The sequence below is a fragment of the Lactuca virosa genome, chromosome 8 (genome assembly GCF_052849685.1).
Source record: "Lactuca virosa cultivar CGN04683 chromosome 8, Lactuca_virosa_CGN04683_v6, whole genome shotgun sequence".
Classification (NCBI taxonomy): Eukaryota; Viridiplantae; Streptophyta; class Magnoliopsida; order Asterales; family Asteraceae; genus Lactuca; species Lactuca virosa.
In genome coordinates, this window is record NC_136433.1 from 86919206 (window position 1) to 87022061 (window position 102856).

A 102856-nucleotide genomic window follows, 5' to 3' on the forward strand; every position below is an offset into this window, starting at 1 on the left:
CGGGGGCCGACGCTTGGGTAAAAGGCTTCTCTCATTGTCCACCTCTCACCCTTATCCCATGGTCTATATCACCTCTCATCTCATCATCCAACTCATATTTTATCTACCAATGTTTTACCCAACATATCTTGTAGATATAAAATACATATACAGTTTAAATCATTTAAATCATGTATAAAATCGTTCATCCAGCATAGATAGCAAGTATACAGATAATATGCACACATAGCACGCAATTTATATAAAATACTTCATATCTATGTGTAAGATGAAAGTAACTATGCACTCACTTGATAAGGTGGTGACTCGGTACTCGGACAACACTTCGTTTACTTAAAACAAATTTCCCTCGACCAAACCTAGTATCATTACCACTAGAATTTAGTATAATATTAACCGACACAAATTAATAGTCTTGCTATTATTATTATTATATAAGCGTTAACACAATACTCTTCACCCACTATGTACAGACAGGGGCCAGACATGAAACACCAAAGGGCATAATCATTTTGGCATATAGCACTTCTGAATCCAGCAACCCAAGCGGCCCTTCAAATCGGATTCCCCGTACCGCGAGTGGTTAAAAAGATATTATAACGACACTTATATAACTCATAATAATAGCCTAAATACTCATTATAAGGTCCTAATAACATTACTATATTTAAACATAAGTCATACTTAAGGTAGGGTAGGCGTAGCTTACTTACAACGGGTTTTTCTCAAAACTGGGCTTCGCTGAAGCAGAGTTTTTGAGCCGAAAGCTCTTCTTCTCGGAGCCGTCAGGAGCTCCGAGGCTTCCTTCGGGTGCTAGGGAGTTACTCTAGGCTTTGGGGGGGTTTGGGGGGGTGGTTAGAGAGAGAGAGAAAGAGAGAGAAAGAGAGGGTTAAAGGTGTGAGGAATGAGCTTCCCCCGACCCTCTATTTATAGGCTGTCTGGGGTGAATTCAGGTCGTGAAACTTGAATTCACGCCGTGGACTTGCGTAGGCTCCAAGGCTTCGCCTGGTGCTGACACGTGGCGCCGAACACAGCAGGTAAAACAGTCAATCTTTGAAAATTCATAACTTTCGCATATGAGCTCCGTTTTCGACGTTCTTTATATCCAGGTGTAGTTATAAACAAGATCTACAACTTTCCTTTTGACTCCGTCGGCTAATTCTCGACCGATTTTAAATTTAACAGTATGAGAAGATTATATTGTTAAATAGCAGCGTAAAATTCATAACTTCTACATACGGACTCCGTTTTCGTCTGTCTTTTTATCATTGAGTCCCTATTAATGAGATCTTCAATTCTCATTTAGGTCGCGTTGGCCAAAAACCACGTGATCTAATATTCGAATTCCTGACTATACACTGCTATGCCAAATCTTTGAAAAATCATAACTTCCCCATACGAAGTCAGATTTGGGCGTTCTTTTTATGCACGCTATGGGTTGAACGTATACTACGACTTTTGTTTAGATATCTAAGGCTAATATGCACTCTATCGTAAATTCACTATTTACGTCACACAGTGTCGTGTCGGTTTTGTCGTGAAAGTTCGACGGGCCATAACTTCTTCGTTATAACTCGGATTTCGACGTTATTTATATGTACGAAACCCTTGTAACATATACTATAACTTGGTTAAGATTAATCCTTCTAAATAATCTTCCATCAAAAACTCCGTTTTGATGCTCGTTTTCCCTAAATTGACAAACCCTTGTAACATATACAATTATCACCCCCTTAGGATGATTACGTCCCGGAATTATCAACGAAACAGGGCTTGTATAATGACTCCATACGTTCTCTGTTCATCCTAGGTAATAATCATAACTTTTATGCTCATTCGAATGAGTATCTAACTCTTGGTCTTCTTGAATGTAGGTAGTGCTCGATCTTACACTCGCTCTCTATCTCATGTTGGACTTTCAATCGTGACCTTCAAGTCACAATCTTGATCCCTATTGGAGACTCCTTCTTTTTAAGATAATTTCTTTCCTTCAATTACCATAATAGAGCGATGGGTCATGTTCTAATGACCTCTCATCGTATGATGTAATGCTTAGACTCAGGCCTCTTAGAGTCAAATTCCATAATGGAATATATCTTCCTTCATGTTCTAATGTGATATAATCACATTTTAGCATATAGCATTTCTAGCTACAAGCTTCTTACTTTAACAAGGATCACAATTGCTTCGACTATCTTTCACTTCAATCTTCTGCTTAACTCAGATGCGACATCGAACTTGGTTCTCTGAACCACGTAACATACTCATCTTAGTCGAACTCGATTTGATATGACCAGTAGGGTTGAAATAACAATCATCTTCTTAATCATTACCGAAACAATGGTAACGACATACTTGAATAATACGAAATCAATTACTAGCTTCTTGGTAACCTTGTGACTTTCCCTGATCCAAGTGTGAGTCCTGTGCTTCCGGTAGTATAGGCCTCTACTACCATTCACAACTACTCATACTCGTTCTAAGTATTGTCTCGCAGTTTATCCAAGTCACCACACAAGAAAATCACATAACAACTTTAACACGCCAGATAACAAAACGAAGGTTTTATATTATTCCTTGAAACGATTACATAGGTGTTCAAATTCACCCTAGACTATGCCTCTAATAGGCTACATCATATGATACTATCCCATTGGCTATCAAGCCTGCACTCCTGAATCCTTGAATTTCTAGTAGCTCCGTCAAGGATCCTCTGGAATGCTCTTTTCTTCGGCTTTGGCGGCACATTCGTTGCTTCATTTTTCTTTGGGCAGTCTCTAGAAATATGCCCTTATTTGTTACATCCATATCACACCCTCTTGTTGGATGCGCACTTGCTGGCGTAATGCCCTGTCTTTCCACATTTGTAGCAAGTCACCTCTTCGTCGCATCTCTCATAGTGCTTCAGCGGTACATTTGGCGTTGTAGCTCTCATCAGGCAATCTTGCTTGAAGTGTCCCTCTCCACTACACTTAAGGAAAACTTCCTCCTTGGTTGAACATTTGTGGGCATAGTGACCAATCTTCCCACATTTGAAGCAGGCTACTCCCTTAGGGCCTCTCCCGTTGTGTTTCCTTCCATACTTGTTACACCATTTTTCTTCACCTCTTCCTCCTCTAGACTGTGAGAAAATTTTGTTCCTGTTGGACCTTAAAGATCCCTCAAATTACCTTTTCTTTCGAATTCCAACCCAGATGGCTGCCTCAAGAGTAGGTGCTTGGCGTGCTGGCACAATAAGTTCGTCCTTACTTTGTTGAAGTAGATGCCTTGTCTCTTCCATCTGCTGATCCAACATCATCCGCATCATTGCTTGTACTCATGTCATCGTGATTGGCTCAGGTGCAGCTGCTACTTCTGGTGTGTGTTCATTCACTTGTGGCTTAGGCTGCGAGTTACTGTCTCCGAATCCGCTTCGAGTGCTTACCATGTCGATCTATACATCGAATTTAGACATTCGGTGTGGAGTAATGAGAATTTAGATAGAGAAGATTTTATTTACGATCGACGTGTAATTCTCCCTATCACTCCGAAAAGTTACATGCCATTTCTAATACCGTAATTAAACGTTTACAAATCTGAACACATAAAGTTTCCAGATCCGGTCGGCAACATACCAAAGATCCGATCATATAATGCATATCATAAATCATTTAGCACATAAAAGCATGTTAGGCATTTTCCCTAAATAAGCTAGTGCTTGTGTCTATTCAGGTGTATTACCTAAATTCATTAGACACACTCCTCACGATCATCGCTTAACATTCTAAGTTTAAGTCAAGAAATAAATCCTTATTCCTAGTTCTCTTAAACTAATGCTCTGATACCAACTGTGACATCCCAATTTTCACGGCCAGAAAAGATCGATTTTGTTTATGCTTTATAAAAATCAGAGTACCTCTTTAAATAAAAATGTTGCAAAATTTGTTCCCAGAAAAACATGATAAATACGTTATCAAAACATTTCCAAAGAAACGTATTTTTTATTCATTTTAAAACATTTAGGATGTCACCGTCAATACAAAAACATAAGCATAAACAGAACTTACATTCATTTACACCAGTGATCTACATCTCTTTAATCTCTCGGTGTAATGTAATTTCATATCGACACCTGTGATACAAATAAGCTTGAGTGGGCCAGGTTGGGAAACCTGGTGAGTACATAGGTTTTTCAACCCACAATAATATAATTATTATGTTTGAACATCAAACAATCAACCCAATTACCCATCCCCGTTATCTTCTTTATTCTACCCTAAGAATCAGCTATTCCTCGTTCATTTATTCCTAACGGTTATCCTAAGGAATAAGCACGAAATCCATCGTTGCCAGGGTTTACTCAACAGGCACTAAATCCATAGTTGCCAGGGTTTACTCAACAGGCACTAAATCCATAGTCGGCAAGGTTTATCTCGTTTATTGACAGTATCGTTTCGAGAGTCCACTCGTGATAGATGTCAATGGGTTTTTAGAGTACACCGGTGAACACATCGTTCACAACACCTACAGGTTGCGAGCCTACTAGTGTTCCACTGGACTGTCTAGAATAGTTTGTGGTTGTCATGCATACTCTGCTAGATGTTGGGGCCGACGCTTGGGTAAAAGGCTTCTCTCATTGTTCACCTTTCACCCTTATCCCATGGTCTATATCACCTCTCATCTCATCATCCAACTCATATTTTATCTACCCATGTTTTACCCAACATATCTTGTAGATATAAAATACATATACAGTTTAAATCATTTAAATCATGTATAAAATCGTTCATCCAGCATAGATAGCAAGTATACAGATAATATGCACACATATCATGCAATTTATATAAAATACTTCATATATATGTGTAAGATGAAAGTAACTATGCACTCACCTGATAAGGTGGTGACTCGGTACTCGGACAACACTTCGTTTACTTAAAAAAAATTTCCCTCGACCAAACCTAGTATCATTACCACTAGATTTTAGTCTAATATTAACCGACACAAATTAATAGTCTTGCTATTATTATTATTATATAAGCGTTAACACAATACTCTTCACCCACTATGTACAGACAGGGGCCAGACATGAAACACCGAAGGGCATGATCATTTTGGCATATAGCACTTCTGAATCCAGCAACCCAAGCGGCCCTTCAAACCGGATTCCCCGTACCGCGAGTGGTTAAAAAGATATTATAACGACACTTATATAACTCATAATAATAGCCCAAATACTCATTATAAGGTCCTAATAACATTACTATATTTAAACATAAGCCATACTTAAGGTAGGGTAGGCGTAGCTTACTTACAACGGGTTTTTCTCAAAACCGGGCTTTGCTGAAGCAGAGTTTTTGAGCCGAAAGCTCTTCTTCTCGGAGCCGTCAGGAGCTCCGAGGCTTCCTTCGGGTGCTAGGGAGTTACCCTAGGCTTTGGGGGGGGGGGGAGGGGGGGTTTGGGTGGTTAGAGAGAGAGAGTTTAGAGAGAGAAATAGAGGGTTAAAGGTGTGAGGAATGAGCTTCCCCCGGCCCTCTATTTATAGGCTGTCTGGGGCGAATTTGTGTCGTGAAACTTGAATTCACGTCGTGGACTTGCGTAGGCTCCAAGGCTTCGCCTGGTGCTGACACGTGGCGCCGAACACAGCAGGTAAAACAATCAATCTTTGAAAATTCATAACTTTCGCATATGAGCTCCGTTTTCGACGTTCTTTATATCCAGGCGTAGTTATAAACAAGATCTACAACTTTCCTTTTGACTCCGTCGGCTAATTCTCGACCGATTTTAAATTTAACAGTATGAGATGTTATATTGTTAAATGGCTACGTAAAGTTCATAACTTCTACATACGGACTCCGTTTTCATATGTCTTTTTATCTTTGAGTCCCTATTAATGAGATCTTCAATTCTCATTTAGGTCGCGTTGGCCAAAAACCACGTGATCTAATATTCGAATTCCTGACTATACACTGCTATGCCAAATATTTGAAAAATCATAACTTCCTCATACGAAGTCAGATTTGGGCGTTCTTTTTATGCACGCTATGGGTTTAATGTATACTACGACTTTTGTTTAGATATCTAAGGCTAAGATGCACTCTATCATAAATTCACTATTTACGTCACACAGTGTCGTGCCGGTTTTGTCGTGAATGTTCGACGGACCATAACTTCTTCGTTATAACTTGGATTTCGGCGTTCTTTATATGTACGAAACCCTTGTAACATATACTATAACTTGGTTAAGATTAATCCTTCTAAATAATCTGACATCAAAAACTCAGTTTTGATGCTCATTGTCTCTAAATTGACTAGCCGAAATCTGCAGGCGTTACATAGTTCTCCTTCATGGATTGAACTTTGCTTAATCTAAATTTTTTTCCTTACGCAGCCCAAAAGCCCACCATTTCCATTATCTTAAAATTTGACCAAATCCATCTATTTGGATAAGGAAATCAGATTATCATTTAATAAAATCAATTTATTATGATAAAAACAAGTTATGGTAATTATCCTCATCCAAAATAGATCAAAAATTCGGAAAATCAGCTAACAGACGAGTCAACTCATCGAGTTCATCCAACTCGTCGAGTTCCTCATGGCACTCGTTGAGTTCATTAGGTGCCATTAAATCTATTTGGACAGTTCACTATTGCATCAAATATAACTGAAAAACATCCTAGGCTCTGATACCACTGATGGGTTTTGAGCATAACAACATTCCTATATGTTCATGGAACCCTAATGCTTTGGATCTAAGTTTTTCTGTAGTTATACATTTAAATAGAAATTCCAAAGCATTAACCCTAATACAAGCATACAAAAATCGAGATCTATATGAAAATAGGGTTAGAATGTTACCTTGCTTGTTATCTCGTAATAACAAGTAATCCTCGGATGATCTTGACTCTTGAAAGCTTGAGTGCCTCATGTGTTGCACCTCTAATGGAATCACAAACACCAAAAGCAAAAGGATGAGTGAGTGAGAAACAATAATTCGGCTAGGGTTACACCTTGTGAAGCAGTGGCCGAAATCTAGAGGTCTAGGGGTCTTTAAATACTTGTGGCTGCTAGGCTTTCCAGGTGAAACCCTAATTCCTTACTTAGCCTCCAAGTCAGCCCATGGACTCCTTTCTGGAAGGCCTTGGACGATTTCTGTAGGGCCTCCTATAGATTTCGTCCAACCCTTTACAAGGAAGTCCAGCATCCCAGTATGCAACTATCAATGATTTGCAAACCAGTCCCCTTACATTTAATCAGTTCCTTTTAATCCCAAAATTAATACCAAATTAATTTCTGATTAAATAATAATTAAAAAATAAGATTTCCCATTAATATATTATTCTTATAATAGATTAATAAATCATTAAACAACCTCTATCTCCGAAGTCATCTTGTCAAGTTGCTATGGTGAAGGCAACCCAAAAGGACCATGCTACCATCAGATCAAGTACATGCCAATTATAGTTATGCGCTTAGATACCTAATCCAACAGTCTCCCCCTTGGATAAGTCTAATAACTAAAAATGCAAGTATGAATTCAGAATCTGATTAGCAATCGTAGGTCTCAAAAGCCGTTGTCGAACGCTGACCTAGTAAATGACGCGTCCTTTAGATAAGGGATCATATAATCCTCCGTTCTGCAAGATATCGTGTGGAAAAAGACATGGAACAAAATCATTCTCAATGTCCAACAGTTTGTTTCCCGATTTCTGATTTGCTTGACAAGGAACTTAATTGAACACATCAATTCAGTCCTGACTGGGCTCGACACATAAGTCAACACAAAATCATAGAGGGGACCAAGATATCGCTTTTACCCTGGTAGGATAAAATGAACAGATAACCTTTAACTTATATGCTTGTACTATTTACTCATCAAATCGTACACAATAATATGTTTTATAACATCAAGTTACTGATGCATTTACGCATTATCAATGCACAACCAACTCGTAAACAACAACTCATATATCTCGGTTTAAAGATTATACGATATTATCGTCTCACAATTACTCGTGATAAACTCCATGAAGTAATTCAAATGAGCATGGGTTTGATCCAATACTCAAATCTTATTTCATGAGTACTCATGAATGTTGCATCAAACCTTTGCTATGTCTAAGCATTTAGACAATCTACAAGCCAATTCATGACAGTCTTCATTCATTACTTACTTCCAAAGTATGACCGACTGTGGATAATTTGAATAATCATATCATTTAGGAAGTAAAACATGCAAAAGTGAAACAATAGTAAACAATTGACACAAGATAGTAAACTTAAATCATAAATCAATCTCTATTACTTAATCATCAAATGTCAATAGAAACATATGGAATCTTTGGGGTTTGCACATGAAACTATCTCAGAACCAGCCTTTATCTTCACCATACGATCAAAAGGTTCGACCTTGGCTGATCCCTTTCCATTGGGAAGAGAAATATGTTCTGGACCACCATTGTCCATGTCCATGGAAATTTTATAATTTGGTCCTTCAAACACTTTTGCTTCACTTGTGCTCTTAAGCATTTCTGCTTTAGCAACAATCAACATATGTGTCAGATCAATTACGGTCACGTCGAGGTCGCTCATATAAAAGTTCTCGATGAACTATTCATATGACTTAGGAAGTGAAAGGAGAACACAATCAATGGCTTGCTCCCTATATAAAACGACACCTGATTTTTCCAATTTATCAATGTACGATTTCATTTTCAGAACATGCGTACAAACAAAATTTCCATCTTTATGTTTGCATGCCAATAGGGCTTGATTCGTTACGTATCTTTCAACTCGTGACATGGGGAGAGTTATTGGAGGAGGAGGAAGAAGAGTTGTAGAAGCATGATATCCAATTCCATCATTGTTCGAAGAAGGGAACATCCTTTCACCTTGATCAGAATGTAGAAGATCATCTTCAGATGGTAGAGGAAGACCATTTCCAAAAGAATTAGGAATACCATTGTTGTCTTGACTTGACATCTATAATAGGAGAAAAGATAATTCAAGTTAGTTGATATTTAATCCTTAATTATTAACCTATAAATTTAAATTAAGGCTAGCATCCATATTTTCAATTCGAACTTTGAAGAAAGATGTCGTAATCAAATTCGAATCTATTTTAGGTAGGTAAGGCTTTTACCAATTTCAATCTTATGAAACTCCTAGATCTTTTGAGATTCATTGAATCTAATCAATGACATGTTTAATCTCGATTATGCTCTCACTTTTGTGACTGGGATGCCGAGGATCACAAACGAGATGTGAATAACCAGACCAATTAGCTTGGTACTCTCGAAGTCATTTATCATCTCGTTTTAATGTGCCGATTAGCCACACATGCTCCATTAATCAATGATAGTTTTCGAGACACCCATTACCACCCTTTATTAGTCCCACATTAGTGTGTTGGTTAACTACAAACGCTCCACTAACGACTTATAAAGTGTAATGTGCAATTTCATGGATTAGCATACAAATTCACATTTTCCTAAAGTAACTAAGAGTGAGATTTTAAATAAAATAGTTTTAGTTACCTTTTAATTGCATTATACTTTTAATGAGAATTAATTTTTCCTACCAAACCCGTTCCTCTAACGACCATCCACTAATCAAGTAAGCGCTGAGTGAAAGTGGACACTCATTCAACTACCATTTCATAAGCAGTTTCCTTATACTCCCCTTATATAGTAGCTTCGTAAATGAGGCATACTAGCAATTTGACTAACTATTCTTATACATATAATATATATATTAAACTTTTAATTATATACATAGTATAAGGTGTATTTTAAAATATTTAAAATAGCAAGGGTTTAATATTTTAATAAATTAAACTTTTAATTTAATTAAATTTAAACCATTTATGGATTTATTAATTATCTTTTAATTAATCGTTTAATTAAATCAATAATAAGATCCATAAGCATGTATTTTAAACTTTTCAAAATACCAGGGTTATATTTTAAAATTTCAAAATTAATACTCAATTAATTAAATTAAAAATAAACAAATCATGAGTTCAAGATAAGGATATCCAATTACTTAGATAATTATTCAGTTTTACTTAAATAAAACATTATTTAAGGTAATTATTCCAATCAAATCATGAGATATGCCAAAAAAAATCCGAATTTGGTGGATCTAACTGTCCAACATGCTGTGGTAAACAATAACCACGCCGTGTTTGGACGATTTCACAGACCAACACACCGTGGTAGAAGAACACCACGCCGTGTTTGTGGAACAGAATGACGATTCTGTTTGCTTCTCCTTGTTCAAGTTCAACCATTGCATCAATTCAATAGAAAACTAAGCCTATGGTCTGATACCACTAATAGGTATTATACAAAACATATAATCATATGTGTGCATGCAACCCTAAATAGTTTTGATCTACACTTTTCTCTAATTGAACATACAACTTGAACAACAAAATAGAAAAACATTAGCGTACTAGTATATAGTCGAAATACACAATCAGGGTTAGGAGAAAGATACCTTTATTGTTATATTGTAATAACAATCCAAATCCTTGTGTTGTTGAAGCCTTAAGAGCACGCGCCACAAATATCGCGCCTCTAATGGTTCACACCCAACACTAACAATGGAATATAATTGAGAATAAGGAGGGAAGCTCAAATTTTTGGCTAGGTCTTCCAAAGATTAGGATGGCCGAAAATCATAGGGTTATGCCCTACTTATAGTGCAGCCAGGAAACCTAGATAAGCCATAATCTAATATAATCTTAAACCGGGTAGTTATCCACATTAATATTTATCTACCAAATACTATTATAGAACCCTTAGGTCATAAGAAAACCGTCCAAGCCTATGTAGGATTCTGGATTGCCTCTTGCTCAACTATTGAACAATTGCACTTCAGTCCCTGTACTTTTAATTAATTCTTTTAATCCTAAAATTAGTTCCAATTAGTTTCTGATTAAATATTAATTAAATATTACTATTTCTAATTAATATATTATTTTCATAATATATTAATAAATTATTTATTTCAATTTATTAATCAAATAACAAATCAATCAACATCTCTCTCCAAAATAATCTTGTCTAGTTGCTAGTCTTGAGGGCAAACCAAAAGGACTGTGTTACTATCAATTTAAATGTATACTAATTATAGTTATGAGATTAGACACCTAATACAACATCTATAACCTCAAAAATATCAAAAGGAGGCATTCAAATGGTTTGGATTAACCCATACTCATAAGGACCGAGGTTGAGGGACAAAGGAATAAAAACCCATGAGCTAATTAGATCTAACTAAAGGAACATCAAGATGCAAGCTTTATACCTTATGGAAATAGGTGATGAAGTACAAAGTCCAAAACTACAAAGCTTGGACCACACACTTGCTTCTCCAATGGACTTCTTCTTCAAGAATACATATAAAAATCACACTAATGCTTCAAAAACTCACAATTGGTGGCTACGGTTTCAAGGGAATGATATGAGGTAATGGAGGCTAATAATTAGGAAGGGTTCCAAGAAGTTAAAGCCCTTAAATAGGGATCAAAGCCTTAAGATTAGGGTTTTGTTCAGAAGCGACTATGTCATGCGTAGAAAAACCTATGCCATGCGTAGATCATTAAAATCATGTTCCTCATTCAGCATCTACACCTTGCGCACGGCAAAAACCCCCAACTTCCAACTCCACTTCAAACAACAATAACTTCTTCGTTTCAAATTCGTTCTTGGTGTTCTTTATATGCACTATAAGGTATTGAATAGCATCAGAATTCTATCTAGTTACTTTTGGCTTACCGCATGTAGAACTAAAACCATAATCTATGCAAGAAGCCTGACATATAACTTTTCCCATTTTACCCTCGGTTCCAGCACACGAATCAAGGGCTTAGATCTCATAACCATTATTATCAACCTTCAGTAAGGTCTACGCTTTACTTACTAAAGGCCTAAAGCCTTTACTTGATCGAATTACGGCCCACAAACCCTGAATTAAGAAATATCCCAAAATAGTGTGTTAAAGAATATTCCTGGAAAACCTACATTAAAAGGGACGAGAGATGTGTCAGATGGATTGGGAAAACATAAAGTGTCAAAGTTAGGTAAATCAATTTTGTGTAAGAAGAAACTATGTCATTGAAATCTGCTACAAACACCACCACCGAAAATAACTCCGCTATCGATCCCCGAATAAGACTCTAGCAATGAGTTGCCTGACCAAAATCTTTAATCATTGATGGACCACAACCCTCCTTGATCTCTCTCTCTCTCTGTCTCTCTTTCTCTCTCTCTCCCTGCCTCTTTCTTATCTGATCTGTTAACTCCCTCTTCTATCTCCAGTGCGCTCCATCGTCTCAGATCGATGCCACATATGGTTTCAAACCTTCACCTTCATCATCTCAGATCTAAGATTGAAGCCACCGCCACAAGAACCATCGGACTAGAAGAAACTAATGTACTAACTGAGATCCCACCCACCACTTCCCCCCTCCGGCTGCCAAAAATACCGATAACCCACAAACATTGGGTGGCACCTGTGGCGGGAGTACCATGCCTGATAACGTCAGTGTCTCAAACCTCCCATGAAGTAAAGTGGTGTTAGTGTTGGGCGACGATAACTGCTAGTTTGGACTTATACGTCAACGACAACGCCCGTACCTTCAAAAATTGAAGAATATATCTGGTGGTGGTGGTGAGCTACGATGTTGATGGCGAGTTGCGGAGGTGATTACGTTGACCGGTGGTTGTCGGGTCGATGGTTGTCGGGTCGATGGAAAAGAAGAAGGGGTGACAAAGAAGATCGATGGTGGGCTATAGTAGCTTCATCAGGTTCGCCATTTTTGTTCCAGTTTCATGAGAACTCGGGGGACGAAAGTAATATGGGGAAAAGGAAACGGGTGGGGTGCGCGGGGGGGGGGGGGGGGGAAGGGGGCGGAGCTCCGGCATCCAAGGGATGAACGGGGGATGTTTGTTTATTTATTTATTTATTGATTTATTTTGAAATGTAAAACTAATAAACAAATAAAAAATTCAAAAAGAAATTATTAAGGACGAATTAGTTTTTTTTATGTCTGGATGGATGAAATATGTAAGTTTTTAATAAATGAATGATGGCCCGAGTTAATTTTTGAAATTATGGACTAAGTGACTACCAATGTCTTTTGACACATGCACGAGGACTATTCGTGTAATTTACTCCTTTTTAAAAAAACCAATTGACTTGTTAATTTCAACATAAATTCTAACATAAACACTTATCAAAATAATCTTTTTTTGAAATAAATCATTTTGCCTAGTCATTTTGAGGTAACAAACACCCTCTACAGCTAAAGATGGAAAAAGGAGAATTCGTTAAGATTGATCTCATTAGTATGCAAATTTTTTTTGAGCGGCACGTCGATTTATGCATAGTAATATTGAGGAGAAATCAGTGAACTCGGAGCCGACTTAGTCAAGGTATGTTTGTTATATTTGTAAAGTTTGCTTAAGATGTGTTAAATTAGTGGTTGCAAGAACTGGATGTTGGGATGTAATCTAAATCAAGACATTGTGTTTAGTGACCTGATTTTGTCAATTCAGGGAATTTATCGAATAAATTGGATAATGGTGATTTAAGTGAACTAAATGATGTTAATTAATGAGATTGCGAATATTTTATATATTTCCCAAAGCCTAAAACTATGGGACAATGTCAAAATAGGTAAAAAAAAAATCAACTAAATGAGAGCCCGGACAAGGATTTTATCGGAACAGGGGAGCCGGGCATCCTTTATCATACGAGGTGAATTTGATTATTTTATAAACTGACACACGTTTTTCTATATAATTAGTATTTATGTTTGAAATTATCAAAAGGAATACAAGTTTGTTTTTCCAATGTTCTGTTGACTAGTAGTATTTTAAGGTTGCTCTCACGTGTGACATGCTTGTTTGTCAAATTCTGTGTTTTATGTGGTTCATCTAAATTGTTTTTGTGGGCAAATGCATTTACATGTGACATGGGAATAGATTTAGCTAAATATCACTTTCTTTGATGGAGAGGAAAAGAAAACTAGCCCATGACTAACAATACAAGTTTACGGATAGAAATAAACAACCGACTTCCATGTCTTGTGGCCAAAAACTATTATGTGTGCCCCAGGGAAAAGTAAATATAGAAAAAGTCCAAAAGCATGTGGAGACAAAATTTCCATTGAATTCCAAGTCTCCCATCATAATAATCACATGGAGTATTTAGTGACATTTTCTTGAATACTTGAGTACTGTAGAAGTGAATGATGTACTACTTAGTTTGCAACTTGAAATTTTGTTGTGATAAATTAAAATTATTATTTTCATATAAGAAAATAACACAAATAAACAAAATGAATATTGCACGTGATTTAGGGAGGCCAATGTAGTGTCAAAAACTAATAATAAAACTAAATGGACCTCTTATGTATCAGAAAGTGTGAACATATTTATTAGTAATCTTGAACATTGTTTTTATTTAGACTTAAGAATAACAAATTAATAATATGATTTCTAAATATTGTGATTTAGAAGCTTAAGCATTAGATCATACAATAGGTAGGTTTCCACTCATTTGACCTGCTCAACTCATCTAATTGTTTTATATTTTCCCACGGTTTTAAATTTTACCCACGGGTTTAAATGTATGTAGCCCAATTCCAAGTTTATAACTGTAACTATCATTTACAAAAATTTATAATCTATTTATGATTTTACTAAAATGGAAATGCTTGTTTGTCAAATACTCTGCTGTTATTCAATTGTGTGCGCCATGGAGACACAAGAATATAAGTTTGTGGTTACAATTTCTTAAATGACTTCCAAGTCTTTCAATATTGCAACAAGTTATTCTTCATTAATTTATGGCTTTATAAATGTAAGTTTGTGGTTACTTGATCAAAATAACCCAATGGTTCATCATCACAACCCATCTTTCTACTTAAACTTTCTTCTAAACTAAAACTGAGTTAAAATTTGATAATGAGGAACCCGAGGGGTTTTATCCATCTCATTTTCATATGTGTGTTTTTGTTTGCAGCCACATTTACTTGTTTGGGGGTTGGAAATGTTAGTGTCATTTGCTCTGAGCAAGAGCGACTTGCTCTTCTCAACTTCAAACTTAGTGTCAAATATGACTCAGGAATGTTGTCATCATGGGTTGGAAATGAGTGTTGCCTGTGGAGAGGAATCCGCTGTGATGGTGTCACTAGAAATGTTCAACGCCTTCATCTCAAAGGAGATTTCCCTGACTCCGACAATTACTTAGCTGGTAACAAGGTGAGTTCTTCTTTGGTAGAGTTGAGGCATCTCAAATACCTCGACTTGAGTGGGAATTTTTTCCAAGGAAGTCGGATCCCTGAGTTCATTGGATCCTTGAAACAGTTGACTTACATCAATCTCTCTTATGCTAGTTTTGGTGGTATTATTCCTCCTCACATTGGAAATCTTTCTAATTTAAAGGTTCTTGATCTCAGTTCAAAGTATAATGAACTCAAGGCAGATGATATGGCATGGGCTTTTGGCCTTTCGTCACTCGAGCTTCTTTACCTGACTTCCATGGATCTTAGTGGAGCACACAACTGGGACATGGTGTTTCACATGATTCCCTCCTTAAAAGAGTTAAGTTTGAGGGGATGTAGTCTTTCCACTGTTAATCTGTGTGCTTTTCTTAATTCAAGTAGAATGCTTCCCAACATCAAACACCTCGATCTTGGCTACAATTCTTTCAAAGGTCCACTCCCTGGCCTTCTTCAAAACATGACATCCCTAACATTCCTCAGTCTTTCTGGATTTAATCATGGTTTGGCATGGAACTTTCCAAACCTATTAAGCATGATCCCTTCTTTGTCAGAGCTGCATGTGTCTGGTTGTGGGCTTGATAAGACGCATCTATATGTTGGGTTATGAGCATTCTAACACTCCTAAGTGTACATGCAACCCTAAATACCTTGGATCTATGTTTTCTCTATTATACATACAATTATGAACATCCAAGGTATTATCCTAATCTATCATACAAAACAATAAATATAACAAGATAGAATACATACCTCTTTGATGTAGAATGTCTTCATGAAGCTTGAGTGCCTAGTGCCCCAAGTGTGACACCTCAAATGGTTCACACAACACCAAATACACTTGGAATAACTTGAGAGAAACTTGAACACTCCTTGAAATCGTCTAGCCCTCACACTCACACATTAGTGCACAATTTCTTGAGCCATGGGATTCTTTTATATGGTGGCTATTAGGGTTACACCATGTAACTCATAACTTTACCCATTCCTTATGCTCCATGGATTTTAACCTCCATGGAGTATCCATGGGTCACCCCATGGACTTAGTCCAACATAAGGAATCTTGGATCACAAGCCCACATATATAAGAATGAATGATTTACACAATCAACCCATATATTTAATTAGTCTCCTTTTGATCACTTAATTAATTCCAAATTAATTCTTGATCAATACTAATTACATAACCTTATTAATATATATTAGAACTTATAATATATTAACCAACCTTAAGTGTTATTTCTCTCATTATAGTCTATCCAAATGCATGATGCCATGCAACCCAAATGGACCATGCCGGGTCGGGTCAAGTCTTACCAATTATAGTTATGGACTTAGACATTAATCCAACAGTCTCCCACTTGGATAAGTCTAAAACTATTATTGCGTATGACTTCAGGAACCGATCAGCAATCGTAGCTCTCAAAAGCTTCTGTCGAACTCTGACCTTGTTGATGAACTCTGACCTTTGTCAATGACTTGTCTATTAGATAAGGGATCATATATTCCTCCATTCTAGATATCATATGGACTGAGACATGGATTATCAATCATTCTCTCTGTCCATTTTTTGTTTCCCGATTTCCGATTCATGATGACTGACTGATTGAACAAATCAAATCAGTCCTGGCTTGGCCAAGCACTCACATGTATCATCTTTAAATCATCGAGTGGCCCACAGATATCGCTTTTATCCCGAAGGTAAAAGGAATGGATAAACTTCGACTCATATGGCTTGTTCTACTACTTGTTGAATCATACACAAAGGCACGTTTTATAACATCGAGTTACCAATGCGTTTTCGTGCAATCAATGTATAACCAACTCATAGTAACAACTCATATCTCTAGGTTTGAAGAATATAAGATATTATCGTCTCATGATCACTCGTGATAAAATCCATGAAGTGATTCAAATGAGCGCGGGTTGAATCCAATACTCAGAACTTATGAGCACTCATGAGTGTTGTAGCACCACTTTGTCCACCAACTTGGACCTCTACAAACCAACCCATGACAGTCTTGATTCATATCTACTTCCAACATATGACCGACTGTGGATGGTTTGAATAACTTAATCATTCAGGAAGAGCGACTTAGTTATTCTGGAAGTCAAAACATGCAAAGTGAAACACAAGAATAAATGAATCAAATATGGTATCAAACCCTATGAATATAAATAAACACTTTTATTTATCACCATACTGATTACTCATTATTCATTGTTTCGGTTTTATCAACTTTATACTTGAATTTAAAACAATAGTTGTCCCATGCTCCAAGCATGTACACTATGTTTTCTAAACACTAGTCATGCCATACACCAAGTATGCATACTATGTTTGTCTATGATCTTTACTTTGTAAAATAGATCAATTGAACATCACTCCAATGATCCTCTTTTCACAGTCCCAAATCCTTACTGCAAATGCAAGAATTCCAAATTCATGCCATTTACTGAAATCCGTTAGATTCTAAACTTATATGCATTGATCCTCTTAATGATTATGCACAAAGTCAGAAAGACTTGACAACAATCATTACAGAGTATTCCAAAGGAGATCAGCTCCTTGGAAACATCCTTCTTTCATTAAGTTTCCTAATCTTACACAGATTGAATAATTTCTAACTTTGAAACATTTCCATATTCCATTTTGACTATCACTTCTGAACAAGAGTTGCCTCCTTACAGATTATGTCAATATGGTCCTTCCAGAATTAACATTATACTTCCAACTGTCCTTGAGCAACCAATTTTTGGTAAACCTTAGATTGTCCTCGACAATTTCTTAATCATTTTAGTCATATCCAATTCTATACCTTTTCCCTTCATAATGCCCCAGGCATTTGGAAAATTTTAGAAAGGATGAATATAGCACATGTAATCGATCCTATATCCGAAGCATATGGGACACGATTCATGATGTCTCACATAAAGACTAAACCAGTTTTTTGCTATAATATTTCCATTTCAATTTGCCAAGTTCTCAAAATTCAGATTATGAAAAGGGATGTCGTAATCATAATCGAATTTTAGAACGCAAATAATGGACCCATATATAGAATTTCCTTATGTTGAGCCATTCCAACATGAAATTCATATATATATATCCTTGATTAAATACGATTAAAATCTCAATCTATGCTTTTAGAATTGAAATGAAGTATAATTTCCTCTCCCTTAATTATAGCAAAACAACTTTTTCAACCCCTGCAACCTCACGAATTGAAACTTTTGTTTTCTATAATTAACATTGCTAACTTGCAACCTTTGTCATAATTATCATGCTCCCACTAACATGATGATTATTAGCATAACACTTATGCTCCCACTAGCTTTGACATGTACTCAGAAATCAGCTGACTTTCTTACCAAAGTTCAGATTTCTGATACTAGATTGTTTTGATAAAACTTTATCAAAATCATACACCTCTCTTAGATAGCTCACATGTGTGTCTAAACAATTTTAGAACTATGAAAAGGGATGTCGTAATCATAGTCTCAATTGTTTAGACCTTTGCCACTTCTCACAAGTTCATGTTAGTGTGCCGGTAAACCACACACGCTCCACTAACGACTTTGAGAATGCAAATATCATAATTGCTACCTAGCTAAAATCTACTTAGTGAAAGTGTTTCCTCACCATCATTTTCATGAATCGGAGAGAAACCTTATGACACTTAGATTTAATAGTGTATGTGTTCTTATCCATGTGAATTTGTCAAAACCATAATCACAAGACAAGGTTAGTGACAAATCCAAACTCATATTGATTGAAATTGTGCAATCTTAAATTCTTGCCATTTGGTAGCTCAGGTGCCTGCCATTGCTTCCAAGTAGTTGTGCAACCAATTGAGAACTCTCAGAACTTCTATGCAAATCCAACTTGAATAGGCACAAAAATTTCAACACGATAGGTTATAAACCTCAAGTCGTGTGCTAGTGAAGGACTTTAGGTTTTATTCTTGATTAAGTCTTGAAACTTTCAAGAGCTTTAAGACTCGCACTGCCCACTTGACATATAAGACTCCCTTGTCAAATATTCAAGAGATAGTGCGGATTCTTTATCAAGACTAACACTTTACACAATTGGCCTAAGTTGGTCTCTGTTTTATCCAAAACATCACAACTTACCAATTTCAAATGTACAAGAGTAGATAACCTTTTACTCTTACATTTGACTAGTGTTAACAAACCCTCTTTAAGATATGTCACTCAAGTTACAATCTTGGAGTATGACTCTAAGAATTGTTTTGGAACGAAGTATGACTCATCTTTTTGATTTAACCATTTCAACAATTCATGACTCCTCTTCTTAGTCATAAGAGATAACTTTAGAGGACCAATTGTGATATGGTATCTTAATCATTAAGATGATCATAAACATGATACTAAAGTACTCTACCATCTTTTCAGATTTGAGAAACTTTTATATTTCTGCCATACTTTGATTCTTCTTATTCGTTCTGTCTCACATTGAAACTTCTCCAATGCTACAGACTTATACTTAAACTTATAAGTATAATCATATTTACTGAACTTAAGTAAATCATGACGAATAGTCTTCTTGATCTTTTGTGGTGGACTTGACCAGTGCACAAGAATGTGTACTCGATCCCTTAGTCCTTTCCTTATTCACATAAGGAATTAGTCTTAATTTTCCAAGCTGAAAGTTCTCATTCATCATACTATACAACTTGCATGATTCCAAGTTTCGGTCCAATTGAACCTTGGGTGATGAGAATCTTTTCTTATTTGGTAATATTAGACACTACCACAACCGAAAGAATCAAATCCATTTTTCCAATATTGCTATCAATGGAATCTTATAAGCAACAACTTTTCACAAATGCCATTGTAAGGATACTTAAAATAAATAAAATCAAAACCTTTTTCTAAACTTTGCGGAAAAACTTATCCTTACAATCCATATTAAAACCTTGTTGTTATCTATTCCTAAGCAATATAAATATCATAACTCTTAAGTAATAGCCCAAAATTCTGATCACCGAACCATGCGATTGAAATCCATCTTCGCGATCAGAATCAACATGTACTTAATAGAGTTAGACAATGGACTTTACCTGAAGTAGAGCCAAACTTATTGACTTTAACATCCTTAGGTAAATTTGGCAGCTTCGTAACCAATGCCCCTTCCTTTGGCAATAGTTACCTATGGACCCTTGATAATGGGACTATCTCAGACTTCGCCTCTCTCTTTACCATTGGGTCAACCGAGTTGACTATGGCCGATCCCTTTCCATTGGGAAGAGAGAGCTTTACTGGATATCCAATGTCATCATTGTCAATGTCCATGGCGTTTTAGGAAGTTGATCTTAGCAAATAGATAAGATCATTAAGGGTCTTGTCTTAGTCTGTTTCATAGGATTCCCAAAAGAACTCACTATGTGACTTAGAAAGTAGTTGAGCCACCAACTTTCTCAAGACTTTGACACCCAACTCTCCCGACTTGTCAATATGTGACTACATCTCCAAGATGTGATCACACCTAGACCTTGCCTTGCCAATAGGGCTTGAGTGACCTTAAACTTTTTAGGAACTTGTGGGTTAGGGAGAATAATTGGGGGAGGTGAAAGAAGTATGATATCCATGGGACATCATCTTCATTTAGGAAAGCTTGTTTCAAGAGATTTGGGAAGATCATAAATGTCTAGACCAGACATCTTTTTGGGAGATATTCAAGATAGTTGATTTAAAGTCCTTAATATGACACTCAATATGAAATATTAAGGCTAGGACCCAACAAACTATTTTATAACTTATAAGAGGGATGCCGTAATCCAAGCTATAAAATATTTGAAGGTAGGTGAATGACGATTCACCAATTTCCACCATGAAAAACGAAATAATTTATTAGGTTTTAATTGGATTTGAAAGTCCTAGATCTTTGAGATTCATTGAACTGTTCAAAGGCATGTTTCAATCTCGAGTGTGCCCTTCAGGTTTTGTGACTGGGATGCCGAGGATCACAAAACAAGGTGTGGATAACCATGCAAATATACTTGGTACCCTTAATATTTACTCCTTAATCAGTGTGCCGGTTAACCACACACGCTCCACCGATACTATGATAAATATTAAGTTACCCTTTGCCTACCTTGTTAAGTCCAGGTTAGTGTGCCGGTTAACCACACACGCTCTACTAACGACTTAAGCAAAGTGCAAAGTGTAATTTCATGGGTTAGCACCAAATTCACATTTTCCTAAGTAACTAAGACTGGGTATTAATAAGAGTTTAGTTACTTATTATTTATCATTAATACTTTTAATGAAAGGAGAATTATAGTCCTTGTCCTACCCGTTCGGCTAACGACCCTCCACCAGTCAAGGAAGCGGTGGGTGAGAGTGGACACCCATTAAACTGCCATTTTATAGGCAGTAACCTTATACCTCCCTTATAGACCGGCTTCGTGAATGAGGCCTACTAACGGTAAGACTGACTTTACTCTTAAACATATATATAAATATTATTAACTTATAATATTATAAAGTATAAGGGTTGAATTTTAACTTTTAAAATTCTAAGGGCTAACTTGGAATTAAAGTATTCATAAGTGAAAACTTTTCAAATTCCAAAACTTGAGGGCAAGTTTTGAAACTATTCAAAACTAATTAATTCCATAACTTATGAGTTTAAAGTAGTTTTAATTAAAAAAAAACTCTTCAAGTTCCATAACTTGAGGACAAGTTATGTAAGACTTTAAACTAATTAATAAAAAAATAACTTTTTTTATTGTAACTTATAGAACTAATTAAGGTTACACTTTTTTTTTTAATTTAATGAAGAGACTCTTGAACCTCCATAACTTGAGGACAAGTTATGGAGTCATAAAACCATTTAATTAGAACTAGATTCTTCATTTTGTAACCTTTGCCAACTTTTATGAGTTTTATGATTCTTAAATGTGACTTTTCATATAACTTGAGGACAAGTTACAAAAACACACTTTGGAATCAACTCTTAGATTAAAATGGATTGAAAACAACTATTTCACACAAATTTTCTATTAATCTAAGAACCTCATAAGAACAAGATAATTCAAATCATCAATCTTCAAGAAATTAGCATGAACATACAAACTAATACAAATCTTGAAATTATGACAATTATCTTAGAAATTGGATTAGCATGAACATTACCACATCAAAAACAAGTTTATAAGTCCAAAAACATCTTAGGGTAATGTTCCTAGTCCAATTCCAGCCAAAACAATCGAATATATGCATCCAACTCGATTTTTCAGCTACTTTTGCAAGTATAACAAGAAAACAAGCCTAGGCTCTGATACCAATGTTGGGTTATGAGCATTCTAACACTCCTAAGTGTACATGCAACCCTAAATACCTTGGATCTATGTTTTCTCTATTATACATACAATTATGAACATCCAAGGTATTATCCTAATCTAGCATACAAAACAATAAATATAACAAGATAGAATACATATCTCTTTGATGTAGAATGTCTTCATGAAGCTTGAGTGCCTAGTGCCCCAAGTGTGACACCTCAAATGATTCACACAACACCAAATACACTTGGAATAACTTGAGAGAAACTTGAACACTCCTTGAAATCGTCTAGCCCTCACACTCACACATTAGTGCACGATTTCTTGAGCCATGGGATTCTTTTATATGGTGGCTATTAGGGTTACACCATGTAACTCATAACTTTACCCATTCCTTATGCTCCATGGATTTTAACCTCCATGGAGTATCCATGGGTCACCCCATGGACTTAGTCCAACATAAGGAATCTTGGATCACAAGCCCACATATATAAGAATGAATGATTTACACAATCAACCCATATATTTAATTAGTCTCCTTTTGATCACTTAATTAATTCCAAATTAATTCTTGATCAATACTAATTAAATAACCTTATTAATATATATTAGAACTTATAATATATTAACCAACCTTAACTGTTATTTCTCTCATTATAGTCTATCCAAATGCATGATGCCATGCAACCCAAATGGACCATGCCGGGTCGGGTCAAGTCTTACCAATTATAGTTATGGACTTAGACATTAATCCAACACTATCTTCCCCTCATCTTAATTTCAATACACTTTCTAACATCAAGCACCTAAATGTTAGCGATAATCCACTTGGAGGCATATTTCCATCTTTTTTGACAAACATGTGTTAACCTGGTTTCTGAGAGAAACTCACACACACTTTGCACACATCAAATTATACAAGGCGAGGCAGAGAGAGGGAATCAAAAACTACTCTTGATAGACTTAAAAGAAGAACATACGATGCCTTAAAGGCTTACACCGATTAAAAGAAAAAGAAACTGACCACTAACTGGTAACTACAGAAATCAAGGAAAAACTACCCACTAAATGCATTACATAGATAAACAACTAAATAAACTAGTTTAAGGAAAATAAACATAAAAAGACTAAGTCAACTGGACATTAGGCACGTGTGCATCAAGATGTTTTAGGTGTTGTATTTCAATACTTCCCCTCAACACCTAGTTTCACCATTCCCATAGCTTCACAAAACTCAAATAATTTCCTGCTAGCTAAGCTCTTTGTTAGGGAATCTGCAACTTGGTCCGTAGTGTTGATGTACCTGAGATCAATCTCACCCTTCAACACCTTTTCACGGATAAAATGGTAGTGTACCTCAATGTGCTTAGTTCGAGCATGGAATGTGGGATTCTCAGCAAGTTGGATTGAAGATAAGTTATCACAAAACAATGGTACACTATAATCCACTTCCTGATTGAGGTCTCTAAGCAATTGTATCAACCACACACTTTCTTGGGCTGCCATAGCTGCAGCCCTGTATTCAGCCTCCGTAGTCGACAAGGAAACTGTGGGTTGGCGTTTACTGCACCAAGCTACAACACTTGAGCCCATCATGAACAAATAACCTGTGGTTGATCTACGTGTATCAACATCTCCAACATAGTCTGCATCACAGAAACCTGCCAGCTTGCAATCTTCGTCTTTCTTGAAGGAAATACCCCAGTTTAGTGTCCTTTTTACATACCTCAGCACCCTTTGAACTGCATCAAGATGAGGTTTCTGCATAAAACAACTCAGAACTCCGACTGCAAATGCTAAATCAGGCCTCATTAAAGTCAAATAGATAAGACTCCCCACAATTTTTCTGTACATAGAAGCATCTTCAAGTTCTTTTCCAACTGATGTACTGAACTTGACATTAGAATCCATGGGAGTCACAGCCGGTTTGCTATCCAACATTCCAAATTTATTCAACAGGTCTGTGGAGTATTTCCTTTGGTGTAGAACAATTGTATCTTCATGATAAATCAACTCAAGGCCTAGGAAATGATTCAATTTCCCCAAGTCCTTCATGTGGAATCTTGTGCAAATATTTTCTTTAAGTTGAGCAATCATTTCTTTGAGATCTCCTGTGATAATCAAGTCGTCTACATACACCAGTACAACAGCCACTTTGTCTCCTCTGGTTTTGACGAATAAGCTAGCATCAGCATTGGTTATGAAATAACCATTATGTTCAAGAAACTCTGCGATCTTGCCAAACCAAGCTCTTGGCGATTGCTTTAACCCATAGAGGGCCTTCTTAAGTTTGCACACATAGTTTGGATACAACTTGCTTACAAAACCCAAAGGTTGTTCCATATGAATTACCCGATCAAGGTCTCCGTATAAAAATGCATTGCTCACATCCATCTGCCACAAAGGTCACCCCTTACTCGCTGCCAAAGCTAACAGAACACGCACTGTGGTTAGCTTAGCTACAGGGTTGAAGGTCTCTTCGTAGTCAAGCCCGTACTCTTGAGAGAAACCACGTGCTACAAGTCTTGCTTTAAATCTCTCTATTTGACCATCTGCTTTCTTTTTAATCTTATATACCCATTTACATGATATCGGTTTCACACCGGATGGCTTTGGGACCAGCTCCCATGTTTGATTCTTCATCAATGCACCATATTCGTCTTCCATAGCACTTACCCATTCTTTGATATTACAGGCTTCATCATATGAATTCGGTTCAAAAACATTATCTTCAATAGTGGCAGCATTCGCGTATTTGGGATTGGGTTTCTTGGGCCTTGATGACCTTCTTAAACTCGAGGTTTCCCTGATATCTTCATTATTATTGATCGGATAGAATCTGCCTGTTTGTCATGGACTTGGACTTTGCGCTTGAACATCATTATCCTCAATAATAATATCATCTTCAAAGTTTAAGTTGATATTGGTGGATTCAAGTTCTTCCTTAAGGAGATCGGAATCTGGAAGGGCTTCACGATTTGTTGACCACCAAGATGAAGACTCATCAAATACAACATTCCTCGAAGTGTAACACTTCCCTATGTTGGGATCACAACAACGCCAACCTTTCCTTTCTTGATCGTATCCTACAAAGATACATCGAATAGCTTTCTTCTCCATCTTTCTACGGAGATGGTTAGGTACAAAGACATAACAGATGCAACCAAATACACAAAAATGGCTTACATTTGGTTTTATGCTCCACAACTTTTCGAATGGGGATGCAAATTGAAGTCCTTGTTGAGGGATTCTGTTTATCACATAGGCTGCAGTTTTCATGCATTTCGCCCAAAAACGTCCTGGTACATTTTTGTCATGCAACATGCTCCCACAGATTTCAGACAAGTGACGATTCTTCCTTTCTGAAACGCCGTTTTGCCGTGGCGTATTAGGACAAGTCAGTTGGCGCTTTATCTTGTGTTCCTTCAAGTATCTCGTGAACTCATCTGCAAGATATTCCCCACCATTATCTGAACGTAAACAGCCAATGCTACACTTTGTTTCTCTTTCAGCTTCCAATTTAAAATATTTGAATTTGATGAAGACTTCTGACTTTTCCTTCATAAAATATACCCACACATACCGAGAAAAATCGTCAATGAAAGTTACCATATACCTCATTCCTTTGACTGAAGGTTGTTTCACAGGTCCAAAAACATCTAAGTGCACGAGTTCTAGGGGAGCTTTAGCTTGATAACTTGATTTCTCGTAGGGTAACTGATGTGCTTTACCATATTGACATCCAGCACACACCGGATCTGTTTTGACTTCGAGTTGTGGTAGCCCATTAACCAACTTCTTCATCATCATCATGTCAAGCTTTTCATAGCTTACATGGCTCAACCGCATATGCCACAGATCAGCATTTTGGTTCTTCTTGGTCTTCTCCACATAGGCTGACTCAGCAGACATCACATAAATTGATTCTGAGCGACGTCCTTGCAACAGGGGTGTTGATGATGTTTCAAACTGTTTGTAGATCTTAACATCATTAGGACCAAACAACACATAATGACCTGCAGAAGCTATTTGTGAGACTGAGAGTAAGTTCTTTTTCATTCCGGGAACATGGTACACATCTTGTAAGATCAGATCTTTCTTGCTATCTTCTGTTGAAAACACAACATCACCAATGTGAGCTATAGGAAGCTTCGAGTTGTCAACAATAACCACTACTCTACTGCCTTCATATTTGATTGGATCTTGAAGCTTTGTCTCTTCCCCTGTCATGTGGTTTGAACAACCGGAATCTATAATCCACTCATCAATCTTATTTTGACAAGTTTGAGATGTTGCTGTGTATTCCATAACATCTTTATCTTGAGCTACTAAAGCTTCAGCATCCCAAGGCTCTTCATCTTGTGTAGCAGTTGCATTTCCTTGATCTGTAGGTTCAAATCTGCAATTTCTGGCCAAATGACCTTTTCTATGGCAGTTATAGCACGTAAAGGACCCACGTTTATTGAATGAACGACCTTTGTGCTTATTGCCTGACTGTCCACCCTTCTCGTACTCCTAGTTCTTCTTTTCTTGATATGTATTCTTGCTTCCACCTTCATTACGTTTCAGAACTTGATTTGAATTTTGCTTGTATCTACTCCTACCTTTGTCTGCGTAGAGAGCTTCTTCTTCAGTTTTTATAGTCATACCACTCATTTGTTTTCCAAGTGTCTCTTGTGCAGTTAAGAGATTTTCAAACTCTATGAGTGAAGGTTGGACTGGCCACCCTTGGATTGCAGTGACGAAGCTTCGAAATTCTGGCTTCAAGCCATGGATAATAATTCTCTTAACTCTGGCTTCACCAATCGGCGCTTGAGGATCTAACTCCGTAATTTCTCTACACAAAGACTTCACTTTATGAAAGTATTGAGGGATAGATAAGTCCTTTTGCGATACATACATCAATTCACTTTCAAGCAACTGTAGTTTGGTATCGTTTTTCTTAGAGAACAAGGTTTTCAGAGTATTCCAAGCTTCCGTGGGGGTAACTGCATCCTTGATATGTTCAAGTACTTCCTCTTCAACAGTTGTCTTCATCACAAACAACGCTTTGCCTGCCTTGATTTTCCACTTTCTCAGAACACCATTGTTATCCTCAGCATGTGGTTGTCTCGTCTCTGATCCGTCCACAACTTCCCATAGATCTTGACCTTGCATGTATGACGACATGCAAGTAGACCATGTGTTATAGTTGTGATTGTTTAGCTTCTTTACACCACCAGCAACTTGAAGCTCTGCCATTGACATAAAACCAGGCTCTGATACCAGTTTGTTAACCTGGTTTCTGAGAGAAACTCACACACACTTTGCACACAGCAAATTATACAAGGCGAGGCAGAGAGAGGGAATCAAAAACTACTCTTGATAGACTTAAAAGAAGAACATACGATGCCTTAAAGGCTTACACCGATTAAAAGAAAAAGAAACTGACCACTAACTGGTAACTACAGAAATCAAGGAAAAACTACCCACTAAGTGCATTACATAGATAAACAACTAAATAAACTAGTTTAAGGAAAATAAACATAAAAAGACTAAGTCAATTGGACATAAGGCACGTGTGCATCAAGATGTTTTAGGTGTTGTATTTCAATAACATGAGCTCCCTAGAAGTCCTTGACCTTTCATATACCATGTTGAATTTATCTCTTCCTATTATGCCTAAACTTCTAGAGCTTCATCTTTCTGGTAACGAGTTAAAACAGATTGAGGATGTTGGAATCTGGAGACAGTGCCACCTGAAACAACTAAGTGTAACAAATAATGAGTTTGGTATGGAAATGATTGACACACCAAAAAATGCATCAGAGTGCTCCATATATGCTTTGGAGTTTCTGTAATTAAGTCGGAGTTTAAAAGGTAGAATTCCAGAAACACTTGGAAGACTGGCGAATTTAAGATACCTTGATCTACCGGATAACAGAGTGACTGGTTCAATCCCTGAATCTCTAGGAAGATTAAGATTTTTATAAGTACTATATCTATCTCAAAACCAGTTGACGGGTCCCATTCCAGAATTCCTTGGGAATATTACGAAACTTGTCCTTTTTTCCAACCAATTGAATGGTTCAATTCCAGAATCCCTTGGAAAATTATCATCTTTAACAGATTTGGATCTAGGATCTAATTGTTAAATGGGACTATTCCAGTTTCAATTGGGCAACTTACCAAACTCCATATTCTTGATCTTTCAAACAATTCTTTAGAAGGAGCGGTTACCGAAGCCCATTTTGCTAATCTTTCGGTGTTGAAGCTCTTGGATGTGTCTTCTAACACTAAGCTGACATTCAATGTTTCACGTGGGTGGATACCTCCATTCCAGTTGAGATCTCTTTATCTCAGTTCTTGCAATATCGGGAATGGATTTCTGCAGTGGCTTCGACATCAGAGGAAACTTCAATGGTTAGAGTTGTCCAATGCTACACTTTCGGGGCCGCTGCCCACATGGCTGCGGAAGATGCCCATCATTAATTTCTTAGATCTCTCTCACAACAAACTCAACGGATCTTTGAAAAGCCTTCCTAATGCGGGAACTGGTGATGTATATGGGCCTTTACCTCTATTACTTCTGGAATATAACCTTTTCAATGGGTCGATTCCAAGGTCGTTGTGCAGAAGAACAGATTTGCAAGGACTTGATCTTACAAGAAACATGTTAAGTGGGAAAATTCCCAACTGTGTGGGGAATCTACGGAGTTTGATTACCATGAGATTAAGCTCAAATAAGCTCCCTGGTGTCATTCCTAGCACTATTTCTCTTATTTCACCATTGTTTTGGTTAAATTTGAACAACAATAGCTTTACTGGTGAAGTTCCTCGGGAATTGGGGAATCTACAAGGTTTGGAAGTCTTAGATTTGGGTTACAATAAATTATGTGGAAATATACCCAATTGGATAGGGAAAAATCTTACATCTTTGGTAGTTTTGAGGTTACACAAAAACAACTTCACTGGTAGAATTCCTCGATCTCTTTGCAAAACTTCAAATCTTCAAATTTTGGATCTTGCATATAACAACTTAACGGGAACCATCCCTCGTTGTGTAGGAAACTTAAATGGCATGGTTGTGAGTCACTCGATATATGAGCATTATTTAGATATCGATGATTATAAGAATGTGATTCAGGTCATGAAAGGTGTTGATCTTGAATATACAACAACTTGGGATATAGTGTTTAACATGGACCTTTCAACCAATAAACTTGTGGGAAAAATACCGGTCGAGCTAACTGCACTTTCCAAGTTGGTGGGTCTCAATCTGTCTAATAATCATTTGAGTGGTGGTATTCCAGACAGCATTGGAAACATGACACAAATTTTTTCTCTTGATTTCTCAAAAAACGAGTTGAGTGGGAGGATCCCTTCAAGCATGGCAGCTCTGAACTTTTTGAGCCATTTGAATCTGTCACACAACAATTTGTCGGGTCAAATTCCAAAAGGAAATCAACTGCAGACGCTTACCGATCCATCAATATATGCTAGGAACAAAGGTCTATGTGGACCTCCATTGCCAAACACTTGCTCAAATCATAAAGATCCAACAACAACAACAACAACAAGCAAAAAGAAACACAAAGCAGCTGAGCAGACCAGAGTATGGTTGTTTTATGTGGACATAATGAGTGGTTTTGCAACAGGGTTTTGGGGTGTTATTGGATTTCTGTTGTTCAAGAAGCAATGGAGACATAAGCTTTTCATGTTTGTTGAGGAAATGATAGACAATATATATGTTACAGTTGTGGTAAGAATTGCCAAGATGAAGAGAGGAAGAGAAGGCACATAGATCCTCTGGAATATAATGCAAGTAGTTCTCGAATATATGTTATCAATGATTGTTTTGCTTTTTAGATATGCTATTCTGCTTTTTCTAATATATTACTATTTGGATTTTGTAATTGTATGGCCTTTGTAATATGAATGTTGTTTAGAGGTGCTAATTTACAAAATTTCTATTGTATTTGGTATTTATACATAATCAAGTTGTAGATTTAGATTACTGTGTATTTGAGTTGTAGGATTTTTTTTCTTGTTAATTCTGCTCTCTTGCTCTCGACTTTGACTCATTTGTTTCTTCGTTTGTAAATATTGTAGTTTTTTTATGTAAAGGGGGATGTTTTGGTGAAAGCTGGAAATTTTTGGTTGGATTTGATATCTAGATAAGATTATTGTGTGCTCTCATGAATCTGTAATGGTAGTGGTCTTGATTGATTATTTGGTTCAGCTCTCATGAGTCTGCAAGTTATGAGACTAGATTAGGGTTAATCAGTATTGACCGACAATGTCATCTTCTTCGTCATCGTTGTTAGTGGAAGAATATGAGGATGAGGAGGACCTGGCAAAGGAAAGCTAAGCTCAATATTGCAAACAACATTGTGTATAGTTCTATAGACAATACTTACCAAATTAATGAGGAACAACACAAAGCAGTCAAGATTTAAAGAAACCAACAATCAAACACTTGCCATATATGAAGAGATTCTTAAAAAAAAAAAACCATTTGTCATACATCAAAAGAAAAAGGAAACTGGTATTCAATACGCAAGAACCTCTTTTCTTATCATGAGAAGCCCCACATATTCAACATTAAGTTTATAAAAAAGTAGGTAATCTTGTTAATATGCTATATACTGGACCCAACATAAAGCAGTTTCAAAATCACTTGCAGAGGCTATATATCTAAAAGTTAAAAAAAAAAAAAAAAAAAGAAAAAAAGAAAAAAACCAATCAGACTTGTAATTAACAGTTATCATCGGAAACCTCCTTACAAAAAAGATGCGGACTCATTTAAATAAGGAAAACATAATACAATTGCAATTAGAATACATAATCAATACACAGATAAACGAGAAAGTAGAGGCGTCAGAAGGGAACAGGAGAGCTGTCGCAACAAGGGGAAGTGTAGGTGGCGCGAGATGAATAGAAACGAAACACTATTCATGCCTAAATGTAAGTATTTACTTTCGTAGGCTAATTAAAACTTACTAATAAATAAACATATGGGGCTAAGAATATTATAAAAGTCGCTGTAGCACAATTCCTTTCAAAACTGTGGCAAACTCGGCTCTTCTAAACGAAGAGTCTCAGGTTCAAGTCCTGGCAGCGGCATAATTTTTTTAAACAAACTCTCAGCTTTTGTAGCTACATATTTCTTATATATGATTTTCTCTTTTATTTTGTGAATAATAATTTATATTTAAAAGTATATTTTAATAATTGATGTGTTAGATTGTATTCGAAGTATATATATTTTTAAACAAAAACAATTGAGAATGTGTTGTATCATGTATGTACACGGGTAAAGTTCAAATTTTTCTACACATTTAATTTGCTAATAGTCAATAGATGTTTCTTCTTGATCCATATCATTTAAATCACATGTAAGAATAAGTTTAGCTTATTATGTCGACATTCTTAGTGAAGGCCAAAAACAATGTGCATTACTCTTATATTTTTATAACAAAACAACTATTTATTTAAGATATATTACTTTGTAAATCATGATTGTCTTTTCGAATTTTAGCAAGTATAATGATTGGTTTTGCCACAATATCTAAATATGATGGTTATCAAATAATTCACACTTGTTATGTTAGGAATTGAGACAGGGTACACGCAGCGGAAACACTATCACACACACAAACGAAACGAGAAAATAAAGCAAGAAGGAACACAAGGATTTTACGTGGTTCGGATTCGGTGTAAATCCTACGTCCACGGGCTGCAACTAGATTTTCTTATTAACTCAATAAGATTACAATTTATAACTCTACAAGTTATATTTGATGCACACATACAAAGAGTTACATTGCACATATATATATTGAGATGTGCCGTAAACTTTTCTTCAATTCACATATTGTGAATATAATATTGCGGCCGAAAGTATGCATAGTCAAAGAAATATTAAACAATTGTTTAATTGATAGCCACCGTCCAACAATATTATTAAACAATTGATAGTGCGTCCAATTCAATATTCAATTGTTTTAATTTCCAAGTTTCATTTATGGCCCTTGAACTCTTAGGAACTTGTCAATTTGTTCAAGACTCCATAAATCTTAACAATCTCCCACTTGGAGGCTTGAACAACTTTAGTTTTTCTCCGCCATTCAACTCTCAATTATTCCAGTAATCTTAAAAAACAATCAAGTCCTTTTAGGCTTCCAGTTCCAATGAACAAGCTAAAACTTAGTCTGATTTCTCTAGTTGCAGCCGCCCCTCATCATCAATTACTAGAAGGGCCAGTTGAAGCTCCCACTAGCTCCAACTCAGTCGTGGCTAATCCCACCACCGACCCATCCTCTGTCTCAACTGGTTTGGACACTCCACCGGATCCAGAGATACACCGAGGACCACTAACACTCTCCAAACATAGCAAACATCCAACAGGAGAGAAATTTTCAGTCTTAGTCTTCAAAACCCAACGGCTCTTTGTAACTGTACCCGGAACACGCCCCGTGCTCCCACTGTTACAGAATCTCCTGACTGGTTTAGACTTTCCGACTCGTTCAGCTAACATCCCCTTGGCTTCAGAATTCATGTTTGCAAAATGAACTCTCTTAGCCGTAGATTTAGCGAACCAGATTTTGTCTTGCTTAATCGGGATGGTCATACTTCCCTCAGTAGGTACCTCAACCATATACAATGACCCACGCTTCATACCACGAGCAATCACCAGATCACCATTGACCACCCTCCATTTACCACTTCCAAACCTTACTTCCAGTCCTTGTTTATCCAGCTGACCAACAGAAATCAATTTCTTCTTCAGCTCCGGAATCACCCTGACATCCTTCAGGCTCCATGTAGTTCCCAATGAAGTAACCAAATCAATATCTCCCATGCCCGTTACTTGAAGCATCTCGTCATTTGCTAACCGTACCTTTCCAAAATCTCCTTCTTTTAGATTCACCATCGTTTCCCCGTTGTCCATGGCGTGAAACGAAGCCCCTGAATCCATGACCCAAGAGTCTACAGAACTTTCCATACTGAGTATCAATGCATCATCCTCAAACACACTCTCAGCACCGGTAATGTTCAATTCTTTCTTTGGACATTGACTCTTAACATGTCCCACCTCCTGGCAGTTCCAGCACTTCACATTCTTCTTAGTTCTAGATGAACTTCTTCCCCGACTCCCACTGCTTCCACTATTCCTGCTATTCCCTCTACCTCTTCCGACATTTAATAAATCAGAAGAGGAAGATCCACCTTGATTCTTGCGTCTGATATCCTCGCCTAGAACCAAATCTCTAACCCCTTCAAAAGTCATACCACTGGTCCCCACGGAACTCGTAACAGCGGTAACTGTTCCGGACCAGCTATCAGGTAGAGAAGCTAGTAGCAGTGATGCTTGAGTCTCGTTATCAAATTTAATTCCCACAGATGATAATCTGGATAGAATTGAATTTAGATTGTTAATGTGAACCGTAACTGAGCCTTCCTCATTCATCCTTGTAGTGAACAACTCCTTCATCAAGAACACCTTGTTAGCCGTCGATGGTTTCTCATACATATTTGACAGAGCCTCCATCATACCACGTGTCGTGGTTTCATTCATGATGTTGAAAGCAACGCTCTTCGTCAACGACAATGTAATAACCGCCTTGGCTTTCTTGTCCTTTGAGTTCCACGCATCTTCAGCAGCTTTTTCCATTTTCTCCGGTTTGTCTCCGAGTACCATGTCCAAGTCGTTCTGACATAGCAATGCTTCTAATTGCATTTTCCACCAGCTAAAATCAGAACCATTGAACCTTTCGATTATAATCTTGTCTTCAGCCATTACGACAAACAAGATACAAATCAGGTACACTCGTGCGTGATAAAAAAAACGATCGTATCCTCCAAAACCTCGCTAACCAGGCTCTGATACCAGTTGTTAGGAATTGAGACAGGGTACACGCAGCGGAAACACTATCACACACACAAACGAAACGAGAAAATAAAGCAAGAAGGAACACAAGGATTTTACGTGGTTCGGATTTGGTGTAAATCCTACGTCCACGGGCTGCAACTAGATTTTCTTATTAACTCAATAAGATTACAATTTATAACTCTACAAGTTATATTTGATGCACACATACAAAGAGTTACATTGCACATATATATATTGAGATGTGCCGTAAACTTTTCTTCAATTCACATATTGTGAATATAATATTGCGGCCGAAAGTATGCATAGTCAAAGAAATATTAAACAATTGTTTAATTGATAGCCACCGTCCAACAATATTATTAAACAATTGATAGTGCGTCCAATTCAATATTCAATTGTTTTAATTTCCAAGTTTCATTTATGGCCCTTGAACTCTTAGGAACTTGTCAATTTGTTCAAGACTCCATAAATCTTAACATGTTAATCTCTTTCAAGTTGTTTTCATATCTTCTTCATTTTTAGCAAGTATAATTATTAGTTAACAATAATACCCTAATATCACGACAATGAAAATAATCCATACTTGTTTGTGTTTTACGGTGTTTTCATATGTAGCGTCCTTAAAAATGAAATATTCAAATTATTCCTTGAGAAATTTAAAGTGCCGATCAAGGCCGCTCCTTATATTTTGGGGGACATAGGCAATTTAACAATGTTAGGACCTACAATTCAAAACTAATAAAGACAAATTCACAATTAAATAATTTTCAATAATGTCAAATTAAATCATGAATACCATTAAAAGGGTTAAAAAGTACAATCTAAAACTAAGTAATATGAGCAGTTAATTTTCAAGATTTTCTTTTTTAAGGAACCAATGCCCTTTTAAACAAGACATTAAAAAATCAATACATGTAATCTCTTATATTAATAAGTATGGAAAAATCAAAAAATGGCATGGGATAAGAATTATAAAAGCCAACTTGTAAACGATGAAGAGGAATTCAACCGCGGACCTTCAAGTTTGAGTCAAATGCGTCGACAATATGATATGTAATGGCTTTTGATTGTCCATTCAAAACGTCTTCTATTTAATTACGTCCCTAATTTGGCTTTTATAGGCCCCATGGGGTTGAATGTCATGTATGGTCGCACACCTCGTGCATTGCGTTGGTGCCAATTCTACTAAGGTATATGTTTTGGAAACTTGTAACAAAGCTTTATTTATTTTTTTTAAATTGCATCTTGTATACGACAAACATAGTATATGAAAACATGTTAAAGTATTCTAGTAATATGATATATGGATATGAAAGAATAATATAAATTATCAGTGACAAGAAAATGTTTTATGCATAAATACATATATTAAACTTTATAAGTTACAAGGATTAGATATTATTTTTCAAAACGTTTCCATTATTGAAAATATTTATAAAAATAAAGAAGTGTTGGGTTTTATAGAAAAATGCTTATATTCTACTTGCGATAAAAGAAATATGAAATTTTAAAATATTTTCAAGGCATTGTTTAGTTTTCTAAAAATGATCTAATATTTAAAGAGAAAATGACTAGAATAGCCAATTTTTAAAAGATATTACCATAAAATACCCACAAAATGGAAAATAACCTAAATAGTCACAATTTTCTCTTGGAAAATTGGTGTTACCAATTTCCAAAAGTGGGTTTTTCCTATTTTTAAGCATGAATTTCGAATTCTAGATATAATCAAAATGGACAAATTTGTGTTCTCCTCCATGACACATTCGTTTTGATATATAATATGTTGAAAACACATTAAAGATGAATGATAAATTACATGTTAAAGTGAGGTGTTTGGAAGAGTATAAACAAGTGTTTAGTGGGTAACTTCATCCCACATTGGTGGGAGTTCGAAAAGAAAATTTGTTTATAACTACAAAGTCAAGCTAACTTTGTAAGACTTAAGGAATCAAGGCTCTCTCTTGCACGCGCACGCATAGGGTGCACATTCGAGCCGGTTTGGCTTGGGTTCACTGAATTTATGTATAAGCGCAAATCCTGCGGGGTACGAATGCACCACCGGTCGACTAGAAAAGTTCAACGACCTTTTTCATTTATTTTCTTTTTGTTTAACATTTACAAACCTGAATTAAGAGCCATTAATCATAGAATTTGGTTTTGATTTCTTGATTAATTGTCTTATTTAATTGTGACAATTACGATTTCATATTAATCACATCAGTTACATCTTCCTATTCTAATAAAAGAATAGTTTTAATCTCCATTTGACATCTAATACAACTTTTCATTAATATTATGCCACATGTCAAAGAGATGTATTAGGCAACACTTCAAAATTCAAATTTACTTTTTCTAATTATATGTTAAATTTGAAGTTATAATAACTTTAAAATTTTGGTATATCTTATAATTAATGATTTATTTAAAATAATTGATAAATAATTTTTGAATTTTTACTATGAAAAATTAATTTATTTTGTAACCGTGGTTCCCACGGGTTATAAACTAGTTGTGTAGTATAAATACAACACCTATGTGACTGATTGAGAGACACCGAATAAAACGAAATCAATCTATTCCTCTCTTACGACCCTGCTTCTTCTTCCGCCTCTTGCTGCAACCAAGGTATTTTCCAGGTCAGTGAGGGTTTGTGTGACCTAGAAGAGTCACTTACTGCTATTGTATTATGGGAAACAAACACCCATATAAGGTGAATTTGTTTTAAGGAAACTGTGTTTAAAACAGGCCTCAGCCATGTAACATCCCAATTTTCAAGACCAAAAATTTTATTTTTAACATAACGATTTATAAAAACAATTTATCAGAGAACATCATTGAGTTACTTCCATTCATAAAACCATAGTCACATGTGTCAAACCATATCATCAAAATAGTAATAATGTCATAGTACAATCCCATTGATCTCAAAATGCGGAAATCATACGTGTGCGATGCGCTGCTACCGTGCTGGCTCCTTCCCCTTCGATGAAGATGTACCTGAAACAAAACTGAAAACTGTAAGCATGAAGCTTAGTGAATTCCCCCCTCATACCACATACCATACAACATACATACTGTCGGGCAATTCTGGGGTGCCCGACCTACCCTGCCAGGCATTTCTGGGGTGCCCGACCTACCCATGTCAAGCAGTTCTGGGGTGCTTGACCTACCCTACCAAGCAATGCTTGGGGTGCCCGACCTACCCTCAGGTCCTTACGACCATGGGGACTACTCCCTTACTGCTACTATCACATGTCATCATATCATGCTAGCACATAAAACATATCAGGTAGTAGCAACCTAGATAATTATCACAAAGACAATCATCTAACATACAACTCCTACTAGTGGGCCGACATTGTGGTCGTAGACCCACCGCTACTGGAAGGTAACTCACCTCAATGTTGTGCAGTAACTGAACTGTCCTCGATGTCGGGATCAACTCCTCTCAACTCCTACACATAACAACCTTCCTTAATTTACCATTACATACTCTTAACCCTTACAAGGGTTACTCAGGTCAAAGCCAAAGTCAAGGTCAATACCTTGGTCAAAGTCAACTCTGGGTCAAGGTCAACAACTGGTTGACTCAACTCGCCGAGTTAACCCAACAACTCGTCGAGTCCCAAAATCATCAAAACGCTAAAACCTCGACTCTACTCGCCGAGTTTTGCACGTACTCGTCGAGTTCTCCTTCATACAAATTGGGACATTCCACAACTAACTCACCGAGTTCGTCCTTGAACTCGTCGAGTCCTTCTTCATGCAAGAAGACAGATTTAGTCCTGAACTCACCGAGTTCCTTATGAACTCGTCGAGTTCGTCTTCATGCAGTTGGGACTTGTCTTGAACTCGCCGAGTTCCATGATCTTCAGGTCCATATTCACATCCATTTTGTTGAGTCCTCTTCTAGACTCAACCAGTTCGATCAAAACAGAAAAGGTGGGGGAACCATACCCCGACTCGTCGAGTCCTATGAACGACTCGCCGAGTCCTCCAAAGTCCATGTCCATACCGATGATTTCAGTCGAGTTCAATACATCCAAAACATAGATCTAACCTTGTAGGGTCCATAATACACGTAAAGTTACAAACTTGATGTTCATGCATGGGGTATTTGGCTCAAATGGCCCTAAAATGGAGTCTACAAGATACATGGGGCTCTTATGGCAATAAAGTTGGCATCTTTATGTCATGGGAACCCTCAATGGTTCCAGATCTGAAGTCGTACCCCCTTAGAACCACAAAATCCCAAATATGGCTATACTAAAGCTTAGAAAAGGTAGAAATGAACCCTAACTAGAGATCTAAGAGATAGATGGTCAAGGTTGAAGCTTTTTACCTTAAACCAACTCGAAATGTGCAAAAACTTCTGGATCTACTTGCCTTCTCTTGATCTCCCAAGCCTTCTCCTTCTTCTCAAGCTTCTAACACACACAAAACACACAAAAATGGCTCAAGAACACTCCAAATGCTTTAGGGTTTCGAGTTAGGGCTTTTTTTTGGACTGAGAGAGACGATGAGGCTGGGTTGGCACAAGATAAGGCTTTTAAATAGGGTGCAAACCCTAAAGATTAGGGTTTCATCCAGACAGTCCTACTCGCCGAGTCGGGCTCCCGACTCGTCGAGTAGGTTACTTAAAACCCGCGTCCAAAGTCTAGTCTACTCGACGAGTTGGGCCTCCAACTCGCCAAGTCCCAGTATAAAACATACAATTATTTAAATTTAAAATACGTACCGAGAACCGAGTGTTACAATCCAATTTTCTTTATGTTTTGTTCTTTTGTGCAGTTTGGGTGATATTCTCCTAATAGTCTTAAAACAAATAGTTTGTATGAAATACCATTAATGGCTTGCCTAGCTAAAAGTCTCATTTTGTACCATTCCTATATTAAAATGGACCTATAAGGGCCGACTCCAATCTTTTCATCACTTCGAGGGTGCAATAATAAAGCTTTCCGTGCAACAAGCTTGTCATCTTGTCTGAACTTGTGATTAACATCCTACGTATATATGTTTTAATCATTAATATGATTCAAGAATAATGAAAAATGATATGTAAGAAAGAACACCTAAATTTATAAAAAAGTACGTAATCTTGTTAAAATAGTTTCAAAATCACTTGCAAATGCTATATATCTAAAAGTTAAAAGAAACCAATCAGACTGTAATTAACAGTTATCATCGGAAAAACACAAAACCTCAGTAAAAAAGATGCATACTCATTTAAATAACCAAAACATAATAAACAACTACAAGCATAGTTACATCTGATATACACAGATGATCGATAAGAACTAATTAATATAAACATTTCAATCAATAAAAAAAACATACCTGCTTAGATCCTCGAGATAAAAGAGGGGAACATGATGTTGCAAGAAGAGGAAGCGTAGGTGGCGCGAGATGAATAGAAACGAAATACCCATTACAAGGCTAATCAAATTTATAAATTATGTCTAGCAATCCACTCACCTTTTTGTTTGATTTGATCATCATATGTTGCCATAACAATGGAGGTGTAGTGGTGGTGACGGAGACTTACCAAATTCAAATCAATCATCTCGAAATCCAAAATCACTCAAGAAGATTCGAAAAAAAATGATAAAGAGTAAATTAAAGAAACTTTATTGATTTGTAGAAGCAGAATCGACGAGATGATTAGGGTTTAAAGAGGAAAAATACAGAAGAAAAGATGGAGGATTCTTATTTTTCGCGACGATTATGAATCAATAGAGATTTTTGGATATAACTTGTTTCCTAAATAAATCCCAATTAATCAGGGCTTTGCGTATTATACTCTGTCTAGTTTATAGCAACATCACGATAACAATATCCCTTTGAAGGGCATAGAGTTGTGGCCTATAGGGCGTCAATTAGAGTAAAATGGTAAATGGGGTAAATCACTTAAATTGGGAGATGCTGGAAAAATCACACGTGGCAAATATGGTACTCATTTATTAAGTAGGTAGATGTAAATAGATTTATTAAGTAGGTAGATTACTAGGATATGGGGTGTCGCAAAGTGTTTACCGACGGTATGTCTATGTGGCAACCATTGTTGGCGGTAAACACCGACCCTCAACTATTTATTTTACTTGCGGTGGTTTTTATAGGTATATTATCACCGCTCAAATGCAAAAGTTTTACTGTTGAAGTATTTCTCAATTTAAGTTTAGTCTGCATTATTACTTGTACTTTCACGCATTAAGAAAATACTCAAGAGTAGTAATAAATTGTTATAGTTTGGAAACAATTTTATAGACAAAAATATAACCACATCTTTATCATAGGTAAAGATCGGTAAAAAAATACAAATGTATCATAGGTAAAGATTGGTAAAAAAATGCAAATGTTTATATGACGCCTATATTCATGACATGTTTTTACCGTTGACAAACACATCACCACATCCTTTATCCTTAGGAAAAAAGAAAAAAAAGTAACGGCAAAATGTCATTTCATAACGTTAATTTTAATAAAAGAAAGAATTAATTGCAAAAATGGTCCCTGTGGTATGCAATTTTTTAGGGTTTTAGTCCAAACCACGAGTTTTTTGGTTTTGTGGTCCTTTTGAACTGGTTTGTTTGTGAGAATGGTCCATGTACTTAACACTCGTTAAAAAGAATCTGTTAACCTCCTCATGTGCCTTGCACGTGAGGGCTTTTCTGTCTTTTTACTTCTAGGGACCATTTTTTCATACGGAAAAATAAAACCTCCTTTATATATCATTTTCTATTCCCAGCTTCTTCCCCAACGAACCTTCTTCCCCAACGGCTATTTTCTTCCATTTCTTCTTCTTGACCTGCAATCGAACAATGGTGGTTTGTTTTTGTGGGAAGCTCGCTTTGGTGAAAACGTCTTCGACACCACTGGATCCCGGAAGGAGGTTTTATGCTTGCCCTACTAAGGATTCTGTTTGTGGGCTTATCGGGTAGGTTGACCCGCCTATGTGTGCTAGGAGTAAAACCATCATACTTGGTCTTCTAAGAAACATAAATACGTTGGAGGAAAGATGTAATGGGCTGGTAAGAAGTATCAACATGTTACAGGAATAGTGCAATGGACCTTTGAGCAGAAACAACATGTTGGAGGCAAAGTGATGCATTGAAGGATGAAGGTTTCAAGTTGAAGATGTATTTATGTGCAAGCTGGTTTATGTTTGTGATTGTTATCTTTAGTATTTGGTCTATGTAAGGGATAGTGTTAGACAAATGTGGGGGTTTTTGTTGATCAAGTGATGCAGGGTAAAAATGGTATAATTTTGTTGTAAGTTGACTTCATCATGTTTGTAATGAATTCTAATGTTGTTAATGATATAAATGATATTCAAGTGTGAAAATGTGTATCAATAGTCAAATATAAGCACATAAATAGAAACAAAATGTAACAAAAGTACATTACCAAAATACGTGTCATAAATTGACCAAAAATGCACATTTCATTAACCACATGAGTGGAACCAAAAACAATTACAAAATTAAGCATACAAGTGTCTGTGCACCATACATAACCACATCATCAAACCATAAGTAAAGTTTTCAAAAACAAACAGCTTATAACAACAAGCAACTAAATAGTCATTACACCACAACAAACAACCAAAATCACGTCTTGGATTGATTCCCACCTTGCCCTTTACAGGTCCTAGAGTTGTGTCCCTTATTCTTGCATTTGCTACAAGTAACATTGATATGTGTTCCTTGATAACTTCTGCACTCCATCATTTGTTGGCCCTTGGGAATCTTCTCCTTGCATCTCATTGACTCCATCACCTTGACTTGCCTTCTGCCTTTTTCTTAATCTTTCACCCTCACTTTGTCTTCTTTTTTTCTTAGGCCTTCCCACCTGAGTGTGATGTGGAGGGGGGATTAGCTTTGTTGGAAAATTACTTTTAGGACACATGGGTCTCCCTTTAATTGGTTCCACCTTAAATGAATAAGCTTTTTGCCATGTCTCTAGCCAATACACCTTGTGTACCCACTTATAAATGTCAAGCTCAGCCTCAGGGTCTTTTCTCATTTCATTCAGAGTTGCAATTGCATGCCTGCAAGGTATTCCCATTAATTCCCACTTTCTTCAAGTGCAGGTTTGGTTCCTAACATCCACCACATGCTGATCTTGCAATGCTCCAATGACTTGATACTTGTTTGCCCCATTCCACCTAACAATATATTGTGAAGCACCTTTTTTCCTTGCATCTAGGATGTCTGTTGCTGTAGGTGTTAGTGGACCTTTAGCCTTCTTCATTGCCTTCATGACATTGCATATCCTCTTCGTTAGATACTCCCTAACGAACTCTAAACATGAAATTACAGGTTTGTCCCTGCCTTTCTCTATCCTCCCATTAAACACTTCACATATGTTAGAAATCAACACATCAGAAACAGCTCTTCCTGCACATTACAATAACATACAATCAATGCTGATAAATAACTGAAACACATAATCATTACCATATGCAAACATATACAATTACCTGAGAAATGATTCCTTGCCCAATGTACAGGAGGAATCTGCTTCAACCATTGACATGCCTCCTTATCATACTCACTAAACTCCTTCATCAAATACTCAAACTCAGGAATGGTGGTTGCTGATGCACACCTCCATAAATGGTCCATGTATTTAGTTTGCCCCCACTTCTTTCTCATATTGTCATGAATATGTCTAATACAATATCTATGCTCAGCATTGGGAAACAATTGATCAACTGCAATTTGTAATCCATACATGACTCAACATACAATAATTAGAATTAATTTCTTGGTAAAAATACACAATCTAAATGATCAATTGATGAACTGCAATTTACCTTTTTTCCTGTCACTTATGAAAGTATAGTTTGAGTTGCTCCCAAGCTCCAAGTCATCCCCAAGGTTTTCTAAAAACCACTTCCAACTAGTTGTGTTTTCAGCTCAACAATTGCATAGGCCAAGGGATAAATTCCATTGTTGGAATCTAGACCAACTGCTGTAAGAACCTGACCAGGGAATGGGCCTTTCATGAAGGCACCATCCAAACCTACTAAGTCTCTAAGACATGCCTTGAAACCTTTTTTCAGTGGACCCAAGCATACATAAATCCTTCTAAACCGCCTTGTTGGGGATGCAGGGTTGCCATTAGGACACACATCTATTTTGACTGTTGTGTCTGGGTTTGTAGCTTGAAGTTCAAGAGCATATTCCCTCAACAATTCAAACTGTTTTGTGTAGTCCCCAGTTACATGCTTTCTTGTCATATCTTTTGCCCTAAACACCTTATCCATCGAAATACCCACCTGGTAGGTCTTTTGAAAGTGATTCTTGTATGGCTCTCAAAGGAATCTTCGGATCTGCCTCAACTTGATCTATGATTTTCTTGCATATTAAAGAAGCAGTACAAGCTCTGAGTTTTCTTGTTTGTAAACATGTATGAGTTTGGTTTAAGGTCCTCATAAACTAGTCAGATTCGTGGTTTGACCTAGATGCATGTATATACCAACCACATGTTTCTTTTTGTGTCTTTACTTCTTTGCCCTTGCTTTTTGAAGTGGTAGGTTGAGTCCCCACTTGACCTTTATTGATGACAGGTACAACTCCTCTGCACTGTGCCCTAAGCCTTTGATTGTCATTTTTTTAAAGAATAGATTCCTTCTTGTTTCTAGTGCATACACATCAATTAACTCCTTTAATTCTTTTTTTACTTTTAAACTTTTGTCCCACTGAGAATGACTGTATATGTAATGACCCAAGGATGCACCTTTTTTATTTTCCCAAATTTTTTATAAGAGCTCTTCTTTCTCTGTCTTGGTCTGATCCTTCATCTAATGATTCGAACTCCTCATTGTTGATCACTTCCATATCTTCAGGTTCATGACCATCATTAATACATGCTCCTTCAACATCACTTTCAATATTTAGACAAAAGTCTTCCATGTCCACATCAACATCTTCTATATTGTTCTCCTCATCCATTATGTCATCCACTTTATCTTCATTTTCTGATTGTTTCCCATCCTGATCATCACCTTCATCCTTTTCATACTCTTCATCACTCTCTTCAGATTCATCATCCCCTTCATACTCTTCAACATCCTCATCACTTCCAAGTAAATTTTCCATAAGGTTATCAAAAAGCTCATTATGTTGTTCATCATCATTCATCATTAACAGGTGGGGTGTTGTAGCATCCTTCAATATGGTCGTTATCCTGAACCCCAATCATCTCATCCCCTACATTAGCGATATTTGAAGTAAATGGCTTGTAGCATCCTTCAACAACAATTGCAGCCTCCTGAACGTCCTTAACACCCTCATTAGTGTTTTCTTTCTCTTTTAAGTCATCAATATTCTCTAAATTAAGCCTCTTGCTACAAGAACCTTCCTCTCTTTTTGAATTCCCAACTCTACCCCTTCTATACTCTGGTGAGAATGCATCACTTTTACTCCCAAAAAGAATCAAAGACATGTACTCACCAATTGGCTCATCATTGACATGGTTCATATTTCTCAATGGAGATTCTACTTGAACTTCAGCCTCATATTCAGCCCCTTGATCATCATTTTCTGGTCATTCCTCAATGACAACTTTACCCTTTGCATTTGGAGACATGAAGTAAGTGAGTAGATTTGTCTTCCCATGTTCTGTGTACACCTCAATCAACTTGTTCGAATAAATTTAGAAAGATTGATAACATCCTGATCATTCCCTAAAGCTCTAAGACCAAATTAAAAGTCACCATTGGGTATCCTGAAATGGTAGTATATCACTAGGGATTCATCAGTCAATTCAATCATCTGTGGGTCTGGGTAACCTAGGTCAAGCATTATGGCATCAAGTTCATGTACAGAAAACTCATCTATGTCCACATAATCAACATAACGCACTTCACCTCCAGTATATTTTATATCAGGTAACTTAGTAAACTTCTCACCATGATGAAACTTAATACTAAACCATGTGGGTGCACCCGCTACAAGTCAAAATTGTACATGATAACAAAGTCAAAATTTGGCGGATTTTAGTATAAATCAAGGGTAAAATGAAAAATAGGAATGTTTAAGAAAATAGAGCAACTTACCATATACGGATGATACGTCGACAACTTCATTTTTTGGTCTGATCTGCCACATTACGTGCACCATTTCGACTTTAACGTATGACCTTGTCTTCTTTTGCTTCGATTAGGTTCTTTGGATAACGAAGGATGTTTTTTTGCAGGTTTAATGGAGCAAAATGAAGAAGGAGGGAGGTGGGGAGTTGATGGGTGTTTGGGATTGTAAATGAGGGATAAAAGGTAGAAGGAAGCGTTGACATTCGTATGCAAAAATGGTCCCTATAAGTAAAAAGACAGAAATACCCTCACGTGCAAGGCACATGAAGGGGTTAACAGATTCTTTTTAACGGGTGTTAAGTACAGGGACCATTCTCACAAATAAACCAGTCCAAAAGGACCACAAAACCAAAAAACTCGTGGTTTGGACCAAAACCCAAAAAAAAAATATATACCACAGGATCATTTTTGCAATTTTGTCTAAAAGAAATAAAAAGGTTATTTCTAGAAAAAAAGGAAAAAGAACGGTAGCTGCAAAGCTGCTGCTGGGATCGACGGAGCTAGCAGCGCCGCCGTGGTTGGTAACGATGGTGGCCACAGATGGCAGTGGTTGCGGCACCTGGCTACGGCAATGGCCGGAAGAGGTCAGTGGGTGGCCGGAAAGATCAGAAACGAGCATTAACTCTCCATGCAATTTCAGTTTTGAAACCAAATTGTGAAGGTAACGTCTAAACCCTAGTAAAGATTGTGAAATTGTTGGAGTTTTTGTGATGCATTCACAGATTGTTAAGGATTTGTAGCTTAAAACCTCACTATAAACTTGAATTAGTTATTGGAAGAAATATAAAGACATTGACTTAAATATTTAGATGAAAGTTGAGTTGAGATTGTGTTTAGTAACCTAATTTTGTCAATTCTAGGTTAAATTGGGAAGTGGTGATTAAGGCGAATTAGATTATGTTTATTAATAAAATTGAGAATATTATATATATGCTAAAATTATGGAATGATGATTCATGTAAAAAATCAACCAAATGAGAACTGGAACAATGTTTGGATCAAAATATGGAGGGGCTGTACGACCTTCAAACATATTAATATTAGATATTGATGACTATTGTTGAAGGGGATCAAGGCATACTTGTTGAGTATTTTATAAACTGATATATAATTAATTAATTAATATTGATGTTACATATTACTTATATATACATCCTGATTACTAGACAATTGATGACTATTGACAGAAAAAGAAAAGAACTTAACGAAATTATTTTGTCGACTTCAATTCAAGAATGATCTAATCTCTCCTCCAATATCTCTACATGTAGTCACACTGGTAACTTTATTGCTGTGTAACTAACCTATGAGCTACATTCTAAACAGCTTCGGTTGACTTTTGACTCCATCTTTGACTTCTGTTTGACCTCTTTGACTAATTTGTTTTCTTTTCTTCTGGTATATGTATATATAGTAGAGGATTGTTAACAACAACCAATGTGTTATTGAATTGTAGAATACTATCCAAAGGATATTGATAAGCTCCAAGAATTCAGATTAATTTGTGCTGCCCTTTTTTGTGATTAATGAGCTCCTAGTTTTCTAAGGGTAATTTAGTAATTTTTACTTACTTTGCAGTCCTTATTAGAGGTGGGACAAAGTTAGTGGGGATAGCACCTTGATCGGTTATGCTGTTATTCCATTTTGTCCTTTTCTTTAGTAATAGTATATATAGTGGTTAGTAGTATGAGAAAGGTATCAGAGAAATATTTTTGTTATGAACATGGAGAAAGAGGTCAAACAGAAGTTTTAGGAACTTGTGTTAAGTTTGAATATGAATATTATAATAATCATTATATGGTTAATTCTGCCTTATTAGAGGTGTTAAGTTTGTTATGAACATGGAAAGATTTCTGTCTCTAATGCGGTTTATGAATAAATCTGTGTTAACTTTTAAGAACTTTTTTACATAATTGTATGAAAATTACATAAATGGTCCCTGTGCTTTTGCCAAATTTGCATGTATGTAATTTTTTCAAATTTTGCCAAATTTGCATGTATGTAATTTGTTCATACAATTATGTAAAAAAGTTCTTAAAACTTAACACAACTTTATTCATGTATCGTCCCTAACTTCTTTTTCTTGACGAGGATGGTCCCTATGGTTTCAATTTCTGGCATGGTTGGTCCCTGACCCATGTAAAAGGAATTTTATACCCTTTCTGTTATACTTTATCTTTTTCTTTTTGGTTAATTACAATTTATATTAGAACTAAAAACACACACTAGATCACTTTGTTGAAAACACACACACAGACACACACATCTCTGCAACTAAACACACACACACAAAGCTCATTAGCAATGGCAGTGGAGGATGCAGTTGAATAACTGTATCATATATTCATATGAATACTGTATACATAGTTTGAAAATGAGCTTTTTATTTCAACACTCTGCAATATAAGAGCCAAATATCCATTCCAGAAATATATGAGTACATCATAAATACCTTTCCCTAACACAATAATGAAGGAAAACATATCAGTTCTCATTCTATGCCATTTTGTTTCACTAAGATAAGGGCCAATAGAAATGAAATAGTAAGCAAATTTTATCACATTGTAACCTACATTTATTTCTGTGTGCAATCTGCTCACTAATGGCCTTTGAAAATTTCTTCATTTTGACAAATTTTAGCTATCCAAAACATTCTCATTTTGTTGGTTCTTATTTATAACTATATCTATTTTGGTTGAACCTACAGAAAAAAAAAAGATTTTATATATGTATTCATTATCTGTTGACGTAATGATGCTTTCCTTGTTTCTTTAATTTTAGTTTTGTCTTAGTCCACCCTTTTTTTATTATTGTTTTTTTGAGGTTTTTATGTATAGATAATGACTAACCTTGCCCTTTACTTTATTCATTTTGTTTCTTTAGGTCATTGAAGATGCAAGCAACATTATCCTCCAAACCATGTTGGTTACAGGTCTGTTTTTTCTGACTCAAGTGGATGAGTTTCTCTATCTGAACCTCACAATGTTAAAAAAAAAAAACACAATGTCCACTGTACACCACGCTTGAATAAATAATAAAACAAACCAAATAAACAAACATTTGTAACTTGTAAATTTTCTGTGACAAATTAAAGTTTTTATTTTCATGCACACGACACACGCCACAAGCTGCAATCTCAAGTTTTGTACCCTTCTCCAGCATAATGTTACAAACACCCTAAAAAAATCAAAAATAAAAATGTAAACCCTTCCTAAGACATCACCTGACAAGGAATATAAAAATCACGTGGCATGACTCTGCCTGAACCTTGTAATTTAAAAAATCACAGTGTTTTCTTATATAACATGTTTGACCCACTTGACACATGCATCAACCTTGTTACATCAAATAATAAAACTTAAGTTTTGTAAATTGTTAAAAATCAAAATTAAGTTTATAGTTTACAAGAATTTATAAACTATCTTTGATTTATCGAACACGTAAATGCTTATTTGTCAATACTTATTTGATTCATATTGTTAAAGACTTGTGACCAAGTAATTATATGTGCTATGGGGAATATACTTGGACCAAAACCACTTATTTTTTTATCAAGAGAAAATTAAAAATGAACCAGGACCAAAAGAATAGAATTTTGTGGATGCAAATTAAACATCGATTTCCATGTCTATTATGTGTGTCCTTAGTTTGACTTTCCAAGTCTTCCATGACAACAAATTGTTTGATCACATGCATGGGCTACTTAGTCATCACATTTTCTTAGACAGTTGAATACTGTCCATAGTTTTGTAACTTTGTTGTGATAAATTAAAATTATTATTTTCATATAGTAAAATAAGACATGAAATAACAAAATGAGACTAATAACCAAACTGAATGTTGCATGTGATTTAAGGAGGCTAAGGCCTCATATGTCATATGTGAGGTCTACCATGAGACTATATGTGAATATCTTGATTAGTAATCTTGAACATTTTTTTAGAGTAATTTACAGAAATGGCCCCTGTGATTTGATTTTATTTTATTTTGGTTATGTTATGGTCCTTAACAAACATGAATGACTAAATTGCCCCTAACATATTTTTTTAAATTACAAGTCACCAAAAACGCATCTGAATGCTCCAAATATGCCACCTGAAACAATTGAGTGTAGCTCATAACGAGCTGTTGGATTATATATTTCTCTTTTTTTCTTCTAATTTTTTCGATCTATGTGTTCTTTCTTCTATGAAATCCGCTTTTTTTTGGATGCATTTTGTATATATTTCGATGTTGTTCTTCGATTAGATATAGACAGCGTAGGGGACTCATCTGTAATTCCTAATTTTTAACTTCATTGTACTTGTTTTTTTATCTAACTTCTTACCCCATAAGCAATTACGATTCAACAGTTTATACATATAATGGCATCTTTTGCTTCCTCAATAGTAGCGAATTTGTACTCAAACGTGTCTTGTAAAGATCTTAATGCTTTTCACAAGATGAATTTAATTGTATGAATTTAACAATTCTCTTTCAAAAGATGAATCAAATAATTTCAGATGTCAAAAACAACCTTGAATTCTTTTAGAAAAACACAGAAATTTTAAAGCAACAAGAATATGGGAAAATGTAATTGGAATATCGGAAGCCTCCTGATGTTATTAACAGATGCAAACACATCTTAACGTTTTTTTGCCACCAGAGGTTAACCGATGGAATCTTGATTTCAAAGTACAAAGTCCAAAAGCTTACCTTGAAGGCTTGAACATGGGTAATAGATTCAATTATGGATAAATTCTGTTCTTCCCTTTCTGAACTAAATTCGTGATTTTTCTTCACGAAAATCATTTGATTTTGGAATAACTAACGGATTAGCAAATGGGTGTTGTTTTACAAGAAGCAATCGATCATTACAAGGCCCTGATGACCCAACATAATGAAGAACGAGGTAAGCATTGTATATTAGTTCTTGTAAAAAAGGCATGGTTGCTGTTTTGTTAATCCAACCATGGAATTTAATTCAGTGAACAGATTTTCAGAGAGAGTCTTGACCTCTCCAAAGTCAACGGTAGTTTGTAATCACATCTTTTTGTTTCAATCATTCAGCAGATGGTCTCTAAATTCTTGCAATTCAACCCTAGTTCTCATCAGGCTCTCGTACATACCACAGTTCAATAAAATAATAAAATAAGACAAATTAACAAACTGAATGCTGCATGTGATACCAGTAGTGTCAAAAAATAATAATAAAATTAATACGTGAACTTTGGGGGTTAATTTCTTGTCTTCAAAGTCTACCATGGAACTTTATGCATGTGAACATCTTGACTTGATTAGTAATCTTGAACATTTTTATAGAGTAAATTACAGAAATGGCCCCTGTGATTATGTGGTTTTTTTTTAATCAAGTACGGTTTATTCAGTTGTAATGCTAACCATCTTTGTGATTTGATTTTAATTTTGTTATGGTCCCTAACAAACGGTAAATGATTAAAATTCCCATGACATATTATTAATTTTTTTTTTTTTTTTAGTTTTTAAAAATGAGTAGGCCAAATTCTCCACTGAGTTGGTGATACACATTCTCCATTGAGTTGGTGGATACACATTCTCCATTGTCTTCCAATAATGCAACAAGTTAATCTTCATTAATTTATGGCTTTATAAATGTACTAGTTACTTCATCATAATAACCCATCACTTCATCATCACAACCCATCTTTCTACTTCAACTTTCCTCTAAACTAAAACTAAGTTAGGGCTGATAATTAATGGGGAATTGGAGTGGTTTGGGGCTCCATCTCATTTTCATATGTGTTTTTTTGTTTGCATCCACATATACTTGTTTGGGGGTTGGAAATGTTAGTGTCATTTGCTCTGAGCAAGAGCGACTTGCTCTTCTCAACTTCAAACAGAGTGTCCAAGATGATTACGGAATGTTGTCATCATGGGTTGGAAATGACTGTTGCCTGTGGGGAGGAATCCAGTGTGATGGTGTCACTGGGAATGTTCAACACCTTCATCTCAGAGGAGATTACTACAACTACTGCTACATAACTGCTAATAAGGTGAGCTCTTCTTTGGCAGAGTTGAGGGATCTCAAATACCTGGACTTGAGTGGGAATCTTTTTCAAAAAAGCCAGATCCCTGATTTCATTGGATCCTTGAAACAGCTGAGCTACCTTAATCTCTCTGATGCTGAATTTTCAGGTATTATTCCTCACATTGGAAATCTTTCTAATTTAAAGGTTCTTGATCTCAGTTTAAACTTTAAGCTGAAGGCTGATGACATGGCATGGGCTTTTGGGCTTTCATCACTCGAGCTTCTTGACTTGAGTTCAGTGGATCTTAGTGGAGCACAGAACTGGGACATGATGCTTCACATGATTCCCTCCTTAAAAGAGTTAAGTTTGTCACATTGTAGTCTTTCCAATGTTAATCTTGGTGCTTTTCTTAATTCGAGTAGAGTACTTCCCAACATCAAACACCTCGATCTTGGCTTCAATTCTTTCAAAGGTCCACTCACTGGCATTTTCCAAAACATGTCATCCCTAACATTCCTAGATCTTTCTTGGTTTGATCTTAGATTGGCATGGAACTTTCCAAATCTACTAAGCATGATCCCTTCTTTATCAGAGCTGCATCTGTCAGGTTGTAGGCTCGATAAGACACATCTATCTTCCCCTCGTCTTAATTTCACTACACTTTCTAACATCCAACACCTCGATCTTAGCCATAATCCACTTGGAGGCATATTTCCATCTTTTTTGACAAACATGAGCTCCCTAGAAGTCCTTGACCTTTCAAATACCATGCTGAATTCATCACTTCCTTTTATGCCTAAACTTCTAGAGCTTCATCTTTCTGGTAACGAGTTAAAACAGATTGAGGATGTTGGAATCTGGAGACAGTGCCACCTGAAACAATTGCGTGTGGAAGATAATGAGTTTGGTATGGAAATGTTCGACTCACCAAAAAACGCATCAGAATGCTCCCAATATGCTTTGGAGTTGCTGGAATTAAGTCATAGTTTAAATGGTAGAATTCCAGAAACACTTGGAAGACTTGCGAATTTAAGATACATTGATCTATCAGAGAATAGACTGACTGGTTCAATCCCTGAATCTCTAAGAGCATTAAGATTTTTAGAAGTACTATATCTATCTTATAACCAGTTGACTGGTCCCATTCCAGAATTCCTTGGGAATCTTACCCAACTCGTCCTTTTTTCTAACCAGTTGAATGGTTCAATTCCAGAATCCTTTGGAAAGTTAGCAGCTTTAACATATTTGGATCTAGGATCTAATTTGTTAAATGGGACTATTCCTGTTTCAATTGGGCAACTTACCAAACTTCGTTATCTCTGTTTCTTCAACAATTCTTTAGAAGGAGCAGTTGTTGAAGCCCATTTGGCTAACCTTTCGATGTTGGAGCACTTGGATACTTATTCTAACACTAAGTTGACATTCAATGTTTCACGTGACTGGATACCGCCATTCCAGTTGATATATCTTGATCTCGGTTCTTGCAATATCAGTAATGGATTTCCACAATGGCTTCGAAATCAAAGGAAACTTCAGAGGTTAGTGTTGTCAAATGCTACACTTTCGGGACCTCTGCCCCCATGGTTAAGGAAGATGCCTATCATTCCTTATTTAGATTTTTCTCACAACAAACTCAGCGGACCTTTGACAAACCTTCCCAATGGTGGAAATGATGATCCCCTTCAATACCCTATATTACGTCTGGAATATAACCTTTTCAATGGGTCAATTCCAAGGTCATTGTGAAGAAGGAAATATTTGCGAGTACTTCATCTTTCGAAAAATATGTTAAGTGGGAAAATTCCCAAGTGTGTGGGGAATCTGCAGAGTTTGACTACCATGATATTAAGCTCAAATCGGCTCTCTGGTGTCATTCCGAGTTCAATTGCAGCTCTTCATTCAGCATTATTTTGGTTAACGTTGAGCGACAATAAGTTTATTGGTGAACTTCCACGAGAATTGGGGAATCTACAAGGTTTACAACTCTTAGATTTGGGTGATAACAAGTTCTCTGGAAATATACCAAAATGGATTGGAGAAAAACTAACATTTTTGGTAGTTTTGAGGTTACACAAAAATAACTTCACCGGTAGAATTCCTCGCTCTCTATGCAAAGCTTCAAATCTTCAAATTTTGGATCTTGCATACAACAACTTAACGAGAACCATCCCTCGTTGTGTAGGAAAGTTAAATGGCATGATTGAGAGCCGCTCAATGCTTGAGAAGACTTTCGATATCGATTATGATAAGAATGTGATTCAGGGCATGAAAGGCGTTGATCTTGAATATACAATAACTTGGGGTATGGTTTATAACATGGACCTTTCAAGCAATAAACTTTTCGGAGAAATACCAGTCGAGCTAACTGCACTTAACATGTTGGTGGGTCTCAATCTGTCTAATAATCATCCGAGTGGGCGTATTCCAGACAGCATTGGAAACATGGTGAAGTTGGAAACTCTTGATTTCTCAAAAAACGAGTTGAGCGGGAAGATCCCTTCAGGCATGGCAGCTTTGAACTTTTTGAGCCATTTGAATTTGTCACACAACAACTTGTCGGGACAAATTCCAACAGGAAATCAACTGCAAACTCTTATTGATCCATCAATATATGCTGGGAACAAACATCTATGTGGACCTCCATTGCCAAACACTTGCTCAAATCATAAAGATCCAACAATAACAACAAGAAGCAAGAAGAAACACAAAGCAACTGATGAGTGGATGAAGGTATGGTTGTTTTACGGGGACATCATGAGTGGTTTTGCAACTGGGTTTTTGGGTGTTATTGGAGTTCTGTTGTTCAAGAAGCAGTGGAGACAGAACGTTTTAAGGTTTGCTGAGAAAACCATGGACAAGATAAATGTTGCAGTTGTGCCTAGAGTTGCCAAAATTAAGAGAGGAAGAGAAATGCTAAATAGCTTATTATAATGTAATACTATTTGTATTTTGAATTTGTATGACTTTTGTAATATGCGTGTTGTTTACAGGTGCCAAATGACAAAATTTATACTGGATTGGGTATTTATACATGATCAAGTTGTAGATTAGATTACTATGGATTTGAGTAGTAGGATTTTTTTTTCTTTTTAATTAATTCTGCTCTTGCTTTCGACCTTCTACTGCTGCTGCCCCTGAGTCCTGACATGCTGTTGCCTTCATTGCTTTCATCTACATTGGTCCAACTAAGTAAGAACCAGGTAATCGACTCATTATTTATTTCTTCATTGATAAATTTTCTAGTTTTCCATGTAAGAAAGAGGATGTTTGGTTGTAAGGTGGAATTTTTTTTTTGTTGGATTTGGTATTTGGATAAGATTATGGTTTGCTCGTATCCATCTTCTTGGTTGATTATTTGGTTCTACTGCTCTGATGAGTCTGCATAAAAGTTATGAGATTAGATTAGGTTAACCAGTATTGTACATATTCATCATCTTTCGAGGCATGATCTGAGTTACTTTTGAATGCTACTCCTTTGATTATCCTTCTTCCCTGTAAGCAATTTCTGTTCAAAATTTTACACAGACGTCAATTGCTTCTTCAATAGTAGCGAATGTGTACTGTCTGGTAAAGATCTTAATGCTTCGCTCACAACTGGTTTCCAAGAATTAATATTAGTTATGATAAGAATGTTATTCAAGGCATGAAAGGTGTTGATCTTGATTATGGGAGAACTTGGTATATGGTTTTTAACATGGACATTTCTAGCAATAAACTTGTGGAGAAATACAGTTGAGCTAACTAGTACTTTCCATCTTGGTGGGTCTCAATTTATCTAAACGAGCATCCCTGTAATGTATATAATCAGGGGGGGAGCCAGGAATTAAGAATAAAGGGGGCTTACATTAGATTGTAATAATAGGCATGTTAGTAATTTGTTGGTTGTTATCTTTAATTTAAGCACATGGGAAAGGTTGACATTTTTTTAGTGTCAATGTAAGCAAGTTAATGTATCCCATTTAAATAACGTATCTAAATAGTAATATGTATGCGAACCATACTGTATCCCGGAAATTGTTCAAATACGGAAAAATAGATATTTTGCACAGTAGATTATGGTTTATATAATTATTGATGGGTTTTATACAAAAGAACATCCTATGTGCTCATGCAAACCCTAATGCTTGGATCTAGGTTTCTCTATTGTACATGCAATTCATCCAAGACTCAAGAACCCTAATCTAGCATATGCATTTCGAAATTATCACATAAGAGTAGATCTATATGATTACCTCTTCTTCAATGGCTTGAATCTTCTTGTCTTTGGAGCTTAGAGTCACAAATGTCACTCCTCTAATGGCTTACAAACACCACAAGCAAGAGAATGACTTATGAGAGAGAGGAGGAGCACCAAAAACGACCTAGGGTTCTTTCAAGAGAGTTCACCACGTTTTTGGGGCCTTTGGGTCTTTATATAGTGAGGCTATCAGGGTTTTCAACTAGGAAACCCTAATTTGACTGCTTAGGCCCTAAGCAGTCCATGGACTCCCTTTAGAACACCCCTTGGACGATTTCTTTATAGGCTTCCCATAGAATTCGTCCAACCTATGTTCCAAGGTGATCCATAGCCCAATTGCAACTATCTTATAATTATAATTCCAGTCCCCTAAGTTTAATTAATGTCTTTTAGTCACAAAACTAACTATCAATTAACTCTTGACTAATATTAATTAAACAATATGATTTCTCCTTTAATATATTATTCATATAATGTATTAATAAATCCTAATTAATCATCTTTCTCCATAAATCATCCTATCAAGTTGCTTTGGTGAAGGCAACCTAAAAGGACCATGCACAACTGGGTCAAATACATACCAAATATAGTTACGAGCTTAGACACTAATCCAACAGTCTCCCACTTGGATAAGTCCAGTAACTATAATGTAAGTACAATCCGATTAGCAATCGTAGCTCTCAAAGACGTTGTCGAACTCTGATCTTATCAGCAACTTGTCCTTTAGATAAGGGATCATATATTCCTCCATTCTTGATATCGTATGAACTGAGACATGGATTTTAATCATACTCTCTGTTCATTTGTTGTTTCTTGATTTCCGATTTATGACGACTGACAACTGACTACAATTCAACACATCAACTTAGTCCCGGCTTGGCTAAGCGCTTAAGGTGTCATCACTAAATCATCGAGGGGCCCACAAATATCGCTTTTATCCCACTTTGGGTAAAAGGAACGGATAAACTTCGACTCAATGCTCGCTTGTACTCACTCACCGAATCACACACAACAATACGTTTTATAACACCAAGTTACTGGTGCGTTTACATATTATCAACGTGTAACCGACTCGCAAGATACAACTCACACATCTCGGTTTCAAGAATATAAGATATTACCGTCTCACCAATCACTCGTGATAAAATCCATGAAGCGATCCAAGTGAGCGTGGGTTCAATCCAATACTCTAATCTTATAGCAGCACTCATGAACTCTGTAGCAAACTTGTGCTATGACTAAACGCTTTAGTCAATCTACAGACGGATTCATGACAATCTTCTTTCATTCCTACTTCCAAAGAATGAGCGACTGTGGAGGGTTTGAATAATCTTATTATTCGGGAAGTCAAAACATGCAAAGTGAAACACAAGAATAATACTAATCCTATATGGCCCCAAACTTTTGAGTATAAATAAAACACTTTTTATTTAATCACCATATTGATTACTCATTATTTGTTGTTTCGGGTAATCAACTTCTTACTTGAACAATTGTCCCATGCTCTTAGCATGCACACTATGTTTACTTATGGTCCTTACCTTGTGAATTACTATAATTGAATAACATTTTCAATCACACTCATTTCACAATTATCAATCCTTACCTCAAGTGTGAGAATACCAAATTCTTGCCACTTATAGAATATGTTAGATTCTAACATTTTATGCAACGGTCCTTTCGTAATATCATAGCGCCAAAGTCACCAAGACTTTGCCAATGAAATTACAAAGTACTCTATTGGAGATTGTTACAAGACAATTCCATAGTCATGAAGTCTCACATTCAAGGTACATTCCCTTGAACATCCTTCTTGCATAGAAGTTTCTAATCTAGACATAGATTCTTAACGTCCAACTCCCAATAAGGAAACATTTCCATATTTTCCATATAACAACTCATTCTAAATAGAGTCTTATCTATTCATAATAAAGTCAATATGGTCCATCCATTAGTATACTTCCAACTGTCCACAAGCGACCAATCTTTGGCGAACCTTAGATTGTCCTTGGCAGTTGTTTAATTATTTTAGTCAAATCCGGTTCTATTCCCTTTTTCCCCTCTAAATGCCCTAGGCATTTGGAAAATTTTAGAACGGTCGAATATTATAGCATATGCAATAGATCTTATACCCGAAGCGTATGAAATACGATTCATAATGAAAAATGTGATACTTTACCAGTTTCTTGTTATAATATTGTCATAATATTTCTATTTGTCGTGTTCTCAAAATTCGAACTATGAAGAGACAATGCAAATAATAAATATGTCCTTGACTAATTCAATTAAAATTTCTCGATCTAAGCTTTTAGATTGGAAACGAAGTATAACATTCTCTCCCTTAATTATAGCAAAAACAACTTTTCAACCCCTGCAACTTTGCAAAGTGAAACTTTTGTTTTTCTATAATTAATATTGCCAACTTGCAATACTTAAAATAATAATCATGCTCCCACTAACATGATGATTATATCCATTCCAGCATAACATTTATACTCCCACTAGCTTTGACACGTATTCAGAAAATAGTTGGACTTCTAAAAGACAATACTTATTGACTTCCAAAGTTCATATTTCCAATATGATGTGCTTCGATAAGCCTTTATCTAAGCTTCTCAAACTCACACACCTTTCCTTAGACAACTCACATGTGTGTCTAAACTAATTCAGAACTTATATTACTAAGTCCCAAATATTCAGACTAATCACCAAATCTCACAATTCGAACTATGAATAGGGATGTCGTAATCATAATCGAATTTGAGAATGCAATTTACATAATCGCTATCTTCTTAAAATCTCTCTTAGTGAAAGCGTTTCCTCACAATCATTTTCATGAAGGAGAGAAACCTTATGACACTTAGATTTTATGGTGCATGTGTTCCTATCCATGTGAATTTGTCATAACCATAATCATAAGATAATGTTTGTGACAAATCCAAACTCTTATGGACATAACTTGTTCATACTTGATTCTTTGCCATCAAGGGTCCCGTCATTGCTTCCAAGTTATTTAGCAGCTCACCTATGCCAGTCAATGTACTTTCATTGAACAAGATGTTTGCCTTATGCAGTCTATTGAGAACTCGTAGAACTCATATGCATAATCACTCAACTGGATTGGCACAGAAATAAAATTTTGTCAACACGATAGGTTACAATCCTCAAGTCGTGTGCTAGTGTTTAATCGATTTACTTCTTGATTTGTTCTTGAAACCTTTCAAGATCTTTAGACTCCCACTGACCTCATGACATATTAGATTCTCTTATCAAGAAACATTTCTTGACAAAATAAATATCCAAGAGTTAGTGTGTGTCTATATCAAGACAAAACCTACACGCAATTTGGTACTAGTTGGTCTTTGTCTTATTCAAGACATCACAACTTACCAAAATGAGCAAGTGTAAGAACATTCCTACTTAAGATTATCTCACTCAAGTCACAATCTTGGAGTATGACTCTAAGACTTGATTTTGGAACGAAGTGCGATACATCTTATTGACTTAACCATTTCAATAATTCTCCATTCCTCTTCTTAGCCAAACCAGTGCACTAAGGTATCCTTAGAGGATGAACTGTAATATGGTTCTTACGATTACCAAGACGATCACAAAACACGATACAAAAGTACTCTCCCATCTTCTTAGATTGGAGAAACTTTTTATCTTTCTGCCTTCATTGATTCTACTTATTCGTTCTGTCATTCATTGAAACTTTTCAATGATTCAGAATTACACTTAATCTTGTAAGTATAACCACATTTACTAGACCTTTAGTAAATCATGACGAATAATGTTATTATTATTTATGGTGGACTTGACTGGTGCACAACATTGTGTACTAGTTCCTTTAGTCCTTCACTTGACTCACATACTTATGTGAACAAGGAATTAGTCTTAATTACTTAAGTACCAAGATTTCCATACATCACACAATACAAGTTGTAAGATTCCAAGTTTCTGTCCAATTGAAAGTTGGGCGATGGGAATCTTTCCTTACTTAGAAAATTATGACATTACCATAAATAATATAACTAAGAATCACATCCATTTCAACATTGCTAATAATAGAAATACACAAACATCAATTTTTCATATATGTCATTGCAAGGATAAATAAATAAAACAAAATCAAAATTTATTTTATTGCGGAAAAATTTGTCCTTACAACAAAACTAATTGAAAAACTATGCTATTACATTTCTTAGCAATCTATCCTAACTCTAAAGTAGCAGCTCAAAAATCCGATCTTCGAATCCATGCGATCGAAATTCATTTCTTCACGATCAGATTCAGCACGCTTCTTTCTTTAAGATTCCTTTCTTTTCTTTGATTCTACAAAACATCAAAAAATGTAATCTTATCACATAATGTATCAAGAATCAAAAAATAGGAACTTATAGAGTTAGTTAATGGATTTTACCTGAAGTAGAGCCATACGTCTTGACTTTCCCATCTCTTAGATCTCTCAGGTAGACAGGACAGTTTCGTCTCCAATGCCCCTTCTCTTGGCAATAAAAGCAAATTGACTCTTTTGGAACAGCACACATAACTACTTCGGACTTTGCCTTTCTCTTATGATCAAACTTTTCGACCATGGCATGCCTTTCGTTTCCATTGCCTATGTCCATAGAGGTTTGGAAGGCAGATCCACCAAACAACTTTACTTCTCCAGTGTGCCAAATCATTGCTGATTTAGCAACAACAAGCAAATAGGTGAGATCGATGAGGGTCACGTCGTGGTCTATCATATAGTACTCTCTTACGAACTCACTATATGAGTCAGGAAGCGACTGAAGAACCCAGTCAACAGCCAGCTTCTCACAGACAACGACTCCCAACATTCTTAACCTATCAATGTGTGACTTCATCTCTAAGACGTGTGCACACACTGACTTGCCTTCTTCATGTTTACTTGCCAAAAGGGCTTGAGTGAGCTTGAACTTTTCAACCCTTTGAACTTGTGGGTTAGGGAGAATAATAGGAGGAGGTGGAGGAAGCGAAGCATGATCTCGTGTTCCTCGATCGAATCGTGGAATATCATCTTCATGTGGAAAGCTTGTTCCACGGGATTTGGGAAGACCATAGTTGTCATACTTTGACATCTACAAAACGGGAGAAAATTCAAGTTAGTTGATTGATAGAGTCCTTAATAAAACACCCAAATGAGATATTAAGGCTAGGACCCAACACAATACTCTACAACTTGGGAGAGGGATGCCGTAACCCAAATTGCAGAACATTTGAAGGTAAGTGAATGACGATTCACTAATTTTCCACCATGAAAAATGAAAAAAGAGATTAAGTTTTAAATGTATTGAAAACTCCTAGATCCTTTGAGATTCATTGAACTTTTCAATGGCATGTTTAAATCTCGATATGCCCCTCGATTTGTGACTGGGATGCCGAGGATCACAAAACAGGGTGTGAATAACCATGCAAACTTACATGGTGCCCCCAATGTTACAGTCATCTATTCGATGTGCCGGTTAACTACACACGCTCCACCGAACTATGACAAACATCAAGTCACCCTTTGCTACCTTTGCTTAGAACCCATTTAGTGTGCCGGTTAACCACACACGCTCCACTAACGTCTTAGCAAGGGTACAAAGTGTAATTTCATGGAATTGCATCAAATTCACTTTTGCCGGTTAACCACACATTTAGTTACTTTAACATTCATTATACTTTTAATGAGGAGAGGGTTTGCCCTATCCTACCCGTTCGGCTAACGACTCTCCACCAATCAAGGAAGCGGTGGGTGAGAGTGGACACCCATTAAACGGCCATTTTATAGGCCATAACCTTATACCCCCCTTATAGACCGGCTTCGTGAGTGAGGCCTACTAACGGTAAGACTAGCAGTTTAAGTTATACATATATAATATTAGACTTTTAATGTTATATATAGTATAAGGGTGTATTTTACACTTTTAAAATAATATGTAGTCTAATTTAACAAATTACACTTTGAATTTAATTAAATGTAAACCATATCATTATGGATTTATTAACTCTCTTTTAATTATACACTTAATTAATTTAATAAAACCATAAGGGTGCAATTTGAAATTTTTTCAAAAATTAGGGTTTTAGAATTTAACATTTTAAAATTAAACTTTTAATTAAAATTTAAACTCCAAAACTTGAGGGAAAGTTTTGAACTTTTCAAAACACAAAGAATCAAATAGTAAATAATTTTAAATTAAACAATTAATTTAATGATTATCTAAATTTGACCTAATCAAGATTATTTACAAGATAATTCACCAAATAAATTAAATAATCAAAGATTATCTTATAATTAAATTATTATTCAAATAAATGGTAATTATCTTTTAATTTGGTAATGATAATCATAACATATATATAAAAATCAGATTTTATTATTCAAAAACAATTTTGGTGATTATGCAAACACAAAATCAGTCAACAAAACGAATTTTGAGCCATCTGATCCACAGACTCGTCGAGTAGCCTACTGCACTCGTCGAGTCTGTGATACAGACTGGGCTCACGTCGTGAACTCAGTGAGTCACGTCGTGAGCTGGGTATTTTTAGAAAAACGATTTTCATATCAAGCAATGAACGAACATATTAGCATCAAATACAATTGAACCCAATCAAAGCTCTGATACCACTGATGGGTTTTATACAAAAGAACATCATATGTGCTCATGCAAACCCTAATGCTTGGATCTAGGTTTCTCTATTGTACATGCAATTCATCCAAGACTCAAGAATGCTAATCTAGCATATGCATTTCGAAATTATCACATAAGAGCAAATCTAGATGATTACCTCTTCTTCAATGGCTTGAATCTTCTTGTCTTTGGAGCTTAGAGTCACAAGTGTCACTCCTCTAATGGCTTACAAACACCACAAGCAAGAGAATGACTTATGAGAGAGAGGAGGAGCACCAAAAACGACCTAGGGTTCTTTCAAGATAGTTCACCACGTTTTTGGGGCCTTAGGGGTCGTTATATAGTGAGGCTATCAGGGTTTTCAACTAGGAAACCCTAATTTGACTGCTTAGGCCCTAAGCAGTCCATGGACTCCCTTTAGAACACCCCTTGGACGATTTCTTTATGGGCTTCCCATAGAATTCGTCCAACCTATGTTCCAAGGTGATCCATAGCCCAATTGCAACTATCTTATAATTACAATTCCAGTCCCCTAAGTTTAATTAATGTCTTTTAGTCACAAAACTAACTATCAATTAATTCTTGACTAATATTAATTAAACAATATGATTTCTCCATTAATATATTATTCATATAATATATTAATAAATCATAATTAGTCATCTTTCTCCATAAATCATCCTATCAAGTTGCTTTGGTGAAGGCAACCCAAAAGGATTAAGCACAACCGGGTCAAATACATACAAAATATAGTTACGGGCTTAGACACTAATCCAACAATTATGACGAAATAAAATTTTAAATAAATATCTTGCAAAACTAAGTATAATTTAGGTATACATGTAACTGTTTTGATTGAGTTAAATTAAGGATATAATAATATTATAAATATTATAAAAATAACTAATATTTTAATAATTATCCCAAAATATTTATAATCACACAATAATAAACATAAATAGCAAGGTTGTCAAGATCTGGATCCTACCTAGGATCGTTTTTGGGTTTGTAAGATCGGAATCGTAAGATCGGGATCGGGATTCAAAGATCCCACATATAAAAGATAATTTTAATTTATAATTTTAAAACATGAAAAATATTTCAAACATTCAATTTTTGGTTTGAACGATATAAAAACTTCAAAATATTAGTCATAAGTCACAACACAAAATGATAAACGGTAAATTAAAAAAGGGTAAAGACATAAAGTGATAAAAAAAAGTTTCATTTGCCAAAAAAAAAAAACCACAGTGGAAGGTAGGATCGGATCTCGATCATACCTACGATCTTACGATCCTACCTCAAATACGATCCGTTTACAACGATCCGACTCGTTTTTCAAACCTAGGATTGTAGGATCGTTTTTGGGTTTGCAAGATCAGGATCGGGATCGGGATCCTAAGATCCCACAAATAAAAGACAATTTTAATTTATAATTTTAAAACATGAAAAATATTTCAAGCATTCAATTTTTTGTTTGAACGATATAAAAACTTCAAAATATTAGTCATAAGTCACAACACAAAATGATAAACGGTAAATTAAAAAAGGGTAAAGACATAAAGTGGAAAAAAAAGTTTCATTTGCAAAAAAAAAAAAAAAAAAAGAACAGTGGAAGGTAGGATCGGATCGGATCTTGATCCTACGATCCTACCCCAAATACGATCCATGAACGAAGGTTTAGGGTTTAGGAGGGTTTGATATCTGAGGATGGTGGCCAGGAATGATGCCATCTCATTCTTTATATAGGAACACACCCAAAATTAGGGTTTTCGCTTTGTGCCTAGTACGCCCAGCGTACCCTCTGGTACGCCCATAGTACTAGGTGGCTCCGCTTGAAAATCATGCACACGAGTACGTTAAGCGTACACATACGTATGCCCATCGTACTCAGCTGCCACCAATCTCACATAAGGGACTTATCCTGCCACAATTTCAAACTTCCATTGCTTCCTCGATATAACCCCGATTCCCATGAACCTCAAACCCACGGAAAGGTGACGAGATGCCCTGTGCTTCTAGCAACTCGTCGCAACCCCGAGACCTCCTCAAGCCCGGTTTGCAGTCCACAAACCCTGATCATGGGCGATCCGAAACAGGATGGTAAGGTTAGCATCTATAACATTTCCTTGTATCTGAGGAGAGAGTCCCCATATATATCTCTCAACTTTCTTGCTTTCGGTGGGAACCATCCCTGGACACAGAATAGCCAGATCACTAAACCTGGCAGTATATGCAGTTATATCAGAGTCTTTCATCGTTAGACTCCAGAGTTCTTCCTCTAGCTTTTGAATTTCACCGCGGGGACAATATTCTGCTAGCATCAGGGTTTTTAAATCATCCCAGACCATAGCATTGGCAACTGGAAGGGATAAGGATTTGACATAACCATTCCACCAGGAAAGGGCTCTGTCTAGGAAAGTACAAGCTGCAAACTTAACCTTGCTTGTTTCTGGACAAACACAGATTTCAAACACTGATTTTGTTTTCTCGAACCAGCGTGTCTGAGTAATGACACATCCGGTGCCATCAAAAGTTTTGGGCTTTGCATTAGTAAAGTCTTTATATGAACACTCGCGAGGGTGTCCAAGACTTTCGCTATGATTGAAATTGTGAGCACCACTGCCAGCTCCACTAGTACCACTAGCATTTATTTGCGTCATGGCAGCAGCCACGACGGCAGTTACAGATACTTGGAAGACATCAGCATCGTATTGAGAGGGTGGTGGTGGAGGCGGTGTCGGTGCTTCATTGACATTAACATGTCTCGAGTTCTTTCTGGGAGGCATCTTTAGCTTCAATATACAAAGTTGGAAAGGTAGCAAGACATCAATAGTGATAATAAAATCATATGTCTTTGAACTAATTACATTAGTTCTACAGGCATTCAGAAAGAGTTCACATAGTAGTCCAGTACATGGAAAAACTTGTAAAATGACAATGTGATATTGGATAGTGATTTTTCAAAGGAAATAAGATGCTTGTCATATATTGGTATATTTGATACGTAGAATTCGGAAAATTTGACCTTGTAATAGGTCTACAATATACCAACTTAACTGAAAACTTGACAGCATACTAACCTATCGAAAATGAAATTTCGAGGTCGTACTATGTACATGAAAACATCACTAGTATATATACACGGATTTAGACTACATCCCAAAAGAGTAAGTAGAGTACACTCTACTTGCGAGGAGTACGGTTCAGATTCCTACTAGATTCAGCCAAGAATCTAGCCAACTGGCGTTCTGTGGCATACATACGCCTTTCTAGTGCCGCTTGACGTTCTCGAAGTTCTCTAACTTCAGTTCGACTTGCCGCTAGTTCCCTTCGTAAGTTTTCGGTAATATTCATGGTTGTCTCATGGTTTCCAATAAGGTGGTGAAGACGGATTGTGTTAACTCTTGTGGTAGCACTAACTTGTACGACTCCGTCGATAGCAGATCTTCCTTGTTCATCGTTACGTGCAACCCGACGAACTAACACGGGAAGGGATCTGTCTGTTGAGCCTCCTTCGTCAAGATTGTAAAAGCTTCGATCTCCATTATAAGGATGGTCCAGACCCTGCTCATGACTCCACCTATTTAAGTTCACTGCCTACTGAGGTGTCGGACCATGAAAATTTTGTCGAGGATTGGGATTTTGGGCAACTTGAGGTGGGTTATAGGCTCCTGATTCTGAATCAGAATCTTCAGGAAAATCCTCTTCTATTGGATCTGCAGGATCATCCTCGGGTTCATCATTGATCCATCCCTCATTCCCTTGATTGGGAAAGTACGGATCCCCAGGTAGATGGAAACCATCCATGTTATATATGCGAGAATAGGGAGATAAGAGACATCTAATAGATTTGATATATTCAAATAAACAACTTCAAGTTTCCTTATAAGAAACTTATTGTTAACTGTTAATGTATTCTGTATGGCATGACTTGTACTGGGTACTTCTATAACTACAAAGTGTATACTAATTATATATAACTTGGGTATAATAGACCTTCGAATATATGATCCTGCTCTAAGTCGACAACCAAACAAGGAACAGGAAATAAAGCTAGATCACATATTCTAATTCTATAAAACCTTAATTATATATAACTGTAATATACACTTAATATTTATAGCTCTACCAACAATGGTTCTTTTGTTTTCACATGTTTGTTTCTAGTAAGGATAACTCTCTTGTATCTTGTTGTTTTTGTGTCATAAAATACTCCTATAATATTTTATCTTTTATGTTGGTTTCTAGAGTTCTTCTGGTACTTAGGTAAGTTTTAGACTTGTTGCAACACCACTATCACTCCCAAACACATGTTGGTCATATCTCAAATAAATATAGTTGATCAGGCTATATTGATCCCATATATGATTACATAAATGTCCAGGTTTAACTATAGTGTCCAACATCCAAATACTTTTGAATTGTTCTACTGTGACATTGTTTCTTGTATATATGTATGTTTGTATACTTCTTATAAAATACTTAAATTTTAAAAGTATACTTGTAGTCAGAGCGTTTCAGCCCCATAGCATTTATAGTTTGTATATCTTTTATGGATTAATATACTGAGTTCACTATAAACAATGCTCTGATACCAATCTGTCACACCCCCAAACCAGAACGGCAGAAACATTCGGGGGTGGAGGACTTCATGTATAGTATCACAACAATGCATAATAGTAATCAAAGTACAACAACAACCATTGTATTTACAAAGTTATAAGTTTTACAACTGTATTCAAAACATAATGTATATGAACTCAAAAGTACAAGTTTAAAAGACATGAGTTTATAGATCTCCGTCTTCTCAAAAGCTGTGGATGTACCTGTATTACTGTTTCCCTGAGAATACAAGTAGTTTTTGAAAAAGTGTCAACAATTAAGTTGGTGAGTTCATAAGTATGTTTGCAACTGAAATCTGTTTTCTTGTGTATTGATAAAGTGAACATGTTTTTCCCAGAAAATCTTATATTTTCTGCTATGTTATACTGTAAGCAAAATGTATAATGACTTCTGTAACAACAAGTTGTAAAATGTGGTTTAGTTCTCATAAAACCATGAAAAGTATGTTTTCTCTGAGTTGAAATAGTATTCCATGTTTATACTTGTAAGATATTGTATTATAGTTTTATAATTAAATAAAACTATGTGAAGTGTTACTTATTCATACAATAATCATTTTATTCAATACCAAATTGTGAGTTATTATAACCCTACTAGATGACATAGGATCGCCTAAACACGACGTTCTTCAGGCGTCGTAATGTATAAGACATTTGTCACCACAGGCACGCCTACTTAACTGTAGCTAGCAGTTTAGGTGTGGGATTGTCAGTCCCATATAGATCTATATACAAGTGTGACATCCCTATTTTCACGGCCAGAAAAGACCGATTTGATTTATGCTTTTAAAATAAAATCATAGTAATCCTTTGATTAAAAGAGTTGCAGAATTTGTTCCTAAAACAAAATATGATAAAATAAAATTTATCAAAGCATTTCTTTAAATAAATATATTTTCATATATAACAAAACTCGGGATGTCATGTTCCGATACAGACAAAACTCAGCTAATTTTGACTTTATTTTTTATTATATTATTTTTAGTAGGCCGAGACAAGAAAACTCCGTTAGGAATTCACAACTCCTTCATCTGACGTCCGTTTTCGTCTGTTTTTTTACCGTTGGACTACTATCGATGAGATCTTCGATTCTCGTTTAGATTATTTCGGCTAGAAACCACTCGATCTCATATTCGAACTTTGGGCTGCATACTGCTAAGTCGAAACTTCGAAAAATCATAACTTCCTCATACGAAGTCAGATTTAGACGTTCTTTTTATGTACGCTCTCAGTTTAACGTATTCTACGACTTTCGTTTAGATCACTAAGGCTAAACGTCGCTCTATTGTAAATTCACTATTTACGTCGCGCGGTGTCGTGTCGGTTCTGTCGTGAAACTTCGACAGGTCATAACTTCTTTGTTATAACTCGGATTTCAGCATTCTTTATATATCCGGAATCCTTGTCACTACCACTACAACTTAGTTAGGATTATTCATTCTAAATAATCTTTTATCAAAAAGTCACTTTTGATGCTTATCGTCTCTAAATTGACTAGCCCGGATCTACGGGCGTTACAATTATCTCCCCTTAGGATGATTACGTCCCGAAATCATCAACGAAAATAGGGCTTGTATAATGATTCCATACGTTATCTTTCCATCCTAAGTAATAACCGTGATGCTAAATCTTGCACCTGTTCTTCGTACTATGTTGGACTTTCATTCGTAACCTTCAAGTAACAAAATAAATCCTTATTGAGGACTCCTTCTTCTTCTTAGGATAAGTACTTTCCTTTATCTATTGTAACAGATCGATGGGTCATGTTCTAATGACCTTTCATCGGATGATGCAACGCCTAGACTCAAGTCTCTTAGGGTCAAATTCCAGAATGGAATATACCTTCCTTCATATTCTAATGTGATATAATCACATTTTTAGCATGTAGCATTTCTAGCTAAAAGCTTCTTTAACAACGGGCGCGATGCTATTGATCGCATTGATTTCAATCTTCTGACTTAAGTCAGATGTTACCTCAAACTTGGTTCTCCGAACCACGTAACAAACTCATCGTAGTCGGACTCAATTTGATATAACCACTAGGGTCAGAATATCAATCATCTTCTTAGTCATTACCGAAACAATGGTAACGACATACATGAATAAAAACGGAATCAACTACTAGCTTCTTGGTAACATTGTGACTTTCCCTGATCCAAGCGTGAGTCCTATTCTTGCAGTAGTATAGATCTCTACTACTATTCACACCTACTCATACTCGTCCCAAGTATTGTCTCGCAGTCTCCAAGTCCTAAAATTACAAAACAATTTAACACATACGAATGTGTCTAATTAATCATAAAAAATTTCCTAGACTCTACTAGGACTTCTTCCATGCGTATCTTCAATCATCAATTATACTTCAACTCGGTTGGTGATGGAAATTCCAGACGATGGGACAACTTCAAGAATTGCACCAATCGTTCCATCATCCTGCCAATCGAAGGTATACTTCAGACATACCGTACTCCTCTAAACATTCCGTTATTTTATCAGACATTTTCTAAAGGCGAGATACCACTCTTACGATATCTTCCGATAGGTGTCATTCACTATCATAAGCCTTTCATTTCCTCCATTTACTCAATTCTCTACGAGTCTTCACCATAACGTTTTGTACACCCAAGCAGACGTTCGGTGTAAGGGGCAAGAATTTAAGATAAGAAAGCTTTATTTATGATAGACGTATAAATCTCCTTATCACTCTGAAATGTTTACATGTTAGTTCTAATACCGTAGTCATACGCTTAGAATCCTGAACACATAAGGTTTCCAGATCCGGTCGGCAACAGACCATAGATCCGAACATATAATATCATATATGGCAAACATATAACATTTAGCACATAAAAACATTTTAGGCATCTTTCCTAAAATATACTAGTGCTCGTGTATTAAAATATGGTATACACTCATCTCACAATCATCGGTTAGCATTCTAAGTTTAAGTCTAGAAATCCTACAAATTCCTAGTTCGCTTAAACTAATGCTCTGATACCAACTGTGACATCCCTATTTTCACGGCCAGAAAAGACCGATTTAATTTCTGCTTTTAAAATAAAATCAGAGTAATCCTTTGATTAAAAGAGTTGCGGGATTTGTTCCCAAAACAAAATATGATAAAATAAAATTTATCAAAGCATTTCTTTAAAGAAATGTATTTTCATATATAACAAAACTCGGGATGTCATGTTCCGATATAGACCAAAAGCATAAACGACACATTATAAGACTTACAACAGTTATATACAACTACAAGCCTATAAACAAAATAGATTGATGATTCATCCAACTTATGTTCTCGCGCCACTACCTGTAATACAAAGAAACTAAGTGGGTCAGGCTTGGGAGCCTGGTGAGCATATAGGGTTTTCAACCCACAATAAGTAAATTTATTATATTTAAACATCAAACATCTAACCAAATTTTCCCATCCCCATTATCTTCTTTATTCTTAAAGATCTTAATAATCATCTGTCCTCCATTCATTCATTCCTAAGGATTCTCCTAAGGTGATTACCCATTCCCGTATTCCTCACTCTACGTCCCTAAAGTATCTATTTATAAGGGACCTAGTCTAAGGATTTTTCAATGGGGCGACAACTCTGCTTCGAGGTTTCCTTAGCAATTTAAGTCAAATAGGACAACCATCAGAGTGACAACATTGCTTTCCCCAACAATTTATGTCGAATAGACAACCAAAGGGGTGACAACATTGCTTTTCTCTGCAATTTATGTCAAATAGGCACGAAGTACATCGTCACCAGGGTTTATACAACATGCACTAAGTCCGTAGCTACCAAGGTTTACCTGCACGGTACTAAATCCATAGCTACCAACGTACCTCTACACGGTACTATGTCCATAGCTACCAACGTACATCTACACAATACTAAATCCATACTCTCAACGTTCATCTATAAGGCACTAAATCCATAACTTCCAACGTACTTCTATAAGGCACTAAATCTATAACTGCCAATATAATCCTTTAGGCGCAGCTGCCATGATATTTAGATTACAACTAGTGAAGACTTAAATCAAAATACTTGGTAAACACTCCGTTTGAAAATACTTAATGAACACCTAGTTCAAACAATGTGATAATAATGTATATCTAAATCCTGCAAGACTACTATTTTTAATTAACACATATATATCATATTTCTAAAACAATCTATCCCATCTCGTCGATCCCCACCTACTAACCCTACACAATGATCTTACGAGATCTAGTCTAAGGAATCGATATGAACAACGAACTGACGAAGCTGCTTCGGAAATTCCCTAGCAGCAAACGAGGATCAATAAAGACATCAAATGAGGGGAATGGAATAAGTTTCACCACAAACCTCCGTTCGTAAAAAGAACCACAAGACAATTAAGTCAGGGGTAGTTATCTAGATAAAAATGCCTAGCCGTGGTCCGAATATCGTGATGTATTTTACCCCCAGACTCACCCTATCCAGCATCGAACTTTTCCTAGCAGTGGTCTGAATATCGCGAGGTATTTTACCCCCAGACTCACCCTATCCAGCAATATAACACCAGACATACCTATTAGTGGTCTATTACCGACACACTTTATTAGGCAGTCTACGAAGTTCCCTCAATTACTTCGTGAAAAGAAACGTTGACATATGAAGCTCGCCCGATCACTTCATAAAAGAAATGATGACTCCAAAGCTCTTTCAAAATAAAAAGTATGGGGAAATACTAATAGAGTACTTCCGTACGCTCCCGTAACCGACACACAACAGTGTCAAAAAGACTTTGTACATGATAGTACTTCTGGCACATTATAGTACTCTGGTATGCGTAGGACCCGTACCCGAGAACATAATAATACCCCAGCGCAAGCAGCACCCAAGACACAGGGCTTTGAAAAGGACTTCGTACATAAAATGTACTTCTGTACGTAGGACGTACTCCACCGATCATCGATCTCACCACACACGTACTCTTAATAAGAGGCTACCCAATGTCCAAACTTAATTGAACTAAACATCCCTTTTTAAGTCTTAACCCATCACTAGGCAAACCAACAAAGCTTATAATCAATTTTCGATACTATCTCCGTTTAGGCAACGCTAACTAGTGTATACTTAACACAGAGTTTTAAGTAATAATATCATGTATACACATCTTAACACATATTGAACCATAACTGGTTCGCACGTTGTATATCATCAAATATATATCTAATACATATCTCGGGCAATTACAAATATTTCACATACATATATATATTTAATACTTTAATCAATACTTGTATTAGAATCATGTTCATGAAAGGGACTATGCACATGATACCTTATCGGATGAACACATAGTTCAAAAATATCTGATGATCACATAGTTCAAAATCATCTAATGAACACATAGTTCAAAAATACGTAATCCATACTCCCGGATCTAAAACTTACCTCCTTACCTAATCCATATTCCTGGATCGGGTATGTCTAATCCATCTTAATAACCAAACAATATATATACACATAGTATGTATTTTATAAGATACTTCATATCTATGTGTAAGATGAAAGTGACTACACACTCACTTGATAAGACGATTATCGGACAGCACTACGGCTTTTCAAGCAGTATTCTTCGGTAAAACCGGGATATCTTCACACACCGGGCTTCTCGCGGGCAGAGCTTCGGCTTGAAAACTCTTTTCTTCTCGGGATCTTCGGTGCTTCGGGACTCGCTTCGGGTGTCGGGATGATACCAGGGCTTCGGGGGTATAACTTGCACGTAAATCGAGGTAATATGGAGTGAGAGGAGAGAAATTGAGCAACCAATTCGGCTGGACTCGACTTCTATTTATAGGAGGCTGAATTTCTATGCTCACGTCGTGAGCCACTAATGCTCACGACGTGAGCTCGATAGGCCACTGTGTTCGTCATGGCCACTTGCCCTGGAGGATGTCCATCACCTGCTCACGTCGTGAACATTGTGCTCACGTCGTGAGCTCAGACACAGGGGTTGAAGTTCGTGCCCCGAATTTTAGAAATTCATATCTTTCACATACGAGCTCCGTTTTCGACGTTCTTTATATCCACGCGTAGGTGAGATTATGCTCTACAACTCTCGTTTAGACTCCGTCGGCTGATTTTGACTTTATTTTTTATTATATTATTTTTAGTAGGACGAGACAGGAAAACTCCGTTAGGAATTCACAACTCCTTCATCTGACGTCCGTTTTAGTCTGCCTTTTTACCGTTGGACTACTATCGACGAGATCTTCGATTCTCGTTTAGATTATTTCGGCTAGAAACCACTCGATCTCATATTCGAACTTTGGGCTGCATACCGTTAAGTCGAAACTTCGAAAAATCATAACTTCCTCATACGAAGTCAGATTTAGACGTTCTTTTTATGCACGCTCTCGGTTTAACGTATTCTACGGCTTTCGTTTAGACCACTAAGGCTAAACGCCGCTCTATCGTAAATTCACTATTTACGTCGCGTAGTGTCGTGCCGGTTTTGTCGCGAAACTTCGACAGGTCATAACTTTTTCGTTATAACTCGGATTTCGGCATTCTTTATATATTCGGAATCCTTGTCACGACCACTACAACTTAGTTAGGATTATTCATTATAAATAATCTTTTATAAAAAAGTCACTTTTGATGCTTATCGTCTCTAAATTGACTAGTCCGGATCTACGGGCGTTACAACAAGTGTCACGCTCTCCCTCCAGGAAACTCTGGTTATAATTTCAGGACTTGGTTGGTACTTAGAAAAGTACATGCAGGTAGTCTCACAAGTGCTATATTGATGATTACATGTAGAATAATGAAAAGGTACTTTGTTATAACTACACTGGAAGTAAGTTTCATAAACTATATAAAATATAGTTTTATATGTTTGTTTCTCAGTAAAGTATTATGTTTGTTTTCTGATAATGTTCTCTGTTTGTTTTCTATCATGTACTCTGTTTGTTTTCTGTTATGTACTTTAAACCTTGAAACCAATGAATGAGTTTTCTAAACTATACCTATTATAATTTAACTGTTTGTTTTACTGTAAGAATCTGTAATACTGTTATATCATGAAATTCTCTATTTGTACTCAAGTAGTACCAAATAGTTTGAATATAATTTTATATTTATATAAATGTAATATTTATATAATTGTGATTAATTAGACCTTCGATTAAATAACTTTACCCCAAGCCCACAACCAAACAAGGAGAATGAAATGGGTCAAATTACATATTCTAAATCTTCTGAATCCAAATTATATAATTTACACATATATAAATATGTAATTTTTAACAATTATAACAATTATAACAATTTAAAAGTACTAAAAACATTTAAAAGCTGGTCGTTCTGCCTTGCAAGGTTCGACAATGATCCTTCCGTAGGTTCACTTACGGAAACCTTGTTACGACTTCTCCTTCCTCTTAATGGTGTTGTAAATCCTGACACCAAGTATTTGAAAGGCTGTTGAGGCTCGGGTAGTGATAAATAGTTATTTATTTTATTCCAAGTCTACTGAAGATCATCGAAGGTGAACTCGCACAAGTAACTGCCCCATGAAAACCTACAATATAAAAGTTTTAATTAGAACAAAATTTAATATACAAGAGAATAACAATTATAATTCCACAATTTATACATGTTCCAATCATCCAAGTTCTCAGCAAAAAAAAAAAAAAACAATCTTCGTGTACACGATCATTAATTTCTTCCCCAAAAATCCTTGACACAAAACGTATATCAGACATGCTCTCACAGCATCATCGCCATTAGCAACTAACAAGGTATAATTTAATATGATACTTTTCAAATCAGATATTGTCTCCGAATTATTTGTTTTGTTCGGAAAGAGACGTTCCCGCAATAAACACCTTTTTTTACTAATAGTTTGCTTTTTTTTTTTTCGGAGACCTTTTTTCCAATTTGTTTTCAGTACACGCCAAAAATAAATCTGGTGATCATACAAAACTCTTTAGGACCATAAACCATTTTCGTATCTCCCACTTTAAAATACAACCGATTTATGCCATTTGGAGATAATACTGCATCTAGTCGTATCTGATAAATGAACATTTTGTGGAATAACAAGCTGACCCTTTGTAATGAAGGGACGTCCAACAAAATACTAAAAATGGTCCTGCTAAATGATTCACGTCGGGTAGCCGTCAAATATTTAAAGATTTCTCATATATTACACCCCGATCCTTTTAGATTAACGACTTTAACATCATCACCCTTATGCTAAAATATAAAAAAAAAATGTTAAAAGGATACAATTTTTATTGTCAGTAACACATTAATGATATTTCTAACTCTACTAAAACTTCACAAAACTATCAAAAAACATATACATATGACAATTCACTTGCAATAACATACTATGAAGTGCTAATGTACAACCTGAAGATGCATCATAAATAAGTTTTATAACATAAATCATATTTATATCACAATTGTCTAACATATTCACATAATACTTGCACTTGCATCAAAAATTATTTTGTTATAAATATAAAGTATGCAAACCAAATGTACAACCTCACAAATGGAAAATGTACAACCTGAAGATGCATAAGAAATCTGTTTACTACAAATATAATGTATGAAAACCAAATGTACAACCTCACAATGCATGATTTATGCATCACGTACATGTACAATCTCATATCTGCAATATACTAACAATACCAAGGCTACCGACGCATCAAAACCACAATACCACTTATGAAATGCTCTAAATATCGGATATAACTTATACATCTACAGAAATGGAAAGGCACCACCTTCGATTTATGTTTTTTTCGTACTTTTTACGGATAAGTCGTAACCATACCCTAAACATGATAAATAATGTTTATACACAAAAATATTAAAGATCTTATCATGTTTTCGGGAGAGTACATACGATCGTCTATAGCTTCCTTTTAGACACTTGAGAGAGTTTCCTAAACAAAAGTGAAGAAAAATGAGGGTTCTAAAAAAAATTTAGGAATTTATATTCTGAAAAAGAGAAAATTGCAGATGGTCGCAGATGGATATGGTTAATCTGCGAACGTACAACTTCCAATGGACGCCTATGCTTTAAGCGCTTATACATTCGCAGATGAGAAAGCAAAAATCGTAGATGATCCTAATCTATCTGCAATTTTAATGGCTATTTTTGTAATTGTAGGTTTTTTTTAGTTATTTTCTGCAAAGGGATTAGAAAATTTATTATATCTATAATTCAAAACCATCAAATAATTTTAACATAGCCCATTTAGCAATTTTGTCTTTAATAAAAAAAATAAAAGGGTTATTTCGAGAAAAGAGATAGACAAGAAGGGGAAAAAAAAAACGCAAGGCAGCAGCAAAGAGCTGCTGCTGGGATCGATGGAGCCAGCAGCGCCGCCGTGGGTGGCTGCAGATGGCATTGGTTGCGGTGGCGGCCGGCAGAGGTCATTTGGTGGCCGGAAAGATCAGAAACGACCGCATAACTCTCCAATTTCAGTTTTGAAACCAAATTGTGAAGGTAAAATCTAAACCCTAGTAAAGATTGTGAAATTGTTGGAGTTTTTGTGATGCATTCACAGTTTGGTAAAGATTTGTATCTTAAAACGTCACTAGAAACTTGAATTATTGGAAGAATATTATATACGGCATTGACTTAATATTTAAATTGACAGATTTGACTTTTCTGTGGTCAAGCTTTAATTTGGATTTTTTTTACGTTGTGTTAAAGTAATGGTTGTAAGATGATCATTGTTGGGATTTTAGCTAAAACAAGACATAGAACTAAGTTAGAAGAAAGCTGAGTTGAGACTTGAGATAGTGTTTAGTGACCTAATTTTGTCAATTCTGGGTTAAATTGGGGAATGGTGATTAAATTGAATTAGATAATGTTAGTTAATAAAAATGAAAATATTATATATATACATATGCTAAAACTATGGAATGATGTTAAATCAAGTAAAAAATCAACCAAATGATAGCTGGAACAAGGTTTTGATTAAATAGGGAACATATTGGAGGGGCTATACGACCTTGTAATATATTATTATCAGATATTGATGACTGTTGATAGGAAAGTGGATTGAGGCATACTTGTTGGGTATTTTATAAACTGATATATAATTAATTAATTAATATTGATGTTACATATTACTTATATATACATCCTGATTACTAGACAAAATGTTTATTTTGATGACTATAAATATAATTCAAGAATGATCTAATCTCTTCTCCAATCTCTCTATATGTAGTCAGACTAGTAACTGTATGGCTGTGTAACTAACCCATGAGCTACATTCTAACAACTTACTTCTGTTGACTTTTGACTCCAGCTTTGACTTTTGTTTGACTAATTTGTTTACTTTTCTTCTGGTATATGTATATACTATATAGTAGAGTATTGTTAAAAACAACCAACTTAGTATTGAATTGTGGAATATTATGCAAATTTAGGATATATGGTATACTACTTCTAGCTTAATTAAGAAGGAAAACTGGGGATTGTTTATACTTTATACTTTATAGTTATGGCAAGAGTGTATGTACTATGTAGTGAGGGGTATTTCACAAGTGCTATGTTATATATGTTTGAAAGTGAACTTGCTTATATAGTTTTGTCTTGACTTCAAAGTCGTTGAATGAAAACTTTCTTCGAATGAAAACTTTCAAGGTAGCTCTTCATTCAATGTTGTATTCCTATAACACTATTAGTTACCAAAATGTAAACATATCTGGAAAGTAAGACAAGAGAATAAAAAGAATAGCATCAATTAGTAGAAATGCCTTATATAATTATAATGTTGCTGCTCGAGATGAGATTGAATTCAATACCTAAACATATCTGGAAAGTAAGACAAGAGAATAAAAAGAATAGCATCAATTAGTAGAAATGCCTTATATAATTATAATGTTGCTGCTCGAGATGAGATTGAATTCAATACCTAGACAATGCCTCTGTAGTACATACATTAAGTTTCAATTTGGTTTAAGAAAGGGATCGGGCTTGAATTGAGATACACTTTCAGATGGATTAATCTTTCCACAAACTTCATCAAACCGAAGACCTTTGAAATATAAGTATGATATATGATTACGGTATATGAGGTAGATTGCGGTACATAAAATGTACTGCAGTAGACAAAATATACTGAAACCATGTAAGATAACTATATTTAGTTAGGACTGCAATGTTTACCAGATAGGTCTGCGGTACCTATCAATTCAAGAAGAATTTTGGGTCCGGATTCATCATTCCTAACATTTGTAAGAAACTTTTGAGTTTTGTGGAGTCAAGTGCTTTTGAGAATACATCAACAATCTCTTCATGAGTATGAACAAAGATTAGTTCAATGTTACCTTTCAAAATGTGGTCTTTAATGAAGTGATATCGTAGTTCAATATGCTTCGTCTTTGAGTGATGAGTAGGATTGTGAGAAATCGCTATGGCACTCTCTGAGTCACAGTAAATCGGTATCCGCAACATTCTGTATCCGTAGTCCATAAGTTGCGTTTTCATCCACAAGACTTGTGAACAACAGCTGATTGCGGCCACATATTCAGCTTCTGCGGTAGATAGTGAGACACAACTCTGTTTTCTTGATGACCAACTGACGAGTCTTCCACCAAGAAATTGACATCCATCAGAAGTGTTTTTTCTGTCCAATCTACATCCAGCATGATCCGCATCAATGAATGCTTGTAGGCTGAAGTCGTTCCCTGCGGGATACCAAAGGCCTAGAGACTTGCTGCCCTTTAAGTATCTAAGAATCTGTTTGGCTGCGGTCATGTGAGATACTTTCGGATCGGCTTGGTATCTTGCGCATACTCCTGTTGCAAAACCAATGTCTGGTCGGCTTGCAGTGAGGTACATCAACGAGCCAATTATTCATCTATAAGTTTTGTGATCCACTGATTCGCCGGAAGGATCAGCAGAAATCTTATATCCGAAGGTCATGGGGACCTTGGCCGAGGAACAGTTGTCCATTGAGTATTTCTTCAGTAGTTCAGAGGTGTATTTCTCCTGATGAATGAATATTCCTTGAGGGACTTGTTTCACTTGAAGTCCTAGAAAGAAATTAATTTCTCTATTCATGCTCATTTGGAATTTGTTGGTCATGAGCTTTGCAAATTCATCCACCATTGCCTGATCAGTTGATCCGAAGATGATATCATCCACATATATTTGTACAAGCATGAGGTGATTACCATTTGCCTTTCTAAATAAGGTGGGATCAATCACTCCTCTTTTGTATCCGGACGAGACAAGGAATTCAGAGAGAGTCTCGTACCAAGCTCTTGGAGCTTGCTTTAGACCGTAGACAACTTTTTCAAGCTTGTAACAGTGATCTGGGAATTCAAGACATTCGAAGCCCGGAGGTTGCTGAAGATAAACCTCCTCTTTCAATTCAACATTCAGGAAGGCACTTTTTACATCAATTTGATGTACATTGATATTCTTGTGAGCAACATACGCTAAGAAGATGCGTATGGCTTCCATTCTGGCTACTGGGGCGCATGTTTCATCATAATCAACACCTTCAAGTTGACTATACCCCTTAGCGACTAGTCTCGCTTTGTTTCGGACTACCGCACCGGATTCATCCAATTTGTTCTTGTACACCCATCTGGTACCAACAATAGTGTGACCTTTTGGCTTCGTAACGAGTTGTCACACTTTGTTTCTTTTAAACTCTTCCAGTTCCTCTTGCATTGTTGCAATCCAGTCTGGCTCCATTAATGCTTCTTTGATGGTTCGGGGCTCGACTGAAGACATAAATGATGCATAGTGACAGTGATCAGATAAGTCTTGTGAGGATCGAGTTTGGATGCCTGCTGATGGGTTTCCGATTATTTAACCTGGTGGGTGATCCTTCGTCCATACGTGGAGACGAGGTTGAAGATGGTCATGAAAGGTGTTGATCTTGAATAGACAACAACTTTGGGTATGGTTTATAACATGTACCTTTCAAGCAATAAACTTGAGGGAGAAATACCGGTGGAGCTAACTGCACTTTCTAAATTGGTGGGTCTGAATCTATCTAATAATCATCTCAGTGGTGGTATTCCAGACAACATTGGAAACATGATGAAGTTAGAATCTCTTGATTTCTCAAAAAACAAGTTGAGCGGGAGGATCCCTTCAAGCATGACAGCTTTGAACTTTCTGAGCCATTTGAATATGTCACATAACAACTTGTCGGGTCAAATTCCAACAGGAAGTCAACTGCAGACACTTAATGATCCATCAATATATGATGGGAACAAAGATCTGTGTGGACCTCCATTGCCAAACAGTTGCTCAAATCATCAAGATCAAACAACAATAACAAGAAAGAAGAAACCCAAAACAGCTGATAAGCAATTGAAGGTATGGTTGTTTTATGTGGACATAATAAGTGGTTTTGCAACAGGGTTTTGGGGTGTTATTGTAGACAATATATATGTTGCAGTCATGGTAAGAGTTGCCAAAATCAAGAGAGGAAGAGAAGCTGCATAGATCCTCTGGAATATATGTTATCAATGATTGTTTTGCTTTTTCGAAATGCTATTCTGCTTATTCTAATATAATACTATTTGTATTTTGAATTTGTACGACTTTTGTAATGTGGATGTTGTTTAGAGGTGCCGATTTACAAAATTTCCATCGGGTTTGGTATTTGTACATGATCAAGTTGTAGATTAGATTACTATTGTAGGACTTTATTTTCCCTTTTAATACCGATCTCTTGCTTTCGACCTTCTGCTGCTGTTGACATGTTGCATCCATCGGCTTTCATCTACATTGGTCCAGGTAAGTAAGAACCAGGTAATCCACTCATTATTTATTTCTTCATTTGTAAATTTTATAGTTTTTCATGTATCGAAAGAGGATGTTTGGGGTGAAAGGTGGAGTTTTTTTGTTGGATTTGGTATTTAGATAAAGTTATGGTCTGCTCGATTGTTACTGGGAAGAGGTTAATTTTGAAGAACATTTAGTCGAATATATTTCTTCAAATATCCTTGGAAAATTCCTCCAAATTTGACCTGCTTGTGCAGGGAAGACATACAAAACATATTCCTTGAATTTTTATTTATTTATTATTATTTTTTTTTGTCACCTATTTTTTGATTTGACTAATATAATTGTGTTATTAGTATTTCCTTAAATGTTCAAGCCCTTGATGTGTATTTGAGAAAACGACCCATTTACCTTTTGGACCAACCATGAAAAATGTAATACACAACAAGGATCATATCTGTAATTTGATTAACATGAATGAAATCCATATTTAATATACCTTTAAAAAGAAAAAAAACGCAGTATTTATTTTTAGATTATTCTCTTTTTATTTCCATGATCAGTATATGTTCTATTCCATTTTTTTCATAAGATTTCCTTCTAAATGACTGATATTAAAATCATATTACTCATAATTTACATAATTTACTGAAGACCATACTGCTATCGCCGCTTCGCACTTAAAAAAAAAGTGATCGGTTGATTAACCCAACACCACAACTTAGACACAAAATAGATTGCAACTCTAAACCTTTTTTAGAAAGATTGAAGCATGTCGGTAATCTAACATTAGTCTTCACAGGAATATATTTACCTTCTTAGGAAGTAACGTACACCACCTTGTATGAAGTCACCACTCACCAATGAAACTTCATCTATACTCGGTAGTAGAACTCTCATTGACTAACACAGAACCTCTAGTAGATTCAAGATATGCTCGAGTCCAACCTCACCATTTATCTCCAAACCTAATACCCTTCAAGACATGATCAAGATATTCCCAGCTTAAAGAGTCATACACCTCAAAATCAACTTTAAAAATTATTAATTTTTCTTTATTCTTTTTGTTCCGGTCTATCATCTCGCTCAATATAAGTGGTCCGTCAAGTATTTGCCCCCCTTTAAAGAAGGCAGTTTGGTCTTCCGATACAAGGGAATCTACTACTCTAGCCAGACGAGTTGTTAAGACCTTTGTTATGACTTTATATTGCACACTTATGAGAGATATGGGACAAAAATCTTTCACAAAAAGTGGATTTTGAGAGTTAGGGATCAACATGATGAATGATGCATTGCATCCGTTAGGCATAACCCTAGAACTAAAAAAACTCTTGAACATATGCGATAATATGAGTTACCATAACCAACCAAAATTTCATAATAAATTGAAACGAGGACCTATCTGAACCTGGTGCTTTATCCCCACCACACGCCCATACTGCAACTTTAATTTCATCTCCAGAAACGACGTCGTGAAGAAATTCAATATCTTCATGCGATAGGGTACTAAACCGAGAGCTAGCCATCGTCGGTAGAGTGATATCAGTCGGACCAAATGTAACGTTCCAAAAACCAAGGTAAAATTTTTCAAATTTTAAACAAAATCAAAACCATTTCATAAAAGTCAATTATCATAAAAATAGTAGTTTTACAAAGTGGAATCAAAATCGGAGTATCAAATCATATCATCTGTCAAATCCTAGAATCTACTAGATAATGTCTACAGTCACGCCTTCGTTTGCCCCGATCCTCCGAAATACCTGAAAAATTTAAATCCACAAATATAAGCAAAAGCTTAGTGAATTCCCCAAAGTAACACATACAACACAAATAACCATCTAATACAACTACGAGTCCGTAACAACCCCGAGTCTGTATCAACCCCAAGTTCACATCGACTCCGAGTCTGCATCGACTCAACTGTGTGTTTCAACCGAATGGGTTCACATTAACCTCGGGTCAGCATCAACCCTGAGTCCGTAATGATACAACGAACATGCATACATACAAGTATCAACTAAGACTCAACTAGTCTATCATACCATCATAGCACAAGCACCATGACATACATAACATAGTGAGAAAACTCATGTCACAGACGAAATCATAAATTTCTCTAGTTCAGCACACACACCACGCACCGACGGGTACAACAATCACCTAATCAAGTTGCGAAAGGTCAAACCACAACTTATGACCTAAAAACCCTAGAATTTGACAGAAGGTCAAACTTAGTCAAAAGTCAATGGTCAAAAATTAACTCAGCAGACTAGCACGTCATTACAAAACCCTTGCCACATTGTGGTCTAAGATAGATTTGTCACGAGCCTCACGTTTGCCACGCCGTTGCCAACTCCTTGCCATGTCGTAGTAAGGGACTGGTTCGTCGCGATTATCAGAGTGATATTTGAATTAAAATAGATAAACCAAAGAGAAAAAAAAAGTATACACGAGTTTAAATTAGATAAAAGAGAGAAAAAATATAATTTGAATCAAGTAATTACTAATGATTTAGGTTACTTGGATTAGATTTTATGTATTGTAAATCGTACTATAAATATGTGTTTTGTATTATTTTTATATATTAATATATATATCGGGGCAAATCTAGGGTCGGGGATTAGAGGTATCCTCATCCCTACTTTTTTTATTCGGGGACCCATTCCCGTTCAACTTGAGATTCCCTCGTCAAAACGGATGCAAGTTTTGGATTCTCATATGATATGGAATTTTTTTGCCATCCCTAACTAAAACATCCTATTTACCGGACCTAAAGATGCCCAAGGATATAACTACATTTTATATATATATATATATATATATATATATATATATATATATATATATATATATATATATATATATATATATATATATATATAGGGGTGAGATATGTTAAGAACTCAATATTTCCCGAAAACTTGAGAACTAAAGGTGGAACATTAGATCAAAATTAACTCATTAAGGGCATGATTGTCATCTTACCGATCTTATTTAACGTTCAAATTTTTTTTTTGGTTATTGAAAATATTAATAAAAAGTTCTAAAAATTAACATAATAAATCAAATTTTGGATTTTTTAAAAAAAAAATAATTTTTGATTTTTTTTAAATATATAGATTTTTTAAATTTTTTAAGAAAACATGAATTTTTAAAAAAAAATTGAAAAAAAAATTTTTAGAAAAAAAAATTTGTGAAAAATATTTTTTTTTAAAAAACTGAATTTAAAAAAAAAGGACAATTTTTTCAAAAAAATTGCAATTTTTTTAGAAAAAACTGCAACTTTTTTTTTTTAAAAATGCTTTAAAAAAACTGTAATTTTTTCAAAAAAACTGCAATTTTTTTTAAAAAACTGTATTTTTTTAAAAAAAGTAAGTTTTAAAAAATCAGTAAATTAAAAAAAAAAACTAGAATATTTAAATGGATATATGCATATTTTTTCAAATGGATATATGCATATTTCTTATATTATAATATTCGTAAGTAAATAATGAGAAAATCTCATTTTTATTAATCAATCTATAAACATAATAGTACAAGTATTTTATTCGATATAGAATAAAATATAAAATTTAAAAAATGCAATGCAGATTCATAGTGTTATCATTTCTTCATATCAAGATTTCCATATTTTTTTCAATTTATCACTTCTTTGTCACATTAATCCTCATTTGTCATCATTTACTTCTTTGTCACATGTGTCATCTATTTCTGTTATGTCTGTTACTGATACATCTATGTTAGTCGAGGGTGTTGGGTCTGTCTTTACTTATCATATCACTCTTCCTGATGTTTATTACATTCCCAAACTTACTTTGAATATTGTCTTAGTCAGTTAGTTGTGTAAGTCTGGTAATTGGGTGTTCTTTTTTGATTTTGTCTATGTTTTACAGGATCAACACACCCAGAAGGTGATTGGGATCGACCGTAGGGTGGGGGAACTGTATGTCTTGGAGGTTCTTAAAGTATCTGTTGTTGCTATCTCTAACATTGATTTGTCTTTTTTTCGTTTGAGTCCTTTGTCCTCTGAGTTTTATCTTTGGCATTCTCGTTTGGGACATGTGTGTGTATCACGTTTGAGTTTTCTAGCATCTAGTAGTGTTTTGGGTCATTTGAACACTTGTGATATTTCTGATTGTAGTGGTTATGAACTAGCAAAATTCTCTGCTTTACCTTTTAGTAAAAGTATGTCTTGTTCTACTGCTCCTTTTGATATTATTCATTCTGATGTGTGGGGTCATGCATCAGTATCCACAAAGGGTGGGTCAACTTATTATGTATCTTTTATAGATGATTATACTCGATATACATAGGTTTATCTTATGAAACACAAATCTGATTTCCTTAGCATTTACAACATTTTTAGAGCTCTTGTTAAAACTCAACATTCGGCTGTGATCAAGTGCTTCAAGTGTGACTTAGGGGGTGAATATACCTCTAATGATTTTACTCAGTTGCTTGTTTCTGATGGTACCATAGACCAATCATCATGTACTGACACTCCTCAGCAAAACGGTGTGGCGGAACAAAAACACCGTCATATTTTTAAGACAGTCCGTTCATTGCTCCTGTCTGCGCAGGTCCGTAGTGCCTTTTGTGGAGAAGCAGTCCTAACTGTTGTTTATGTGATTAATTGTATCCAGACTTCATTGAATTCAGAAATATCTCCTTTTGAGAAGCTATATGGTCACCTAACAGACTTCTCTTCTTTACGAGTTTTTGGAAGTACTTGTTTTGTTCTTCGTCTTCATGTTGAGAGGAACAAGTTGGGGCCGAAATCTGCTATTTGTGTATTTTCGAGGTATGGTGTTGGACATAATGGATATCGTTGCTATGATCCTATGAGTCAGAAGTTATATGTTTCCCGACATGTCACTTTTTTTGGATCATATTCCTTTCTACTCGATTCCTGCTACAACCCACAATGTATTGAAGTCAGACCTTCTGCATATTGATCCTTTTGATGATGAGATAGAGGCTCGAGATCCATCTATGCCACTTGATCCTTCAGCTCATGACACACCCACTTCTTCAGAGAGTTCCTCGACTTCTCCTGCCCCTTTGATTGTTGAAATTGGAGATCCACCTCCACCACCACCCTTCAGGAGGTCTACTCGTCCTATCAAGTCAACCAAGCTTCCAGATTTTGCTTAGTGTACATACTCAGGGCCATTTCGTTCATTTATAATGAGCATCCATCATCTGTCTGAACCTGAATCGTATAGAGAGGCTATTTTAGATACTCTTTGGCATAATGTTATGGCTGAGGAACTCACTGCTCTTCATCAGACTCATACATGGGATTTGGTTTCCATTCCTCCTGGGAAACATACGATAGGTTGTCGTTGGGTGTACAAGATAAAAATAAAAGTTGATGGGTATGTTAAGCGGTACAAGGCCAGACTTGTAGCAAAAGGGTATTCCCAATAGTACGGTTTTGACTATGAGGAGACCTTTGTGATGGGTTTTGAGCACTACAACATTCCTATGGTGTACACGCAACCCTAATGCTTTGGATCTAGGTTTTTCTCAAGTTATACATGCAAATAATCATCCAAAGCATAAACCCTAATGCTAGCATACACAATTTCGATATTCATATGTAAAAAAAGGTTTTAGAACATTACCTCAATTGTTATGTAGCAATAACAAGAATTCCTTGACCTTTGAAAGCTTATCGCCCCAATTTTTGCACCTCTAATGGAGTCACAAACACTTTTGCAAAGGATGACTTGGAGAGGGAAGGAATTTCGACCAGTATCTCTTAGAAACTCATAGGGGACGAAATCCATAGGGTAAGGGGCTTTATATAGTTGGGGCTATTAGGGTTTTCAGGTGGAAACCCTAATTTCCTTGCTTAGGCCTTAAGCAATCCATGAACCTCCTTAATTAGAAGCCTTGGACGAATTCTATAGGGCCACCTATAGATTTCGTCCAGCCCTCCCAAAAGAAGTCCATTAGCCCAACATTGCAACTATCAGTGATTTGCAAAACCAGTCCCTCTATTATTAACCAGTTTTCTTTAATCCCAATATATTATTCTTCTACTTATGGTGTTCCGTTGTCCGATCCGAATCTTTATCGCACTCTTGTGGGAAGTTTGGTTTATCTCACAATTACTCGTCCGGATATTGCTCATGGTGTTCATGTTGTTAGTCAGTTTGTTACTGCTCCTACCTCTGTTCATTGGGGAGCTGTACTTTGTATTCTGAGATATCTTCGTGGCACTTAGTTTCATACCCTCTTGTTTCCCTCGACATCTTCTCTTGAGTTACGTGCTTATAGTGATGCTGATTGGGATGGCGATCGTCATGATCGTAAATCCACCATCGAATTTTGCGTATTTCTTGGAGAGTCTCTCATTTCATGGAAGAGCAAGAAACATGACGTTGTCTTTAGATCTTCCACAGAGACTGAATATCATGCTATGGGTGTGACTACATGTGAGATTATTTGGTTATGGTGGCTGCTTGTGGATATGGGAGTTCACATTTCTTCACCTACTCCCCTGCATTGTGATAACAAAAGTGCGATACAAATTGCGAAAAATTCTGTTTTCCATGAGCAGACGAATCACATTGAGATTGATTGTCATATCAGTTATTTTCATAGAATGGGAAAAGGACATGATGGCCAAGGGACTGAAGGTTGGATGAATGTGTGTGGGATGAAGATGAACAATGGTCAATGGTCACCAATCTTCCAAAAAAATACACTATTCATAGTCATATTCTAGCAAAATAAGCTATAACATAATGATAAGAGTATATGTAATAGTATATTCCGATAGAATAATCTACATATTGTATTTGCTTGTTGCTAGTGAGTGCTACATTATCATAGAATAATATATAAAGTTTTGTATTTTTTAAGAATATGAGGAAAAATTTGAACTTGTATTTAAAATTTTGTTAATTTTTAAAAATACATTATGATAGAATATTATAACAGAACTATCATTCTAACAGAATAAAAATCGATCTTGTTTACAAATTATGTTAGAATTGACACTGAATTAATTAAAAAAATAGATTCTTTAAATCAAGAGAATTAATTATCTCCTAAAATCTGGAATTTTCTTTTTTTTAAATTTAACTTAATAGACTAAAATACCCTTGTAATGAATTTAGATGGTGATTTTCTATTATCTTTAATTTAATTGTAGTGGTGTTGATTATGATGACATATACAGAATTGATAAGATCTAGTGAATCATTGTAAGAATCAAGAACATGAAGAACACAAGAGAGTAAATAAATCTGGGTTTAAGCTCTCATTAGTTTTTTATAGAAAGAGTACAAATGGGTTTGCAATATTTCTCTCTCTAAAACTAATGCTCTCACAAATGTTCCTTTCATAAATGAGTGTCATTCAGTTCCTATTTATAAGAAAGATAACTCATTACACAATACAAGAGGGTAAGCACAAATTACATCCAAGTCTGACTTTGCACCCTAACATTTCCCCCCTCAAAGTTAGGATTGGATGTCCCGACTTCAATATCCAACGAGCTCGCGTGATCAAGACCAACTCCCCATCAAAATGATATCGGTCTTCAAATCCGCAAATGAATACCCGAGAAGCTTTGAATACCCACTCTTCATTCTCCCCCTTTTTATAATAAAAAAATGATTATAAAACCCATTAAGGGTGAGAAGTTCATGGGGAATAATCTTCACAAAACTCCCCCTTGATGTGTGCCAAAAATGAAACCACAAAAAACTTGCATGGAAAAAAAATCACGAAAAAGCCACGAAAAATTTCCAAATTTATGAAAATTTTCGACTTTTGGGTGATAGTTGCAAGAATTTCCAAAATCCGGGTAAAAACTACCATTATCAGAATTCTGCAGGGACCCGTTCCGCCAAAAACAGCTTAAGATGCGAAACACTCCCCCAATTACGAAACTGAGTATAAAGCGTTAATTCACATAAACTGCAGGGACTCGAAACGAAACTCCTTTCCATTTCTCAGAAAATTACCCAAATGTCGAAATTGGGTAATTTCTGCCAAGTCTTCGAAACATCAGGGATGCGAAGCGAAAAGTCTGTATTTAACACAAACTTTTATCCCAATGTCGGATGTGGACTAAAACTGCCATTTTATCAAAAGTTAAGGGGTGCAAACTGAAAATGTTTATTTTCTTCTTCACTTCGTTATACCAGGCGACTATTCGCTTTTCACCTTAAAGACTTCGTCAACAAAGTGTGTAAAGATCATTGCCAACGAAGCGTAGCTAATGATTCGCTAATGAAGTGTTTAAACTACCCATAACAAAAACGAACCCATCGACCATCTAACTCATCGTGAACCTCATAATGTAAGAAACACATTGTCTCATATAAACAAAATTGTCTTAATAAACAAACTGAATGTTACATGTAATTTGACAATATTAATACCACAATTTTTTTTACAAAAGATAAGATGAAAATTTGAATTTCAAATAACATAAATGATATTTTCTTTAGGATCGACACATCAACCTTGTTAAGTCATATAATAGAAAAAAGAACTTATTCTGTTATATCTAGTTTTTTCTAAAATCGTTAACCATCAACATCAGGTTTATAATATAGAAGTATAATTTACAAAAGTTTATACACTATCTTTGATTTCTCAAACATATAAGTGCTTGTTTGACAAAACTGTGTTTTATTCAATTCATATTTTGTTAAACACTTGTAACCAAGTAATTATGTGTGTTATGGGAATATACGTAACCATAACCACTTATTTTTGATCAGGAGAAAATTAAAAACAAGACCAAAAGAATACAAGTTTGTGGATACAAATTTTCCATTGCCTACCATGGCAGTAAGTTTATGCAACATTGTTGACTTCAAAGTCACATGTGAGCTATACCATGAAATTACTTCAATCTCTTATGTATCATTTTCCCGTGAACAAATTCACAAGTTCGTGTATCATAAGAAACGTGAAATGGCTAAATTGCCTCTAACATTTTATTAATTATTTTTTTTCTATTTTAATTATTATATTTAGTTATTAAAAAAATGAGTGGGCTAAATTCTCCATTGAGTTGGTGGATACAAATTCCCGATTGACTTCCAAGTCTTCCAATATTGCAACAAGTTACTCTTCATTTATGAGTTTATAAATGTACTCGTTACTACATCATAATAACCCATCACTTCTTCATCACAACCCATCTTTCTACTTCAACTTCTTCATCATAATCGGACTTTCTCGACTCAAACGATGTAATCACTTTATGCGATGAACATAAAAAGTGATGAACAGTTTTCAGATTAGAACTTTTTGGATTAATAAGAAACGGATCCAAACTTGGGCTTGAAAGTTGATGAACAGTATCGAAAATATGATTGGACTTATGGAATTGATCAATGAACAGTAATGGATTGGAATTGTTTTCGGCTTCGAAATCAATTGATCTTGATGAACAATGGCATTTTGAAATTAAAGAAAAAATGTTAGAATATGATTTTGATTTTGAGTTGATCTAAACAAAAAATACTTGGATCAATCAATAGGGTTGAAACGGAATAGATCCAATGAGACAAAGCGATCAAAAATGGAAAACGCAAAATACGAATCGAAATCATGGACGTTTTGGAATCTATTTGAGAATTTGAGATACATTTTTAATGATCCGAGTTCCATTTGCAACGAACGAATCAAATTTAAAAGATCTTGGTTCTTTTGTTGGAACGAGAAAATCTCCAATTCGAACATTGTACCACCCACGACGCGTGTTGTACAACTCGTTTTTCGTGTTCTTCAACGATCTAAGAACATCTTCACAAGAACCATTCGGAGATTGTTTCTTTGGAACCCAAATTTGTTTCTTTGGAACCCAAATTTGTTTCATGGATTTTGGATTCACAACAACATTTGACTATTTTTGTGAGTAAACTCACTTGTTCTTCCGTTTGATCTTCTTCTTCTTTTTCTTTCTCATATTTTTGCATCTTGAAGATTTGATTTCAAGAACAACTTCATTCTTGACAACTTCAACTTTGCAAGTTTGAATCAAATCTTTTGGAGTTTGATACTTGTGAATTTCTTGGATTGGTGGCTTTCGATAAGGAATCAATCCATTCAAACAAATCACAAGAACACAAAATATCATTGGTTTGTACTCCAATTAAGCAAAAAACTTTTTCATCTTCATGAAAATCAATTTGAACTCCTTTTTCTTGAACATCAAGAACATCCGGGTAAGAAGCAAGAACATTATCACCATATATGCATTCATCAAGATGAATTCCTTCAATTACTTCATCATCTTTCTTCTTATTCCTTCTTTCATGATAAGTTGTTACCAAACGATTAAGCAGCACCTTATGATGATCATGATCAAGATGATAACCATTGAATTTTCCATTTTCACATTTCTTACTAGAAATGAGTGAATTTTGTTTGAAATACCCGGTTACAAAACAATTGAGAACTCCTTCAAAATTGAATGACCATGGATAATCCTCCATAAACCAATCTTCACGAATTGTTTCTTCCATCTTTGATCAATTGATGAGATCTTGGGTTTTTCGAAAGAGAGAAAATGATAATCGAAGAGATTTCTAGAGAGAGAGAGAGTGAATATGAACCAAATTCTAGAGAGAGAAAGTGATACAAACAAGTATTCTAGAGAGAGAAAATCGAATTATGGATCAAATAAAGGAAAAAAATTGATTTGTAGAACACAAAACACTCTCTAAACACGAAGATCAAAAAACAATGAAGAATCACCAAATCAAGAATGTCATCATGGATAAATTCTTGATAAGATCTAGTGAATCATTGTAAGAACCAAGAACATGAAGAACACAGGAGAGTAAATAAATTTGGGTTTAAGCTCTCATTAGTTTTTGATAGAAAAAGTACAAATGAGTTTGCAATATTTCTCTCTTTAAAACTAATGCTCTCACAAATGTTCCTTTCATAAATGTGTGTCACTCACTTCCTATTTATAGGAAAGACAACTCGTTACACAATACAAGCGGGTAAGCACAAATTTCATCCAAGCGTGACTTTGCACCGTAACATTAATAATATTTATTTATTAATTTCTTAAAATAACTAAAAAGATTGGTCCACAATCAACACCTACATCCACACAATAAATATTTAGAATATAATAATCTAGCCCTATAATTTTAGTTATTTATGGTTTTTTTAATGTTTTTATTTATTTTTATTCAAATAAATAAACTTAAATTTGATAAACCATGTTAAAATCGTTCTTTCTTTAATTTTTCTTATTTGTAAATTGAAGCGTTAATTTTTTTAGTTTTATGCCGTTACGGTTCATGTTTTTTTACTTGGACGCTCCATAGTTAATATTGTTAGCAAATTTATGTTTACATTTATCATTATCATTACTTCACATTTTGTTTTCTATTTTTTTTTTAATTTTAGTTATTTATTATTCTTCTATTGTTTTTATTTATTTTGATTCAAGTAATGAAAAATAGAAAAACAAAAAACAAAAATCCAACCACCAAAATTGTAATATACTCTAATATATTAATACATTTTACACTTTTTGTGACATCCCCAAATTCACGGCCAGAAAAGACCGGTTTAATTTATGCTTTTGAAATAATTTCAAAGTAATCATTTGATTAAAGGTGTTGCGGAATTTGTTCCCAGAAAAACATAATAAATATGTTATCAAATCATTTCCGAAGAAATGTATTTTATTCACTTAAACCATTGGGATGCCATTGTCAATACAAAAACATAAGCATAAACAAAACTTACAATCATTTACACTAGTGATCTACTTCTCTTTTAATCTCTCACTGTAAAGCAACTTCGTATCGATACCTGTGATACAAATAAACTGAGTGGGTCAGGCTTGGGAGCCTGGTGAGCATATAGGGTTTTCAACCCACAATAAATAATAAACTTATTAAGTTCTCAATCAACAATAAATTTATTAATTCCATCAACCAAAATAACCCTAATTACCCATTCCCATTATCCTCACTTTACGTCCCTAAAACAACTATCATAAGGGACCTAGCCTAAGGATTATCACTAGAGGTGACAACATTGCTTTGGGGGTTCCTCAGCAAGTTATGTCAAATAAAACAAACATCGGGGTGACAACATTGCTTTCCCTCAGCAAGTTATGTCAAACAAGACATCCTAACATAAAACAATCAATAAGGTGACAACATTGCTTTCCTTCAACAATTTATGTCAAATAGGCACGAAGTCACATCGTCGCCATGTGCTAGTCCATAGCTCTTATTCATCGACGGTATTTCCCACGGGAGTTCCCCCCCGCAATACATGTCAATGGGTTTTCCATACAGCTGATGAACATACTAAGGGGTTTTCCCCAGCCTTACTTGCCCTAAAGGCACTCATGAGGGGAATAGAGTACAGCGAATGAACACTTAAGTCCATTAATACCTACAGGTTACGAGCATGCTAGTGTTCCACAAACCATCAAAACAGTCCATGGTTGTCATCCATACTCTGCTGAATGACGGGGGTTTTAGAGTACAACGAATGAACACTTAAGTCCATTAACACCTACAGGTTACGAACCTGCTAGTGTTCCACAGACCATCAAAACAGTCCATGGTTGTCATCCATACTCTGCTGAATGACGGGGTCAACGTTGGGTAAGGACTTTTCTCATATTGCACCACTCACGCCAACATCTGGGTAAAAGCTTTTCCCATATTTCACCACTCACTATTTAACTCATGATCTATATCACTAACTCATGAACCTTGTCCAATCACTTCATAAAAGAACAAAGACTCCAAAGTTCTTCCAAATAAAAGTATAGGGAAATACTGATAAAGTGCTCCCGTACCCCGACACGTAATAGTGTCAAAAGGAAGAACTAATGGATGAACACATAGTTCAAAAACACCTAATGAACATATAGTTCAAGAACACTTTATGAACATATAGTTCAAACAAACGTACCGATTACAAGTCTACTAACGTTCCACTGGACTATCTAAAATAGTCTGTGGCCGTTGTCTATACTCTGATAGATGACTAGATCATCTTAAACATCGATACCTCTCATCACTTTTATTTCATCACACATCGTCTAATTAATCTACCCATGTTTTACCCAACATATTTGTAGATCAAAATATATATATATATATATATATATATATATATATATATATATATATACAGTTTAAAACTTGTATAAAACATCAATTCAACAGTCACCTCAAATAAACAATTAATATATTTACACATAGCACGTATTTTAAGGTAAATACTTCATATCTATGTGTAAGGTGAAAGTGACTATACACTCACCTGATTTAATGAACATCGGGCAGCAATTCGTTTCCTAAAACGATCGTTTCTAATAAAACCGGGAGTTTTATTGAGAAACCGGGCTCTGCAAGGGTCGGGCTTCGAAACCGAAAAGATAAATTTTCCGGGCTTCACGGGCACTTCGTGGCGTATTCCGGGGCTTATAATTGATACCGGGGCTTATAATTGATACCGGGGCTTCGGGGGATGATAATATGAAAGAAATATGAGTTTAGGGGCTAAAATTGACAATTTTCAAAAGTACCCCTGGGAGGTCTCGCACCCTTGTATTTATAGGGCCGAGCCTCCTGATCCAATGGCTGAGAAGTGGCCACGCTCCGCGGATCCGACGGCTCGCAGAGGAGGCTCGCACGAGGGCTGCACGTGGGTCGCACCTGCGAAGGCTCGCTGGCAGTCTCCTATTGGACCGAGGTCTACTTGTCCGAAGCCTAGGCACCGTGGCAGTCAGCGAGGGTTCGGTCTCGTGCTAAGAGGGTACGTGTCGCATGGCTACTGGACCGCTTCGGATAAGGCTATGTGCTCGGATGACTCAGCAGCTTCGCCACGTGGCTTCGCATGAGTCACAGATTTCGGACACGTGTCACATTCTAAGCGAGGGTGACGTGGCAATTGTGACTATGCGAATTTTCTCGGTTTTTGTGCAAAAGCTTCTAAAATCCATAACTTTCGCATACAAGCTCCGTTTTTGACGTTCTTTATATGCACGCGTAGGTAAAATTACGGTCTACAACTTCCGTTTAGACTTTGTCGGCTAATTTTGAATTTAATTTTTATATTATTATTTTTAACAGACCGGGACAGGAAATCCGTTAAAAATTCATAACTTCTTCATCCGACGTCCATTTTCGTCAGACTTTTTACCGTTGTGCTACTATTTACGAGACCTTCGATTCTCATTTAGGTCGTGTCGGCTAAAAATCATTCGATCTAAAATTCGAGTTTTTAGCTGTCTACTGCTAAGCTGAAACTTCAAAAAATCATAACTTCGCCATACGAAGTCAGATTTGGGTGTTTTTTTTATACCTACTCTCGGTTTAACGAACACTACGAGTTTCGTTTAGATCACTGAGGCTAAAAAGTAGTTTATCAAAAACTCACTTTTTACGACATTCGACACCGTGCCGGTTTATCGTGAAACTTCGACATGTCATAACTTCTTCGTTATAACTCGGATTTCGGCATTCTTTATATATCTGTAATCCTTGTCACGCCCACTACAAGTTTCTTAATAGATATCGGCTTTATCTAAAATTTAATTTTTGACGCTCATTTTTATTCTTAATTAATTAAACCCTAATAATTAAGCATAAAACACATCATTCACATAATATTCACATAATTCCTTTTCATTTCTTCTAAATGAGTTACAAAGGTTAACTTAGACCATTATGTCAATATTAATGCCTATCCTAGAAACACGGGCGTTACAACTCTCTGCCCCTTAGAATGATTCCGTCCCCGGAATCACACATCAGCAAACAAATACGGGTAGCGACTCCTCATGTCACTCTCCGTTTCCCAGGTGAGATTTGGCCCATTCGTATGTTTCTAACACATAAGCACTAATTCGACAATTTTACGTCACAACTTCCTAGTCTTACGGTCAACGATTGCCTCAGGTTCTTTAATCAACCTCTTGTTTTCATCCAACCTTAATTTAGAAATGGGAATTATGTCGGGCACATCTCCCGTAAATTTTCTCAAATAACACACATAAAAGGTATTATGAATACCCTCCAGTTCTTCCGATAATTCTAGCTTGTAATCTTGATTCCCGATCCTCCGAAGAACTTTAAATGGTCCAATAAATCTTGGACTCAATTTTCTCCTTCTACCAAATCTTATAAGTCTCTTCCACGGCGAGACTTTAAGTAAAACCGAATCTCCAACTTCGAATGATATCGATTGTCTTTTCTTGTCAGCATAGCTCTTTTGAGCAGCTAACCTCCTTTCCCTAATCACTTTCAACTTTTCAGCAGTCTGATGGACTATTTCAAGTCCCATAAACTGCTTTTCCTTAGCTTCCAGCCAACATGACGGCATTCGACACTTTTCCCCATACAAAGCGTGATAAGGTGTCATCTAGATGTTCGAGTGGAAACTATCATTATAGGAAAATTCTACTAGAGGTAAGTGTTTACCCCAGTTACCTTGGAATTCCAGGGTACATGCTCTCAGCATATCCTCCAATGTTTGAATTGTTCATTCGTTCTTACCATCGGTTTGTGGATGGTAAGTTGTATTCAAACACGACTTGGTACCCAATTCCGCTTATAGACTCCTCCAAAATCTTGAGGTAAAACGGCTGTCACGATCGGATACAATCGTTAACGAAACATCGTGAAGCCTCACACTTTCCTTCACATAAGAATTCGCAAGTTTATCCATAGACCATTTCTCGTTGGCTGCTATGAAATGCGCACTCTTAGTGAAGCGATCAATGACCACCCAAATCATGTCGTGACCGTTCCTTGTTCTGGGCAGTTTAGTCACAAAATCCATAGTGATACCTTCCCATTTACCCATGGGTACAGGCAAAGGTTCTAAACTCCCATACCGTTTAATGTTGTGCCTTAACCCTAGCACATGTTACACACTCGGCCACATACTTAAAAACATCGAGCTTCATCGTCGGCCATCAGTAATAGGGTTTTAGGTCCCTATACATTCTTATACTGCCGGGATGAATCGAGTACATGGTCTTGTGAGCTTCTTCCATCAGAAGATCTCTTACTCCTCCCATCTTAGGTACCCAAATCCTATCTTTGAATACCTTCAGTCCTTGACCGTTTGTATCAAACACTAACGTTTTATCCCAAACGTTCTTCCTTTCGGCCATTTTTCTCTAAAGCTTCCTCTTGAGCTTTCTTTATACTTTCCACAATTGTCAAGACAACTTCAATTCTCAACGCTCTTGGCCTTTTCTTTTCAAGATTTACCTTCCGACTGATAGCATCAGCAACAACATTTGCTTTACCAGGGTGGTAAAGTATCTCACAGTCGTAGTCCTTGAGTAACTCTAGCCAGCGCCGTTACCTCATGTTCAATTCATTCTGATTAAAGAGATATCGAAGACTCTTATAATCAGTGAAAAGTATGCATTTAGTACCATAAAGATAGTGCCTCCCTATCTTTAAGGCGAATACTACCACTGCCAACTCCAGATCATGAGTGGGGTAGTTCTTTTCATGCTCCTTCAATTGCCTCAATGCATATGCTATCACTTTATCCCTTTGGGTCAGAACACAAACTAACCCAACTTCTTTAACAACGAACGCGATACTTCTATTGATCGCTTTGATCAGCCTTTACTTCAATTCGGCTTAAGTCAACTGCTACATCGAACTTGGTTCTCTGAACCACATAACAAACTCATCGTAGTCGGACTCAATTCGATATGACCACTAGGGTCGGAATAACAATCATCTTCTTAGTCATTACCGAAACGATGGTAATGACATACTAGAATAAGACGGAATCAATTACGAGTTCCTTGGTAACCTTGTGACTTTCCCCGATCCAAGTGTGAGTCCTGTGCTTCCAGTAGTATAGATCTCTACTACTATTCACACCTACTCATACTCGTCCCAAGTACTGTCTCGCAGTCCCCAAATCCTAAAATCACAAAACAATTTAACACATACGAATGTGTCCAATTAATTATAGAATTTTCCTAGACTCTACTAGGACTTCTTCCAAGCGTATCTTCAGTCATCAATTCTACTTCAACTTGGTTGGTGATAGAAATTCCAGACGATGGAACAACTTCAAGAAATTCACCAACCATTCATCATCCTACCAATCGGAGGTGTACTTCAGACGTACCATAATCCTCTAAACGTTTCATTATTTTATCAAACATATTCTAAGACAAGATACCACTCTTACGATATCTTCTGATAGGTATCATTCACTATCATAAGCTTTTCATTTCCTCCATCTACTCAATTCTCTACGAGTCTTCACCATAACGTTTTGTACACCCAAGCAGACGTTCGGTGTACCGGGCGAGAATTTAAGATAGAAAAGCTTTATTTACGATAAACGTATAGATCTCCTTATCACTTTGAAACGTTTACATGTTAGTTCTAATCTCGTAATCATACGCTTAGAATCCTACACACATAAGGTTTCCAGATCCGGTCGGCAACAGACCATAGATCCGAACAAATAATACCATAAAAGGCATCCTTATAGCTATAACATAAAATATTTAACACATAAAACATTTTAGGCATCTTTCCTAAAATAAACTTGTGCTCGTGTCTAAAATATAGCAGGCACTCATCTCACAATCATCACTTAGCATTCTAAGTTTAAGTCTAGAAATCCTACAATTTCTTAGTTCGCTTAAACTAATGCTCTGATACCAACTGTGACATCCCCAAATTCACGGCCAGAAAAGACCGGTTTAATTTATGCTTTTGAAATAATTTCAGAGTAATCATTTGATTAAAGGTGTTGCGGAATTTGTTCCCAGAAAAACATAATAAATATGTTATCAAATCATTTCCGAAGAAATGTATTTTATTCACTTAAACCATTGGGATGTCATTGTCAATACAAAAACATAAGCATAAACAAAACTTACAATCATTTACACTAGTGATCTACTTCTCTTTTAATCTCTCAGTGTAAAGCAACTTTGTATCGATACCTGTGATACAAATAAACTGAGTGGGTCAGGCTTGGGAGCCTGGTGAGCATATAGGGTTTTCAACCCACAATAAATAATAAACTTATTAAGTTCTCAATCAACAATAAATTTATTAATTCCATCAACCAAAATAACCCTAATTACCCATTCCCATTATCCTCACTTTACGTCCCTAAAACAACTATCATAAGGGACCTAGCCTAAGGATTATCACTAGGGGTGACAACATTGCTTTGGGGGTTCCTCAGCAAGTTATGTCAAATAAAACAAACATCGGGGTGACAACATTGCTTTCCCTCAGCAAGTTATGTCAAACAAGACATCCTAACATAAAACAACCAATAAGGTGACAACATTGCTTTCCTTCAACAATTTATGTCAAATAGGCACGAAGTCACATCGTCGCCATGTGCTAGTCCATAGCTCTTATTCATCGACGGTATTTCCCACGGGAGTTCCCCCCGTAATACATGTCAATGGGTTTTCCATACAGCTGATGAACATACTAAGGGGTTTTCCCCAGCCTTACTTGCCCTAAAGGCACTCATGAGGGGAATAGAGTACAGCGAATGAACACTTAAGTCCATTAACACCTACAGGTTACGAGCCTGCTAGTGTTCCACAAACCATCAAAACAGTCCATGGTTGTCATCCATACTCTGCTGAATGACGGGGGTTTTAGTGTACAGCGAATAAACACTTAAGTCCATTAACACCTACAGGTTACGAACCTGCTAGTGTTCCACAGACCATCAAAACAGTCCATGGTTGTCATCCATACTCTGCTGAATGACGGGGTCAACGTTGGGTAAGGGCTTTTCTCATATTGCACCACTCACGCCAACATCTGGGTAAAAGCTTTTCCCATATTTCACCACTCACTATTTAACTCATGATCTATATCACTAACTCATGAACCTTGTCCAATCACTTCATAAAAGAACAAAGACTCCAAAGTTCTTCCAAATAAAAGTATAGGGAAATACTGATAAAGTACTCCCGTACGCTCCCGTACCCCGACACGTAATAGTGTCAAAAGGAAGAACTAATGGATGAACACATAGTTCAAAAACACCTAATGAACATATAGTTCAAGAACACTTTATGAACATATAGTGCAAACATACGTACCGATTACAAGTCTACTAACGTTCCACTGGACTATCTAAAATAGTCTGTGGTCGTTGTCTATACTCTGCTAGATGACTAGATCATCTTAAACATCGATACCTCTCATCACTTTTATTTCATCACACATCATCTAATTAATCTACCCATGTTTTACCCAACATATTTGTAGATCAATATATATATATATATATATATATATATATATATATATATATATATATATATACAGTTTAAAACTTGTATAAAACATCAATTCAACAGTCACCTCAAATAAACAATTAATATATTTACACATAGCACGTATTTTAAGGTAAATACTTCATATCTATGTGTACGGTGAAAGTGACTATACACTCACCTGATTTAATGAACATCGGGCAGCAATTCGTTTCCTAAAATGATCGTTTCTAATAAAACCGGGAGTTTTATTGAGAAACCGGGCTCTGCAAGGGTCGGGCTTCGAAACCGAAAAGATAAATTTTCCGGGCTTCACGGGCACTTCGTGGCGTATTCCGGGGCTTATAATTGATACCGGGGCTTATAATTGATACCGGGGCTTATAATTGATACCGGGGCTTCGGGGGGTGATAATATGAAAGAAATATGAGTTTAGGGGCTAAAATTGACAATTTTCAAAAGTACCCCCGGGAGGTCTCGCACCCTTGTATTTATAGGGCCGAGCCTCCTGATCCAATGGCTGAGAAGTGGCCACGCTCCGCGGATCCGACGGCTCGCAGAGGAGGCTCGCACGAGGGCTGCACGTGGGTCGCACCTGCGAAGGCTCGCTGGCAGTCTCCTATTGGACCGAGGTCTACTGGTCCGAAGCCTAGGCACCGTGGCAGTCAGCGAGGGTTCGGTCTCGTGCTAAGAGGGTACGTGTCGCATGGCTACTGGACCGCTTCGGATAAGGCCATGTGCTCGGATGACTCAGCAGCTTCGCCACGTGGCTTCGCATGAGTCACAGATTTCGGACACGTGTCACATTCTAAGCGAGGGTGACGTGGCAATTGTGACTATGCGAATTTTCTCGGTTTTTGTGCAAAAACTTCTAAAATCCATAACTTTCGCATACGAGCTCCGTTTTTGATGTTGTTTATATGCACACGTAGGTAAAATTACGCTCTACAACTTCCGTTTAAACTTTGTCGGCTAATTTTGAATTTAATTTTTATATTATTATTTTTAACAGACCGGGACAGGAAATCCGTTAAAAATTCATAACTTCTTCATTCGACGTCGGTTTTCGTCAGACTTTTTACCGTTGTGCTACTATTTACGAGACCTTCGATTCTCATTTAGGTCGCGTCGGCTAAATATCACTCGATCTAAAATTCGAGTTTTTAGCTGTCTACTGCTAAGCTGAAACTTCAAAAAATCATAACTTCGTCATACGAAGTCAGATTTGGGTGTTCTTTTTATACCTACTCTTGGTTTAACGAACACTACGAGTTTCGTTTAGATCACTGAGGCTAAAAAGTAGTTTATCAAAAACTCACTTTTTACGACATTCGGCACCGTGCCTGTTTATCGTGAAACTTCGACAGGTCATAACTTCTTCGTTATAACTCGGATTTCGGCATTCTTTATATATCCGTAATCCTTGTCACGCCCACTACAAGTTTATTAATAGATATCGGCTTTATCTAAAATTTAATTTTTGACGCTCATTTTTATTCTTAATTAATTAAACCCTAATAATTAAGCATAAAACACATAATTCACATAATATTCACATAATTCCTTTTCATTTCTTCTAAATGAGTTACAAAGGTTAACTTAGACCATTATGTCAATATTAATGCCTATCCTAGAAACACGGGCGTTACACTTTTCATCTTTTTTTGGTTTTTTTTTGTATTATATTTTTTATTTTTTCCTATTTTTATTTTTTTCATTATTTCGTTTTATTTTTCATCAATTTGATAACTTTTTTTTGTCCCTTTCCAAAAAGTGTAAAATGTATGAATATATTAGACTATATTACAATTTTGGTGTTTGAGTTTTTCTTTCTTTCTTTTTTTTATATAATTTTGATTATTTATGATTTTTGTAATGTTTTTTATTTTGATTCGAGTAAATAAAATAGTTATATTTACAAATATAAATAAAGAAAGAAACATAAGTTTTTAATTTACTCGAATCAAAATAAAAAAAATGTTACAAAAACCATAAAAACAAAATAATTAAAAACAATAGAAAACCAAAAACACTCGAACACTAAAATTGTAATATTCTCTAATATATTCATACATTTTACACTTTTAGAAAAAGGTCAATTTTTTTATCAAATTGATGAAAAATAAAACGAAACATCGAAAAAAATAAAAAACCAAAAAAACTCAAACACCAAAATTGTAATATACTATAATATATTCATACATTTTACACTTTTAGAAAAATGTCAATTTTTTTTTATCAAATTGATGAAAAATAAAACGAAACAACGAAAAAAAAATAAAAATAGGAAAAAATAAAAAATAATACGAAAAAATTAATAAAAATAATACGAAAAAATTTAAAAAAATACGAAAAAATTTAAAAAAATACGAAAAAACCAAAAAAAGATGAAAAGTGTAAAATGTATTAATATATTAGAGTATATTACAATTTTGGTGTTTGAGTTTTTGTTTTTTTTTTGTTTTTCTATTTTTCATTACTTGAATCCAAAATAAATAAAAACAATAGAAGAATAGTAAATAACTTAAATTATAAAAAAAAATAGAAAACAAACGGTGACGTAATGATAATGATAAATGCAAACAATAATTCCAGTAACCTACGTCAAGATAACCCCCCTTGAAAAACTTTGGTAGTATTCCTCAATCTGAATCCACATAATGACTCAGAGCACATGGAGCCATCTCCTTATTTTTCGGTAAAAAATAAAAATAGCGGACTAGCTGATATTTATATTAGTTAATGAAAGAGCCCAATGCACAA

General features: G+C 35.9%; 4 protein-coding genes and 1 long non-coding RNA gene across 5 annotated transcripts; 4 read left to right on the plus strand and 1 right to left on the minus strand.

Annotated features, from left to right (window-relative positions):
* The first annotated feature begins 28220 nt into the window (after window positions 1-28220).
* Window positions 28221-30370, plus strand: LOC145130586 (receptor-like protein EIX2). Its single transcript, XM_079065361.1, has 2 exons — window positions 28221-28359; window positions 28737-30370. Exons 1-2 carry the CDS (start codon window positions 28221-28223, stop codon window positions 30368-30370), a joined length of 1773 nt encoding a protein of 590 aa, XP_078921487.1.
* An 11772-nt stretch (window positions 30371-42142) lies between these two features.
* LOC145130587 (uncharacterized) lies at window positions 42143-43733 on the minus strand. Its single transcript, XM_079065362.1, has 4 exons — window positions 43358-43733; window positions 42945-43178; window positions 42612-42861; window positions 42143-42512 (listed from the first exon to the last, which is right to left on the minus strand). Exons 1-4 carry the CDS (start codon window positions 43731-43733, stop codon window positions 42143-42145), a joined length of 1230 nt encoding a protein of 409 aa, XP_078921488.1.
* Window positions 43734-46021: 2288 nt separating this feature from the next.
* On the plus strand, window positions 46022-53293 carry LOC145134468 (receptor-like protein EIX1). Its single transcript, XM_079069307.1, has 2 exons — window positions 46022-46221; window positions 48444-53293. Exon 2 carries the CDS (start codon window positions 51275-51277, stop codon window positions 53291-53293), a length of 2019 nt encoding a protein of 672 aa, XP_078925433.1. The 5' UTR covers window positions 46022-46221; window positions 48444-51274.
* Window positions 53290-54556, plus strand: LOC145134469 (uncharacterized). The gene has a single exon (XM_079069308.1). It carries the CDS (start codon window positions 53333-53335, stop codon window positions 54476-54478), a length of 1146 nt encoding a protein of 381 aa, XP_078925434.1. The 5' UTR covers window positions 53290-53332; the 3' UTR covers window positions 54479-54556.
* A 21758-nt stretch (window positions 54557-76314) lies between these two features.
* On the plus strand, window positions 76315-85017 carry LOC145129036 (uncharacterized). Its single transcript, XR_013717253.1, has 2 exons — window positions 76315-76557; window positions 84711-85017. It is a non-coding gene; the product is annotated as an uncharacterized LOC145129036 (long non-coding RNA).
* The last annotated feature ends 17839 nt before the right edge of the window (window positions 85018-102856 follow it).

Excerpts from the sequence above, each read along its gene's own strand:
- LOC145134468 (XM_079069307.1), top strand. The coding sequence starts at position 51,275 with ATGGGGAATTGGAGTGGTTTGGGGCTCCATCTCATTTTCATATGTGTT.
- LOC145130586 (XM_079065361.1), top strand. The coding sequence starts at position 28,221 with ATGTTGAATTTATCTCTTCCTATTATGCCTAAACTTCTAGAGCTTCAT. Across the intron at positions 28,360-28,736 it reads TGTAACAAATAATGAGTTTG|TTTCAATTGGGCAACTTACC; the intron begins GTATGGAAATGA and ends GGACTATTCCAG.
- LOC145134469 (XM_079069308.1), top strand. The coding sequence starts at position 53,333 with ATGTTAAGTGGGAAAATTCCCAAGTGTGTGGGGAATCTGCAGAGTTTG.
- LOC145130587 (XM_079065362.1), bottom strand. The coding sequence starts at position 43,733 with ATGGATAAGGTGTTTAGGGCAAAAGATATGACAAGAAAGCATGTAACT. Across the intron at positions 42,862-42,944 it reads GGCAAGGAATCATTTCTCAG|GAAGAGCTGTTTCTGATGTG; the intron begins GTAATTGTATAT and ends TGTAATGTGCAG. Across the intron at positions 42,513-42,611 it reads AGGTGGAATGGGGCAAACAA|GCATGCAATTGCAACTCTGA; the intron begins GTATCAAGTCAT and ends AATACCTTGCAG.